Source organism: Salvia splendens, chromosome 5 (genome assembly GCF_004379255.2).
Source record: "Salvia splendens isolate huo1 chromosome 5, SspV2, whole genome shotgun sequence".
Lineage (NCBI taxonomy): Eukaryota > Viridiplantae > Streptophyta > Magnoliopsida > Lamiales > Lamiaceae > Salvia > Salvia splendens.
This window is the reverse complement of record NC_056036.1, coordinates 8,842,210-8,986,388: the sequence shown is the minus strand read 5'-3', so window position 1 is coordinate 8,986,388 and position 144,179 is coordinate 8,842,210. Positions and strand designations below refer to the sequence as shown.

General features: G+C 39.0%; 11 protein-coding genes and 3 pseudogenes across 12 annotated transcripts; 7 read left to right on the top strand and 7 right to left on the bottom strand.

Annotated features, from left to right (window-relative positions):
* Positions 1-44,707: 44,707 nt before the first annotated feature.
* Positions 44,708-46,267, bottom strand: LOC121802733 (protein GRAVITROPIC IN THE LIGHT 1-like). Its single transcript, XM_042202424.1, has one exon. It carries the CDS (start codon positions 46,150-46,152, stop codon positions 44,821-44,823), a length of 1,332 nt encoding a protein of 443 aa, XP_042058358.1. The 5' UTR covers positions 46,153-46,267; the 3' UTR covers positions 44,708-44,820.
* Positions 46,268-49,078: 2,811 nt separating this feature from the next.
* LOC121802597 (ubiquitin domain-containing protein 1-like) lies at positions 49,079-51,164 on the top strand. The gene is made up of 4 exons (XM_042202283.1): positions 49,079-49,313; positions 50,472-50,591; positions 50,765-50,884; positions 50,945-51,164. Exons 1-4 carry the CDS (start codon positions 49,280-49,282, stop codon positions 51,007-51,009), a joined length of 339 nt encoding a protein of 112 aa, XP_042058217.1. The 5' UTR covers positions 49,079-49,279; the 3' UTR covers positions 51,010-51,164.
* Positions 51,165-54,819: 3,655 nt separating this feature from the next.
* Positions 54,820-59,948, top strand: LOC121805471 (protein STICHEL-like 4). 2 transcript variants are annotated; one of them, XM_042205342.1, is made up of 8 exons: positions 54,820-55,123; positions 55,225-57,625; positions 57,749-57,968; positions 58,056-58,484; positions 58,729-59,139; positions 59,209-59,272; positions 59,382-59,445; positions 59,608-59,948. In XM_042205342.1, exons 2-8 carry the CDS (start codon positions 55,694-55,696, stop codon positions 59,704-59,706), a joined length of 3,219 nt encoding a protein of 1,072 aa, XP_042061276.1. In that variant the 5' UTR covers positions 54,820-55,123; positions 55,225-55,693; the 3' UTR covers positions 59,707-59,948. The 2 variants fall into 2 exon arrangements, with proteins under 2 accessions (XP_042061276.1, XP_042061275.1); XM_042205341.1 differs by having other exon boundaries at positions 58,729-59,272.
* Positions 59,949-62,360: 2,412 nt separating this feature from the next.
* On the top strand, positions 62,361-64,912 carry LOC121804600 (U-box domain-containing protein 17-like). The gene has a single exon (XM_042204205.1). The coding sequence runs from the start codon at positions 62,673-62,675 to the stop codon at positions 64,791-64,793; it is 2,121 nt and encodes a 706-aa protein (XP_042060139.1). The 5' UTR covers positions 62,361-62,672; the 3' UTR covers positions 64,794-64,912.
* Positions 64,913-65,134: 222 nt separating this feature from the next.
* Positions 65,135-67,391, bottom strand: LOC121804601 (annotated as a pseudogene).
* A 4,888-nt stretch (positions 67,392-72,279) lies between these two features.
* Positions 72,280-73,107, top strand: LOC121803751 (transcription repressor OFP4-like). Its single transcript, XM_042203365.1, has one exon. The coding sequence runs from the start codon at positions 72,280-72,282 to the stop codon at positions 73,105-73,107; it is 828 nt and encodes a 275-aa protein (XP_042059299.1).
* A 6,010-nt stretch (positions 73,108-79,117) lies between these two features.
* Positions 79,118-79,973, bottom strand: LOC121803749 (annotated as a pseudogene).
* A 139-nt stretch (positions 79,974-80,112) lies between these two features.
* On the bottom strand, positions 80,113-82,902 carry LOC121802147 (seipin-2-like). The gene is made up of 2 exons (XM_042201731.1): positions 81,735-82,902; positions 80,113-80,847 (listed from the first exon to the last, which is right to left on the bottom strand). The coding sequence occupies exons 1-2, from the start codon at positions 82,848-82,850 to the stop codon at positions 80,368-80,370; spliced, it is 1,596 nt and encodes a 531-aa protein (XP_042057665.1). The 5' UTR covers positions 82,851-82,902; the 3' UTR covers positions 80,113-80,367.
* Positions 82,903-87,741: 4,839 nt separating this feature from the next.
* LOC121804653 (probable LRR receptor-like serine/threonine-protein kinase RFK1) lies at positions 87,742-94,296 on the top strand. The gene is made up of 24 exons (XM_042204283.1): positions 87,742-88,070; positions 88,835-89,009; positions 89,257-89,328; positions 89,416-89,484; positions 89,578-89,649; positions 89,811-89,882; positions 89,968-90,039; positions 90,121-90,192; positions 90,291-90,362; positions 90,451-90,522; positions 90,603-90,677; positions 90,827-90,892; positions 90,982-91,047; positions 91,141-91,203; positions 91,284-91,331; positions 91,407-91,450; positions 91,527-91,903; positions 91,971-92,166; positions 92,250-92,396; positions 92,591-92,709; positions 92,790-93,000; positions 93,075-93,312; positions 93,386-93,536; positions 93,614-94,296. Exons 1-24 carry the CDS (start codon positions 87,977-87,979, stop codon positions 93,965-93,967), a joined length of 2,997 nt encoding a protein of 998 aa, XP_042060217.1. The 5' UTR covers positions 87,742-87,976; the 3' UTR covers positions 93,968-94,296.
* A 12,611-nt stretch (positions 94,297-106,907) lies between these two features.
* On the top strand, positions 106,908-110,835 carry LOC121804546 (integrin-linked protein kinase 1-like). The gene is made up of 12 exons (XM_042204134.1): positions 106,908-107,800; positions 108,275-108,349; positions 108,456-108,551; positions 108,634-108,716; positions 108,786-108,906; positions 108,990-109,069; positions 109,208-109,270; positions 109,364-109,482; positions 109,565-109,650; positions 110,105-110,226; positions 110,313-110,424; positions 110,507-110,835. Exons 1-12 carry the CDS (start codon positions 107,471-107,473, stop codon positions 110,582-110,584), a joined length of 1,365 nt encoding a protein of 454 aa, XP_042060068.1. The 5' UTR covers positions 106,908-107,470; the 3' UTR covers positions 110,585-110,835.
* A 92-nt stretch (positions 110,836-110,927) lies between these two features.
* On the bottom strand, positions 110,928-116,912 carry LOC121803748 (GDSL esterase/lipase At1g29660-like). The gene is made up of 10 exons (XM_042203364.1): positions 116,567-116,912; positions 116,277-116,401; positions 115,960-116,205; positions 115,638-115,893; positions 115,345-115,556; positions 112,192-112,441; positions 111,901-112,025; positions 111,596-111,841; positions 111,293-111,524; positions 110,928-111,224 (listed from the first exon to the last, which is right to left on the bottom strand). Exons 1-10 carry the CDS (start codon positions 116,808-116,810, stop codon positions 111,004-111,006), a joined length of 2,157 nt encoding a protein of 718 aa, XP_042059298.1. The 5' UTR covers positions 116,811-116,912; the 3' UTR covers positions 110,928-111,003.
* Positions 116,913-126,893: 9,981 nt separating this feature from the next.
* LOC121803747 lies at positions 126,894-127,244 on the top strand. Its single transcript, XM_042203363.1, has one exon. The coding sequence runs from the start codon at positions 126,894-126,896 to the stop codon at positions 127,242-127,244; it is 351 nt and encodes a 116-aa protein (XP_042059297.1).
* A 1,896-nt stretch (positions 127,245-129,140) lies between these two features.
* On the bottom strand, positions 129,141-131,073 carry LOC121803746 (annotated as a pseudogene).
* Positions 131,074-136,144: 5,071 nt separating this feature from the next.
* LOC121802644 (protein SRG1-like) lies at positions 136,145-138,494 on the bottom strand. Its single transcript, XM_042202321.1, has 4 exons — positions 138,237-138,494; positions 137,909-138,159; positions 137,447-137,771; positions 136,145-136,497 (listed from the first exon to the last, which is right to left on the bottom strand). The coding sequence occupies exons 1-4, from the start codon at positions 138,447-138,449 to the stop codon at positions 136,261-136,263; spliced, it is 1,026 nt and encodes a 341-aa protein (XP_042058255.1). The 5' UTR covers positions 138,450-138,494; the 3' UTR covers positions 136,145-136,260.
* Between the last annotated feature and the right edge of the window lie 5,685 nt (positions 138,495-144,179).

The following is a 144,179-nucleotide window of genomic DNA, read 5'->3' as shown; positions in this document are numbered from 1 at the left end:
AGAAACGAAGATCTCGTCTCTCGTTCAATGTACGTATTTCACTATTTTTCTTTAATTAATTTTGTGTTGGGGAGTAGGAAGGCTTTGAATCTTTATTTTATTTTTGTTTGAAATTGTGCAGGCTTGTTTGTGCTCGCCGAAGAGGTTCTAAGAAGTTGGTGTTTGAAATTTTTATTTTGGAAATGGTAGTTCATTAGTTCTTGTGAATGGAATTGTACAATGCTAGTTCTTTTCGTCATGAGTTATAATTATTGTTTATGATATTTTGTTTTGTTTTGTTTCATTCTTTTGATCGATTGATGAGTGAAGTCAAAATACATAAAAAAAATAAAAAGAAAAGATTGTGCCTATCTATATTGAAAACTCGTTCTGAGATTGTTAAAACACGTCAGCGGCTAAAAATCGAATACAAGTAGGGTAGACTTGTGACTAAAATTGAGTTTTATAGTATATTAAATGAAACCAATATCATCGCATGTGGCTGAGATTTTTTATAATCTATTAAAAATGCAGATATATAAATATAAATTAGATTGGCTTGTAGTTATAGATATTTCAAGCTCTCCTGTATTTTGAAGGATCTTAAATTCATTTTTTTAGCACCACGCATATTAAAATCCTCATCATTGTACAAATAAAATCGTGTAATATATTTTAATAAAATATATACCAAAAAGAAACAAACAGGGTTTAGAGTAGCTCCCTAAATTAACAACGACAAGTCATACACAAATTGTAAATGAATATATATATATATATATATATATATATATATATATATATATATATATATATATATATATAGGCCAATGTACGGCAGTACTGCCACTCAAAGAGAAACCGTAAGACCATCCACAATAGGAATAGCTCGGCAATAGCCCAGCCATAGCCTAGCCACGCCACATCATCAGCACTAAAAATCCTCCTGCCACATCATCAAAACAAGCAAATAGCCCAGCAATAGCCCAGCCATAGCCTAGCCACATAATATCCACATCACTATTAACAAATATATACATAATGAAATAATTAACAATCACACAATATACGAAATTTAATTTACGAGACAAATACGGGAAAAGTTTAATAATAATATTAAAAATTAAAAAAGTACACATTAATTTTAAAAAAATACAATAATAAAAAGGAGTGCCAATTCACTCCTCGTCTCCGTCGTCGCCGCCTCTGTCGCTGTCGCCACCATCGCCGCCGCATGCACCGCCGCCGCCGGTCTCCCTCCGTGCCGCCTCCAACTCGTCCTCCAGGCTCATGAGCAAGGTTTGAAGCACGCTCTTCTCCACGGGATCCGTCGCCACCCGCCATTCGGCCATCGTCTTGATCAACTGAGCGCGCGTTTGGGCGCGAGCGAAGAATTTGAGATCCTCGGTGGATTGGCCAAGGGGGGATGCCGACTGGACCTCCTGGGAAGCCCCGGCGTTCCCCCTCGCCTCCCGCTGAGCGCGCTTGGGGAACTCCTGCGTCGTCTCGGGGAGGTCGTGGGAACCACCGCTGCTGCCGCTGAAATCGCCGGTGTAGTTCAGTCGTTGCTTCTTCGGCCAGCCAGAGTCGACACCTACTCTGAACTTCTCGGACTCGTTCAGCACAAGATAGCAGTTCCAGTAGGTGAAGTCCTTGTATACCCCCTTCAGTGGGAAGGCTTTCTCAGCTATACTCCTGCAGTCCTCCTCCGTTTGGCCACTGCTCATCATGCGGAGTGCGTTGGTGTACAAACCCGAAAATCGGGAGACCGCACTCCTGATTCGGTTCCAGGCCTTCCGGCAATCCTCCCCGTTGCGTGGCCTCCCCTCCGGGCAAAATCTCATGTAGGCTGCTGCTATCTTGCCCCACATGTTGACGATCCTCTGCTCGTTCGAAACGAGAGGATCGTCGCAAACACGCACCCACGCATTGCAGAGCGCGACGTTCTCCTCGTTCGTCCACCTTTTCCGTACCTCCTCCTCACCCGGCTGCGACGACTCGCCGACCTTCTTCTTGCCCTTCTTCGCGGGGGCGCCACGCACCCGCTCTGCCCCTCCCCCTTCAACGAGAGTTTCCGGAGCTCAGGGAGTATCAAACACCAAGTCATCTAAGGAGAAACTATCAAACCCCAAGGGCGTTTGGGTCGATGTGTGTGATGAACCAGTCGAAAAATCTAAACTGGGGCGATAGACATCCCCCGCCGTCGCCGGGGACCCCCCATAAGTCCACTGTGTAGCCGGTACTACCCCCGGAGTCCCATGTGTCGGCGGTACCCCCCGGGCATCATCTGCATCCCGGGTGCCCATCCCGGTGGTGCCCATCCCGGTACCGTCGGAAACCCCCCCGGCGGACTCCCCCCCGTTGGCATCCCGGAATACATCTGCTGCCACGGGTACATGTTGTAGTACCCGGGCATCTGACCCCATCCACTTCCCACGGGGATCGACGGAGTTTGTGACCCGCTACTCCCGGAACTAGGCTCGTTGTTGAGATCCATTTCCCTTGTTGATCTTGTACAGAAATTAAGATAGAGAGAGTACTCGTTAAAACAAGTGGTGCGAATGAAAATGACGAGCAAAACGCGTATATATAGTGTTTCGGAAAAAAAAAAATTTAATTTCACGCTAGGCGGTGCGCTGGGCGATCCGGGCGCTGCAATAGCGCCTAGCGGACTGCCCGCTCGGCTGGGCGGTCGGCTGAGCGGCATTGTGGATGGTCTAAAGGCAATAAATACAAAGATTACTACTCCTATTGTTTTGTGCAATTACTATCAGGAATATTTGTCCTAGTCATAATTTAGAACTCACCAACAATCTTTTGATTTGTTGCAATCACAATTTTTATTCAAATAAATGCTCATTGTTTAAAGTACTATTTGAATTGTGTAAACAAAAAATGAGTTTTTACGGATATAGTATTCACTAGAATTCTAAATTTCTAATGTGATTGCAACCTTTAAATAATATCGACCCTAACTATAAATCGAAAGCATAATCTTTTTCTTCTTTTTTTAATATTTAAAAGTAGCATAATATCTAGGAGTAGAATCTGGGAAGGGCACTGCATATTGCAGAACAGGGGAATATATACAATGCTGACAATGTCGACAGTAACAGTCTGCAATGCTTCAACAAAATATTCACATATACTTTTTCATAAATTTTATAACAAATTCAAAGTTTTGCCAGCCTTTTCATTTCATGAGATACAACTGTCAATTCTTGCTTGCAACTTTACCCATATCTTGTACTCCCTTTGTCGCACGGAGAATGACCTATTTCTTGGGTGGAACGAGATTTTATGCAACTTTAGTTTATGTGCTAAGTGGAGAGAGTAAGTAAGAGATAAGAAATAAAGTAGAGATAAAAGGTGTTTCCATTTTTAATAATGAGTCATCTTAATTGGTACAACCATAAAAAGAAAATGGGTCATCTTTAATGAGACGGAGGGAGTAAGTACTACTACTTACCACTACAACATACATTTTCAGTTAAGTCCATGCATAAAAAACAAATGTTTCTATCTAAGATTCAAATTTCATTGTTCTCCAAGACACTAGTCTAAATTATGAAAATAAATCTTTTGACCAAATTTTGAGAGAGAAGTTTGGGTTGGATTCAAGTCAAAAATTCAGTTGTATCTTTGTCTTTGTGTATGGAGCAGCTTTAAATCCTTGGCCCAGCTGTCCCATCCATTGAGGTTCCTAATAATCAGCGCGGGAAATAGCTTATAAGCCCGCTGGTAGACATCCTTAATAATAATAAAATCAGTTGTATTCTGCTGGTTGTAAAAATAGATATTATTATAAATGATTATAATTATTTCATTATGATAATATACTAGTAGTGAATATATGGGAATAATTACACTCTATATACAAATTTTTTTATTGATGTCCCAAATTAATGGTATAAAAAGTTTTTAGTTTATATAAATCATACATTCTCTCTCAAATTCCTCGCTTCAGTTAACCATTTTTATATTAATTTAAAAAATAATGAAAAATTTTGTATAATTTATATGGATGCAAACCTTTTGTACCCCTTTAAAATATTTATGAAACATATTATATACAACAATTATCCCAAATACTACTAGTATATAGTTTTGTCCTTTATCAAGGCCCGGTAAATTAAACTACGAACAAGGCCCAACCCCAAGTAGAAGACCTTAGAGCATCCACAATGAATGTCCTAGTGGGCGCCCTAGTAGTTGCCACATCAGTATTTCTTAGTCCACCCCTTCTTTCTGCAATGGTTTCACCCTAGTGTCCGCCCTATCAATTATCCATTTATCATTTCAATTTTTATTTTTAACATTATAAATAGCAAAATTAGATATTAAATTAAAGAACTAGCAAAGCATACATTACTTAATTAAAAAAATTACAACGGAAATACTTAAAAAAGGTACAATTTCAACGAACCCTACGTGCCCAAACTTCTTCAACCATGTCGTTCATGAGTTGAAGATGGCTTGTCGGTTGCGCATGTTCTCCTCTGCTTGTAATCTCTCATTGACTCCAAAGGGTAAACCTCGAATGACCAGCGGGGTTGCATGACCTGCGCTCGATTCGACTTCTTCGTCGGACCAATTGTCAGCTCTTGGACCTTTCATGAGGCTCGTTTCATGCATTTGTTCTGTGATAAAACTACACCTATTTCTGTTAACTAACGTACAATTGTGAGCCAGGTGTGTGTAAAGTCTGCCATAATCAAGAGCTGCATGGATCAACTGGGCAGACAGACTGATCAAGAAGAATGGAGTCAAATTTTGCTGCGCTGAATGGATCAAGTGAGATCAAACGGAGGTAGCCGGAGCGCCTATATAGAAGATTGAGCATAACTTAAAGACCCCCAAAAGCTAAGGGCAGAAAAGATTTTTCGAGAGGATGGTTACCCTAGGGATCAGAGCCCTACCCTTCTCTATAAATAGGACGCGAGTAAGGGGAGATACACACTTAGAGATTCAGCTCTCTTCTAGGGTTGAAACGGGAGCTCACTACACTTTACATTATCGTGTCGTGTCGTGTCGTTATCGTGTCGACACGAAAATGACACAACACGCACGATTTTCCCCCCTAGCGTCAACAACGCCCTCACAAAATTAGGCCAGACAGTCTCGGTCAGTTATATCCCTCACGTGAAGATACTCGTCGAACATGTCCGCCGAGGTGCCGTAGGCCAACTGACGAAGCGCAATGTACACTTCGTAAGTGGGGATAGACTGATTCTGTTGGCCGCATCTTGCCGCTGCTGGAAGTACTCGTCGCGCACCTCTATCGCGCGAGCAATGATGAGAAACAGTTCTCGTCGCAACCTAAACCGTCGGTGAAAAACCGTTGGTCCCCACCGTGGTTCATCGGCGAAGTAGTCTTTGAACAGACGTTGATGAGCTAGGCCATGCTCTCGACGGACGGATGTCCGGTGGCGGATGGGCCTCAGGACCTGCTCTTGCTCTTGTATTACACGAATACCTGCGAGAATCTAGTCCCCTAAAGCAAACATTATGCGTTTCATAGCCCGATTTGGATCCTCACCGGGAAACATTTTGGAAGAGTGAGTGAAAGAGAGATGTTTGATTGAGAAATGTTGTGTGAAGTTGAGAGATGTGTGAGAAATGAGTGAAAATAAGGTATATTTATAGATAGAAATTTAAAAATAAATAAATAAATAAATGAAAACGCATCACTCGTCCTCGGGCTCGATCGGGTGACGCGTTGCAATGGGTGCACGATGCATCGGGCGACGCGTTGCAATGGAAGACCGATCTTGCCCGAGGACGAGAACGCCCGATCATCCACCCGATCTCGCAACCATTTTGGATGCTCTTATCACATGGACTCATTTAATAATCTTAGTATAGTTTCAGATATAATGTCGATAAATTTTTCTGCAATTATCAGACAAACATGTACGACAAAGATTAAGAAGAGAAAACCTGAATTTTCAGTGACGCAGGCTTTAAAACTTTCTATTTATTTACCATTTAAAAAAATGATTTGGAACAACGGGATCAACATCGAAAACAATATTGATTTAGACCAAAATTATAATGTATCTATTAATTTGAGATTTAGACAACGATATATAGACGGATTGGACAGAAGTGGCGGTGTCAATTTTTTCTACAGAAGTTAACAATTTCGATATTAGATTAAGAAAAAAATATCAGAAAATATGTGTATTATTGATAGTATAGTTTAAAGTAATTTAGATAATTTACAAATAAGAACACTAATAATTATCATTTATTGGGGAATACCCAATAAAATAAAAATATCTTAATTATTTGATTTGTCTGATGGTGAGTGGAGCCACTTGAGAGCATGCACAGCGGTGGCGTCCGTCGCCACCGCCGTCCGCCCCGCTGGCACGGCGCTGCTCGATGTATCGAGCACGTCCGTGCCAGCGGACGCACACGTGGCGCGCTCCCATTCGTCAACGGCATAGCCGTTGTGTTTAAACATTTTTTAATTTTTTTTAAAAAAATCGGTATTTAATTAAAAATAATGATAAAAAATAAAAAAAATATTTTCCAAATCCCAAAAATATGGCCGTTTTTTCCCGTTTTTTCTGAATTTTTTTGATTTTTTTTAATTTTATTTTTCCAAAATCATCTATAAATACACACATTCATCACTCATTTATCACATCAATTCATCTCTCATTCATAATTCTTATACAAACTATCAACACATTCAACCTTCACTCAAAACATCAAATGGATTTCACTCATCTCATGGCGGAAGCGGAGCGCGAAGAACAAGAATACTACGAACAACATCGTGCCGCTTACGAAGCATATGTAGCGGCGAATACCCCCGCTCATCCTCCTCAACGCACTAGATCAAATCGCCGCTACATCCATCGTGACCGGGAGGGAGCCCACGAAAGGCTCGTTGCCGACTACTTTGCCGACCATCCGCGGTTTCCGGCAGATTACTTCAGGCGCCGTTTTCCCATGTCAAAGCGCTTGTTCATGCGAATTGTCAACACATTGTCCGCACGTGTTGAATACTTTCAAACAGGTGTAGATGCAGCCGGCCGGCAAAGTATCACGGCGTTGCAGAAGTGTACGTGTGCCATCCGACAACTAGCTACTGGGCAAACGGCCGACATCTTCGACGAGTATTTGCATATCGGTGAGTCCACTGGAATCCTTTGTTTAAAGAATTTTTGCGAGGGCGTTCGTTCTGCTTTTGGGGATGAATTCCTTCGAGCACCCACCACCGATGATTGCCAACGGTTGCTTCGTCTTCACGAATCAGTCCATGGCTTTCCCGGAATGCTTGGCAGCATTGACTGCATGCATTGGAGGTGGAAGAATTGCCCGACTGCTTGGAGGGGGCAACACTTAAGCGGTCACAAAGGCGGCGGCCCAACACTTATCCTTGAGGCGGTCGCCGACTATCGCCTATGGATTTGGCATGCATATTTCGGCGTTGCCGGATCCAACAACGACTTGAACGTGCTCTATTCTTCACCACTCTTCAATGATGTGATGAATGGTGTAGCACCGGCGATCGACTTCACCATCAACGGAAATACATACCGCATGGGTTACTATCTCGCCGATGGTATCTACCCAAGGTGGTCGACGTTCGTGAAGACGCTCCACAACCCGCACGACCCGAGACGGGTTCTTTTTGCGCAGTGTCAAGAGTCAGCGCGGAAGGACGTCGAAAGAGCCTTCGGGGTCCTTCAAGCTCGATTCAACATCGTGAATGCCCCGACTCGGCTGTGGTACGTGAATAATATCGCCGACATCATGTTCACGTGTATTATATTACACAACATGATTATAGCCGACGAAGGGCCGAGGGCGGCTAGCTTCTACGACGAGGACGAAGCCGGAAGCTCAACAGCGAGGTCTCCCCCACGCCGAGGCGAGCATACGACGGTTGGCCAGAGGATCGAGACAAGACACACAATGCGCGATACTCGAATCCACAATCAACTACAAGAAGACCTAATCAACCACATATGGGCGAAATTCGGCAACGAGTAGTGGTTTTTTTAATTTTTAGGATTTTAATTATGTAATTTTTCATTTTTAGGATTTTAATTATGTAATGTTTAATTTTATTTGTCATTTGTAATATTTATTGTGGTTTTTAAATGAATTTTAATATCATGGAAATGTTATTGTTTAATTGAATTTTAAATTAATTGTGCTCGTCCTTGCGGAAGAGCACAGTTGTGGGTGTTGTGCTCTTGCCAGAGAGCATGCATGAATAGTACCGTCCGGGCCCACAACCGTGCCGCTGGCAAGAACACGGTTGTGGATGCTCTGACATGCTGTTAAGGACTCGCTCCTCAATGATGATCGGCGGCTCGATGGCTCGGCGATCCAAGATTTTTCCGGCGTCCCGTGGAGAGGGATCGGCGGTGATGCTAGCGGCGGCTGTGCGCGGAGGCTCTCCGTCGGGCAGCGGCAAGCTAGAGTTTATAGGAAGAACTCGTTCCTTGTGGGCAAATAGATGTAATTTTTATTGATGATTGAATTAATGAACATAGCCCTATTTATAGACTAAGGACCCTAGGGTGGTTCGACTCCTAATCCTAACGCATCTCGGGAAAGAACCACAAAGAAAACCCGAAATAAATAATTAACCAAAAATAAACTAATTACCAAAAATAAAAGGATAAGATAAAAAAAGGAAATTAATACTCCTAACTACTTCGGGACGTAATCCCCGAGCAAATCGGGCGGACGCCGGTTCCTCTTCGCCTTGGTCGTCGCGATCGACGTGTGCATGTCTTTCTCTCCCGATGACGCGGCGCTCGGCGTTGGTTCCACCGCTGTCGCCGTCGGTGTTTGCCTTCCCGCGGCCGGCTCTGACGTGGGGTTCGTATCAACTCCCCCCTCCATAGCAACCTCCTTGTCCTCAAGGAGCACATTTGGAAATTTCCGCTGCACCAGTTCAAGAGGCTCCCACGTAGGAGAATCGGTTCCATCGGACCAGCGAACCAACACATGCTCCACGGGTCTATCGTCGTGCCATAAAACCTGTTTATCCAATACCCGAACCGGATAAACCACCGGCATGTCCCCACAGAACTCCGTCGGCAGCGCTAACCCTGCGTTGCCGCGAGCCACGAATTCGCGAAGGAGGCTTACGTGGAAGACGTTGTGAATCCTACTCCCCTCCGGTAGCCGCAAGCGATACGCGACCGGTCCAATCCGTTCCAGCACCTCAAATGGCCCGTAGTAACGTCGCGCTAGTTTGGCGGACTGAGGACGAGCCACCGAATGCTGCCTATAAGGTTGGAGTTTCAAAAGAACCAAGTCACCCACTTCGAACTCCACATGGCGACGGTGTTTGTTGGCTGACTCGCGCATACGCTGCTGGGCGCGCTCTAAATTCCGCCGTAACTCCACCAACAGCTCCCCTCGTTGGCGGATCAAATCCGCCGCTTCTGGAGGCGTTGCCCGTGAAGGGGCGGCATAAATCAAGTTTGGCGGCTCCCGTCCATAGAGCGCTTTATAGGGAGACATTCCCAAGCCTGCATGATGAAAACAATTGAGAGCAAGCTCAGCCCAAGGAAGAAAATTCGCCAATTTGGATGGCCGATCGGCCGTGAACGCGCGCAAGTACTGTTCCAATCCTCTATTTCGCACTTCCGTCTGACCATCCGACTGGGGGTGGTAAGCCGTCGAGAAATTCAACTTCGTGCCACTAAGCCGCATTAATTCCTTCCAACACAGGTTTAAGAATACTGAGTCCCTGTCGGAGACCAAGGTTTTTGGAAAACCGTGGTGGCGCACGACCGTATTGATGAATAATTGAGCCACGCGTAACGCATCAAACCTCGTTGGCAACGGAGCAAAATGTGCGTACTTTGACAAGCGGTCTACAACCACCATTATTACCGTGTAGCCCCGCGAGTGAGGTAAGCCCGTAATAAAGTCCATGGACACGTCTTCCCACACTTGGGATGGAATTGGCAGGGGCTGTAGCAATCCGGCCGGCTTTTGGGTCGAGTATTTCGTCGTCTGGCACACGATGCACGCTTCCACAAACCTCTTAACTTCTTTCTTCATGTTGGGCCAGTAAAAATCGGCAGTCACGCGGCGCAACGTACGCTCGAACCCTGGGTGACCCGCCGATTGCGAGCAATGATATTCCGTCAAAATCGGCGTCCTTGCTGACGACCGTGAGCTCACAAATAAGCGCCGGTTGTAGTACACCAGGCCGTCTACTAAGGTCAAATGAGGTGGGGCCCGACCTTCCTTGATGTCGCCCATGATCTCTCGCATTTCTGGGGACGTCGCGGTTTCCCGCCGAAGTAACTCTAGCAGCTGCGGGATAGGGTGTGCCGCGGCTGCCAGGAGTTCACCGTTGCGCGCTGCCCCTGGCTCGTCGTCGGCGTCCGGGGGCGCTACTGCGTGCGCGCCGTCGGAAGGTTCGTCTGCCTCGCGCCGTGACAGTGCGTCGGTTGCGCGGTTCGTGATTCCCTTTTTATACTCGATAACGAACTTATATCCCATGAGCTTACGCACATATAGCTGTTGCTCCGGCGTCTGCACTATCTGCTGGAGCAGTTCTTTTAAACTCTTTTGATCACTCCTAATAATGAACTCTCTTCCCAGGAGATACTGACGCCATTTTTGTACCGCCTCGACAATCGCGTACAATTCTTTGTGATAAGTAGAAGCGACTCGGCGGCGAGGCCCAAGTTTCTTGCTAAAGAAGGCAATCGGGTGAGTTTCCTGTAGTAATACTGCGCCAATGCCTGTATCCGAGGCGTCCGTCTCGACGCAGAAGGTCTTCTCAAAATCAGGTAGACGAAGTACCGGGGCTGTCGTCATGGCTCCCTTCAGATCCACGAAACTAGAGTCCGCCTCCGGGGTCCATACAAAGGCGTCCTTCTTCAACATATCGGTCAATGGTGATGCAATCAGTGCGTATCCTGCCACGAAACGACGGTAATGCCCGGTGAGCCCCAAGAACCCCCGGAGTTGCTTAACATTCTTCGGCTTCGGCCAAGCTGTCATCGCACTAATTTTATTGGGGTCGGCCATAAGAGAACCGTTACTGATCAAGTGTCCCAAATATTCCACGGTGGAACTGCAGAAAGAGCACTTGGGCAATTTGACGAAGAAACTATTTTGTTGTAAAACTTTCAATACGGCGGACAAATGCTCCCCATGATCTGCCAGTGTCGGGCTATAGACCAGTATGTCATCGAAGAAAACAATGACGAACCTTCTTAACATCGGCTGAAAAATTGCGTTCATTGCTGCCTGAAAGGTCGATGGGGCATTTGTTAACCCAAAAGGCATTACCAAGAACTCAAAATGGCCGTCATGTGTTCGAAAGGCCGTTTTGAATACATCTTCCTCTTGCATCCTGATCTGATGATATCCTGACCGCAAATCTAGTTTCGTAAACACCCTGGCCTTTCCCAATTCATCAAAAAGCTCATCCGCCGTGGGTATTGGAAAATGGTCCGGTACAGTGGTCGTGTTCAGCGCACGATAATCAATGCAGAAGCGAAAAGATCCATCTTTCTTACGAATTAGCAGCACTGGGGAAGAGAATGGACTGTTGCTTCTCTGAATAATCCCTTGATCTAACATATCCTTGACCTGGCGCTCTATCTCGTTCTTTTGAAAATAGGGGTAGCGATACGGCCTGACATTGATCGGTTTCGTGCCCGGCAGCAGATGTATGCGGTGATCATAAGGGCGCGATGGTGGCATCCCGGCCGGCATGCTAAAAACCGGCCTGTAAGATTCTAGAACCGCAGCTATGGGTGGCGCCAGATCCGCCGGGAATTCCTCTCGGTTCTCGGGCAGGGTAGTGGTTGGTTCTGGATCCAAGAGCATGATCTCATATACCTCCAAACCTCCTGAAGGGGACATCAAAGCTGCCAGTGATGCGCCATCTATCTTGCGGGCGGGTGGCGTAACCCCCGTCAACTTAATACGGTTCTCCCCGTGCACGAATTCCAATGTCTTGCCCGCAAAATCTGCGGTCACTTTCCCCAACGATTCCAGCCAGTCCATTCCTAGAATCACATCTGGCCCGTGAATAGGTAGAATATGGAGATCCACCAAAAAAACCGTGCCCTGCACCTCCAATTTAGTCTGTCTGGAGACGTGTGTGCAAAGAAGGGCCGCCCCGTTACCCACAATCACCTTGAATGGTCGAATAGGCGATAGCGGCAAGTGCAATGATTCTGCAATCTTCGGGTGGAGAAAATCCCGATCGCTCCCTGTGTCAATTAAGACACACACCTCACGATCGTGTATAACCCTCACGACTTTAATCGGCCGAGATCGACGACCCCCATCCATTGCGTGAACATGCGACACGTCTGTTGGTACCGTCTCCTCACCCGAAAATCCATCCGCCTCCTCATCCTCCTCTGCTTCGTCCTCGGCGTAGCATAGTAGTCTTTGTTTGCACACATGTCCGACGATCCACTTTTCGGGGCAATAGTAACACAAACCCAAACGGGCGCGCTCCGTCTTTTCGGCTTGGGATACCCGAATGGCGCCGGGTCGCAGCCTTTCCCCACCGCGGCTGACTGGTCCCACTGTCTGGCCCCCCGTGGCTGGGCCCGCTCCTGACGTTGGGCCTGCCGAGGTAATAGGTTGGCCTCGGCCCTCACGGTTCTGCCAAGGCCGACGTTGTGTCTCTGAAAGGGCCGGTTGAGGCCCGCGCTCATACGGAACATCTGTCCACTCCAAAACCAAGGCCATTGCGGCTGATAGGGACCCTGGTCTGTGCAACCTTACGCGTTCCTGGACGTCCGGCTTGAGGCCCGCTACAAACAAAGTGAACAATTCTGATTCCGGGATCCCTTGGACCCGATTCAAGTATTTTTCGAACGTATTGTGATATTCCAACAGTGGTCCTGTTTGCGTGAGTTTTGCCAATAGACCAAAATAATTCTGAGAGCTCCTTCTATCGAAGCGATGGCGAACATCCTCCAAAAAGTCGTCCCACGTGACGAACTCATTGTTTGCACAATAATTAAATACCCATTCTGCCGCTGGCTGGTCAAATAACATCACGGCATAATGTAATCGTTGAGCTTCGGGCATCATAAGGTGATTGAAGTAATATTAGACTCTAGAAATCCAGTTTGTCGCATCCGACCCGTCGAATCGCGGGGGATCCATCCTTACCCCTTGCTGCCTCTCGAAACCCTGGCCACCCCCCTGATATCTCTGTGGAGGGTCCCAACATGTTGGTGGCCGATTAAAAGAATGATCGACCCCCCAGATGATTGCCTCGGAATGCGATTGCCTTGTGTTGTCCATTCGGGCCAATTACGACCGATTGTATCGCGTCGTGCCTTAGCGTCCTGCGGACCCTCGTGAAAACCCCAAGTAGGGTTTCGTCCGCCAGCGGCCCAATCGCCCGATCTCATGCGACGCGTCTCGTCGTATCCCCAGTCACCTCCGACGCCAAAACCCGAAGGTTGGTCCGTCTCCCGTGACCCAGAATGGTCAAGATTGTCGGCATGACGGGCTGTATCATTTCTCTCTGTCTCGAATTTACCCAATCTCTCTAATCTCTCCAATCTTTCCAATACAAGATCTAGGGTCGCGGGGCTGGTTTCCTCCATTCTCGGCTCCTCCGGTTGGCGACTCTCGCCGTCGCCGTCGTCCCCATGTGGACCCCGAAACCCGCCATTCTCGCGGCGGTTTGCTCGCGGCTGTCTCCCCCCGAATCGCGTCGCCGGATAGGCGTCGGGGCGGCCGGAGCTCCAAACGGCTTTGCCGTTGTTGTGATTATAGTTGTTGTTCTCAAAACGTGGCATGAGTACTGGATGAAAGCACCAGATGTTAAGGACTCGCTCCTCAACGATGATCGGCGGCTCGATGGCTCGGCGATCCAAGATTTTTCCGGCGTCCCGTGGAGAGGGATCGGCGGTGATGCTAACGGCGGCTGTGCGCGGAGGCTCTCCGTCGGGCAGCGGCAAGCTAGAGTTTATAGGAAGAACTCGTTCCTTGTGGGCAAATAGATGTAATTTTTATTGATGATTGAATTAATGAACATAGCCCTATTTATAGACTAAGGACCCTAGGGTGGTTCGACTCCTAATCCTAACGCATCTCGGGAAAGAACCACAAAGAAAACCCGAAATAAATAATTAACCAAAAATAAACTAATTACCAAAAATAAAAGGATAAGATAAAAAAAAGGAAATTAATACTCCTAACTACTTCGGGACGTAATCCCCGAACAAATCGGGCGGACGCCGGTTCCTCTTCGCCTTGGTCGTCGCGATCGACGTGTGCATGTCTTTCTCCCCCGACGACGCGGCGCTCGGCGTTGGTTCCACCGCTGTCGCCGTCGGTGTTTGCCTTCCCGCGGCCGGCTCTGACGTGGGGTTCGTATCACATGCTCTCACTTTTGACGCCGACAATCTAGGCATTTTAAGACACATGCATCCCACTATTTTCTAAATTCAAAATCTTATGATCCCAAGTTAGGAAGGATCTCTGATAATTGGGATAATTCATAATTGTGATAGAATACTCAAACATAAGACTTTACGATGGCAATTTTTGTCACACTCTCTCGATAAATTCTTTGCATTGAACAGATGTGATTCGGCGGAGTGGCTTAACACCATTACATGACTGGATGAAGTTATTATAACTAACTAATAAATTTAATTAAATCTTAGTGTAACTTACTAAATATGAGTACTATTTTTTTAAAATTTTTAGTGAGTTAAGTAATACTATACATTGTTTAGAGATTTTTTATTTAATGGGATACATTTGACTAGTGTAGTGAAATTTTATATTCTATTTTATGACAAAATTGCATAATTTTGTTATAAAATTAATTAAATTATGTTATTGTTTGTATCAACGATATGGTAATGCCACATAATTAAGCTGCCATCTGAATAGAGTATCTTTTAAAAAATTTGCGGGAAAAAATACCAATTTTTAATGTTTTAACTGAATATTATTGCTAAACATCATGCATTCATATTGTTTAGTTTTTATTTTTCCATTGATTATTAGAGCATCCACAACCGTGCTCTTGCCAGCGGCACGGTTGTGGGCCCGGGCGGTACTATTCATGCCTGCTCTCTGGCAAGAGCACAACACCCACAACTGTGCTCTTCCGCAAGGACGAGCACAATTAATATAAAATTCAATTACACAAAAACATTTTCATAATACTAAAATTCATTAAAAAAACCACAATAAAAATAACAAATTACAAATAAAATAAAAAGACATAATTAAAATCCTAAAAATTAAAAATTACATAATTAAAATACTAAAAATTAAAAATTACATAATTAAAATACTAAAAATTAAAAATTACATAATTAAACTCCTAAAAATTAAAAATTACATAATTATTGGCTAATATAACCCGAGGAAGACTACGCATCCGGCGGCACCAACCCCAATTGTTTTTGGAGACCCAATATCATGGACTCGTGCGTTTGAAGTTGCGTGGGGGTCATAGTTGACCTATCGGCCATATTGAGTTGGGCCAAATATTCCGTTTCCGGACTATGAAACGGTTGCGAACCGAACCATTCGGGGTTCCAACCGTGAGAGCCGCTTGGGTTGTCGTCGTTACCGGACATAGTGGTGTTGTAGGGTGTGAGAGGAAGATGAAAATGGATATGAGAGATTGATGATGAGAATTGTGTAGTGAAAATGTGAATTTTTTGGAGTGAAATTGGGGGTATTTATAGATGAAAGTGTGTATTTTTGGGGTAAAAAAAATAAAAAAAAATTAAAAAGTGGGGAAAAACGGTTATAAACGGATATAATTTTTTGGGGAAGTGAATTTTTTTTTTATTTTTTATCGATTTTTTTAATAAAAATCCGATTTTTAAAAAAAAAAAATAAAAAAATGTTTGAAACCAACGGCTATGCCGTTGGCGAATGGGAGACCGCCACGTGTGCGTCCGCTGGCACGGACGTGCTCGATACATCGAGCAGCGCCGTGCCAGCGGCGCGGTTGCAGCGGTGGCGGTCCTTCGCCTTGCCGCTGGCACGGACGGCGGTGGCGCCAACCGCCACCGCTGCGGATGCTCTTATGCTTGACCTCGTTGCATGACGTACGACAGGAGTAATAATTTTTTTTAAAAAAATTGATAAGTCAAGAGTTGCACTATTTTGGGGCTAGAGCCCAAAGTCCAGTTAAAATTATGGCAGGCCACACAAGAATTTTTAGTATATAAATTAAATGATAATTCCAATGAATGCTCAAATTCTATTTAATTGTTGTATTTTAATATTTATTAATAATTTAAATTTTAAAGTATATTCTATAAATTTTGAAAAAAAACTTTGACGGAATATTCATAATATACTACATCCACAAATAATAGACTAGTTTTAACATTTTGGGTTATCCACCAAAATTAGACTACTTTTTAAATATGGAAAGTTGTAAGCATTTAAATACTAGTATTAATAATGTGCAGTACTCTGCAATCCACTAACACTATTCATCGCTTATTTTTTTCTTCTTTCTCTTATTTTTTCAATTTTATATTAAAATTCATGGATCTACCATTATGTTTATTTTTAGTTGATTGAGGTAGTGTTAGAATTATATAGTATCACTCATACCTCAATCCACTAATGTGTCTTGATTGCTTATGAAGTCGAGGTTCTTAATGAAGGGCTATAAAGTTTGTGCACAGATGCACAAATTAACTACCACATGTGTGGGTTAATTTGATATGTTTGTGTCTATGTTTGAATTAGAAATTTTTAATTTATGAATTATAAAAATTAAGAAGAATTCATTAATTTGCGAAATAATTCTTACTTCTAAGTTCAAAACCTAGCTAAATTGAAGTTTTTTTTTTGGGAAAATTTATTATTTTAATTATAATTTCATCATTTTTCACAATTCACAGTTTACAGAGAATACGAATATTTAAGTGTAGTTCCTCATAATACTTACCCAAATAAAATAAATAATTGTCAACGAGCATTTCAATCGCCAAACTTGGGGCGCCCATACTTGTTGGATCATGTAGGATAGGATCTACAAATATATTAGTAGTACAAGACTTTCGGAAAATCAGATAAAAAAAAAGTATTTAATACATTTAAACTTGTGTAGTCTAGTAATGAACTATCGTCATAGACAGATTAGATATAATACTCCGTACTTCAATATTTACCAATCACTGCATCTTCTTAATTTAAATAAATAAATCGATACACAAGTGAGTTGTTTTATACGAGTATCTCTCTTATTCTTAATATCTTTAAAACAAATTTAAACAAACAAAGTAATTAGTCCGGAAAATTGTCAAGAAATAAATTTGATTGAATCGAACTGATGGTATTTAACTTATTAAGTACTGTACTGTTTTTCAATTACCTGCACCCGATTAGGAAACAAGCACAAAATAATTTGGTTTAATGTTCTTTAGAATAATTCACCTTACAAAATTACTTTCTCTAAAATTTACTTCTCCAAATAGGTGAAAACATGCCTATTTAATTCTAAATAACCTTACCTCAATTTGTCTTTATACTTTACATTTATCCAAATATAGGAGGACAGTGATGGATGGTGCGTGGAGCAAGACATTAATTTAGGACGTATTTATGACTGGTCGTTTTAGAGGGTACGTAGTCTAGAATTAGATGTCTGTAGATACTTAATTAACAAGAGTAATTGCTACCTAGAGGTAGTTAATCTACGTCAAAAGACGTCAGATCAAGTGTAAAAGCATAATTATTAGGCTGCATAGATGATCACCGGCCCCTACTACAAGTGTAAAAATACAAAATTGATCTTCTAGTGACGTCAATCCTCTCTTTATCAATTTAAAAGGATTGTACAACTTATAGATTTGAGCAAAGTATAATATTATAAACATCATATTCGGGTCAACTCTACTCAAATCGTGGGTTAATTTGATTATAATTTATTAAGTTAGAAATTTTCAATCATAATCCTAAGTTTAGATTTTACGCTAACCTAACGGACTAATCATGATTCTAAAATTAACATATAATCAGTCAAATACATAATAATAAAAATTTATCATAAATGCTTAAACTCAAACCTTATGAAATAGTAAGTGTAAAAAGTATGGCATATGATTAGAAATTTAGAATGACCATGGATAAATTTTGAGTTATTGAATGACTTATGACATCGAAGATCTAATTATTTCCAAAATTAAAATAAAATATATAAAATAGATTTCAAAAAATGTCAAAACATGTTTTTAAATTTAAAATATTTCTTGTAATGAATTTAAAATTTTCAATTTATTTATCTATTAGTATTATATATATATGGAATCAGAAAAACCACGAACTTTTACGAAAATCTAGTATTTTCCACAATCATTGAAAATGATCTTAAAAATCACCAACTTTTTTGAATTGTGTGAATTTCCCACACTAAATTTTTTGACATAAATTTTGCCTGTGTGGAATGCCGAGACTAAATTTAGAGCATGCATATCATCATCAGTTTCATCTTCCCCACAAGATGAAATGTAACCCTGACTATTACACGTAGGTTTTTTGGCATTTCACGCAGGCAAAATTTGAGTTGGAAACTGTAGTATGAGAAATCCGCACAATTCGACAAAGTGATGATTTTTAAGACCACTTTTAAATATTAGGGAAAATGCCATATTCTTATGAAAGTTTGTGGTTTTTTCTGGCCGCTTTTCTATATATATTAATATAAAATTAAAGGTTAATTTTTTATAGTATTAATATTATAAAATTTACCATTAAAGTATCAAATTAATTATCAAATAAACTAAAGAATAGATAATACACTTAGGTTCAACTAAAGATTCTAAGTCAAATCTAGGTGTAATTAAATACTATAGTTGAAATTAGTCAGAAAATTGGCCGGCAACTTATCCCACTCGTTTTCCTAATTTATGCACATGGCTCACAAACTATTTCCAACATGCACACCCTTATCACCAAATCATATTTTTATTTAAGAACCATTAACTTTAATTTTCAACTATGCATGATGTGGACCTGCTACAACTATTTTAATCATTAATTTTAAGCCTCTCAAAACTTCAATAGTATGGATCTACCTTCATAAGGTTCAAGAATGATCAATTTTTGGCTTGAATGTTGCTGTGTTAATATGAACCTATATTAATGGCTTGCCAAAGATTAAAAAAAAAGAGAGATAGACGTGTTATCAAAAAATTTTATATTTATAAAATAATGGTACTAAATTATGATCAAAATCCTACGTTAATGGGAGGTACTATGTTGTAATAAGTGGTTAGCTTAAAATAACAGTGTTACTTACGAGTGTTAAGTTCGTTATCATTGCAAATTTTCCACCTATTAGGTTACCAGATCCCTTCCACTTTCATCGTGTCCTTTATTTATTTATTTATTTATGTTGCTATAAAAGATCTGAAATATACTATGCTCCAATTTTAATGCTGACCATCCACAAATTATACATGTATAAATGAAACTAGAAAATAAAGAAAAAAAATGCTTCCAAGTTTAAAAATTTGATAACTTAATTAGTGAGATATCGTAATTAATTTGAAAGGGAGGGGAGGGGGTTTTGGTAGGGCTGGCAAATCGTGCGGATTGGGTCGTTTTCGGGTCAACCTGATAATGACCCAACCCAATAAGGCCTAACCTGAACCCGACCTGTTAAGGAAACTGTAAATCCGAATACGAACCCGACCTGCTACCTTCAAATCCGAACACGACCCGCACCCGACACGAACCCGTAATATGGGTTGACACGACACGATAACAACCCGAACCTGATATTACACGATTAAACCTTAATTTTTAACCTAATTTACACAATTAAAATTCATTTTATACTATTTAAACCTAATTTATAAGAAATTAAAAAATTAAAGTAATATATATTTTTATAAATAATAATAAAAATAATAATGTTATTTCTTAATGGGTTACCCATATCCGACCCGCACCCGACCCGAACCCAACCCGAAATTATCGAGTTCTTAACGGGTCAACCCGATAAGGACACGGATCCAATAAGACTTGACCCCAACCCAATAATTTCGTGCGGATTCGTGTCAGATTATCGTGTCGTGCCGAAAATTGCCAGCCCTAGGTTTTGGTACTCTATCATAATCGCCTTTTCCCAATACAGCTTAGACAAAAATTAAACTAAACTCTTCCTCACCATGAATTCTAGTAAAGAAGTTGTTATTTTTATACATCCGTCCAAGGTAATTGAGTTGTACTATTCACTTTTTTATTGTATTAAAGTAGTTGACTCATTTCATTTTTTTTAACAAAAACTTTATCCTCTCTTATAGTATTTTATTCTATTTTCATTCATCTTACTTTATTTCCTCTCTTATTTTTACTCTCACTACTATAACTTTTAACAGTATCAATTTTTACATTTTGTGTTCAAAAGAAATGCCTCAACTACTTTGAGGCGAAGGGAGTACAAACTACTGCATTAAAAAGTAAAAATGACTAAAGTTTTCTTTTGAGGTACGTACTACTAAGTTAATAATTGATGTAGAAAAGTTATTTTTATAAATAAAGGTCACAATATATTATTATTATTATTATAAATAAAAAGTGACACTTCTTATGATTAATATTGACGGAAACAGTTATTTTTTAAAATAAATCTGACTCGGATCGGATTATATTTGTGCATATACTAGTAATTTACCTTATTCTATAGCTAGTAATTGAAAATTTCAATTATATTGGGTAAAAATGAAATTGTAGAGGCTTAAACGTCTACTCAAATCTCCACTACGTAAGCATTCGTAAATAAACCTATTCTCCTCCCTTTTTCAAGGCTTAAAAAGAGTGATATAACATCACATCTTATCTTGAAATGGATAAAGTTTCGTATTTGATCAAATCTACCTCCCTCCGAAAAATAGAATGAATTGATGATCATACTATAATGGTAAACGCAAAATAGGGCAGTAATTAAGCTTAACCACTACATTACGGATAAGTAGCACAAATCTCGGTTAAATTAGTTGGATCACTCGCCGCCGCCACTCCAAAAATGAAATTATAAATAAATAAATTAGTGTAAAAAAAGAGGAAGGTGAGTTCAAATTTGACTTTGTCCAACAACCTTGAGTCCCAAGATCTTTTCCCTCTCTCGTTGTGTATATATATATACATATCTCAACACACCCTTCATTGATTTCTCTCCTTCTTAATCCATCTCTCTCTTTTATAAGCTATAAAGATGACTCCAAAATCATTCATTTTCGTCTCTCTTCTTCTCCTATTCTCAACCCTAATTTCCTCAACAAGCGGTAGAAAACTGCTGGCGGCGGCGGTGGAGGGCAGCTTGTACCTGGCGGCGCTGCCGAAGGGGACCGTACCGAATTCCGCCCCGACCAAGAGAGGGCACTCAGACACCATCGACGAGAAGCTCATCGCTCGCCATCTCGCCGCCGTGGATCGGATTCTCCGCTCCGTTCCCAGCCCCGGCATGGGCCACTAGCACTCATCACCGTAGATATATTGATTAATGCCTTTTCTTTTTTTACGAAAGAATATAGTTTTATTTTTTTTATATATTTTCGATTCCATCTTGACCGAAATTTCGGATCGTTTTGTTGATCACGAAAGTTTTTTTTTTTTTTTGAATTAGTAATAGGAATTTTGGTATCATAAAACTGTACAGAATAATCAATTTTTAATTTTTTTCTGTGTCTATGAATTGTAGTGAAAGCTTATTCTTTAAATGGGTGGGACAGAAAGTGGTTAGCTCATGATGACCACTTGAAAATGATGAAATTGTAGTTACTGCTGTGTTGAAATATGCAATAAGTATGTTTTGTGTGATTTCGGAAGTTGAGTCTAAAATTTTGGTATTTATTTATTGATTTGTTTGTGAATATGGAGTATGAGTGTTGAAGAAGAGAATATTAAAATGAACCCATAAATGAGACTTTTTTTCCCATCTCTATATGTTGTCGGTAGCTTTTGTAAAGAATTGCTCAAATTGAACTTTTATCGAAGTATTTAGTGCAATTTCCGGGCCACAAACACATTACAACTTATTAGTAGGTGGAAAGATGCTTTAAAGAATGTTGTTCTCCAATTATATATAGTGGATGCAACTATATTCATTACAATCGTTCTCAAAGTAAAAAAAATACTAATACGTACATAAATTTCGCTTAATTTATAAAATAGTACTTCTGAAAGAAAAGTTCGATATGCATTGATCTACTATAAATTTTTTCGATTCGATATGCACATGGATCTACTATAATTATTTTTTTGATTCGATCCCGTTGGTGTCAATTGAAGTCGTGAAACTCACTTTCCGGCCACCACAAGATGAATTACGCTACAGTTGGTTCTCCTAGGCACCAACGAATTTGATAGAATTCCAGAAATCGAGAAAACAATTCGATCGTCTAATTAAAGATGTGTGTGATGCAAATCTCATGAGCTTTGAGAGAGAGCAAGGGGAAAGAGTTATTGTGTTATAAAAGTACGAATACAATATGTGTCTCTTTCAAAGGTCACATATATTTTTAAGGCTGGCCAATACGCCTCCTCATCAATACATCGACATTTACAACAACTTAAAGATGAAAGGCTTTGTCCATATGAAACACCAATGACTCACCATTTATATATTGGCCCAGATTGGTTAGATCCATACAAAGCTCAAACCAAGTTTCCAACAAAACCCCATGACACATGAGAAATAGGGTACTAAACTTTTTTTAAAAATACATAAATTTTTATTTCCATACAGTAGAATGTTAAATATGTGTATTGACAGACAACCATGCATTTCAATTCTTCCTTGTGGTGAAGCAAACCATATCCCACATCGGAGAATGGACAAGAGTTGTAAGCATATAAATGGGCTACCCCAACTCCATTAGTATGAGGCCTTTTGGAGAGTACCCCAAGAGCAAAACCGTGAGGGCTTTTGCCCAAAGCGGACAATATCATACTAATGTAGAGTTCGGGTGTGCACCATGATGGTTGGGCGGATTTTTGATGGTAGTAAATGCAGGTAATGAATATAGATCACGACACAAGGAATTACGTGGTTCGATTTACTGAGGTAAATCTACGTCCACGGGAAGAAAGGAGGGCAAGATTGTATTGCTTGATCTGGTTTACCAGCTTACAAATACAGACTTGCTATATGTTATTTGATGTCTAGAGAGCCCCTCTCCTATCTGATCTAAGTTCTATTTATGCATTGAACTAAGATCGTGGCTTGCATCACCACTAACTAGGTCGTGGCTTACATCATCACTAATTAGGTCGTGGCTTACATCATCATTAATTAGATCGTGGATGTCGTGGAGGTCATGAGATCTTGCATGGGTCCACCACTAAATAGATCGTGTAGTGGAGGTCGTGGAGGTTCTGCATGAGTCCACTATCTCCCAGTTCGGTCGAATACTGAGACCGAACTGCTGAACTATTGCCGAGCAGATTGGTCGGCTTTTACCGAGCTGTAGGCTGGGGCCGAACTCTTTGGTAATGCCGAACTGATTGGTCGGCTTTTACCGAGCTGTAGGCTAGGGCCGAACTCTTTGGTAATGCCGAACTGATACTCTTCCTTGGTCTTTGGGCTGATGGGCCGTCACTGCTATTGGGCTTGTTTAGTACGTACCCCATCACTACCCCCCCCGAAAAGCGAAGTGAATCACTTCGGCGAAGCGAGTCACTTCGGCATTCTGGATAAAGGTACGGGGGAGGCTGACGTTAGGGGACGTGCCTTGCGCGTGACTGCATTAAATGCGACAGTAAAATCCGGCCGTTGAATCCTGAAAAGGTGGGATTCGAAACGGTGCGATGATTTTGAAATCTTCTCCGAATCTGATAAATACGTCCTTTCTTCATCAGTTGAACACTTTTGCTATTGCTTCTTCTGCATTCTCTCTCTTTTGCGAAAAAATTTCCTTCCGCTTTCAAGAATTTCTTCAGAATTTTTTCAGACTTTCAAAGAGTAAGAACTATGTCTTCTTCTTCTTCTTCTGAGTCAGGTAGCGGTAGGAAAGGGGATAAGGGGTCTTCTAGCCGGAAAGAATCCGGGGAGAAGACCGTAGAGTATTTTCACAGCATCTTGAGTAAGGATACTGTGATATCCTTACACGAAAAATATTTTTTTCCTGGGGGGAAGGTTGCGATTCCCGACGACCTTCATAGGGCTGACTCGCCGCCGGAGGGTTACGCCACCGTTTATGAAGCCGGCTTGGAATGCGGGCTTCGTTTCCCTCTTCCCCCTGCCTTTGTAGAGCTGCTTGATTTTTTCCAACTCCCTTTAGGTCAGGTGACTCCGAATTCTTGGAGGCACTTATCAGCCTTTGCTGCCGAACTGCGTAGGCTAGATAAGGATCTGTCTCTGAGGGCAATCCTTAATTTTTTCCAGTTTAAAAGAAAAGGATCTTGGTTTTACTTGATCTCTTTACAGCCTTTTAGGGCCTTCTGCAAAATCAAGTGGCCAAAGTGGCAGCATCGCTTCTTTTTTTATAATAGGACAGCGGCTCCGGGCTTTCCCTGGAGAGGGCCGAAGTCCGTGATTCCTCATCCTCGGTTAGAACCGTTGGACGAGCTCGAGGGCGAGCTCAATAAGATTCCTATGATTAGGAAGCAGTACCTGGAGTCTGAGCTCGTCAAGGGCGACTTCGTGTTCGACTCCTCGTCTTCGGACGAAGAGACTGAGGGTGAGGAATTCTTTTTTATGCATTACTGCCTTGACGACGAAAACTAACCTTGTTTTCTTGCTTTTTGGCAGTGAACTTGCTGAACAAGATTAGCCGCAAATCCTCCGAATCTAAGGAACCGGAGAGGCCGAAAACCACCAGCTCGGCGTCTGATGCCGAGAAGAATCCGAAGAGGCAAAAGACCTCTTCGGATCCAAAAAAGCCGGAGTCCACTTCGGCAAAGGGGAAGGGGAAGACCCAGAAGCCCCCAAGAGCGCCAGAGAAAGACGTGGTCTTGGCGCCTCCTTCGGAACATATCTGTGAGCCCTTTTTATGGCCCACGGACTTCGCCGAGGTGAATTCTCTTCTTGATTTTCTGGCCTTGCTTTTTTCCTGTATTTTTTGTGGCCCCTCAGTTGACTTTTTCCTTTTTCCATTTTCAGAGGAACGATATGCTCTCCAAGCTCGTCGCCGTTGAACTCTCCAAAGCGTCCAACGATTATGCTGAGATGCAGAGGAAGTTGGCGGCAGCTCGTCACCAGGCCGAACAGGCTAAGGCCGACTTTGAGAAGGCCAGAGCTGCTAGGATCTCGGCCCAGGATGAAGCCCAGTTTGCCAAAAACCAGCTCGTCATCCAGCGAGAGCAGACGAAACGGAGGGATGCTGCCGCCGTGGTTGCCCAAGGGGAGGTTCTCCGTGCTTTCGCGGAGAAACTCTTTCTGAGCAATCAATTTTCGGCCTTTGTCGGTGATCTGCTGAAACTGATGACCGATAATGCCGAGCAGGGGCCCGAAGTCGTTCTGCCGCTGTACGGCCGAGAGATAGCAGCTCGTCTCCAGAGTCTGCCGCTCCTTGAGGAGCTTGCTTCGTCTTCGGTCATGCTTTCTGCTGACCGAGTTCGTAGTTGCCGAGCTGACCGGGACGAGAATATGGAGGCTATCTTTGCCTCCTTAGGGCCAGTTTCACCCGCTCCAATTTTCCACGGAGAGGGTGAGACCGAGCAGCCTGATCAGCAGACCGGAGACAGGCTGGCCGAGCAAGAGGTGCTGCTGATCGGTGATGGGGGCACCGAGCAGGCTGGGAGGAGCAGGGAGGCAGAGGCTGAAGCTGAGGCAGACAAGGAGAAGGAAGCTGAACCTCACCGAGGAGCCGGAGACGAAGCTGGCGGAGTATGATTTCGTCTCCCTTCTCTTAGTTTAGTTTCTTCCTTGTTGTAAAATGGCTTTGAAGCCCTCCTTGTGTAAAAATTTTTTTCTTATGAATGAAAAAATTCTTCTTTCTGCACTTGTGTCTTCGTATAGCTTTTCGTACTCTCTTTTACTCCTGTTGTGGTTTACTACCTGCTCAGTAAACTGAAATGCCGAACTGACATAGCTGCTTTGTATTCTTAACTCTTAAGGAGCTGGAGGTACTTCACTGGAAGCGGCTGTACTCTTCCGCTTTAGACGAAGCTGAGAAAAAAGCCATAGCTGACCAGATGAAGAATGACGAACTCTTGGCTTGTTTAGTGAAGCTGGAGGCCGACAATAAGGACTTAGAGTCCGAAAAGAAAGATCTGGAGGCCGAGCTGAACACTGCCGTCGCTGAGAGGACTGCGTATGAGGATTTCATCTGCAGGCGCGGGGGAATGACCATCTCTGAAGTTCAGGAACGAGTTGACGAACTGTGGGAGGAATATCATGTACTCCGGAGGAACAATGCGCTGGAGAGCTCGGCTTGCCAACAAGTCGTGAAATCATTGCGGCGCTGGGCTTCTCGGTACGACATCATTCTTTCCCGGCGTCCCTCAATCGAGAGATTCCTTAGGCATTTCCCGCCAACAGATGGTCACACTCCAGCTCAAACCCCTGATTCACTTGCTCAAAACCCTACTCCAAGTCAGCAACGAACTCAGGAACAGCCGGAAACGTCAAGACGAGAACGGACTCAGGAGCAACCGGAAACGTCAAGACAAGGACGGACTGAAGTTCGTAGAGGAGCTGTGATTATGAGTGAGCAAGATCAACAAATGCTTCGTGAAGAGACTCTTCGCCGCCGAGGTGCTAGAGCTTCCCGGGCTCAGGGAAGAGGCGGTAGGTCGATTAGAGCATCTCGTCGACCTGCTTATTCTTCAGCTGCCCGGAATGACCGAACTCGGCTTCACGAGGATTTTGTGAATAGATGGCTCAACTTTAGCAACCAGGGACAGTAGAATAGTCCTTTGTAATGGCGTAACGCCTTCTCGTAGGGCAGTGGAGTTGTATGCCGAACAAGTTTTTATAAATGAAATCTTTATTTCGCTTCTATCACTGCGTATTTACAGCTCAGCGAAAAAATTTCATCGTGCTCGTCCTCGGTCTTATGAAGTGGACTCGTCCTCGGTCTTATGAAGTAAGCTTCTTTGACCGGACTCGTCTTTGGTCTTATGAAGTAAACTTCTTTGACCGGACTTGGTCCTCGGTCTTATGAAATAAACTTCTTTGACCGGACTCGTCTTTGGTCTTATGAAGTAAACTTCTTTGACCGGACTCGTCTTTGGTCTTATGAAGTAAATTTCTTTGACCGGACTAAGCTTGTGTCCTAATTCGGCGAGTTTTATCGCGTGGATCGGACTTTCCCTTGTCCTAATTCGGCGAGTTTTATCGCGTGGATCGGACTTTCCCTTGTCCTAATTCGGCGAGTTTTATCGCGTGGATCGGACTTTCCCTTTGTTGCAGTTCGTTTCAGACGGACTGCTTGTTTCTTAAGCTGAATTGTGGTCTTGTATCCTTCTTAGAAGCTTGGACTCACAATCGTTGGCTTATATATGTTCTAAAAAGGGGATCAGCCTTCGAAGAACAAGATACCTCAGTAACATTTGTAAGAGACGACACGCACATAGACAGACAAAACGCACATAGACAAACAAAACGCACATAGACAAGCATGAAAAACAAGTAAAAAACAAAGAAAGCACATACCCCTAGGACCGAACTAGACACAAGACTGACTGACCGGACTGTCTCTTACAAATGGAACTTCTTGAGGTTGGAAATGTACCATGTTCGGGGTACTTGTTCTCCTGACATGTGAGTCAATTTGTAAGACCCTTTGCCGAGGACTTCTGACACCCGATATGGACCTTCCCATGTGGGTTCGAGTTTGCCCAGCTTTTCTGCTCGGCTTACTTCGTTGTTTCTCAAGACGAGATCTCCCACTTGAAATTGCAGCTTTTTCACCCTTTGGTTATAATACCGGGCTACTTGCTCCTTGTACTTGGCTGCTTTTATGCAGGCCAATTCTCTTCTTTCTTCGGCCAGATCTAGTTCGGCTCTCAGTCCGTCCTCATTCAGTTCTGCTGAGAAATTAAGAGTTCGGGGACTGGGTATGCCGTTCTCAACCGGAATCACGGCTTCAGTGCCGTACACCATCGAGTTCGGCTCCGGTGTGACTTCGGTCATTTCGCCTGCCTCTGACTCCGGCTGCTGTGATTGCTATGCTTGATGGTGCCGAGCTGATTGCTCGGCACTTTTAAGCGCAATCTGCAAACACTCGCTCTTTTTTGATCACCTCGGATGACCGCTATCCCTCCTTTAGTGGGGAAGGAGTTCGGCGAGGAAGCCTCTGATCGCTATGATCGGGCTTCTTTTTGTCTTCTCTAGATGAGCTGTCTAAAGACCGTTTTCGACGGTCTGCCTCATCGGCACGAGAAAACTGGTCCGCAATGTCCCACATCTCTTGAGCTGTTTGCGGACTGCATTCCACGAGCTTTCTGTAGAGAGCTCCGGGCAGGATTCCATTTTGGAATGCCGAAATGACAAGTAGATCATTGAGATAATCTACTTGTAGGCATTCCTTGTGGAACCTCGTCATAAAGTCGCTGATCTTTTCGTCGCGACCTTGACGTGTAGAAAGCAGCTGAGCCGAAGTGATTCGGGCTTCCGCTTTCTGAAAGAACCTCCTGTGGAAAGCATCCATTAGATCTCGGTAAGATCTAATGCTGCCTTGGGGGAGGCTATCGAACCACCTTCTTGCGTTCCCGATAAGCAGCTCGGGAAACAGCTTGCACATATGGACCTCATTGAGACCTTGGTTCGCCATGTTATACTGATAGCGTCCCAGGAAGTCATGAGGATCCACTAACCCGTCATAAGTCATCGACGGAGTTCGGTAGTTCTGTGGCAAGGGAGTTCGGGTGATATCGTCCGAGAACGGAGTCTTCAATGCTCCGTACATGGCGAACCCGACATCTCTTCGGTATGGAGGAGATGGAGTTCTCCTGTGATTCCGGTACCGAGGAGGAACAGGAACATGTCGGGGTTGAGGATTTTTCTTCCTGGAAGACACGGCACTACTGCGGTAGTGACTTTCATGTCTGGATGAGGAGGGAGAATCCACCGTTTTCGTCTCCGGCTTTTGGCCCTTTTGCAGGAAAATTAAGAACTCTTCCTGCTTCTCGGCCAAAAACAACTTGACAGCCTCGTTCAAATCAGGCTGCTGGGAAGACTCGGTGCGATGAGTCTTTGAGCGGCTTGTTCCTTCTCCGTGAGAACTGGAAGTAGATTTCTCCCGAGGCTGTTTTCTAGACCTGCGGGCTGGACTAGCTTCCTCATGGTTACCACGGACGGAAGCACGGGTATTATGTGATCTGGTATGCATTTTTTTTTGGTGGAAGAGGATCAAAAACTCGCTTTTATCACAGATTTGGTTCTCTGTTTCCCACAGACGGCGCCAGTGATGGTTGGGCGAATTTTTGATGGTAGTAAATGCAGGTAATGAATATAGATCACGACACAAGGAATTACGTGGTTCGATTTACTGAGGTAAATCTACGTCCACGGGAAGAAAGGAGGGCAAGATTGTATTGCTTGATCTGGTTTACCAGCTTACAAATACAGACTTGCTATATGTTATTTGATGTCTAGAGAGCCCCTCTCCTATCTGATCTAAGTTCTATTTATGCATTGAACTAAGATCGTGGCTTGCATCACCACTAACTAGGTCGTGGCTTACATCATCACTAATTAGGTCGTGGCTTACATCATCACTAATTAGATCGTGGATGTCGTGGAGGTCATGAGATCTTGCATGGGTCCACCACTAAATAGATCGTGTAGTGGAGGTCGTGGAGGTTCTGCATGAGTCCACTATCTCCCAGTTCGGTCGAATACTGAGACCGAACTGCTGAACTATTGCCGAGCAGATTGGTCGGCTTTTACCGAGCTGTAGGCTGGGGCCGAACTCTTTGGTAATGCCGAACTGATTGGTCGGCTTTTACCGAGCTGTAGGCTAGGGCCGAACTCTTTGGTAATGCCGAACTGATACTCTTCCTTGGTCTTTGGGCTGATGGGCCGTCACTGCTATTGGGCTTGTTTAGTACGTACCCCATCACACCACCGATACCCAACATTCCTCATCCAACTCGAACTATTTCATTCCTATCTACTTATCCTTCTTCACTTTTTTTTTCTCTTCTGTTACTTTTCTCTCCACGACCTCCCTTCATATCCTCCACCGCAACCCTATTGACACCAACCGTGCTCTTCCTGGCTCAACCTTCCTGTCACATCCTCGTCTCCTTCCAGCCCTAGTCCATCCTCTTAATCTGCGATATCGACCTCTTCTAGATTTCCTATTTTACCTGCCGTCTATGTAGGCACCGTGGCAGATATTTTTATTGTTTCATCTAAAAGCTTTTAGGCAAACAAAATTTTTCTTATTTTTCTTTTCTGAAATATTTATAGAGGTTTGCGTAGCAGCCTTTCAAATTCGCTGTCTTATGTGATATGTCCATTTCAAATTTTTTTTAAATGAGTATGTAATTGATCTTTAAAAAAATTCATTTTCACTTCTCTAATTACCACAAGAATTAAAAACATTTTCACTTTTATTACTCTAACGCAAGATCGATACACCAAACGCGTCACGACGTCCATATTGTATTACAATTTGAACACAACAACTCACTTTTTAATCATGTGTTTGATGTCCTCTATGCGACGGACCCGACGGAGGAACGCCGTTACCCGCCAACCGACGATTCCGAATATTCTTCGATGGTTCATTGAGCGTTGCAGAGGAGAGATGAATGCTGCCCCACGATATACTTATCATCAACAACATCAATATGATTACCCCAGCAAAATAGTAGTTCAACCTGCACTCATAAACAAATTTGATCACCATCATAAATAAATATAGTAGCAAAACTAAAGGGCACCCTATGATTATTGCACAAGTCACAACCATATCTATTAATATAGTTAAATTTTTATTTAAAAAAATTATTCGTTAATCAAATGATCAATTAAGAGAATGGCCACGTAACTAAATGTCACACGGACCTCATCGTCCACTGGATTTATGTCAGAGTTGGTGTAGTAATTATAGATGTATTAAAACGTGGCATGAACTTAATGGATATTATCCATCTTTAATGAATCTCTCATTTTCTACAGTACTACTTTATTGAAGTTGCGCTTTCTTCTATTTTTGTCTTTTTTATATTGCGGTACATATTATTCAATTAAGATCACATTTATAAAATATAGTCGGAGTACGCATATTCAATATATAGTACAAGAATTTGTTTTTAATTGGCAGTAAGTCCAATCATCCTTTTGCAGTTCACTTAGGATTCCAATATGTCTGTCTTCTTTTAAATTTTCATTTGCAACCTATGTATTATAAATTGTTTCTTCTGTTGATTACTGATGCAATGTCTTTTACCTGCAAATACTACCGCAAGTGAATAGTAGTAGTAGTAGTATAATTATAACATTAAACTAAGGGTGTCATATCTACAGGGATTAGTGAATCTAGACCTAAGTATTATAGACTAAAATCAATCTAGCTATATATATATATATATATATATATATATATGGAGGGTTGTGATCAATTGAGATTTTTTAGCCTAATTGAGAAATGAGGTGCATTATCAGCCACTCATTTTTATTAAATGAGTGGTCCAGAATTTGCCACATGGAAAATATTTTTAGTTTAATTAATTATGAAAGGGCGTAATGGTAATTTTATGTTTAAATTGGGTTTCTTCCGCTTGTGTTCTCCATCTCCTTCCCAAATCCCCGCCGCAGATTTCGATCTCAGCCCCTCCGCTTCTCCGCCGCCCCCCAAAATCTCTGCCACAATCTCCGTCGCCGACAAGCTTCCTGACGCCACCCTATCCTACCTCGACGCCTCCGACGAGCTCCAGACCATCTCAATCGCCGACATCACCACGAATAAGAAGGCAATTTTGGTCGTGTCCTCCATCGCCGCCTCCTTCATCCGCGCCATCAGCGACGCCGCCATAACCTCGCTCTCCTGAGCCAATCTCTGCCACATCAGCTTCCTCCTTCTCCATCCTCCTCACCCATTCCTCCAGGTCCATTTTCCTCCACCCTCTCTCGAGATCTCGTCGTCTCTCTGCTTCGGTAGAGACTGGATCTTTGAATCGTAACTCCTCACCAGGAGCGTCGTCTGCCGCCGCCGCCGCTCATATAGTGCGATTCTCAATATGTCGTTCTGTTTCGGTTGACGAAATTGCAATTATTAATTACTCTGTTTTCTCTTCAATTTGACAGCAACAAATGGTTGTTTTGATTTACCTGTGTATTGAGGTAGTGTTCAATCTCGATTCGTTGTGATTGAGGATTGACTAGTAGCAATTTTCCATTGACACGCTTCAAATCGTTGCTGGAGATCGTCTCCGACGAGATCTGCAACAAGGCGAGCTCGTGCGCGCTGAAGCTGCTGATGCAGATACTGGAGGCGTCGAAGAAGTCGAGGCTGAAGGCGATCAAGGCCGGCGCGATCTGCATGTTGGTGGAGCTGCGGCCAGAATCGAGCAGATCTAAATGCGAGAGGATTATGCAATTGATCAATTTTGCTTTTGTTACGGTGTTTGTCAGTTGTTGACATTTGATATATAAGCTGGTGACACTATGACAACTATGGTGCATATCGTGTCAACGGCACATACATGTCATGTCAACTACGGTACATATCGTGTCAACTACACATACAAGCCATGTCAACTGTGTTACAAGCCATGTCAACTACACGTACAACCATGTCAACTGCACATAGAAACCATGTCAACAACAATTATAAGTCATGTCAACTAGACATAAAAGCCATGTCAACAATCCGACACATTAAAACACGAAATGACACTTATACCCCCGTGTTGACATAATGTGATAGCTGTTGACATTTAGTTAATCTTGTGGATTAGTGGCTGATATTGCATCTCATTTCTCAATTTAGCTAAATAATCTCAACCTAACATGACCCTATATATATATATATTATATATCTAGATTCAAAATTAACAATTACTATAAGATTGTTGACTTAAGACAAAATTGATAAATAAATGTAAACTTGGAGAATTAATATCGTGTAACGAATCTTTAAGGCTTTAATTTGATTGATTACTAAGTTAATCTAATTAGTTACGTCTAATGTGTATTCTAAATCAAATTTCATTAGGATGATCACTAATATATATAGTCTAAACCTTTTTTTTTGAAATTACTAGCATACAACTTCTAATAGTTTTTGCACATATATGATATATCCTCACACTTAATAATTATATTGAGTTAAAATTTAAATTATTTACAATCATGTACCACGAGAAGCATTAAACACGGAATAGTCAAAACAAAAAAACAGCATTAAACATCAGTACTCTCTAGCCCTATGATTCTCGAAAATGAGCTTGCTTTAATTTTCTAGTGCTAATTAATAATCTTGTTTTAATGCGTATATAGATTAGGGTAAAACAGTCTGAAAAATCAAACTAATCAAATACAAAAAAAAACCAATATTATGAGCCAGTGCATGCGTTTCATTTATCGTAGTTGAAGAATGGACTAATATCTTTTGACTCAAAATTTGTGTGCTTCTTATCAATCCATTAGTTTTATAATAATAAAGGTCTCTTTATTGCCATCTTTATAAAAGTGGTTTATACCTTTCAGGTCATGCAATAATCCTATTTAGCCATTAATAGTCTATGGATAATATAGAACGGCCATAATTATTTAATCTCATTTTTGATATTTTAATTTATATTATATATTGTGCAACTCGCCACTATTTTCTCATAAAAATGTAATATAAATGAATACAAATAATTTTTTAAATAAAAATCCAAACATTGGTTGATGACTTTTTGAATAATAATTTTGTTAGAAAATAATTGATGAGACTGGTATAAGTTTAAAATTGGGATATTGATCTCTAAAATTGTCGAACTTTGGTCAAAATTTGGTATTTTCCAAGAACTTTAAAATTGGTCTAAAATATTAGTACAAACTTTATATTTTGTTTATTATTTCCCATGGCAGTTCAATCACCATATCTGACCAACTTCCGTGCATTTTTTTTTATCTTATTTGGCACTACTAAATCAACGTGATTTTCTACCTAACTTTTCATCCTACTTGTCACGAACTTAAAAAATAAATTAAAATATTATAAATATTTCACGGTTGTCCACGTATGATAAGATTTTTGTTGAATATATCGTATTTGGGTTGGGTTGGGAAATAGTAACAAACAAAATGTAAAGTTTATGATATTTTAGACCAATTTTAAAATTTGTGAAAAATATCAAAATTTGACTGAATTTCACCATTTTTGGAACCAATATCCCTTTGAAATTTTATCCAGCAATTATAAAAGTTTAGTCTCATATGTGCATGCACATATATCGTTCTTAGTAGTAGGTGAATCTTTGAAAATAATAGTTATCTTAATTCCAACCTGTCAAACTTAATTGAATATATTATTTGATTTAATTTCTTCCACTTTATGTTCCATCAGTGAAAATTAATATAAAATGCTTGCGTAGAATATTTTTAATTTACTGGGCACTAATTATTAACTTGGACAAATAAACTAAGATTTTATTGTAGAACACCATAAACTAAGATTTTATTGTAGAACACCATCACAACCTGTGAATGGGTGGAACTCATGAATAGACAAAGTTCAGAGGACTCATTTGCAAATATGAGAAGTATTTTGAAAGGTAGTTAAAACGGTTATGAAGCTGATTTCAGAAGTTGAAGAGCTCATCACCGTGGAGTATAAGAAGGGGATTAACTGCTGCATCATTATCAGATTCTCATCCCCCATCAGTTACAACAAGAAAAGAGAGAGCACTTTCATTGTGAGGCATCTTTCAATCTTAGGGTCTTCATCGGTTGTGATTACCATGAACTCTTGTGTATGTGGAAGTGTTTGAGTGCTTGTATTCTCTCGAGTGTTTGTGTTGTAGTTACCGATTTGTTTCTGTGAATAAAGTCTCCGATCACATTTTCTCTGTGGACGTAGGTGGTAACACCGAACCACGTAAATCCTTGCCTTGTTCGTTTCTTTAAGCTCATTTGCAACTCGATTTGTCGATCAATCTTCTAACAAATTGGCGCAGTCTGTAGGAAATGAGGATCTTGGGTGATTGATCGGCGCAATGGCTTCTGCAAAGTTCGAGATTGAAAAATTCACCGGCAAGAATGATTTTGGATTATGGTGTCTCAAGGTGAAGGCCATAATGATGCAGCAAGGTCTGTGGGAGATCTTGAAGGATGGGAAGGAGCTTCCGCTTGATAAAGCGGATGAGAAGGAGGATGCGAAGGTGCAAGATCTCCAGAATAAGGCGTACAGCACGCTGATCCTCAGCCTCAATGATCGAATGTTGAGGGAAATCTCAAAGGAGGAGACTGCAGCTGCGGTGTGGAAGAAGCTTGAGTCACTCTACATGACCAAGTCTCTCGCGAACAGACTTCATCTGAAACAAAGATTGTTCACCTTCAAGATATCGGAAGGAAGGAGCATCTTGGAGCAACTTGAAGAAATAGGTAAATGTGTAGATGATCTTGAAAACATAGATGAGCAGATCAAGGATGAAGATAAGGCGTTTATGCTACTGAATTCTTTGCCGAAGTGCTATGAGCAATTTAAAAATGCTATTCTTCTTGGTAGAGATTCAAAGATCACCTATGAGGAAGTATATTCTGCCCTCAAACTCAAGGAGTTCCAGAAATCAGCATTCAAGCCACTGGATCAGGCTGCAGAAAGCCTGAACATCAAAAGTTCATTCTCCAAGAAGCAGTCCAAGAAGAAAGGAAAATGGAAGCAAGTCCAAGCAAAGTCAGTCTAAAGAGGCTGAAGCAAAGTAAACTCGAAGTTGTCACTGGTGCAAAAAGCCGGGGCACATCAAGAAAGACTGCTATGGCTGGAAGAGAAAGCAAGCTGCTGAGGCTGAGAAGGGTGCCAACACCGCTGATATCACTGAAGAGGTTGAAGAGGCAGAGGCCCTCAACATCACTGAGAAGCACATCATGACTTCTTGGGTGATGGATTCCGGATGTAGCTTTCAGATGACTTCCAAGAAGGCTTGGCTTACTGACATGGAGGAATCCAGTGGATCTGTACTGCTTGGGAACGACCACATCTGCAAGGTGGAGGGGGTGGGAAAGATCAGATTCATCATGCATGATGGATCAGTGAGAACTCTCTCTGAAGTGAGGTACATCCCTTCCATTAAAAGAAATCTAATCTCTCTTGGAATGTTAGAAAGAAAGGGAATGAGTTTCTCTTCCTCCGAAGGTTACATGAGGGTTATCAAGAATGGTAAGGTTGTGATTAGAGCAAAGAGGACTAACAGCTTGTACTATCTTGAAGCCAAGGTTGTGGTCAGTGAGCTTAACATGGCTGAGAAGTTGAGTCTGAAATCTTGACATCTCAGATTAGGCCATCTTGTTGAATCTGGTCTAAAGGAGCTAGGCAAGAAAGGGGTTATCAAGCTTAATGTAGATGAAAGACTGAGCAGCTGTGAGGAATGCATCTTGGGAAAGAGCAAGAAGCAGCCCTTCAAGTCAGCTAAGCACAATTCTGGATCACCAATGGACTATGCTCACAGTGATATCTGGGGGCCTTCTTCAGTCCAGAGTATAGGTGGAGGCATGTACTTTCTTTCTATAATTGATGATTATTCTAGGAAGTTAAGGATTTTCATTATGAGAGAGAAGTCAGAGGCCTTCAAGAAATTCCAAGAATGGTGTGCAGAGGTTGAACTGGAGAAGGGCAGATGCTTGAGGTGTCTCAAAACAGATAACGAGTTAGAGTTCCTGTCATCTGAGTTTGATCCGTTTTGTAAAGAGAAAGGGATCAAGAGGCATAGGACTGTTCCCAACAACCCACAGCAGAATGGAGTTGCTGAAAGGGCCAATAGGACAGTGTTGGAGAGAGTAAGATGTATGCTATTCTCATCTGGGGTGGCCAAGAGTTTCTGGGCAGAGGCTGCATCCACAGCTGCAGTGCTTATCAACAAGTCTCCATCATCAGCTCTTGATTACAGCATACCTAATGAAAAGTGGTATGGATCTGCAGGAGATTACTTAAAGTTGAGGACTTTTGGTTGTAGAGCTTATGCTCATGTCAGACAGAGCAAGCTGGAACCTATAGCTGTCAAATGTGTGATGATAGGTTACCAGAAAGGGGTGAAGGGATACAGGCTGTGGTCCACAGAGCCTCAAGGTTCATAGGTTGTTGTGAGCAGAGATGTAGTGTTCAGAGAAGAGGAGATGCCTTTTCTAAAGAAGAGCAAAGATACTACTCAGTTTGAGGTGGAGCTACCAGAGAATGAAGATGAAGCTGTTGATGCTGGGCATGAGGAAAGATCAGCTGGAGTTGACAATAGCCCACTGGATCAGAATGAAGCCCAGACAACAAGAAATGACCCTCCACTCAAAGCCAAATCAAAAAGGCAGACTAAGCTTCCATCCAGATTTAATGACTATGACATGATGTATTATGCATTGTGTGTAGCAGAAGAAATAGAGTATCATGAGCCCTCAACCTACAAAGAGGCAATGAGAAGTCATGAGAAGGATAAGTGGATAAAAGCAATGCAAGAAGAGATTGATTCACTCTACAAGAACAGAACTTGGGTATTGGTGCTGAGGCCACTGCATCAGAAAGTTGTTGGCTCCAAGTGGATTTTCAAGAAAAAGATAGAAGCCTTCCAGAATAATAAAGTCGGATTTAAAGCAAGATTGGTGGCAAAGGGCTATACACAAAGGGAAGGAATTGATTATAATGAAGTGTTCTCACCGGTGGTAAAGCATAGCTCCATAAGAATCCTCTTGGCCATCATTGTAGAAAGAGATTGAGAGCTTCATCAATTGGATGTGAAGACCGCTTTTCTGCATGGAACTCTGGAAGAAACCATATATATGGAGCAACCCGAGGGCTTTGAGAAGCCTGGGGATGAAGGAAAGGTTTGCATGCTCAAAAGGTCACTGTATGGGTTGAAACAAAGCACTAGACAGTGGTACTTGAGGTTTGGAGAGTATATGCAGAAGATAGGATTTGAAAGGTCTTTATATGATAGCTGCGCTTTTGTTAAGAAGCAAGGTGGAGTTACTGCAGCTTATCTACTCCTATACGTGGATGATATGCTAGTGGCAGCAGCCACAGAAGCTGAAGTGCAGTTAGTGAAGAAGCAGCTGGAAGTTGAGTTTGAAATGAAAGATTTGGGGCAGGCTAAGCGCAGACTTAGCATGGATATAGTGAGAGCAAGGAATAAGAAGAAGCTCTAGCTCACTCAATCAGATTATGTCAAGAAGGTTATAGCCAAATTCCAAATGGACTCTTCAAAGGCAGTGAGTGTTCCACTGGCCCAACAATTTAAACTGAGCAGAGAGCAGTGCCCAAAGATAGAATCAGAGAGGAAAGAGATGGATAAGATACCTTATTCAAGTATGTGGGGAGCATAATGTACATTATGGTGTGTACTCGGCCAGATCTCAACCATGCAGTGAGTGTGTCTAGCAGATTTATGTCAGATCCTGGGATTGAGCATTGGCATGCTTTAAAATGGATTCTGAGGTATTTGAAAGGCACAACTGATTATGGGATTGAGTTTGGGACTGTAAAGACAGATCAAAAGGAGGCATTGATAGGCTTCTACGATTCATATTATGCAGTGAGTATTGACACAAGAAAATCCCAATCCGGTTATGTTTTCTGTCTTTATGGAAGTGTGGTGAGCTGGAAATCAAGTTTGCAATTTGTAGTTGCATTATCTACTACGGAGGCTGAGTATATTGCTATGGCAGAGGCTGTCAAGGAGAGCTTTTGGCTCAAGGGAATTCTGACTGACTTTGGCGTTGAGCAAGAGTCTGTGGAGATAAGGTGTGATAGTAGCAGTGCCATCTGTTTGTCCAAGCACCAAACGTTTCATGAGAGCAGTAAACTTGTGGATGTGAGATTACATTTCATCAGGGATGAAGTGAGTAAAGGGTCAGTCAAGATTGCCAAAGTTTCTACAGAAGAGAACGCGACGGATATGCTCACCAAGACATTGCCAAGCTCTAAGTTGAAGTATTGCTTGGAGCTGATCAACCTGGTTCAATGCTGTTGAGATAAATGAGAGAAGTGGTCAGAGGCTATTCATGGGATCCAAGGTGGAGATTTGTGAATGGGTGGAACTCATGAATAGACAAAGTTCGGAGGACTCATTTGCAAATATGAGAAGTATTTTGAAAGGTAGTTAAAACGGTTATGAAGCTGATTCTTGAAGTTGAAGAGCTCATCACCGTGGAGTATAAGAAGGGGATTAACAGCTGCATCACTATCAGATTCTCATCCCCCATCAGTTACAACAAGAAAAGAGAGAGCACTTTCTTTGTGAGGCATCTTTCAATCTTAGGGTCTTCATCAGTTGTGATTACCATGAACTCTTGTGTGTGTGGAAGTGTTTGAGTGCTTGTATTCTCTCGAGTGTTTGTGTTGTAGCTACCGATTTGTTTATGTGAATAAAGTCTCCGATCACATTTTCTCCGTGGACGTAGGTGGTAACACCGAACCACGTAAATCCTTGCCTTGTTCGTTTCTTTTAGCTCGTTTGCAACTTGATTTGTCGATCAATCTTCTAACACAACCGACCGAAAAACATTTCACATTTATTTACTGGGTGTCTCAAATAGTAGAATTTTTCAACATTATTACAAATTAAATGCATTTTAAAAATCGCACATGGTTTCGATAATATTATTATTGAGCTTTATAGACAGAGATATAATTATTCGATTAGCGAACTACAAAAAGTCACGTTTAATTTGCATGTTACGGGACCTAGTAAAAATGATATCATCAGAAATTTTTAGACAAAAACTTAAGCACATTTAAAATAATTTTCCACTAATTTCGGGGTTTTATCACCTTTTCTGACTTGAGAGCTATTTTAGTCATTAAATTTAGAGATAATTGTACATAATTGTACGTACATAATCGAACTTTTTTCAACATTTTACATTGAAAATTATTTATAAACATTAAGTGATTAAAATAAATTTCATAATAATCATTTTGCAACAGTTTTTAACTATACAGTAAATAATGTACCAATGGTATCAAATAATGTGTACGGATCAGTGAATAATGTACGGATTGAAGAGAATAATGTTGAAAGTAACTTGAGTTCATGCCCTTTGGATTTAACAGTCCATGGGGCTAGGTTGTAGTACCCACTCACAAACGGTAACCATCACAAAGGGCAGAGAGTTTGAATAATTCCCCTTGGGTTTAGCAACCCATGGGGCTAGGTTATAGCACCACCACATGAATTAAATTTTATTTTTTAATGCGTTTAAGATTTGGTACAGTAAATAATGTACCAATAGATCGTCATGTGAAGTAATGTACAAATAGATCGTCATAATGTAGCATTTCTATCAAAATAATGTACAGAAAAACATATCCCATGTCAGCAATATCTAATGTACCGCACCATTACCAACTAATGTACATCTTTGGCTAAATAATGTAATAGAACACGATGTACATATCTAGCTACATGATGTAACAGAACATGATTCATAAAAGGAGAATCAGTTAATGTACTGATCTATCTAAATGATTTAACAGTGAAATAATGTATCGATTTGTGTAAATAATGTATATAGAGTTGTAATGTATGAGCATCAATTAAATAATGTAGCAAACCAAAATCGAAATCCATCACCAAACCAAAAAATGTAAATTGACAGAAGTGTTGATTTACAGAAAAAAACTTAACAACAATGAACACGAAGGGCTGATTTACAGAGAAAACCTAACAGTAATGAACACGAAGTGCTGATTTACTGAAAAACCCACCATAAACACTTTGCTAAAAACTTCGAAGCTTCATCACTTACCCGAAATCGTCGGCTTTGGTTCAGTTTCCACCGGATCTGGACTGCCAAAGCAACCGTACAACGACAAAGAAGGCTGAAACGACTGAGAAACGTAGAGTCGGAGACTTTTCCGGAGAGAAACGTCGGGGAGAACTGTTTTTTTGGTCTCTTTCCGGCGGCTAGGGTTTTGAATGAGAGCGGAATTGGGAGAGACGATTTTGGAATGACAGAGAGATAGTGTGAAATGGAATATCAATCGGTTTCCCCAAAAAATCACGCTTAATTCGGACTTGGAGTTTTGAAACGTGTGATATTAATGATTTGTTTATATTTCTACCCCTATAATGTACCAATTCCAACTAATAATGTAACGCGGACCATGATCTCTCCTCAGCATCTAGTCCGTCCAACATCTTAATCTAATGGTTAATATATATATACAATGTTCTTTTTAATCACAACCCTTGGATCCTTGAATTGGATGGTTGTGATGATCTGCATTATTTGACAAAAAAATTGTATTATTAGTCGGTGTGCATTATTCAACTGAAAATCTGCATTATTAAATTACACGTGGCATCAATATAACCGTCGGATGACAAAACCTTGGGGCTGAGATTAAAAAGAACAATAGAACAAAATATACAAAAAGGAAATGAATACATCTATATATATATAGGGTTATTCTCATATTCATCCCTTAGATCCTTTATTCTTTTTAATATGGGCCGTTAGATCTCTTTCATCAACGGTCCAGATGATCTGCATTATTACACTATAATGGTGCATTATTAGTCGGTGTGCATTATTCAATTAAAAATCTGCATTATTACACTATAATGGTGCATTATTAGTCGGTGTGCATTATTCAACTGAAAATCTGCATTATTAAATGACACGTGGCACCAATCTAACCGTCGGATGACAAAATTGTGGGGCTGAGATTAAAAAGAACAAAGAACAAAAGATACAAAAAGGAAATGAATACATCCCTATATATATATATATATATATATATATATATATATATATATATATATATCGGGTTGCATTAGTGTGCTAACTAATTTACAGTAATAACTAATAACTTTCAATACTATGTATTAAAATTATCAACACAAAGACATAATTATATCAATACAACATGTAAATTTAAATATCAACACAAAGACATAATTTATCAACACAAGAAAAATTGATAAATTTATGTCTTTGTGTTGATATTTTTAATATACAAAATTGATATTTAGTTATTAGTTATTACTATAAAAAGTTAGTATTTGATCACACACCTATATCTATCTATATATCTATATATCTATCTAGGGGTGTGTTAAGGTCCTTCGCAACTTTTCAGTCCAGGCTTCTTTTTAATCACAGCCCTTGGATCCTTAAATTGGATGGTTGTGATTATCTGCATTATTACACTATAATGGTGCATTATTAGTCGGTGTGCATTATTCAACTAAAAATCTGCATTATTACACTATAATGGTGCATTATTAGTCGGTGTGCATTATTCAACTGAAAATCTGCATTATTAAATGACACGTGGCACCAATCTAACCGTCGGATGACAAAATCGTGGGTAGGGATGGGAAATTATACCGAAATACCGTAATACCGGACTTACCGTATCGGAAAAATACCGAAAATATCGATTTTTCGGTATACCGCAGTTTCTGGTACGGTATGATACCGTACCGGAGTGTTTCGGTACGGTAACGGTATCAATTTTTTTATACCGCGGTATACTGAATCCACGGTATACCGAAACTTCAGTATATACCGAATCCACGGTATACCGAATCTTCGGTATATATACACACATATATATATATATTATATTAAAAAAAATTTAATGCATCAATTAATACAATAAAATTAAACATTCAAATGATAATTTATTCAAACAAATTCAAAATTAACCTGAATTATTTTTTTTATCAACTCGTCCTATTAAATATAATAAACACAATAGCACATAACACCGAAAGAAGATTGGAAATACGATATCGGGAATATGTTTCAACAGAGCACATTTGAAAGAATTTGTATTAACTCACACCATTTAGTATATGATTCTTTGTGTAATGTCATGTTCCAAATATACAAAGTAATTAAAATTGTTGTTTTATTCTTCGTCTCACATCATAAAATGTCAATTAAAAATATGTGCAGTTGAAAATGAATCAAATCATTTAATTAGTGTTTAATTCATTGTATGCTATCTTATTTTATATACTACTTAAATTGAAGGATGAATAAATAGGATATTGATCAGTCATTCTTAATTCTTAAAGAGAAATAAATGTCCAATTTAAATTACTAACTAGTGTCACGCCCGTGCGATGCACGGGTCATTTTAATTTCTTCATATTTATTTCATTATGCGAAATAAAAGTTGTGATATGATAAACAAAAGAATATTCGACATCCTCTTACTTTGGATTATACTTTTTCAATCACATTAACCCCACATAGCCACAAGAGTGCGTTTAAATGCTACATTTTCTTAAAAATGTCAATACGATCACATTAAAATTTCAACACATATTTGTGTTGACATTTTAATAAATTGTCTTGACATTTAAATATCTGACTTAAAATTAAAAAGCATTTTAAATCTGTGAAAATATGAAATAAACGTTGAGTTATAACTGCAGGAGCAAGTTTACGTTGCAATAATTAGGTGTTTTGATATATGGATGTTACACTCCATACATTTCTTTTGGTTTGGTTGTTTGTGTATTCTGATTATGCTCGACTATTAATAAAGGTTATCAAATGCAGGGTCATTTTCAATGATTTTTTGTGGAATTTTGAGAAATGAAGACAACGTGGTTGCAAGAAATGAAGATAATGTTGTTGATCATGACTTCATAAATTGTTTTAGATTTGAATGTTGAAGTTTTATTAATTGTTTTTAGATTTGAATGTCAAGACATTTTAATAAATTGTCTTGATATTTAAATATCAGACTTAAAATTAAAAAGCATTTTAAATATGTGAAAATATGAATTAAGCGTTGAGTTATAACTGCAGGAGCAAGTTTACGTTGCAATAATTAGGTGTTTTGATATATGGATGTTACACTCCATACATTTCTTTTGGTTTGGTTGTTTGTGTATTGTGATTATGCTCGACTATTAATAAAGGTTATCAAATGCAAGGTCATCTTCAACGATTTTTTGTGGAATTTTGTGAAATGAAGACAACGTGGTTGCAAGAAATGAGGATAATGTTGTTGATCATGACTTTATAAATTGTTTTAGATTTGAATGATGAAGTTTTATTAATTTGAATGCTATGAACAAGATTTGATTGTGATGAAGTTTTATTATTTTGGGTTTTTTTAAATAGTTGAACACTTGAATTGTTATTTAAATATTTTGGACACAATAGGTTTTTTTTCGGTATACCGTACCGTGTTTCTAATAACGGTATGGTAATGGTATCAAAAAATATCATACCGAATTTCCGGTATACCGGAGGTATCGGTATTGAATTTTGTCATACCGTACTTTCCGGTACGGTATGCGGTATGGCACGGTCGGTACGGTATACCGTACCGATCCACCCCTAATCGTGGGGCTGAGATTAAAAAGAACAAAGAACAAAAGATACAAAAAGGAAATGAATACATCCCTATATATATTAATTTTATAATAAAATGTGATTAGAATAAGTTGATGGAATGTGAGGACTACTTACCATTTATGGTAAAATTGAAATATGACTCTTATTGTGGGACGAACGAAAATGACAAGTAGGACTCTTATCAGGGGACGGATGAAGTATTAATAAATTACAATTCTAAAACATAATTCCCAAAAACTCACTTTTCCTGTTTAGGTGTAAACATTATATGCCGAATAGTCCATTTAGTAATACTGATAATATAAATAGTGCATACTATACTTACAAGAAGACTTTTTAGAAAGAATTGCATAAAATTCCTGAAGGAAATTACACCTAAATATTTTTACCGGCATAGTACTAAACAACAGTAAATTAATGGCCTAGATTTTAGTAGTACAACTTAATTAGCATTTCGGCGGAACTAAATACACCTGGGTTTGCACCACTGTGTGCCCGAACCGAAACCCGGGCACCACCGTAAACGCCACCCTCAAATCACCAACTGCCACCGCGAACACATCGTGGAACACATTTTCCATGTACACCTCCGAAAATCTCGAATTACTCTCCGCTTGAAAAACCCCAACTCCACACCCCAACGAAAATGCCAAACAATGAAGTAGCCAAATTCTTCTCGACATTTCAGCAAACATCTTGAAGAACTCCGTTTCCGGAAAATCCCCGCCGTTCACCATCTTCCTCTGGTTTAAATTGCCGAAAAACGAGAATTCCATCTTCGGATGTACCAAGTTAAGATACTTCGATTTCAAAAAATTTCCGAACAACGAGCTCGGGTTATGTTTGACGAAATGCCTCATAGAGACTGACCTCAATTTCGTGAACTCCTCGAAGAAGAAAATCCGGAGCCGCTGCTTCTCTGAATTATCGATTTTCTCGATTCCGAAGGTAGGATCGTTGAAGCCGCTGAAAATCTCTCTGCAAACAAACGATTCGAACACTAAGCCTCTGTGATCCTTTCTGTTTAATTTAACGCCGCCGTGAATCGCGTTGACAGCGGCGTCGATATTCCAGCTGGCGGATTCCATTTCGCGGATCAACTGTTTGGCAAAATGCCTCACAGATCTCAACGCGTATTTATGCACAACGACGAAATCACTAATGCTTAAACTATGGAACGACACCGTTTCGAGAACTGAGAAACTTCCAGTAGCGCTAATTGTCTTCTCCAATAACCTATTATTCCGGTTTGTCTCCTTCAAACTTTCCCTCAGCGAAGAAATCCGCGACGATTTGAGATCAATTTCCCGCTGCATTTTCCTCATCGTGATTTCATACGTCTTCATCAGCGACTGCTGCTCCTGAATCTCCGCCAGCATCGCCACCACGTGCGGCGGTGACGAATCAATCTGATTCTTCAAAAACTGACGCTTCAGCTCCGACATAGCGCGCAGCTCGTCGACGACGGCTTGATCCGCTGACTGCACTGCCGCGTCGTCGTACGGAAGCTGCGCCATCTGCTGCGCGGCGTAGGCCGCCTTCACGGAGGAAACCGCCGCGAAGAGCTTCGCGATGAAAGCTTCCATGGCAGCTCTGTCTCGCAGCTCCGCCATCGCTTCTTCGCCAAACTTCTTCGACTCGCAGCATTGCAGCTTCTGCGGCGCGATCGGAATGCAAATTCCGGCGCGACTTTTTGTGGATTTTTTTGAATGAGTTAATTTGGAAAATGTTTTCGCGAATTTGCTTCTTGTCGGGGATGATCGGATTGCAGAATCCATGAATTCTTCAAAATTAGGATTTTAACTTGATCAGAGCATGCGAATTTAAATTTTTTTTGAAAGAATTTGAAAAGGAAGGGCAAGTGTTTTGACTCTTTTTGAGACAAGAAGAAGATATGAAAGAAGATTTAAATTAAATAAATGTGGCAATTTGCATGCGCGCAGGTGATATAGCGACGAATTATGAACTTGATGAGCATATTTTTTAAAGGGGTGGGCCCACCATTCAGTAGTCTTTAATTTAAACTTTTAAATGTTTTGGTTACTTTTCAATTTTTGTAACTACAAGTCCCATAATTTCTCACTATAGAGTTTTATTATAACAAGTTGCATACAGTATATATAAGGAACTACAAATATAAAACTGAATGCAGTATGATTTTTTTTGCTTAAAGATTATAGTTGCATAGGTGGTGAACATTTACGTCAAACTACAATAATTACTTATTATAAGGATACGATAAATTCTAATTAATTAAACAAGTGAAATACAGACAACTGGCGACAACCATATACTATGATTTAGTGAAATGAAGAAACATAATAGTACCACCTAAATTATTGAAGGGAAATATTCACAATGTTGTGTGTTCTAACTTCCCCACTTTTCTAAATACCCAAATATTTGGATATAAATACAATAAATCAAAGTTCAAAAAATGATTTGCGTTGTTTTTATATATAATGTAAATCCAAATATAGATATTGATTGTTCAAAATAACATCCGTTTTCTTTGTATTGAGTTTTAGTGTACCACTAGGTATAGTCTAACATAATAAATTTTTGCTCTTTCTTGTATTTTATTTTTTGGAGTCATGATCAGACACTTTATTGAACTTCTAATTTGTTTGAGTTTAACTTGAATGTTAAGCAAACACGCATCACGTGGAACCATAATTAATTTACATAACTAATATGGGTAAAGCTTAAACAAATTGGTATTTTTATTTGATGATGTGTAGTATTTCATTGTTCCATCCATCTAGAACCTCGACCTCTAAATTTTAAGATTTAAGAATAATATAGGTCGTATTGCTAACTTTAACATACTACTCCATAAAACTAGTACGAAAAAACAGGCCAACAGAATATGAGGCGTATTTTGTGGACTTTAAGGTGTGAATTCTGCAGGCATATAATTTTGACTGTGGTGTGTGTTGGTGTCAAGCTTTCAATATTTTTGTCTTTTAATTCTCATCATCTTAAACTTGATTTGGTATAATAGTAGTAACAAATACTATAAAACACAGTTGACATAGCATCGTTCACTAGCCATTCATTCTACAGCTAGGAATCCAAGAAAACAAAAGAATGAGTTTGTGGGATGTCAGAGACAGACAGACAGTTGCCTGAAAAATAGGGTTCAAAAAATGGAATGAGATTAAAACAAGTGAGTGCCACTCTGCAAACATTATTTGTTACTAGTATTGAAATCAAATGTGCAATGATTGATTGATGACCCAAAATATGTTACTTCTAGCTAGTAGTAGTACTGGATATTTTTTGCTACATTAATGGAGTATGTGACATGTGAGTAGGGGCTGAGCAGTGAGATGGGTAAGAGTATTTTCAACAGATTTTGGTGGTGGCCTGAAACAGATGCAACAGCATTTTCACATTCAAATTTAAGAACTACCACAACCATCAATTTTGTGAAAAATGAGAAATGCAGGGGCCCTTCCTTCCCTATTGGATGATCCAAGGAGACGGGTAAAACAAAGTGGATGAAACGGTTTTATTTTATTTTTGTAATCATTTTAGATTGGTCTTACTAAATAGGAAGAGTATTAATCTTCACAGTTATGACGAGACACTATAGTTTTTCTGGAACTGCCAATATATTCATGAGTTTGGCGTTATTTTTAGTGATTGTCACTCTGTATATCTCTAATTTCTATCATTCATCATCTAATTATTTCTCGGTCATTACTCATCTATTGTTCTGCCAATATCGCACACTCACAATAGTACCTCTAGATGAGTAATAATTAACTACTAATATTATCTAAATTTGAAATCGGGCTAATACATGTGGGCCGGCCCAATTCGCTCCATAAAAAACGGGTTAATATACTTCTACTGTAGTAGTAATACTTTTTTGTGTTGCGTTGTTCTACTTTAAAGTGTTAATATACATTTTTTTTGTTTCACATATAAAGAACGCTATTTAAACGTTTCATATCATTGAAATGTGTTGGCGGGAGTAGTGTTTATGATTACTTATTAATAACCATACTTTATAGCTAAATCTAAAACGTATTGATGGATTGTAACTTAATAGAACAATTTACTTGACCTACTAGACTAGACGATATCAAGGGTAGCAAACTAACTACCAATGTGATTAAAGTTGTGTCTTGTGTTTGATATTTAATTAAATTTATAATTACCAATTCTAAGTGACTTAATATTTTAATTCTACCGTGCAAGTTCATTGAAAAAAGTTACTTATTTATCGATATACATTTCAGATGATATTATTATATAAATTATATTATAGACGCGACTTCATTATCACTCTTTTATTGTTTGAACACAACACATGGCAAAGGGGCATTTGTTACGCAATACGCGTTGTTAAGTAATCGATCACACCTCCGTATAATCAGTAGTTAAATGGACACGTATCGTATTAATTTACCGTAATTTTGAAAGGTAACTCGATATTTTGAATCTAGATTCACAAATATTAGTAATTTAACTATTGGATCAAGGAAAATAAGTATTTTCAAAATTTTCTATATTTCATTAACGAAACTAAAATCGAATTAATTGTTTCGAAATTTCTAACCTTTTTTTTTTGCCGCTTTCCCTAACTATTTCTCTCTATTATGATTTTGACCCCAAAATCAGTGAAATATTTTCAATCAAGCCCATTTACCAGAAATTTTTACAGAGTCGTTGAAAAGTGATGGACTCTCAGCTTCTCCGCACAAATACATGTACATCATTCACTCTTTCTCTCTCTCTCATAGTAGCACACAGTTTCGACTCAGAGAGAGGGGAATCTTTCTCGCTCGCTCTACGTATTAGCATCGTTATTGAATTCAATCTTCGAGCTCGAGCTGCTGGCACCTGAATCAATTGAGCTGTGAGGAGATCGCCGATTGCGTGTAATTGCACGCAATGGGTTGCGCTGGATCGCGGGAGAAAGGAACTGGTACTCTTTTTACTCAATTTCGACTTCCAATTGTTTGAATTTCGCTTACCACCAATTGATTGTTTTTACAGAGAAATATTAAATTTTGCGTGATTTGTGTGTTTTATTAGGGATTCATGAATGTCTCTACCTCTCTATCAATATCTAATGTTTATCAATTTAGGTTTTCCGTTTTCATGAATCGATCTGTATTAAACCTAGGTTTATGGTTCAATATATGGAGCTGTTTGAAGATTCTATGATTACTGGTTACGTATTTCTAGCATCTGCGTATAAATAAGGGGAGATTACATGAATAAGGAGTTTGACATTGAGATTTTTTGGATGTTTTTGTTCCATTTAATGTGAAGAAATCTGGCTCTGAAATATTCAAAGTGTGAGGCTTCACTCTGAGGTTTTTATACTAGGAAAAAAGGAATGTATAATTGAGTGAGTTAAGCTTCACTTATTTTCTGGAACAAAGTTGATTCATATAGTATCGAGTTGCCTTGAGTAGGTGCTTGTACGTATCATAACTTTGTTGCAGCCATAGTCGACTTTTACATCCCCTGTCGCTATGCAACAATGTAAGTCGTGCAACTGATGAATGTGGGATCGGCATGCTGTCACCAGTGTGCTGGCTTACACATGATTGTATAAGTAATAGACGAAATGTTAGCTGGAGATTGGAGTTGTGATATTTTCTGTTACATTGTTCTTATTATGAATACTGGGGAACTTTCGAATGAACTCAATTGTGTCAGGATGCAAATGTTTGTCCAATCCAGAAAGTAAGTCTCTTGAGTCTTGATGATATAAGTTTAGCTCCCATTCTATCTCTTCATGGAGAAGATGAGCCCCGAATTTATAGCTCTTCTCTTTCGGTTCCGCCTTCTATTAATTGGATGCTGAATCCTTAATGTTGGGCAAACCAAAAGCCACAGAGAAGTGAAAATAGAAATAATTGTATCTTCCATTTCTTCTCTATGGATATCATCTTCTATGACTCACTTATAGTATAGTTTATGTGTTCACAGATTTATACAGTGTTTGACCTCTCTTGTATACTATCAGTATGTAAACATGCACTGTATCATTAAACTGTCTGAACTTAAGAGGCACTGTTAGATACTTGTCTTGTGATAGTTATCGCTAAAGCTGTAATTGTCTGTCTTCTAGAGTCAAAAAAGATACGAAAACCCAAAGCATGGAAGCACTCAGAGCCAATAACTCGAGAGCAACTGACACAGATGCGTGAGGAGTTCTGGGACACTGCTCCACATTATGGCGGCCGTAAAGGTTTGATATTTGGAAGTACGATTTCTTTTTATATGAAAGCAAAAGGATATGTAAGTAATAACATATGATCAATGTTACCTGGCATTTGAAAGAAAAGAACCTACTGTTCTGAAATCATAAATGAAGATTTGTCTAAGTATCTAAGGATTGCTGTCTTTTCTCATTCTTGACAGAAATCTGGGATGCTCTCCGAGCAGCAGCAGAAGCCGACTCCACCCTTGCACAAGTAATCGTGGACAGTGCGGGTGTCATTATTCAAAACCCCGACTTGACAATCTGCTATGATGAGAGAGGTTTGCTCTTGATTTTGGTTCTCAAATACATCAGAATCTTGATTTTGGATGTTGGTGCAGGTGCTAAGTATGAGCTGCCCAAGTATGTTTTGAGTGAGCCTACAAATATGGTCCATGAGAACTGAAACAGAACCTCTGCTAAGACTGTATATTTTGTAAATTGGTTTCTTTGTCCTTTTATTTCAACTTCTCTTTTTCTTTTTCTTTTTTTTTAATTTTTGTTGAATCATACAGTATGAAGCTGGTTAGAGTTATACTACTACTTTTAGTTTTTGATTAACCAACGACAGCATCTAATACTGTGTAAACATGGATAGATATATGAAACCTGTATCATACTAATCAAAATGATTATATGTGACTATGAAGGTGGTTTCTGACCTTCGATTTTTTTGTCAAAAGAAAAAGGACTCCGCTGGGATTTAGATAATTTAGACAAGATTAAAGGCAAGATAAGATTAGAGGCTTCAGCTCTTAATTAGGTTAACGACTTGAGTTTAATTTTTTAAGTCAATTGAAAAACAAATTTTGACTATCTTTTAAAAGTTTATGGAAGTAAAGAAAATTTAAAAAACAGACTAGACCTTTGAGGCTCAGATTAATTTCAGATCAACTATATTAGGTATGTGCTATTTGGTGGTGTGTAAAGTTAATCAGGTTGTATTTGACTTGTATTTTTTTAGGGCGGTAAATTTCTAGAGTTCAACTCTATCAAATTAATAAGATCTTCTGGTTCAATTGACATCTCCAAATTAAGATAATATGTGATATTGCTTCTCAAGTAAAAATAACTCTTTCCTTTTGTAGATTGCAATAATTTGGTCACAAACTTTCAAGAAAATTAATACTCCTACATGAAAAAGTAACAAAATACTTTTCTTCTTAGGTACATCAATTAGGACAATTTAATCAAAATTAATTGATTTGATTGTACTACATTTTAAGGGAAAAATCATACTACTATGAAATTAGTAGTTTGACACCGTGAATCACTCGGCGTAGCATAATGAAGTTTATGGTAAATCAATTATACTCATATATGAAAGTATATTGTTTTTGCAGCATGGAAAAAGATTAATCAATCATCACAAGTTCGATTGACAACTTTTAAATAGTTTTGGTATATAAAGTTAATTTTTATTCTAAAAAATTATTCATGTTTTTAATAATCTTACTTTAAAAAAATGGTTTTGGGGCTACTGTACTATGAAATGCGGTTGCAAACAGTATAACCTTATTTTCTTCTGCAATAAATACACATTTAAACATAATCATAAACTCATAATTACTACATTAACAAAGATAGATATTTATGATTTAGCAAATTATAATATTTTAGCAAACTTCGATTCACTACCAATACAGTGTCAGTATCATCCAATCTTTACAAAATCCAATCTTTCTATCCTCAGCAAATTATATTGATTGGGAGTAACAAAAGTTTAAATGAATGAAATCATGAACTATTTTTCATTCATATAAATTTTTTTTTTTTGTTATGTGATTAGGAATACATTTTCTTTTATTTGTATATCTTATTCTATTTAGTTCGTGTATATCCTTATTTGTTATTTTTTTATGGTGCTACCCCTGTATTTGATATTGGAAATTGTATATTTTAATACTGTAGTATGCCGAATATGAAATGTTTCATTACATAATGTTAAGAGAATTTCAAATGTATGTTTGTTGTTGTTTATAATATATTTAATTATTTATAATCTTATTAATACTATTTTTAATTAGTTAATATTTGTCTTTGTGATTTGTTTTTCTATTTGATTTACCTGTAAAACAAAAGATTGTTAGAAGTATATTAACGAATTTCTTAAATCCAATTAAAATCAATATAAATATTTAATTTTTAAACCTATCTATTGTAATTGAGATATTCTCATAATTTGTTCATCAATCAATTTCAAATTTTTGGTCCAAACATTTCGAGCAATTTTGCATTTCTGCAAAAAAAATCACAATTGTTAATAATATACTGTACATGCTTATTTTGAGAATTCCTACTGATGTCTATAGACATCACATTTTCTGAATCATAATCGATCTGCTTTTTCGGATAATTAATTTAATTTTGAAACTTTCATTGATTGCTCAACTAAAAGCAGTCAAAATATGAATCTATGTCTTACCTTGGTTTGAAATCCTTCGATTTATTAAAGAAGCCTTTGAATTATCCTTCTTCTTCGTACGTTGTTGGATTTCTGTGAATCCTTCTTCTCCAATTCCTCTCTTTCTTCTTCGCCGTCTCTTTGAACACCGATCTGTCCCATTTTTGCCGATCAATAGAATTTGTGGTGGATCGTTGATGTCGATGGGTTTTGCCGATTTGAATCCTCTATCGGCGATTGTGCTGGGCAATTAGATGTCGGCATCGGCGTTCTTGATTTGATTTTTGCCGGTGAGGAGTAGATTTTGGTGTTCTCTGATTGTTAAGGCATTTTGGATTAGGGCTTTTGGGATTCTGTAAGTGTGTTATTTGACTTTGGTTTAAGGCGACAGAGATGAGTGTGTGATTATGTTTTTGGCCGTGCTATGCACGGGACAGAGACAATTAATCTACTTGATTGTACTCAAAATATGTTTGTACTAATATGATTAATGATCATTAATCTTTTTTTACTTTTATTTAGATACAATTATTAAAGTTTTCTTAATTTAAATTTGATTTTAATGCTAACGTAATCTATTTGGGTGAAAAGGTTTGGGCCGTTTTTCTTTATTTTATTTTCAATTGTTGGGCTTTCCATTTCATTTCATTTCATTTAGCCTACTCTATAATAATGAATTTGATCAGTTCATAATAATTTAGTTGGCCTAACATAATATTTTTGTTAGTATTGAATATGAAGTTTTAGATTTTAGTTTGTAAAGATGAAATTGGTAGCCGTAATGATTTTACTGTTAATATAGTGTATAAAGAAGTGTTTCAAACTTATGATTTTTTTTGTTGTTGTGTTAATTCTAAGTGTTGTTTCTACATATGAAAATGTATGTTTTCGTCCCCCAAACTTATGAACTATTTATTTATTTCAAGTCTTAGATTAATAAGTGTTGTATGATTTTTTTTCACAAATAAAAAATGTACTTCGCATTAAATTGTGTGAGATGTGGAAATCCTTTTTTTAGATTAGTTCGAGAGGATCATGCTTCTTTTTAATTTAGTAGTACATTTTCCTTTATTCATATATCTTATTTTATTTCATCTACACATCTCTTTTTTTTATTTCTTTTATTTAACATTACTACACTCGTATTAGATATTAAGATTGTATAAATCGTATGCTAAGTATGAAATGGTTCATTTATAGTATTTTGAGATAAGTACATATTTTTTTTGTTATTGTTTATAATGATATGAATAATTGTATAAATCGTATGCTAAATATTAGAAATTATAATCATATAAATCATATGCTAAATATGAAATCGTTCATTTGTTTTGTTGATCGAATTTATAATGAACTATTTACTTTTTTCAAATAATTTTATTTATTTACTTTGGTATTTAGTATTTCTCAATCTTTTGTTTGTATATCATATTCTATTTCTATTTTTTTCCACATGTCCTTTCGTTACGGTGGATTGATAAATTGATAGATATAGAAGTAGAAGCACGTTTTTTAAATCTTTATAATCTTATGAATACAAAATTTAAATAGTTTTTATTCTTGATTTGCAATAATTTTTACATTTTTTCTATATATTTTTTAATCGATTTAATTTCATTTAAATATATTTTCTTATTTTTTGAAAATCATTTGGCCTGTGCTATACTATAGTCTTTACAAAATCCAATCTTTCTATCCTCAGCAAATTATATTGATTGGGAGTAGCAAAGTTCGATTCACGACCAAAACAGTAAAAAACGCAGAGTAATCGCGTTTCTAGCTAATAAACTTTCTATCAGCAAACGATTCACTATCAAAGCTCGATTCTATTCCAAGACAGTAAAAAAAACAGAGTAATCGCTTTTCTAGCAAACCCCACTCACTCATCGGACACTCCAATTCTCACCCCACACTGTCACGGTGTCACCCCTCTGAGTCTGTTTTAATGTATCCCAACATTTTGTGATTAAAATAACTACACATATTCGAGCTGTGTTCCGTCGTTTTCTACAGAGCCCTCGTGATGAAAGAGAATTCAGAATAGAGAGGAACAAGTAATGAGGGTAACGGGTCGCTTGCTTAGAAAAAAGCGGTTGTCTCTAACTCCAAGATTCAGGTGAATGTAGTTATCTCAACTCCCCTTTTTTCCTCTCTCATAAACATTTCCATGCCGCCAAACTCTTCTTTAATTTCTTCCTTCAATAATTCATTTTGCAGTTGATAAAAAATGGTGTTTTATTGTTCACATTCCAAACCCTTTTACGTGGCGCCGAATTCTTGAATTCGGAGTGGGGAAGTTTTGGATTTTGAAGTGTATTTGACGTGGGTGTTGGCTGATTGTAGTCCAAGGATTAAAAAATGGAGCTTTCTTGTTCGAATTCCACACGGTGCAGTACCTTTTAGGTGGGTGGTGGTACATTCTTGAATTCTAAGCTGGAAAAGATTGAATTTTGAGGTGTAATTGGTGTGGATTTTTGAGTTTTTGGAATTTTGTGGTCTATTTTTTTAGCTCATGTAGTTGTGAAAATGATAGTGTTTCTTAGATGGTGGTGTTGATAGAGTAGGCAACTGGTGTATTTGAGGGGGGCAGATATTTCTGCCTAAAAATAGATTATGCTATAATCTGTGATGCAATACTCTTTAAAGTTTTTTTTTGTTATAAATTAAGATTTGTGAGGGTGGAATCATGACTATGGCAGTCCGAGATCGGATTCTTAAAGATGTGAATGGTAACATTAGTGATCATGTACGCAACCACATTCATTTGACAAACTGCATTCATTTGAAGAACCACATGCATAAGAACAGCCCCATCTTGGTGGATAGGCTGCTCCTGAGGGACCTCGTCGTCCTTCAGAGGTCAAGGTCGTTGAAGGACCCGTCTGCTAGCCCGCCCTCATCTGCTGTTGATGCTCTCTTGAGGAGAAGGGAAGGGGAGGATGTAGTTGGTGGAAGGCGTAGCGTTGGGATAGAGCATGGTACGGTGTCAGGGAACTCGCCTGCAATGGCTGCTGTGAGCAGCTGTGGTAGTAAGGAAAGGAGGGTCATTGGAAATGATGAATGTGAAGGAGATGGGGAGGATTTGGTTGGTGATCGTGTTTTGGGGGGCTCGTCTCAGTTGAGGGAGAATAGCATGGACATGAGGCGAGGGTATAGACAAGATAGACAGGTTAGGACGCTCTCGGACCAGTTGAGGAACGTCCAGATTGGGAGTGATGATGTGGTCTTGTCTTGTTATCGTGGAGATGTGAGACGCGTCTTCCATTCGGAAAAGTATCCTGAGGAAGCAGGAGTTAGCATTCGGCATAGGAGTAGTCTGAATAGGAGGAGAAGGCGTATGTTTCGTGGTGGGAAGAGAAGTCGGCCTTCTGTAGCTGTTAGAGATGGTGGAGATGCACGAAATGAGAGGTCGGTGGCGTCTCATTCGTTTGGTGAGGGTCAAGCTTCTCAGAAATATCACGGGGAGGAAGAAGTCCAGCAACTCTACATTCAAAATGTCAACGGTGATCAGAGAAACGAATGTGGTATACCGTGGAACTGGTCGAGGATTCATCACCGAGGGAAGTCGTTTCTCGACATGGCTGGCCGGAGCCTCTCTTGTGGTTTGTCTGAATCAAGGTCGAAGAAAGGTGGTTCCAATACTCAAGGGATGGATATCCCTAACATGCCAGTGATGTCATCTAGTTCGTCCACTAGATCGGATGCAGAGGCTTTGCCTCTATTCCTCGATCCTTCTGGTATTCGTGAACACATGGATCGGGCTGGTTGGTTCCAAGATTACTCGGAGGAGTTAGGTACCTACGCCGATAATATGGTTAAGCAAGAAACTTATTGCGACCTTGCATCGGAAGAGAGATCACGTGAGCAGCATAGATCTCGGAATCAAAACAATGAGAGGCATCAAAATCTCACGCAAAAGTACATGCCGAGGACGTTTGGGGATTTGGTCGGACAGAACTTGGTCGTGCAGGCTCTCTCGAATGCTATCTTGAAAAGGAAAGTCGGGTTACTCTATCTGTTCTATGGACCTCACGGAACAGGGAAAACTTCATGTGCTCATATATTCGCTCGAGCATTGAACTGCCAGTCGATGGAACACCCGAAGCCTTGTGGCTTTTGCAACTCCTGCATTGCACAAAGCAATGGGAAGTGTCGGAACGTGTGGGAAGTAGCCCCCTTTAGTAGCATGGACCTCGAGAGTATAGTTGGCCTGCTCAGGAATGTGACGTCTTCGTCATCTTCCCAGCTTCGATCTCAGTACAGAGTCTTCGTATTCGATGAGTGTGATACGGTGTCTTCTGAATGCTGGAGCACGATATTGAAACTCATTGATCGAGCCCCTAGGCGTGTCGTTTTTGTCCTTGTTTGCTCAAGTCTTGATGCCTTACCTCATATAATCATATCCAGGTGCCAGAAATTCTTTTTTCCGACGTTAAAGGACGCAGACATTATACATACGTTGCAGTGGATAGCAACGAAAGAGGACCTGGATATCGATAAGGACGCCCTCAAGCTCATTGCAACAAGGTCGGATGGATCTCTCAGAGATGCTGAGATGACTTTGGAGCAATTGAGTTTAATCGGGAAGAGAATATCCGTCTCCCTCGTTCAGGAACTGGTATGTTCATTTCTTCATTTGTCATTTGACACGGACTTAACTTATCACAAATGGATACTTCTTCGTTGGATGAGAAATTATGTATCCGCATACAATGAATGGACTTTTTCCGTTGTTTTGTAGGTTGGGCTTGTTTCTGATGAGAAACTGGTTGATCTTCTCGATTTAGCATTATCTGCTGACACTGTCAACACAGTCAATAATCTGAGGGATATCATGGAATCGGGAGTTGAGCCATTGGCATTGATGTCACAGCTTGCAACGGCCATAACTGATATTCTTGCTGGAAGCTACGATGTCACCAAAGAAGGGCCTCAAAGGAGGTTTTTTCGGAGGCGTGAATGTAATTTTTCCCAACTTCATGCTTATCGTGATCAGTGATCGTATGTTGCAACTTAGATTTTGCTTTTTTGTGCTTTTCTCTTTACAGTATCGAAAGAAGATATGGAAAAATTGCGTCAAGCGCTAAAGACATTGTCCGAAGCAGAGAAGCAGCTGAGGGTGTCGAACGAGAGGATAACGTGGCTAACTGCTGCACTGCTGCAACTGGCTCCGGATCAACAGTATATTCTGCCAGCCGAAAGGAGCTTGAATCACAGTCCTTTGGTTTCAAATGACGCTTCTCTAAGAAACGGGACTAGGAAAAGCAATGCAGAAATGCTCGATTTTCAAGCTGAAAGTTCTGGTATGGCTGGAAATGAACACAACGAAGGCGAGGTCATCTCTCAACAGGTACAAGCAGTTTATAACGAGAAACTGGAGGCGATTTGGTTGGACGTGCTGCAGAAGATCCCGGTGAATAGCATTCGAGAGTTCATGTATCAGGAAGGGAAGCTCGTCTCTGTCAGTTATGGTGCAGGTACCATTATTTTGCTCTATGTTGCACCAATTTGGCTGCATCTTGTCGTTACTTTTAGTAGTTTCGTGTGTCTTCTTATACTCAACGCTTCTGAAATGCGGAAGAAATGTGCGTTAGGCCTAAAACTCGCGCAACTTGCTTCTCATGCAATTTTAGATGCTCGTGCCTGAGATTTATCGGATACGTTAGGCTTCTTTTTTTTAGGGTTGCCAAAGAGATCTTTACGAATTCGCCTATTCTGCAGCTCCGACCGTGCAATTGCTGTTCAACTCACAGCTGACGAAATCCAAGGCAGAGAAATTCATATTACATGTCTTGCAAGCATTCGAGTCTGTTCTTAGATGCCCGGTGACAATTGAGATCAGATCCGAGTCGAAAAAAGGCACCAACCGGGTACCAGTTCTGCTACCGGCAGCTCAGAATCTGCCTCGTTTGGATGTGAATCCGACCACAAACACAGGTAGTTGGATGCCTAGGGCGAGTCACGATGATATGCCATCTTCTGCAGCCAATAGGAGAGAGATTGTCGAAATTGAACCCTCACCCAGAGAGTATAATGGTAGTGTTAAGCGTAGAGACACCAAAGTAGACTCTGATGGGCGGAATATAGAAAATGCGGGAGTGACATCTTCACATAAGATATCGACCGTGTTAGGTGAGAAAAACCAGTGCCGTACCCTTGTTAAAAGGAAGGTAACCCTTGCTCATGTGATTCAGCATGCAGAACATAGTGGATGGTCGAAGCGCAAAGAGGTTTCAGTTGCAGAAAAACTCGAAAAAGAAAATTTGTAAGTATCGCGTTCGTGTGTTTATCTTTTTTGCATATGGTTTTAACTACAATAGGCATCTTACAAGTGTATTTTTCTCACTTGTTTTGGTGTATTTCTCTTTCTGCAGGAGACTAGAAGCAAGTTCGAGGAGATTGCTATGTTGGAACGCTCCGAAAATGAAACACCACAAGGTAAACTGAAGTATCTATTTTGAAAATGGCTATGTTTATACATATAGGAGAAGTTTAAGCGCCAATACCTTGTAGCTTATACTTCTCGTTATACTCGTCGTAGAGTTCTATTTGCAACTCGTTTTCATTCTATCTAGACGATAAACATTCTGTTGTTTGCAGCTTTCGCGTTTGAGGATTAGATCAAGGAAGCCACGGGCTTTGCTGAAACTCGTCTCTTGCGGAAGGTGCCTCTCCGATAGGTCCCCGAGGCAGTCGTAGCCATTTTCATCGCCATAAAGGACATCAAGGCGTGTTAGGGTTACTCTGTACCTGCTGTTTCATCAGACTAATCCTAATTCTTCAGAATAATTTAGAGTAGAGCGGGTGAAAGGTTAGAGCTTTTGTCATTAATCTTTGTATTGCTATTTTTTTGTAATTTATTTCAATATAAGTCTCATAATGTTAATCCCTCACTATAAATAATTGCTTCCATTTTATTTTAGATGGTAAATATTTGATTTTGTCTAAGTCTTTTGGCGTTTTTACAAAAATGTCTCAACTTGATGGTAATAGAGGTGCGAACTGTCCAGGAACAGGCGGTTACGGTTCGGAACCGCCGGTTCCGATTTTGGAAATTGTTGAACCGGAATCGAACCGCAAGGGTGTTTCACGATTACGGTTTCGGTTCCGAACCGGCGGTTTTCCGTCGGTTTTCAGCGGTTCTGGCTCGGTTTCACGGTTTTCAGGCGGTTTTCCGTGGTTCCGGTTTGGAACTATCCGGAACCGGCGATTTCTGCACGGTTTCGGTTCGAAAATCTTCGAACTTGAACCGAACCACAGTTCAAAAAATGACAGTTTCAGTTCGGATAAATTCTCACGGTTCCGGTTCGGAACCGTAACCGCCGGTTACAGTTTCGCGATTAACCACCGAAACAGTAAACCTTGGGCACCTCAGAAAAATAAATTGACATAAATATTAAATTAGATATATTAAAAATGCGACTAATCTCAGAAAATTTAAAAATAGTGATAGGCTTAGAGCATCCACAACCGTGCTCTTGCCAGCGGCACGGTTGTGGGCCCGGGCGGTACTATTCATGCCTGCTCTCTGGCAAGAGCACAACACCCACAACTGTGCTCTTCCGCAAGGACGAGCACAATTAATATAAAATTCAATTACACAACAACATTTTCATAATACTAAAATTCATTAAAAAAACCACAATAAAAATTACAAATTACAAATAAAATAAAAAGACATAATTAAAATCCTAAAAATTAAAAATTACATAATTAAAATACTAAAAATTAAAAATTACATAATTAAACTCCTAAAAATTAAAAATTACATAATTATTGGCTAATATAACCCGAGGAAGACTACGCATCCGGCGGCACCAACCCCAATTGTTTTTGGAGACCCAATATCATGGACTCGTGCGTTTGAAGTTGCGTGGGGGTCATAGTTGACCTATCGGCCATATTGAGTTGGGCCAAAAGGGCCCACAACGAGTTGTTCGGGGGTGGAGGTGGAACATAGGGTGCGGGTTCGGGAGCAGGGGCAGATGGAGTCGCGGCGCGACGTCGTTCGGCCGCCGCCTTCTTCCTACCTTGCGGTCGGCGTCGGGAACCGCTTGGTCCGGCATCGGGGCTACCCAAGTTAGCTCCGGCGAGTTGGCTAGCCACTTCTTCCGAGCCGGAGTCGGATAGTGCTACCGACCGTGAGCGTTTGGAGGAGCCGCTAGAGGAGGATGTTATGCCTCCCTTATACTTCGGGTGCGTCCGCGTCTCCTGCCAAACGTTAAGATATTTGAACGACTTACCGTTCATGGATTGGTAGGTGCTCAGCGAGGCGGTGATGATGTCGACCTCGCTTTGGCCGCTCCCGGCATTCCGGGACTCCTGGATGAAATAGCCGTTGAACTTGCCAATTTCTTCGTTGGCTCGGCCGATGCAGTTGCGCACCATACTCTCGTTGCGCTCGATCGTTCCCGGCGGCCGGTGTGCATTGTACCGGCTAGAGACGCGCCACCAAAAGTGATCGCCGGATTGGTTCGTTCCAACCACCGCATCTTCGGAGATTTCCAAGTACGCCTTGAACAATCTTTCCATCTCCGCCGGTGAGTACGGTGTGCGGACACCGGCGCGAGATGGAGGATTCGGCATTTGGGAAGGGGCGCGAGGCCTAGGCTCCGGTGTCCACCCGTAGCGCCCATCGGAGGCACCTTGATCGTCGATTGGGTATGGCCGGTAGCCACTCGGAACGCCCGAATCTTGGGTGAGAGGAGGGGCCGAATATTCCGTTTCCGGACTAGGAAACGGTTGCGAACCGAACCATTCGGGGTTCCAACCGTGAGAGCCGCTTGGGTTGTCGTCGTTACCGGACATAGTGGTGTTGTAGGGTGTGAGAGGAAGATGAAAATGGATATGAGAGATTGAAGATGAGAATGGAGATGAGAGAATGATGATGAGAATTGTGTAGTGAAAGTGTGAATTTTTGGGAGTGAAATTGAGGGTATTTATAGATGAAAGTGTGTATTTTTGGGGTAAAAAAAATAAAAAAAAATTAAAAAGTGGGGAAAAACGGTTATAAACGGATATAATTTTTTGGGGAAGTGAAATTTTTTTTTTATTTATTTTTTATCGGTTTTTTTAATAAAAAAACCGATTTTTTTTAAAAAAAATAAAAAATTGTTTGAAACCAACGGCTATGCCGTTGGCGAATGGGAGAGTGACACGTGTGCGTCCGCTGGCACGGACGTGCTCGATACATCGAGCAGCGCCGTGCCAGCGGCGCGGTTGCAGCGGCGGCGGTTCTTCGCCTTGCCGCTGGCACGGACGGCGGTGGCGCCAACCGCCACCGCTGCGGATGCTCTTATGGCCCCGCATTGTCAGACCAAGTTACAACGAAGTCTCCTCATATCAGTCTGCAATGGAAATTCCAAGTCAATATCAAATTTCGAACAAGAAAATCCTATTGCCGTATTGACAATGGAAAGTTCAGTCAATCCATCATTCATAATCAAAGACACACAGCACCAACATCCTTTCTCCTTCATCTTCTCCCCACGCGGATTCCGTATCAACTTGTCTTCTTATTTACCCATAAAAAGCGTAGACGGAAATCAAACAACCATCATTTGTAAAACCCATATTCAATTTGTTCAATTTCGGATCCCCACCAACTATTTGTAGAAATTCCTCAGCTACTCCTTGTTTCCCTTTCTGGCTAAATAATTTGTGACATGGCTTCTGCGGATATATTCTCGTCGTTGAGGAGGCGGCGATCGCCCTCGCTGGACGCGTTACTGGCGCCGGTGGAGGTCAGCAACGGCGCAATTTTCGGGATTTTGCGCGCGATTGCCGCGGAGTTGCTGGTTTCGTTTGATAAAAAGGCGATCTTTTTTCAGGTAAAAAATAGCAGGAATTTAATTCGGAAAATTCAGGTGATTTCAGTGTTGTTGGATGCTTTCCACGAGGTGGGATTCTCAGCACCTGCTTCTACATTGTTTATGTGCTTGAAAGAGTTGTACCTCCTACTTTACAGGTGTAAAATCTTAATTGATTATGTAAAAGAGTCGAGCAAACTGTGGCTGTTGCTTCAAAACCATTTCATTTCTGGCAATTTCCATGATTTGAATCAGGAAATCTCCACCCTTTTGGATGTGTTCCCTTTGTGTGAGATCAATTTATCTGAAGATGTTAAGGAGCATTTTGAATTGCTGTGTAGGCAGTCGAGAAAGTCGAGATTCTTCATCGATAAAAACGATGATTTGTTGAGGTTAAAGCTATTTTATTTCTTGAATGAATTTGAGAATGGAAGGGTTCCTGAGAGAGCTGCACTGCATTCATTCTTTGTAGAGAAATTGAGAATTTGTGATGTGGAAAGTTGTAGAAATGAGATTGAGTTCTTGGAGGAGCAGATAGTGAATCATGATGTTGATATTGAGCCTACAGCCTCTGTTTTGAATGGATTTGTTGCTCTAATTAGGTATTGTAGGTTCTTGCTGTTTAGATTCGAGGAGGAGGGCGAGTTAGGAGATAACAGTAAGAAGATTGCAGATAAGTTTATCGCGATCCCTAAGGATTTCTGCTGCCCGGTGTCCTTGGATTTGATGAGGGATCCGGTGATCGTGTCCACAGGACAAACATATGAGCGTTCCTTCATTGCAAGATGGATGCAGGAAGGGCACTTCACGTGCCCGAAGACGGGACAGATGCTTGTTCACACGAAGCTCGTGGCTAACCTGGCTCTGAGGAACTTGATCATGCAATGGTGTATGGCGAATGACATACCATGTGATTTACCAGAGAACTCAGATTACCCCTCCGAGTGTGCCCTAGCTGCATCCATGAGTAGGGCTGTGGTTGAGGCGACTAAAGTGACTGCTCATCTGCTTGTCGAGGAACTGGCTAATGGGACGCCAAGAGCCAAGGCTATTGCATCTATGGAGATTAGGTTTCTGGCAAAGGCTGGGAAGGCGAATCGGGCTTGCATTGCTGAGCTTGGCGCCATTCCTCTTTTAAAGAGGCTGCTTTCGTCCGAGGACACGTTGGCGCAGGAGAATTCGGTCACGGCTTTGTTGAATTTGTCAATTTTTTATAGAAATAAATGCTTGATCATGGAGGTGGAAGGGTGTTTGGCAGCCATTGTTGAGGTTTTGAGATATGGGCACACAGTGGAGGCGAGGGAGAATGCTGCGGCCACTCTGTTCAGTCTCTCGGCTGTCCACGACTACAAGAAGGCAATAGCTCAGCAAGAATGGGCAATCGAAGCCCTAGCCGGGCTCTTGAGAGAGGGAACAGAAAGAGGGAAAAAGGATGCAGTAACAGCTCTGTTCAATCTATCAACACACAACGAGAACTGCTCGAGGATGATAGATTCTGGTGCAGTGGCAACCCTAGTTGAGGCGCTAGTATCCGAGGTTGTATCTGAGGAAGCAGCGGGTGCACTGGCTCTCATAGTTCGCCAGCCGTTAGGGGCTGCGGCAGTGGCATCCGAGGAAAGAGCAGTGGCGGGGCTGATAGGAATGATGAGATGGGGCACGCCGAGGGGGAAAGAGAATGTCGTGGCTGCGTTGCTCGAGCTGTGTAGGAGTGGTGGAGCGGCTACCATGGAGAGGGTTCTAAAGGCTCCGGCTCTGGCCGGGTTGCTGCAGACGCTGCTGTCTACAGGGACCAAACGCGCTCGGAGAAAAGCTGCGTCGCTAGCTAGGGTGTTCCAGAGGTCGGAAAACGCGCGCCTGCATCTCGAGGGGTTAGGAGTCGGATACGCCCTTGATGGGAACTCGGCTGTGGCAAGAGATGCAACAAGCTTTGCTGGTGATGTTTCGATGCCTATGTCCATTTCTGTTCCCGTGTTATAGCATTCTCATCGCCTGTGAATTTGTAATGCGGTAGTACTTGTTTTCTTACCTATGTAAATTTGTAAAACTCATCATTTTTTTGATTCAGATATGAATTATGAATAAACTGAAGTTGAATAGTTATGTGGTTCCACTGTTTTTTGTCACAAATATTAGGGCTGGTAATTTTAGATCCTGACACGAAATTGTCACTTCGTGTCTGGAAAAATCATGTTGAGTACGTGTTTATACCGAGCAGATTCATAATGGATCGTGTTTGTGCATAATCTTTATAATTTTCTTGTTGACTTGACTACGACCCAACACGCACGAATTGTGTGTCCTACAGTTTGCTCATGCTGTTCAAGAAAACTGAATCTGAAATAATGATCTTAACACAGTTGTGTTGAGCTCTCACTTACTATATTCGGGTACAAGAATGTCAAAATCAGTGACAGTCCATTCTGCTACTTGATTGGGAGCTTTAAAAATCTCAGTTCCCAAATCTATGGACATCCATTGCCTTCTTGCAGCCTGCAGGTGCAGTGCCCGGATCCTGGTAAAAGTAATGGGATCCCGAGAGCCTCCCGGTGTTGAGCTCCCAACTTCTGGAGTCTCCGGTCCACCCCTCCCCTCTCCTCGTCGGATAGCCATAGTCACCCCAAACGGAATGAGGCAGAATCTGAAGAATCTCCTGTGCCTGAGGGTTACTAAAAGGATCACACATAGTGTTGGGTGTTTCTGCATGCTCTGCGTTCCCTGGCGCACAGTACAGGTGATACGCCTCTTAGAGGAAACGAGGAGCATCGGAGCGGTGCACAGTGCTGCCGTTTGGGAAAGTGTGGTATGGTGGGCAGAGCTTGAAGTCATCCGGACGGCACCATGAAGGTGTGTCCGGATTCAAGATCATCTCGTTGTAGCGCGTCGCGTCCGTGGTCGTGTCCCCGTCGCATGGCTGGCCGTTGTTCTTCCAGCAACTGCTGATGTCCAGCAAGTAGAACTGGCTGCTCGGCCCTCCGCCGCTGATCACATTCAGAGTGAACCTCACTACAAAATCAGGTGATTCTGGTATCTGCATTCGAGGTTTTTTAGGTTTGAGAAAGCAGATGAAATCAGATGATGACTATATTATTGAACTTACTATCTTCATCATTCCCCTTGTAGGGTAGTGGTAGCCACCGGAGAATCCAGTGGTTGCGTCGGCTCTCAGATAAAGCATCAGCCAGGGGTACTTGGACGACGTTCGTACAACGTGGTGAAAGATCCAGCCTCCTTCCCCAACCTCCTTCTCCCATGTAACTGAATGATAAGAAAAGTTGCCGCCTTCCATCCCTTTGCTAGGATCAGAATCCAAGTCCCATGAGCCGTAGAAACGGCCTTTCAGTTGAGTCCGGTTAGGCCCTTGCAACGAGGTGTAGTCATGATAGATGGATGGTTGGTTCATGCAGCCTTTTCCGAAGCAAGGAAACTGGCTATCGGGTCCGTAAGGGCCTACTTTTTGCCCGTTTTTGGGGCATTTAACAGCGTACGTATCCATTATCCATGTTGCCGTTTTTCAGCATGATCATCCAAAACTGCCATGGATTAGGTATGTCTTCCACTTGACATTTACTCCCTAAATAGAGCTCTTTCTCAGCTGCATATAGGTCCACATTTGTGAGTGAATCTTGATCGACTCCGAGAAACAGCTGCCCTATTCCCAGCCGGTTTTCCTCCTCCGTTACACGGTGCACGAGCACGTAGGGCACTCTGCTGCAGAGTGAGCACTGATCTTCTCCTGCAGAATGGAAACTTGATTATGTTTGAATCTGTTTAGCTTTTGCTAAATGGGACTTCGTTTACAATTCGAATTTAGGGAAATCGAAATTTTGAAGAAGATGGAGAAGGAAACCGACCTTGTTGGGGAGAAGCTTTGTACATGTCAAAGCAATCAGCTGCTCTTGGGCTTCCCATGTTAGGTGCTTCCTCTCCGACCTCGTTGCATTGATTCCACGACTCTATCGCCACTCTTAGGCCGTCTCTTCTCATGCCCGAATCCCCGACTGCAGATACCTCCCCACCTTGAACACTCAAAGAAACGACCCTTGAAAGAGAGACAAGGATCAAGACTGCAGCAAGAGCCATGTTGCAAAGCGAAGAAAATCGCCTAGTCTCTTCGAGTTTATATGTACGTTTCCATCTTCACAGCCTCTTCTTTATCAAGAAATGCAGTTTGTTGAAGTATTTTGATCAGTCAAAATGGTTAGTGAATTTGATTTTTTGTAGCGTAATAGAGGCTTAGCATTTCCTGCTCCAAAGTAGTTGGTATCTCCAGTTGTTTTCCTAGAATTGATTAGGTTGGAAGTTTGAACAAAAATCATTATCCAAAATCATCCCTTTCCACCAGAAATTATCATCACTGAATATGAAATGGCAGCTGAACTAATGCTGATGTGCTAATTTTCTACATTTTGTAACTCCAAAGAAAGGGATAAAGGCAATTTGTAAGGAGTATTTAAAAGCAGGAATATATAGGCATTCTTGATTTCAAAGTAATGCCAAAATGATGCCGACAACAAATGTCATGACTTGAGCTACAAATATACTTTCTGAACAATACATATCAAGGAGTAGGGAGTAGCTTAGAGGGAGATATAGGGGAAGGGGGGGCCCAGCTTAGTGTACAGATTTGATATGGCAGAAGTTTGTAATATCAAACTTGTAGAATTTTGTATCAATTTTATCACAATATGTAAGGGTCCATTCGGTACATGAAATTGGAATTGGAATTTTACGGAATTGAATTTGATCCAAATCCTTTGTTCAGTAAAAACGATATACTCCCTTCATTCCAACTAAGATGTCACACTTTCCTTTTTAGTTTTGTCCCAATCAAAATGACACATTTCTATTTTTGATAACTTTTTCTCTTCAGTTAATACACTCAGATCACTTTTTCACCTATTCAAATGACTCATTTCTATTCAAGTTCAATTGAAAATATCTACAACAACAATATTAAATATAATTAGTAGGAGTAAATAATACTAATATTTGTCCAAATTCAAATATTTTATCAATATATAGTAATGAACATTTGCTTTTCCTGAATTATTCTCTTGCAAATATATGGTGATAAATGTAATGTTTGAGATTAATTGGATGATAAGATTATGGAAGGAGAAACAGTTGTAGTGACCATTAAAGAGCGAAAACAGAGACGTAAAGAATTACTAACAACTTAATAATCGTTTTGATATAATTGTTGCTTTTTTGTCAAGAACTATCCATATGATCATTTTTAAACATACCCATATATCATAAAGAGTGTGGTTTGATTGTCATTTTTCTCACAAAAGTGTGGTGTTTTCATTATAGGGTATGGTCTTCTATTTTAACATTATTTACACTTAATATTTATAAAAGACTCATCACTTACTTTTACAATAATAGTTATTTAAATTACGAAATTTGTTCATGAAATATCAATTTCGCCAATTATCTTACACGTGCATAAAACAGCGTACTTTAATTAAAATAATAAAAACTTATTTTAATTAAACATTAGTAGTATCATGTTAAGTATCATCAAAAGGCATCGTTTTGTATACATATAACGTATAGGATAACTAAAAAAAATTCAAACTTCGTGATATAATATTTCATTTTCAAATGCCATGAAATTAATTAGAATCTGACCAAATTTTATGATTTAAATGATTAATATCCTTTACGAATAAAAAAAACTTGTAAGCCAATATTTATTTAACTCCCAATATTTTTATGAGACTAATATTTGCTGCTCCTTCGGTCCACCATTTAAAGAACCAGTTTGACTTGGCACGAGTTTTAACAAATTGTTTGACTTTGTGAAGAAAAGTAAAGGGAGAAAGTGTGTGGAATGTGGAATCCATTTAAAATATTAGTTTTATATTGGACTATAAGTCTAAAAAGTTGGTGGGATGTGAGATCCGTATACTAAAAGTAGAATAAAGTAAATGGTTCTATAAATCGTGGACAAACCAAAATGTCAAAAGGGTTCTTTAAATTTTGGACGGAGGGAGTAGTATTTTTGTAATTCGTATTCCCCCCTCCGTTTCACATTCTTGACAGAGGAAGAATTCTCAAACCGGAAGTAAAAATAGGCGCTTGCTTTGTACATAGGATTAGGAAAGATGCCATATTTGTGCATTGTACTTCACTTAATATCATGGAAAGGGGTTGTTTAACTAAAGCGAAAGTGCAACAACGTTTTTAGTATACATTTCTTTCTCTACATTGGCTGATGAATATGAACTAGAAATTTATAGTATTTTTTTCTCATTAAATTTTGGTCACTTCCCATCATAATATAAAAAAACAGTTGCAATATGATTAAATTTTGGTCAATCTGGTAACTTTAAAAATTTGAACAATAAAGTATGAACTTCAAATCCTGTCAATCCTGCCTTCCAAATCTCCAACGAACCCTCTACTTAGAATCCACCTGCCACTAAGGCCATGTTTGTTTGACATGGATTGTGCATCGGGAAAGTAATTTGATTCTAGTATTAAATTTTAGTGTTTGGTGAAAATATAGAAAGTAATATAATTCCCAATTATTAAATTTTCATCTTTGGTGAAATTTTATGAAAATAAGGAAAGGAAACTGATCCCTAAAATTAGGGAGAGTTATGTAGTAATTTCAGGATTCTTTGGTAAACCCAATTATTCTTTTTCCCAAAAACGGTTATCTTCCACTCCTCAAATCTCTCACCCATCTCTCTCTCAAATCGCTCAAAACTCTCTCTCTCTCTCTCTCATGTCTATCGCCTCCCTCTTTCACTCTAAAATCTGTCGCCTCTCTCTTTCTGTGGAACATATTTTATTTCCTCCGATCTCTTTCTCAGTCTTCTCTATAAAGTGGAGAAGATAATCTAAAGGATTAAAATTGATCACAATCTTTAAATTTGTTTTCAATACATAGAATCACAATATAACTGATCGTCTTTGTTTTTTAGTTTCATTATGCGTGTGAATCATTCATTGCTAAATTTCATAAATTTTTATTTCAAAATTTGAAAATTATAGTCTTAAAATCCTACCATGTTTCCAAACACAATAATAATATTTCTCATCAATCATATTCTTTGTAATCATATTCCAAGGAATCATAAATCACAATCCTAGAAATCATAATCCTGGTAATCATTTTCCTTAACAACTTTACTTTCTAACCAAACAAAGGTGCCCTAATAGATAAGAATTTTGATATGGTTAATGGGTTTTTGATGAAGCGCAAAAAACTTAAATATTTGTCAATCAACATCTTCAATTGAGTTTTCAAAGTGAATAAAGAAGCAGAAGTATTTGTTGGAAAATAGAACACTTGAGTTAGATAATGTCTTATGTTCTCATCTTTACCACTATTTGATACTTATTGGATTATGGAGAAGAAGCCCGCGAATTAACCCGGCCCGCAAAGGCCCACGAGTGTATACCAGTGTTTCTGAGGAAACTTATCGATGCTGCGAGGGAGGTTTATTTTCCAGCCTCCATTTGTAAATCAGGAAACGAAAATGCCTTCCAATCAAGAATCAAAAATGCCTTCTAATATCATACTCAATCGTTGTTTCTCTTCCATCTTTCACTTCCCTTCTTCTCTTTGATTTCGTTCAGATCTGCAGCATCACAATCTTCTCTTCCCTTTTGCTCTTTGATTTTCCGTCTGAATTGCAGCACCACTGCACCCTCTCTTCCCTTTTTCTCTCTGATTTTCGGAAATGGAGGCAGCACCACACCACACGAGTTAACGACATCAATTTCAATTACCACGAATTTATCTCACTAAATTGGCTTCCTGTTTTTGTGCAGCACCACTCTAGAAGATTTATTCATGCAATCGATTATGTTTCTGCATCTTTGAGGAACTCTATTTCTGTCAATTGGTGGAATTACAAACATTGCAGGTAAACCCTAATTTCAAGACTCCAATTTGTGTTTTTTGGGCTCGTTTTTTACTGGACTGTCATGGTTGAACCTTGTTTCATGTTTACAAAAAACGATTGAAGGTTTGGTGCAGCCCTATTCTCTGGATGATTTATTGGCACAATTGAAGGTTTTCTGCTTCGTTGAAGAACTCTATTTCTCCATTGGGGGAATTGTAGACACTGCAGAACCTATTTGTGAAAATTTCGTCCGGACTCTTCGAGCTGCTACTGGGGAAGAAGAAATGCAGAGAAATTATATTATCCATCCGTCCAAAAAAATAGGACACATTTGCCATTTTTGGTTGTCCACGAAAAATATGGTACATTTAAGAAATGAAAGTTTTCAACAAATTCTCTTACTTTTTCCCCATTTTCTCTTACTAATAATATGGATATCACATTCCACTAACACTACTTCTCTCTTATTTTTTTCCTTCTCTCTTACATTATCAATTTTAAATTAAAACTTGTGTCATTCACAAAGTGCCCTATTTTTCACGGACAGAGGGAGTATATTTCTTGGACTACGGCGATAAAAAAAAAATTAAGTTCCATAATGTATACACAATGGATATCCCATTCTCTCGCGGTGTATCAAACATGTGGTGAATTTTAAAAACTTAAAAATCAAGAAATACATTCCATAATTTAGTTAATTTTCTGATTTGGTTTCTTCTCTTGGATTTCCAACTTGGGCTATCAAACATACCCAGGATAAAAGTAATATGAACAATTTGACATCATTTTTAATTGATATGAAATGTTCAAGTAAATTTGATTTTCAATTTACATCGAATCAACTAGTACTATCATTTTTTGTTTACCCGAATTGGGCTGTGCCGAAGCTGTAACACAATGTGCTATGATGTTAATTTGTTAGAACAGACTTCCTACCCATGTGGGAAAGTGAATACAACCAACCAACCCACAAATTCCAAACAGAAGTTTGGTAATAATGTTACAATTATAGCATTGTCAGTATCAAACCTTAAAGCATGTCACAAAAACAGGTGGCAAAGATGCATAATTTGGTAATTACAAGCAATTATACAGTCCATGTCTTAATGCATAGAAATGGAAACAACAATGTCTCATAAATACGAGGTACTGTAGTACATAAAAGAGTACTATGAAATAGGTCAAATTATTCTTTTTCCTAAATGTTATTTTACTTTTTTTTTCTTCTTATTTGGCAACATAGTTAGAGAGATGCTTTATGTGCATTATTATTTATTTACTAATTTAAGGGTAGTAATGATCAAATTGATCATGAAAGAATTCAAATTGGCCGGATCACAATTATACGTATACCAAATCTGACTCTTGATCGTAGACTAATTTTTTTATAGAACAGAATCCAAAATACAATACCACATTAATCGACCTAGATCACATTTAATATTGAAATTACTAGAAAAAAAATCGAAAAAATGGAAATTCCATTTGAAAATGTTTCCAAATGAAAATCTCTTTCCCTCTCAAATCAATCCAACCTCTTTAATCAATCTAACTATATTATCCCCCTCACTCATTATTTAATCCATTCCCATCTAACAAAAATGAAGTGGTCGAGAAAGAAATCCCCATCTCTGTTCACTCGCGTCATCTCCAAATTCAAGCGAAATTCATCCAAAAACACCAAGAATCGCGATTTTCCCTCTCCGGGCTCCTCGTCATTCTATACAGAAGGAAGATTCTACAGCATGAACAAAGACGACAGGTACTGGAGAATCTCCTTCAGCTACGACGGAATCCAGCCGCGGCAGAGTATCAACCCCATCTGGCTAGATCCCGACGTGTTTTCCGGCTCCAACAAGCTCGGATCGGCTGAGCCTCCCAGGAAGAATTTCACTGAGATGGTTTCGGATATAAAGCGGATGAGAGACAGAGAAAGGAGAAGGTATAAAATTGGAGGAGAGACAGAGCTTCCTCCAAAGGAATCCGAAGATTCTAGAAACTGTCGGGTGGACACGAGCCGGTTCAGGAACATAAAGGTCAAACCCGAACCTAAAACCGAGGCCCGGGTGAGAAGAACAAGGGAAAAGGTTAGGGCCATCAAGGCGTACTCCCCGAGAACCGAGTGCAAGATCAGGGCCCTCGAGGAGATACGTAAATCGAGGACAAAGGCCAAGAAGAGGGTTCCGAAGGAGCGGGTGGTGGAGGGGAACACAGTTTTTGATGGCTTTGCGGTGGTCGAGATGTCGCTCGATCCGCATCGAGATTTCAAGGATTCCATGATTGACATGATTCGGGAGAAGGGGATAGGGCATCCTGATGATCTCGAGGAATTGTTGGCTTGTTATTTGACGTATAATTCCGACGAATATCATAATTTGATCATTAGCGTATTCAGACAGGTTTGGGTCGAGCTCGGAATTAGGAGTTGATCCCTCAAGAATGAAGAATGTATCGTATTTTTATTGTTAGGTGAATTGTGCTAGGACGTCTTTTGAGACATAAACGGCTGTTGCTAGATTGTCTCTCACATAAAAATAAAAAAGATTGGTTGATTGTAGTGTTAGGATAGTTAGTTTGTTGGTAATTTACTTATATGAATGGAAAATGGACTCTTATTTTATGTAGAGCTATGATTCAAAATTGAGGAAGTGATGGTAAGTAGTATGAGTAACAATTTTGTATTGAATTGGGAAAACATCATTTTGTAAGGATCATATGTTTGGGCATTGTTTTATAAAATCTGAAGCCATAAATACTATTGAAAATTGAAATGGCTGAAATTAGAAGATTTGGTGAGCACTAGTAAAAAAGTTGGAGCTTCAAAGGTGTCATTGAATTAAAGTGGAAGTAGTAGAAAGTTGTAGTCTCAAGATTTCATTAAATGTATGCACATATAAATGGGTGTCAAAGCAAATAAGTCATGAGTCATGTGCACTAGACATCAAATTATCAAGAATTGGTAAAGGTGATGGTGCTTGTGACTTCAAAAAGATAGTAGGTGGCGAGAGGATGTGATGTATACATGGACAAACTGTGTAAGTGTATCTTTGCTTGTAGCGAATTGTCGAATTTAAAAAAACATCACAAGAGAAGCAATATGCTTTTATGTTTCTTCGTAGTATAAAAATAACGAATTAATAACAGTTGGCCTATTAGCTCAATTGGTTAGAGCGTCGTGCTAATAACGCGAAGGTTTAACTTACAATATTGTACACTATTTTCTGTTTTTAAACTGCATATTGGGCTACATAAATATTCTTGTAGGCTTCTCTCTGGGCTTAAATGTAGTATTTCCTATCCTATTTGATCACACCTCTAGATTTTAATTGCTTTTTTTTATCTGAGATACAATTATTGTGATGTATTAGGCTTATAATTTTGTCTTTTTATTATTTCAGATCTTTGTCGACTAATTATTATTTGACATACAATTATTGTGATGTCTATTGGTTCATATTCGGATCAAATCAAGAAATGACATGTTTATAATATAACATAATATTAATGGAAAAGTTAGTTAATAAAACAAATGATAAATTAATAGTATTATGAATGGCAAAATTATCAACATTAACAGAGTATCAATTTTGAATATGTTTGTGATATGCTTTTGTATTTTTTAAAAGATTGGTAGTGGAAAATCCATTTAGGGCATCCGGCATCCGTAATGGGCGGACGATGGCACGCCCAATGGCGCGCATCGTCCGCGCCATCCATCGTCCGCACCCATTGCGCGCCATAGGGCGCTGACGATGGTCATCGTCCGCGCCATCGTCCGAACAATTGCGGCTGTCGCGGACGATGGCTGCGGACGATGGCCATCGTCCGCGCCATTGTGGAGGTCGCGGACGATCAACCGCGGACGATGGCACGCGGTTTCGTTTTTTATAAATACCGTTCATTTGTAATATTTCATTTCACTCGATTTCATTTTCGAAACTTACAATTACATAATTACTACGAAATGGATTCAAGCCCCAATAGTCCTACGTTTAGCGCAGGGGCGCATTGGCCGGGTACAGAACCCGACGATTATCGTTCGTTCGACACCAACGCCCATTACGATCCCGATTTCAGTACGGAATCGTATGGGTTGTCTGACATGGAGCCGTCTCCACACCGCCCAACCGCAGCGGCCGATCCCGACCCCGCCGCGACCGCTTCCGCCCCAGCCAGAAAGAAGCGGAACCGACAGCGGGCGCAGAAGTTGCCGCCTCCCGGTGATTGCGATGAGTACGCCCCCGGTCGTACGAACTACAACGACGACGAAACTCTCACCTTGGCCTGGTGTTGGGTAGATATATCGGAAGATCCGATATTCGCGAACAACCAGCGACAGATCGCGTACTGGGAACACATCACGGACCTCTACAATTCGGTGAAGCCGCTGACCGCGTACAAGCGCAAGCGTGAGCAACTCCGCAAGCACTGGGATCAAGTCAAGAAGCAAGTGAACTTGTACGCGGCGGAGTTCGAGAAGTTCACGCGGTCACAGGGGAGCGGCGAGAGCGCGAGCGCGAGCGACGTGCGCGCTAAAGCGATGTTGTCGTACCGGTCGATGTACGGCGACTTCAAGCACGAGGCCATCTGGGCGCTCTTGAGGGACAAGCAAAAGTTCCAAGGTGGAATTCTGCACACTGGTGCGCCGAAGAGGACGAAGACCACTGAAGCTGGTGATTACACGAGCAGCGGCAGCGGCAACCACCCGGTTGACCTCAACCGGACGTACGTGGATGAAGGGAGTTCCGGCACACCGGTGTCCTTCCGGCGTCCTCCCGGCATCAAGGCTGCGAAGACCAAGGGGAAGGCGACCGCGACCTCATCGTCGACCACTGCAACCCAAGCTCCGGTCCCGGTAGAGCTCCCGACCCAGACGGCCACCGCGTTTGAGTCGTTAGCAACAGCGTCGATGGCAAGGACGATGTTGCAGACGCACAGGGCCCTCAAGAAGTGTACCGACCCCGACGAAGCCGAATATCTCCGGGCGTTACTCGATGAGCTGCGTCGGAAGTTGGGAATTGGTCCGACTTAGTTTTTTTTTTATTAGTTCAATGATGTAACTTTTTTTTATTAAAACATCGCCGTTTGTTATTTAGACCGTTTTTTATTTACTCATTACTTGTTATTTGAAAACAGTAAATTAATTAAACAAAACAATAAAATGATGATGTGGCGCGCCTTAGGGCGCCCCACTGCAGGTGGGGAGGTAGGAGGATAAAACTGCTGACGTGGCGCGCCATAGGGCGCCCCATTGTTAATGCTCTTACAAGTCTGTGTTTGAATTCTCAATCTCTTCTCTTTTTTCTGATCTCGTTTTTCGGCACAATGAACATTCTTTCAATTTTGTACTTCATCTTGGATATATATACTCCTACAACTTAAAAATAAAATATCGTACTCTAATTCGATATAGTATAATACTAAGTGTCAAATTGAAATTAAAACATCAAATAATGTTCATTCTTTCCTCTCTTCTTTCTGTTCTCATTTTTGGGCACAATGAGCTCTATTTCAATTTGGCATTTGATCCTGGTTAAAAAAATAAGTATATAGTTACTCCTACAATTTAAATGAAATATCGTGAAACAATCTTTGATTCGATTTATAATACACGAAAAATTGAAATTAAAACATCAAATCGAACACAATACGTTCAATTAATCAAAACCCCGAAACCAATCAACCCCCAAAAAATCAACAAATTCATCTTAGAGCATCAGCAATGGCGCCTGTCCCGATAGAATTCCGACCGTCGTGCCGGAATTCCGCGGCGGACGTCCGCCATTGTGCATGGTATGCATGGATACGTAATTCCGTCGAGGACACCGCAGTTCCGCGGCGTTTACGCTGAATTCCGTCGCGACGCCGCGCGGACGTCCGCCATTGCGTTGACTCCCACGGACGTCCGTGCGGAATTCCTGTTTATTGCATTAAATATATTTTTTAATTTCTATAAATACGTCCCGTTGAACTTCATTTCATTCGCACCACTTGTATTAGCGAGTATCTCTCTTTCTAAAAATATCTTTCTTTCGAAGAACAATGGAGCACCACGATAGCGATTCCCCTGCCACTAGCGAGTCACCGGCGCCTTATTTTCCCGTCGGCAGGAGTGCCGGAATGCCAGGGATGATGCCCCAATCTCAAATTCCATCGGGAATGATGTCTGGGTACTACAACATGTACCCGCATTGGTATGAGATGATGCCCCAGATGCCCGGGGCGAGTGTCGGAATGCCGGGGATGATGCCCCGAATGTCGGGAATGATGCCCAGAATGATGCCCCAAATGTCGGGGATGATGATGCCCGAGATGATGCAGGGATCACATGTCGCTGTGGGGGGGAGTAGGCAGGTCGCCGGTGGACAACGTCTATCGGCCCTATATGGATTTACTGTCGACGGACAACCCGACGAGTTCTCCTCTCGAGACTCAGTTCACTGGCAATGACACGTTCTCGCTCGAGGAGTTGGGGCTTTCTCCGATCCGGGATTCTCCCCCACCGGCGACAGTGAGGAGGGGAAGGCCAGGGCGAAGGAGGGGCAGGGGACGGGGCGTCCCGATGTACAGTGGTGAGGAGGTGGCCTCTGAGGTGGGGGAGGGATCCAGCGGGAACAGGAGGACCGTCTGGATCATGGACGAGTGCGTTGCGCTGGCGAAGGTGTGGATCAGTGTAGTGGAGGATCCTTACGTCGGGCGAACGAGCACATTGACCGGATATGGTGGCGCATTAACCAAAGCTACCTCCAGTTCAAACCGCCAGGGGGGAAGGCTCACAACGGAGAGCAATGCTGGAAACAGTGGGATCGGCTGAAGAGGCAGCTCAACCGATTTGCCGGCATTTACACAAACAACCTCCGCTGGGCAACCAGTGGCATGTCTGCCGAGGATGTGAGCTCCTGTCTCATCAGCAGTTCCCCGACACTCAGTTGGGCTTCGGGGAATTCAAATATTGGCCGGTGTTTCTTGTGGTGCAGTCTTCGGCCAAGTTCACTGCGGGTATTGAATTTGGCTGGCCGAAGCGGACGAAGATCAGCGACTCCGGAGAGTACAATAGCAGTGCCGGTTCCGCGGAACTCCCCCCTGTCGAGGCAGAGTTCCCGACACCCACATCGTCGGCCTGCCGCCATCGCCTGGTTGGGCAAAACTCCGCGTCGTGGATGGCGAGGGGAAGCACCAGCGGATCCGCCGAAGCCCAATCGGCAGCACCCGCCCAAAACGATCCTGAGAACCCCTCATTCGCCTACATCGCGGCACATAAAACCTTGTTATGTGCAATGGTTGAAGGGCGCCAATCGACCGACCCCCATTACAAGTGGTCACTTAAACCCCTCATCAACAGTATGCGGCGCGATTTACGGTTCAGAGACATGTCGGACGGTGACGGCAAGGGGGGTGACGGCGGTAGGGACGGCGGCGGGGAATCCGGGGAGTGAGAAGCCGGTTTTTATTTTAATAATGCAATTTTTTTAGTAATTATGTATTTTTTTATAATGAAGTATGTTTTTTTTAAATAAAGTGGTTGCATTTTCTCCGTATTCGTGTCGACTATTTAATTCCGTAAATTTCTTACTTCCGCAAATTGTTTAATTTGTGAATTTGTGAATTTTTTAAATTGTGGGAAGTCCTTGGGGATGTCCTTGGGGATGTCCGCCACTGTGCAGTCGGAATTCCTTATGACGTGGCAGTGCAGTAGGAAGTCCGTATGACGTGGCAGGAGGTGTTTTTTAGAATTCCGCGGGGAATTCCGCGCCATTGCTGCTGCTCTTAAAAAATGTAAATTATAAGGGCATCCACAATAGTGGGAAAAGCGTCCGCCCCAGCGTGGACGCTTGGGAGGGGGCGAAAGGGCCATCGCCGAGTATTCACCGAGGACGCGCCGGTGGGGGAGCGGCGCGGCGGTCTACTGCGCGGCCATTCGGTGCGGCGGTCCGCCGGTTTTTATTTATTTATTTATTCTATAAACTATGGAGGTTTAATTTTGTGGAGGTTTAATTTTGTGCAGGTTATGGAAACAAAATTTGGGGAAGATGAAGTGAAGAGATAGACGGAAATTTGGAGAAGATGAAGTGAAGAGAGAGAGAGAGAGTGTGTGTGTATTAATTTATGTGTTTTAAATTATGTGTTTTAATTTTTTAAATTAAATTATGTGTATTTTTCTAATTATTATAGTCCGGTTATTTTTTTTTTGTGGAGAAGAGGCGGAGGATTCCTACTCCACCACGGAGTAGGTGGTGACGGTGTTTTTATTTGTTTTTTTTAAATGTTCGTTGTATAATTTTCCCGTATCCATAATACAACAAATATTTGGTCCCAATACTTTTTTTAAATTTTATTATCTCGTTTTCTAATTATTTACAGTCCGATAATTTTAATTATAATTGAATTAAAATATACAAAAAATAAAATAAAGTGAAATGTGGTAAAAAAAATGTCCACTATTACGGTATAAACTTTTTTTTGTGGCCGCGGACAAATCAAAAGTGGCTGAGGACAAAAAAAAAATAGCTTGTATAGGGGAAGTGTCGTCCCTACCGTGGATACCCTAAACACTAAAGCCTAGTCGGAGACTCGGAATCCTCTTCCTAAGAAAATCCTCTCCCAAATCCTCTCCCAAATCACAGCCTTCAAACAGCTCCATCATCTTCCTCAGCTCCTCATCGCCGAGATCATCCACAAACGGCCTAATCGGAATCGCATTTTCCGGCTGAAATTGATACGAATTGGGATTATCATCGATAATCACCTCCCTGCTCAGCTCCCTCCCTATTTCCCCCAAATCCTTCACGAATTTCCCATCCACAGCTCTACACGAATTACGATACAATCGATGCGAGATCGCCTTCCTCCAATCGAGCTTATCGAGAACCAGAGACGCATACTCCTCAATTCCAGCTGTGAAAATCACAATCTCGAATTTTTCACTCAAATAGCCCAAAAATTCATCAACGAAAGGCCTTTTCAAGACGTAGAATTCGGATTTCGTCGATTACGGGGCGGACGACGAAATCGTACCTCTCCGGAGGCACGGTAGCGGTGGAGTGAACTAGGGTTTCGTCGAGGTCGAGGAAAATGGTATTTTTTCTAGGGTTTAGGGGCGGAGGGAGAGCGTATTTGTCGGAGAAGATTTGAGTTTTTTTTTTGGTGGGGGAAGAAAAACAGAGTAGTCATTTTTTTAAATTTAAGTTCGGTTGCAACGGTCGAATTTGTGTAGGTTCGGAACCGAAGCTAAATGGGAAGAATAAAGGGGAAAGAGTGATGATGTTAAGCTGTTGTAACTTCTCACAATAGCCATAGTTTCAAATTTTTTTGATGGTGATATAAACTTTTGAATGTCTATTGAAGTTTGTTTTTGTATAATGTACACCCCTAGTTCCATATCCCTCAATTCTTTAATCTCGTTTATATGACAAATAATAGACAAAACAAACTGATGAAACGAAACATAGAGAAATTAGAATATGCTCTTACATTAGCGGAGGAGTTTTCAGATCTAATAAAACATGTAAGATAGAAAATATTGGTCGTATGTTCTAACTAGTAGTATTTACAAACTTGGTGTGAAAAATATGCACAAAAATGCAGCGCTGTGTCGAGTACAAACAAGGAAAGAACAACGCACAACACGGCGTTCCCCCACATGCACACGGGCATGTTTTTATTGCTGTTCCCCGTCCTCGTATCAGCTTTCACAGGATAAGATCGTGGTGAGAGGCGGCCTCTCGAGGAGCGGCTTCCCAGAGCCTTATTTTGGGGATGATGACAGGTCTGCAGCAGAGGAGAGCAAAAACCAACTCAATCATAAGCACAGCCATGCTTACCCACACAAACAGTGTTTTCTTCCAGTACCACAAGATCCTTTTTGTGAGAGGGAGATTGGACTCGAGGGTCAAGGATGCGCTGTATATTTCTGGGACTCCAGCACCGGGTGAGTACTCAGCTCGCTGCTCAAGAACAACCCTTATGGAAGCGGTTGGGGTTTGACCTTCGGTGAAATCTTTGAAGTTTACTTTCAGGTTCTGGGTTTCTGTTGTGTAGCCGGTAAGAATGGGGGCGACCTTGAGGAAAGTAAGCAGGAGGCGAATCGACTGGCTCATGTAGTGCAGCATGCAGGGACGTCGTGATGTTGCCAGAATTTGGCCATCAGCAGCAAGGAAATCGACTCTGACCTTCAAGGAGGCACACATAATTATCAGAATGGTTAAACAATGGGCAAGTCCACCAGGGCTTCCGATACATTAAGCTTAATGGGAAGCATGCCTAGAGAGTAGAGACCAAAAGAATGTGACAAACCATCATTTCTTTTCTCTGTTTTGCAATAAACAAATAGAAAGTGAGATCCCTAGCAGTGTTCGCCAAAAGCTGTAGATATCCCATCCATAGATGAAGCATATAAAATTTAGAGCTAAACTCTCAAGAAAGGGATGCAAATGCAAGTCCTAAGCAGCAAGCCAATCTTGAAAGCTATGGATATATTAATCAATTAAAATAGCAATCCAATTCAAACCACATACACACAATTTAGAGCTAAACTCTCAACTTAGATCAATAACTTTCCAAGCATACTACAACACCAAGAGGCTCACTTTACACTATCCCAACCCATAAAAAGCTGAACAAATCTAAAAGCCACAGAAAATTTAAGAACTTATATAACCACTTAAGAGGCAAACAATTTTGTCTTTTAAATCAACAATAGGGATAAATCTACGCAACAGACAACTTCTCGAACATACAACACCAATAGGCTCAACCTCAGTCTACCATAATGTCAATCCATAAAAAGCTCAACATAAACCAAAAGTACTAAACTCTCAGCAAAACTTCTTGAATATACAAAACCAAAAGGCTCACTTAATACGATCTCGACCAGCATACCTGACACGATTATAAATACAAATATTACAAAACCAACAGCCTTGCAGTTCATGTAGGAAGCAGATAAACAACATACGATTAAACTAATCCCACTTCAATCCATGTTTAACAATAAAATGCAGTCACCAATAAACTCGATCACAACAAGAACAATACACTAACATCAAACAAAACATACCTGAAACATCCCAAGATGTTGGTTGTATTCAGACTCGGGCAACGTTAGAGACACAGTAATCTGCACCCCATGATCCCGTGGCACGACCCTTGATCCAGTGGCCTTAAAGATCCCAGGCGTCTCCACGAAATGCCTCATGTCACGATTCATCTTCACGTTTGACATAATCGGCACAAATGCCACCGGGCTCTTCTCTGAATAATCGAAATTCAAGCTCCTAGTCACAGTAATCGGCTCCTCCACCACCATTTTTATCAACACTCCGCCCATCAAAAACGCGGACACCAACAATCCGACCAATACAGAACACACATAAGCTGACCACAACAACCCCCAACCACATTTCAACCCTAATTTCAAAATCGCTCGCTGCTCTTTCAACCATTCATACACATATTCTGAAACAATTCCAAACGTGAGATTCCATATGTTTTTCAATTGCTGAACTATAAACCCTCGGAATCCCAGCAAAAGCCCCAGGGGGTTAAACACAATCATGTACGAGTAATACGCCAATCGAATCGTAAACGTAAAAATTTTGACTAGCAAATCAATTTGGAAGGTGATAGGCTTGATTACTATACCAGCCAGCTTTAACAGAAGGTTCGAATCCGAATCCGAATTCGAATCCAAATCCGAATCCGAATCATCACTTCCTCTGAAGCCCAATTCTTCACCAGGAGCTGCTTCGAGCGCTTCCGTTACCGTTGATTCCTCTTCGTTCATCTCATTCCTCCGCAAAGCAAGCTTCGTATCCTTCAATGCCTTCTCGTATCCCTCGAATTTCCGAGAAAGCGCTACCTTTCTCTCTCTCAAGTATTTGTCCACATTTTCCCGCGTGCCGAGCTTCGCCGATTCCGCCGTGTCATCTCTGAAGGATTTTTTACTCGACCAAGACCTGCGGCGGCGGAGAACCGCTGGCGGCGGGGATTTGTCTTCCAGATTGGATTCAACTGGAACAGGGCTAGGATCCGAGATTGATTCATCACGATTGGATTCGATAGAATCGGAAAAATTCTCGCGGCAATCGTAAAATTCGAATTCGTCTACGGCATCTTGATATTCATCTTCGTCGTCGCCAAATTGCGCGCTCGATTTCGCTTCCTCCATTCCCATGTATATGGCCAGAAATTTGTGTGATCGAAATTTTTTTTGCCTTTTTTTCTTGGGATTATTGTTGTACGTTGTGCTGGAGGAGTTGTACACCGGGAATTCAGGGCTGTGGGAGGAGACCGGTATCCGCTGTCTCTTAAATATTCACGGGCTCCACTGTACTTTTCACTCCATCTCTTAACTAAGAGACCGCACCTATAAGAGCATCAGCAGTGGGGCGCCCTAAGGTGTGCCCTATGGCGCGCCACGTCAGCATTTTTATCCTCCTCCTTCTCCACCTGCAGTGGGGCGCCCTAAGGCGCGCCCTATGACGCGCCACATCATCATTTTGTTGTTTTGTTTAATTAATTTAACTGTTTTCAAATAACACGTAACGAGTAAAAAAAATGACTAAATAACAAGCGGCAAAGTTTTAATAAAAAAAAAATTACACCATTCAACTAAAAAAAGAATAAAACTAAGTCGGGCCAATTCCCAACTTCCTACGCAACTCATCGAGTAATGCACCGAGATACTCGGCTTGTTCGGGGTCGGTGCACTTCTTGAGGGCCTTGTGCGTCTGCAACATCGTCTTTGCCATCGACGCTGTAGCTAACGACGCAAACGCGGTGGCCGTCTGCGTCGGGAGCTCATCCGGGTCCGGAACAGGGGTTGCAGCGGTCGACGATGACGTCGCGGTCGCCTTCCCCTTGGCCTTCGCAGCCTTGATGCCGGGAGGACGCCGGGAGGACACCGGTGTGCCGGAACTCCCTTCATCCACGTACGTCCGGTTGAGGTCAACCGGGTTAGTGCCGCTGCCGCTGCTCGTGTAGTCACCAGCTTCGGTGACCTTCGTCCTCTTTGGCGCACCAGTGTGCATAATTCCACCTTGGAACTTCTGCTTCTCCCTCAAGAGCGCCCAGATGGCCTCATGCTTGAACTCGCCGAACATCGACCGGTACGACAACATCGCTTTAGAGCGCACGTCGTGCACGCTCTCGCCGCTCCCCTGTGACCGATCGCACTTCTCGAACTCCGCCGAGTTCAAGTTCACTTGCTTCTTGATTTGATCCCAGTGCTTGCGGAGTTGCTCACTCTTACGCTTGTACGCGGTCGGCGGCTTGACCGAATTGTAGAGGTCCGCGATGCGCTCCCAGTACGCGGTCTGTCTCTGGTTGTTGGCGAATATCGGATCTTCCAATATATCTACCCAACACCGAGCCAAAGTGAGAGTTTCGTTGTCGGTGTAGTTCGTACGGCCGGGGGCTACTCATCGCAGTCACCGGGAGGCGGCAACTTCTGCGCCCGCTGCCGGTTCCGCTTCGCCTTCCCCTTGGCGGCACCGGTCGCTGCGGGGGCGGGATCGGCCGATGCGGTTGGGCGGTGCGGCGACGGCTCCATATCAGACAACCCATACGATTCCATGCTGAAATCGGGATTGTAATGGGTGTTGTCGCCGAATGAACGATAATCGTCGGGTTCTGTACCCGGCCAATGCGCCTCTCCGCTAAACGTAGGGCTATTGGGGCTTGAATCCATTTCGTAGTAATTATGTAAATGTAAGTTTCGAAGATTAAATCGTGTGAAATGAAATATTACAAATGAACGCTATTTATAAAAAAATGAAACCGCGTGCCGTCGTCCGCATGCCATTGTCCGCGACCTTCACAAAGGGGCGGACGATGTCGCGGACGATGGTCATCGTCCGCGACCATCGTCCGCGACGTCCGCAATGGAGCGGACGATGGCGCGGACGATGGCTATCGTCCGCGGTTTAAGTCGCGCCCGAAGCATAGGCCGCGACTATCGTCCGCGGCCTATGCCACACACCCACAGTGGGGGCGGACGATGAATGGCGCGGACGATGCGCGCCATCGGGCGTGCCATCGTCCGCCCATTGCGGATGGTCTAACCCCCATCTCTTATCCGTCTCTTAACCATTTCATCCCTTAAATATTCATTCAATTTCATTTTTTATTTTTATTTCTAACAAATTCAATTAATAAAAACGCACTTAATTAAATAAAATAAAATTACAACTTAAAATCCTAAAAAAAATACATAATTAAATTCGTGGCAAAATAAATAAAAAAGACATAATTTAAAATACAATTTCATAGAAATTATAAAAACTACTCCGCCGGCGAATCATCCCCCAAAGGCGGTGGCAGTGCACTCAAGCTACCTGGAGGCGGAATACAAATTTGTCTTGTCATATACTCAATTCCGGCAAGATGAGCTTGATATTGTGGAGGCGTCATGCGGGAAGTGTCCGCCATCGTGGCGGTCAAGTACATAGACAATAGGGTGTTCGAGCCCGAACCCGCCTGGCTTGATTCGCCTCGGCCCCTCCTCCCTCTCGCCGCCTTGGTCCCTTGCGGCCAACGGCGCCCACGGAAGGAGCCCCCTGCATCGGTGGTCGTGCCCTCAACCTCTTGTGAGGCGCTGCCTGACCCGCCCTCACTAGACGAGTATTGGCCACCCGCCGTGCGCTTCGAGCTCGAGCCCTGGCTGGACTGGACACCGTCGGCCCACCTTTCAACGTCTTTGACGGCCTCCCAAACATCGACATGTTTGAATTTTTTGCCGTTGTCGTCAAAGAAGACTCGCAAAGCCGCTCTCATAATGTCAGCTCTATTGGCTCCGCTTTGGTATTGAGCTGCTTCATTCTTGTTGATGGCGCAAAATTTTTTGACATCTCTGTCGACGCGGTCAAAATGACTGCGGAGCATCTTCAGGGTGCGGCGGCGGGACCGAACCGGCTTGTTCTCGTTGTAGGCGGCGGTGACCTTTTCCCAAAAACACTTGCGGGTTTGTTGATTTCCGACAATGGGATCGTACGTGACGCTAACCCAAGCGTTGAACAGAGTCATCGTGTCCGCCCGGCTGTATGGATGACGACCTATATCCTCCTCCTCCTCGGCCACCTCCTCCTCTTCCTCCACGGCGTCCAATGCGCGACCCTTAGAGCTTCCACCGCCTCGTCATCCTTCCGGATTGAGTTCATCCGGATAATCCTCCCTAATTTGGGATAATCCCTGTGAATACCTCAGGGTGGAGGGACGAGCGTATGCATCCACATCAAAATGGGGTGGTTGGTACGCCGTCGGCATCGACGAGCCTTGGGTGCCCGGCGACGACGAACCGGAACCGGAACCACCCAAGACATTGTACATGCCCCCCAGTCGCCAAACGCGTTTATGTCAAAGCCGCCAGAGCCGCCAGAGTTTCCGTCGCCGGACATTTTGTGATAAAAATTGGAGAGGTGAGATGAAAATTGGAGAGAAAATGGAGATGATTTGAGAATAATAGATGTGTGTTTGTGTGTATAATGAGGATGAAAGAGGAGTATTTATAGAGTAAAAAAATAAAAAATAAAAAAAATATTTTTTTTACCGTTCAACGGTAATAATACCATTTTTTTAATTTTTATTTTTATTAAAATCGATTTTTTTTAAAAAATGATTTATTGCATCAGCGTGACGACACCCACTCACGGGCCGGCTAGTGGGCGTCACGCCTAGCACCAGCGCGCTCCACGTGGCGAGCTGTCGCGCGAGCCGTCCCTCCGGGACGAGACGCTCGACGAGACGAGACCGAGACGGAAGGCTGCAACGCTATCTCGCGGCCGTCTCGTCTCTCCGAGACGAGACCGAGACGCCCGCGAGACGCGTTGCAGATGCTCTTAGCATCCACAGTGGTACGGATGTCCCGGTGGACATCCCAAAAACACCTCCCGCCACGTCATAAGGACTTCCCGCTGCACAGTGGCGAACATCCCCTTGGACATCACGACGGACTTCCCACAATAATAAAAATTCACAAATTCACCGAATTAAACAATTTACGGAATTAAAATTTCGCCACGATTACGGAATAAAATTTTCATTAAATAAAAATTTACAGAGGTGCGAATGAAATGGAGTTCAACGAGCCGTATTTATAGAATTTTTGAAAAAAAAATATAAAATAATCGGGACGTCCGTGGGTCAACGTAATGGTGGACGTCCTCAAGGACGTCGCGACGGACGTCCCGGGAATGCCGTGGAACTCCGATGTCCGCAGCGGACGTCCGTATCCGCGTCACCGCTGCGCAATGGCGGACGTCCTGTGCGGAACTTCGGCACGCCGGCCGGACGTTCGCCGGGATGGGCGTAATTGTGAATGCTCTAATTGGTGATATAATAGGAGTATTTCTTAATTCCACCACTTTTTAAAAAATATCACATTATTCTGTACGATGGAACAAAAAAGGGTCATCGCCAAATATATCAAGTAAATTGGATTTGAGTCATGCTTATCCAAATTTGAATTTTCATAATGTGAGGATCGTAGCTTGCTGTTACACATAGCAAGCAAGTAGCAACTATTACAAGCTCTTACCAAAGATGTTACTACAACACAAAAGAGCTAATATAGCATATCTAAGCATAGTACTAGACCTACTTGTATTAACAGAAGGATTAATTGAAAATTATATTTCGGTGGATGATATTTCAAACTCAATCAGTCAATCGGTTATGGAGTTGGTGTGATTTTTTTTGTCGTATTCTGGAAGTGGCAGAAAATCAGAATAAACAATTACTAAAGAGATCAAAAGTAAAACAAAAAGATAGTTACTATAATATTAATAACACATCTTTTTGGATTTGGATTCGGATTCGGATTCGGATTCATAATCCATGAAATTTCAAGTGTGATTACTTTTGTGACACTTCAAATATCATGCACATACATGAATTTAAATCGCCGCCGTTTTTGAGTTTTCTCTCTCATTAAAGCTCGCTCTCCGACTTTTCCTTAATAAAGTTAATATACTCAAATGTTTTCGTTTATATAAGCAAATTTTTGTCGTGATTTTAGAATATCTAACTCTTTAAATTCAGAAATAGAAAGAACTAGTCTAGTTACATTATTAGATTCCTGCAATAAAAGTGAAAAGAAAGGAGAGAGAAGAATGAATTGACAACTGCTACTCGGAAATGATAAAATTTCCCCCAATCAGTCTCTATTTGAATCTTACCGCATCTTAGAATGCACACTGTACACTAAATTATTGACCCTAAAGCATAACTCACTTAAATTCCTGATACAGAAAATTCATGTTTAGTCTATGCAAATTCTTCAGTTATTGATGCTCGAAATCGAATATGCGTCTCACAGAAACCGTTGCTTCTTGGTTTATTGCCTTTTGCTTCATGGGGATGCTGAAAGTTTCCCAATCACAAGTGCCACAAGAAGAAGGTAACCAATATTGATCTCTGTTTCTTGAAAAATAGGTGCACTTTCCTTTTGCAGACAGCATTTATGAGAAAAGTGACAACTTTACTAAGATTTCACTTGATTGAAAATGACCCATTAATATGATGAAAGAGGGATGCAATAAAAATTGAATCTTTATCGTAATCCAGTTTGGAATAGTAATCTTCATTTTGTTTTAGTGTACTAAAACAGCAATCTTCATTTTTTTTGTTGTTTAGTATCAATAAAATATGAATCTTTTGGGTGCTTTCTCGAAGTTGAAATCCCTCTTGTTTAATTTAGATTGAATTGTGAGTTGTGGGCTAGTTTGCTATTTGGTTTAGTGGATTGGAATAGTAATTTTCATTTTGTTTAGTCTGGTAATATAGGAACTTTGCTTTTGCTGTTGTTGTTAAGCTTTGTCTGATAAATAAAATACTATGTATTCTTGATAGAAAATGATCCAGTAACAATATTGAAAGAGGGATACAAGAAAAGTTGAATATTTAGGGTGCTATCTGTAAATTCCCTCTTGAGTAATTCAATTTGGTTTAGATAAAGACTAAAGATTAATAGACATTGACTTTTATGGGTTGCGGAGTTGATTTACTTTGTTGATTTATGATATGCTATAATGCATACGGATGAAGGAAGCATTTATTTTGTTTAGTGGATTGGAATCTGATTTTGATTAGTCGATTAACATACTACTACTAATCTTGATTTTGTTGTTTTTGTTTTTGTGTTTGTTTGTACCTGTTGTTTAGTGGTTGCTCTTCAGCAAATTGTGACTGAGATGGGTGCAAGGTATTGGAAATTCAACGGTGACCAATGTGAAATCGAGATGATTGGGATGTCGCCTACTCCCCCGACCGATTCCGAGGGCTATGTTGATTGCAACTGCAATTTCAAGAACAACACTGTCTGTCATATCACCAATATGTATGGTTTCTATCTCTGATTATTTCTATGTTTGCCCACATTCCCCGTTTCTGCAAAAAGAACGATGTTTATTGTGTCTTGTTCATATATTTGTAGACCTTTGGTTGCCAGTTTCCATTGTGTTCAATTCATAAAATTTTGCTCTCTTAATAAGCCATGCCATTTGAACTTGAGGCATATTTCCAATTTATTTTCAATGGAAGCCATAAATTTTGTTCATGGAGAGTTAAAATCCAACTCGTTGCAGCGTGCTCAAGAGTCTCAATCTTCCGGGAGTCCTTCCTATTCACATCACGAAGCTTCCCTACCTTCAAGCTGTGTAAGAACCTTTGTTTACCATTCTGCTCAATGATTTATGTAAGCAAACATCATATTGCCTAACATACTCAGACACTTTCATTGTCAGTGATTTCGCCTACAACCTCCTCAGCGGAACAATCCCAACACAATGGGCTTCGACAAATTTGACTAGCATGTATGATAAATATATCTCAAGTCTAGAATGCAAGAATTCGCTGCAGACTCGTTTCATGAATGTTTAGCGGTAATGCCAGAATTTTTGTTGCAGCTCTCTTGTCGTAAATCGCTTGTCAGGGGAGATACCCAAGGAACTTGGAAACCTTACTACCCTCACGTACCTGTACGTCTTTGTTTGATTTCCATATCCATTTATCGATGCCAAAGTATTCTATTTGGAGGCACTTCACAGTTCTTCATGATTTCTCATTTTCGTTTCAACCAATTGTGTAATGCTTGGCACTTAATCTAATCTCGACTGTATTTATTGATGAGTCTTACCAGGGGCCTCGAAGCAAACAACTTTTCAGGGACTATTTCTTCCGATATTGGGAAATTGATAAACTTGAAAACTTTGTAAGACTCCATATCCCTATATATGCTTGTCCTAAATTAGAAATATTATGCATAAGCCAATGATAGATGATCCATTAAATTGCAGGACATTGTCTTCCAACCGATTGACTGGGCATCTGCCTGTAACTTTTGCAGCACTAACAAATTTGAATGATTTGTAAGTACTCTATACAATCTTGCTCCATTCTTGTCTCCGATTTTTATTTGTATGCTCAGTGTTTCTTCTTTTGAGTTGCAGTAGGATAAGTGATAACCGTCTAAGTGGACGAATACCCAACTTCATTCAGAACTGGAAACAGGTTACGAGATTGTAAGATCTTAATCCCAACCTATGCAAAAACAAACCAGACAGATTTTATTTTTCATTGAGCATACATGTTCTAATTTTTCAACTCTGTCTGAATGAAGAGAGATGCAAGCAAGTGGACTAGTGGGGCCCATTCCGTCGAATATATCCATTCTCACTATGCTTAAGGATTTGTAAGCTCACTTAGTCAACAAGTTTTAGTGGCGTTTATGCATATTTGTTACTGCTTAGAAGTTAGATTCACTTAGTTTATCTATGCAGGAGAATTAGCGATATTAAGAGCCCGGCTTCAAATTTCCCATTGCTGATAAGCGCTGCAAACCTAGAGACATTGTATGCATCACTGTATAAAACTTCGTTTATTTTCTTATCTTGCCTTTTTAATTAGCCAATGACATTTGCTCTGCATACAGGGTGTTGAGGAACTGCAACATTTCTGGAGCAGTGCCTGATTATATTTGGAGACGACTCCGAGTTCTAGACATGTTGTGAGTGACCAAATATGTGACTTGATATGAATATGCATATATTTGATTTACCATGTAAAAGCTACTAGTTTTTCTCTTTTCTCAGAAGTGAACTAGATTGAGAACTGACTAATTTTTTTTCGCCTTGTTCAATTTTGTGTTGTTTTTAGGGATATCAGTTTCAACAAGTTAGTCGGGGAGATTCCACATAACATCGCGAGGGATCTGAAAACTGTGTGGGTGAAAATTACACTTGAATCTTGTAAAATGATCATTCTGCCTTCTTGTGTACTCTGACTCGTCTTTGTATATGATACGATGATAGGTTCGTGACTGGTAATATGCTAAGCGGAGACATACCCGATGCACTCTTGAAGGATGGGAGCATCATGTATGTTTCTATTATAAATATACTTGCTGCATATCGTGTTTATTCTTGCAGGCAACTCGAAGTTTTCTTTTTGTTGATGCTGATTGTGTGCAGTGATCTGTCGTACAACAATTTTACTTTGCAAGGGCCCGATCAACCTGCGTGCCAAACGAACATGTAGAGTACACCTTATGTATCTATTTACTAGACATTACTCGTAGCTTGAGTTTTTAATTTTTATGTTTTGGTGGTATTAGGAACCGAAGGGTGAACTTGTTTAAGGGCTCGTCAACTGGCAACATTCTGTAAGATGAATTTCTGTTTCCTTGTATAAAACTCGACAACTTGTGATTCTTACGGCTTTGCTTAATCTTTGACAGACAACAAATGCTTCCATGTACAAGGAACGTAGCCTGTCCAAGATGTACGATAACTTCTTCTCGTTATGTGGCTATATTTGATAAGAACTTTGAACAAGTTTCCTCACCTCAATTTGGCAGATAAATGTTCGTTACATGTGAATTGCGGTGGCACTGACTTGACTGTCGAAGATCACAAGAGACGAATTTTGTACGAAGGAGACACAGGAAGTGATCCTGTGAGATTTTTGAGCGAGAATCATTGGGGCTTTGTCAGCAGCGGGAAATTCTTGGACGGGCCTTATTCTGACAGCTCACGTGTAGTCCGACCCACATCAAACATAACTATCCCGGAGTTGTACACCACGGCACGCCTCAATCCCATGTCCCTCACATACTTCCATTACTGCCTCGAGAATGGGAGCTACAATGTGAGCCTCCACTTTGCGGAGATAATGTTCATGAACGACAGCACGTATAACAGCCTCGGGAGGCGCTCATTCGATATATATATCCAGGTTTGTCTCTCCACATACAAGAAGCGTGATGATCTGGTGTTTTTTTCTCTGATCCCCTCTGTTTCAGGATGATTTAATGGAGAGAGATTTTGACATCGGAGAAGAAGCTCATGGAAATGGGAGGCCTGTAGTTAGGTCATACAATGCCACGGTGCATGATAGCACGTTGGAGATCAGATTTTACTGGGCTAGTAGAGGGACTAAGCGGATTCCTAGCTTCGGAGTTTTTGGTTCTCTTGTATCGGCTATTTCAGTGGATCCAAGTAAGCACGATCTATCCGTTTTCGTGTAATGTTTGACTTAACCTAGATATGTTCTCTCACATTTTCGTTTGGTGTCACTGAAGATTTCAAGGTTTGCAAAGATGGGGATAAGAAGAAGAATACAACGGGTTATATCGTGGGTCCGGTGGTATCTGCCTTCGTGATTTTTTTGATCGCGGGCATCGTTTGGTGGAAGTGTCTCCGGAGACGCAGAACTCGCCTAGGAAAAGGTGATGTCCGAATCCCTCGTTGTGCAGTAATTTTTAAAGGTCTTGTGTTTTATGACGCCAAAACTTGTTGTACGACTCTTGTTAACGTGTAGAATCAAAGGAGATAGCACGTTGAGGTGCAACGCGTGTTGAATTGTTTGACGCATTCATGATTTCCAAAGGCTTACTCTGTATTTTCTTGCTTTTGTGAACAGGGTTCGATGGCTTAGAGCTACAGACAGTTGCGTTTTCGTTGAACCAAATCAGGGCAGCTACGAACAACTTTGATGAGGCGAACAAGATTGGAGAAGGCGGCTTTGGCCCTGTTTATAAGGTACGTTTAGTATAGCTTAATGCCTGCATTTCGCTGTTTGTCTTCGTGTTTCGTGGCTCCTGACAAAAAATGTAGTGCAGGGTTTGCTGCAGGATGGAACTGTGATTGCTGTGAAGCAGCTCTCGTCGAGATCAAGGCAAGGGAACCGTGAGTTTCTCAACGAGATCGGTATGTTTTCTTGCTTGCTGCACCCGAATCTCGTGAAGCTGCATGGGTGCTGCATCGAAGGCGATCAGCTGCTGCTCGTGTACGAGTACATGGTGAACAACAGCCTTGCTAATGTCTTATTTGGTAATTAAGTCTTTAATCATTTCATTGATTTTGATTCGGCTCGTGAGGTTTACGTTGGGTGGCACCGTTTTCAGATTCGAACAAGAGCCAGATGATCCTCGACTGGCCAACGAGGTTCAAGATCTGCATTGGGATTGCGAGAGGTTTAGCCTTTCTCCATGACGAGTCGAGGCTGAAGATCATTCATCGTGACATCAAAGCTACGAACGTGCTGCTCGATGGAGATATGAACCCAAAGATATCCGATTTCGGATTGGCTAGGCTTAACGAGGACGAGAAGACGCACATTAGCACAAAAGTTGCTGGAACGATGTGAGTTCATCGTCTTATTTTCGAAACCTTTTGCTATATTGCTTGCTCGCTTGTCTGATTTACTTGTTTGCAGAGGGTATATGGCTCCCGAATACGCGCTGTGGGGCTACCTGACAGACAAGGCGGACGTCTACAGCTTCGGAGTCGTGCTCCTAGAAATCGTGAGCGGGAAGAGCAACAGCAACTACATGCCAAGCCATAAGTTCATTTGCCTTCTAGATTGGGTACGAATATTCGCGAGCTCTTCGAATCTCGGATTTTTTTTTTTTTTAATCTTAATAGCCTATGTGTAATGTCTCAGGCTTGTCACTTGCAAGAAAGCAAGAATATAGACGAACTCATCGATGAGAGACTGGGATCTCGATTGGACCGAGAGGAAGTCGAGAGGGTAGTCAAGGTGGCGCTTCTGTGCACGAACGCGACCCCATCCGTGCGGCCTACAATGTCAGAGGCGGTGCGGATGATGGAAGGGAGCCTCGCCATACCGGACACGGTCGCGGAGGGGAGCACGGAGTTGAGGATGAAGGCCATGAACGACTTCCGGAAGGAGAGCTGGATCGACACTAGCTTGTCGGGAGCTGTGGGAATTGATCCGAGCTTCTCCTCGTTTGCCACTGATTTTTCTGAAATCGGTAGAGATGGTGTATCACATTGATCGAGTCGCGATCCAACTCTTTCGGTGTGGCGTAGTTGGTTGGTCAAGTGAACCATCGATAGAGTCGTGACCATTCGATGTTGGTGGAGTGAAGGTCGAGCTCGAGAGGCGAGGCTGAATGAAGGTAGCTTAGAAACGTAATGATACCATTTTTGTTACGGACCTTCATGTAAAACTTGTATGTAGCGCAGCGGCTGAAGGTAGATTAGCAAGGTAATGATATCATTTTTCTCATATTTTGTCAAGTATCATGTATAATTTGTAACCGTCACTGTGTTGTACAGTTTTGTAGAGTTTCTTACATAAATGGTTTCTGATTTTTATATTTATACGTCTATAGTTCTTAAAAAAATACCATGTCAAATCTTTGAACTATGCATGTACATTTACATTTTTTTGGAGAAAACACCAGTTGGTGGTCAACTTCAGACCAAAGCTTTTGATGGGCTTTTTAACGCTAATGATGTTAACTCAATGCGCTGGATTTGGTTATAAAAACGGCCCATGTTTAGGTTAGGGAGAAAATAGCAACATTTCGTTGGAACAAGGAAATTGGGGGACAATTAATATTATAACAAATACTACTCCATTTCCAAAAAATATGGATTATTAATACAAAATTTATAAATAATACTCCCTTCATTTCTTAAAAATAGAAATTCACTAACATTAATTTTACTACTTTTTCTACTCATCCCACTTAATTTACCAAATTTGCATTAAAACTCATGTCATTTCTAAAGTTCTATTTTTAGGAAACGGAGAGAGTATGAAATAGATAAAGAAAAGTAATTGAAGTGGTGTTGTGAATATCCACCTAATTAAAAAAATAGAAAATAAAAAATTTAACTAATTTTGTACTAAGTGTAAATAAGTTTAATGTATGGTGAAAATATTTTGAAGTAAAAAATTAACTAATTTTATATTCGGTATAAACTAAAATGATAAAATGTAGTACTAACTATTTTTCCAACGGAACGATGGAGTACGAATAGCATAGGCAAAGCGACATTTTCTTATATATTTTTGCTTCCCAAAAAATATTAAGGTGAATGACGTGTACATATATATATATATATATATAGGGAGATGATCAAAATAAGTATGTGTTTAAATCCAGAAATGCAGACCAAATCTTGGCCCTAGGATTAGATGATCTAATGGTCAATAATTAACCAAAAACACGGAAGGTCATAATTAAGCAATTTTAGGTCATATTATAATATTTGGGTTTAATGTCATGCTAAGATCGTTTTAGGTCATGCTTTGTTAGCATGACCTAAAAATTACCTAATTATGACCTAAAAGTGACCTAATTATGATATTGTTCTGCGTTTCTGTATTTAAATCTAGTTTTGCATAGATCAAAACCCGTATATATATATATATATATATATATATATATATATATATATATATATATATATATATATATATATATATATATGAGGAGATGAGTGGTTTTATTTGAAGTGGATAATTTTTGAGGTACTTCGTTAAAGTGGATATATAAGATTTATAAATACTGGACTTTGTTGTAATTATTGATCAATTGAACATGATTAATTGTCGTAAAATGGTAGTAAAATATGCGGTTCTACTTGGAATCATATATAGACCATTTGCAAGATATTAGTATTCAATTGTTGGAATGGGTATATATAGAATTAATTAGATTCACATCATCGCATCTAGACTAAGTATTGTCTTGCTTTTAATGATTAGACTAAGCCCTCGATCTAATCCTAATTGTTAGTATTATTTTACAACAGAATCACAATTGGAAAAATGTATATTTATTCTGCCACTAAAGTCGACGCTTTTATTTTAATAAATTCGTCAAATCACTTTGTTAGTAAAACTCACAATATTATTTTCTCATTTAACCCCATCGTTACTAGTTGGTACTATTAAATTAATAAATTATACCAAGATGCTGGCAAATTTAAGTCAGTAACCGACGAAATAAACTACTACGAAATTTCAAAAATTTAATTATTGGAATTTCGTAATGACTATAATATTTTGTAGATTGGATCAAGGATCAAGGGTAGTATCAAAATCAATTAAGTGACCGATTAAATCGAAACTAACTTATAAGAATAGAAAGTAGTTTTTATTATATTTAACACTAATAAAGATGTAGTATTAGTTGTTAACAATACGGATTGTATATTTTGCTAGTAATTGGAATACGTCTTTAATATGTTCAGCGATTACGTCTTTAATATCTCTTCTATGTTTGCAGTCTCTCTTCCACCTTTTTCAACTAACGTTTTTTATATATTTTTTTAAAATGCGTGCAAAAATTAGACTTCTAATCATATATAGAGGGAGTGAAATTTTATAAGTCATTTTGAAACACTTTTTTGAAATTAAACCGTAGATCCGAATTTGAATCTAACTAATTAATTAATGGAATATTTCAATCCACGCTAGGCAATCAGCAACGCTGTCTCTTATTTGTCTCTTAACCGTCTCATCTCTTAACTATTCATGGGTCTCACTGTACTTTTCACTCCATCCCTTAACTAAGAGACAGCACATGCAACCCTCCATCTCTTATCCGTCTCTTAACCATCTCATCTCTTAACTATTCATTCAATTTCATTTTTGTAAGTTTTGTATGCTAAATGCTGATCAAAACGTTGAAGCAGAATGAAGAAATCAAGTCAGCCGCTCCAAAGCTTCAGGAACGTTGGATGACGCGCCTAAACTGAGATTAAATCTCAGCCGATAGATCCAACTAGCCGTTGGGTGTAAATCTTGTATAAAGCGTTTGTTAGCTGAATTAGTTAGTTCAGTTTTTAGCTTCTGATTTCGGTTTTCATCTTCAAATAGAGAGTGTGTAATCTGATTCCAAGATTCAAGAGTGCAATACACTATTTCCACTTCTCAATTCAAGCTTTTGTTATTCGTTTGTGTTTCTTGAGTTTAACCAACAAGTGGCGCCGTCTGTGGAAATTACGGCTAGAGTATCAAACGAAGAAAGATCTAGACGAAGGAGGGAATGGCTTCAAGATTCGAAGCTGAGAAATTCACTGGAAAAAATGACTTCAGCCTGTGGAGGATGAAGATGAAAGCTATGTTAATCCAGAAAGGTCTGTCGGAGGCTCTGACGCCGGCGAGCAAGGAAGGCGAAGGCCAGGTGCTCGATGAAAAAGCCAAGATAAAGCGTGCAGAGATCTTTGCAAAGGTACACAGCACGGTGGTGTTGTGTTTGGGCGACAAGGTGTTGCGAGAGGTTGCGAAGGAGACGACCGCGGCTGGGATTCTTGAGAAGTTGGGGGATTTGTACATGACGAAATCACTTGCGAATAGACTCTTTATGAAGCAGAGGCTATACTCGTACCGTTTCTCGTAGGAGAGGAACATAATTGAGCAGTTGGAGGATTTTGATAAAGCAGTCGACGATTTGGAGAACGTTGATGTTTCAATCGGTGACGAAGATAAAGCGATCTTGTTACTCAACGCCTTGCCAAAGTCCTATGATCAATTGCGTGATGCCATACTCTATGAAATGGAGGGCACGGTGACGTTACTTGAAGTTCAAAATGCCCTTAGAGCCAAAGAATTGCAGCGGAAAGGGAACAAAGTGACCGAAACTGTCCCTGAGAGTTTGAACATTAAAAAGTTCAAGACTAAGAAGAATTTCAAGAAGTTTGAAGGCTCGAAGCCTTCCACAAGCGATCAAAAGGAGTCACGATCTTGTTTTTGGTGTAAAAAGCCGGGTCACTTAAAAAAGGATTGTTTTGTGTGGAAGAAAAGGCAAGCTAATGAGGCTGCACAAGGCAAGAACACTACAGATTTTGTGGAAGAAAATCTAGATTCCCCTGAAATCTTGAATGTGATGGCGTATGAGGATGGTGGTTCTTGGATCCTTGATTCGGGTTGAAGTTTTCATATATGCCCATGTGAGGAATTCTTTACTGATATCAGAGAATCGACTGGAACAGTTGTGCTTGGCAATAATCAGGTTTGCCATGTGGTAGGAACGGGGAATGTGAAGCTCAAAATGGATGATGGATCTGAGAAGATACTAAGTGATGTCAGGCTGATCCCAACTGTTAAAAGAAACCTGATATGATTAGGAATGTTAGAGAAGAAGGGATGCACCTTTGAATCCTTAGATGGAGTCATGAAGATCAAGAAGAACTCTGTGGTGATTATGGTTGGGGAAAGGAAATGGAGCCTATACTATCTTTGTGGCAGTGCTGTGAAAGCTGAGAAGGATCAAGTAAATCATGCTGCACCAGAATCTTTGAGGGTTTGGCACATGAGGCTGGGACACCCTGCAGATGGCAGTGTAAAGGAGCTAATCAAGAAATGAGTAATCCCAGATGTTGATGCAAAAGCCAGTAAGCCTTGTGAGGAGTGCATTTTTGGCAAATCCAAGAAATTACCATATCCAAAAGGTAAACACTCTTCACAATCCCCTTTAGATTATGCTCATAGTGATCTATGGGGGCCTGCCCCTGTGAACTCTGTTGGGGGTGGGAGATATTATATGTCTATCATAGATGATCATTCTAGGAAGATATGGTTATACATTCTGAAAGAGAAATCTGAGGCTTTTGCACGGTTTAGAGATTGGTGTATCTTGGTGGAGAAAGAGAAGGACAGGTCTTTGGGTTGTTTGAGGACAGATAATGGATTGGAATTCTTGTCCAAGGAATTTGATAGCTTCTGCCTTGAGAGAGGAATAAAGAGGCATAGGACAGCCCTTCTGAACCCTCAACAAAATGGGGTTGCAGAGAGGGACCGGACCATCTTGGAGAGAGTCAGATGTATACTCCTTAGCTCAGGAATGGAGAAAAAATTCTGGGCTGAGGCTGCTGCCACTGCTGTCAAACTTATCAACAAGTGTCCTTCTTCTGCTATAGATGGTGATACTCCAGACTTCAGATGGTATGGAACGCATAGTGATTATGCCAATCTCAAGATTTTTGGCTGCCAAGCTTATGCTCATGTGAAGCAAGGCAAGCTAGATCCTAGAGCATTGAGGTGTGTATTTCTGGGATATCAAGTTGGAGTAAAAGGGTACAGGCTCTTGTGTATTGAGCCAAGTAATCACAAGATTGTTGTGAGCAGGGATGTCATATTCTCAGAATCCATCATGCCACTTAGCAAGAATCAGAATGGAGGAAAGCCTGCTGTTCATGATGATCAGACTCCAACTCCAGAAGTGGAGCCTGTGGTGTTGGATCTAGGTGGAGTTGGTGGAGGAGATGATGGGATCATACAGGAGAACTCAGATGAAGAAGTTGAGGATCTCACTCAGTACCAGTTGGCTCGAGATAGAACCAGAAAAAAAGGAATTAAACCACCTGCAAGATATGCAGATTCGCAGATGCTCTATTTTGCCTTATGTGTGGCCGAGGAACTGGAGTTTGGGGAACCAGCAAATTACAAAGCAGCCATGGAAAGCAAAGAAATAAGTGAGTGGATGAAAGCCATGATTGAAGAAATTGACTCTTTGCTGAAAAATGGAACATGGGTACTAGTTGACAGAGTTGAGGGGAGGAGAGTTATGAGCTGCAAGTGGATTTTTAAAAAGAAGCTAGAGTCTGCAGACAACAAGAAGATCAGATTCAAGGCTAGGCTTGTGGCTAGAGGCTTCACACAAGAACAAGGGGTTGATTACAGTGAGGTTTTCTCACCTGTTGTGAAGCATACCTCCATCAGAACCTTGCTGGCTGTGGTTGCTAAGCTAGATTGGGAGCTGGAGCAACTTGATGTAAAGACAACTTTCCTACATGGAGATTTGGTGGAGACTATATACATGCAGCAGCCAGAGGGATTTGAGAAAGTTGGAGAAGAAAACAAAGTCTGCCTCCTGAAAAAGAGTATCTATGGACTGAAACAGGCTAGTAGGCAATGGCACATTAAAATCGATGATCATGTGTTAAAGAATGGATTCATCAGATCTAAATATGATGAGTGTGTGTACATCAAGAGGAAAAGGGGCAAGGTGGTGGCTTACTTGCTCTTATATGTTGATGACATATTAGTGGCTGGATCTTGTAAAAGAACTATTCAGGAAATCAAGGATGATTTGAGGAGTGCTTTTGACATGAAGGATCTGGGAAGTGCAAAGAGAATCTTGGGTATGAACATAGTCAGAAACAGAGCCAAGAAAGAAATATGGTTGAATCAGTCTGATTACATATCAAGGCTGGTGAGAAAGTTCAAGATGGAGGAGTCAAGGGCAGCCTCAACACCATTGGCTCAGCATTTCAGGTTGTCTGTGGAGCAAAGGCCTAAAACTGACCAAGAGAGACTTGAAATGCAGAGAATCCCCTATGCTAATGTGGTTGGCAGCATCATGTATGCAATGATAGGTTCAAGGCCAGATGTGGCCCAAGCAATCAGTGTTACTAGCAGATTTATGAGTGATCATGGGAAGGATCACTGGTTGGCTCTGAAGTGGATTCTCAAGTATCTGAACGGAGCTGGGGATGTTGGGATTATTTTCACATGAGAAAATGAAGTAAAGGGGGATGCATTGGTGGGGTACTGTGATAGTGATTATGCTGGGAGTATTGACACCAGAAAATCACAATTAGGCTATATTTTCACTTTGTATGGAGGAGCAATAAGCTGGAAGTCGATCCTGCAAAGTGTGGTGGCTTTGTCTACCACTGAGGCAGAGTATATAGCCTTAATATCTGCAGTGAAGGAATCGTTTTGGTTGAAAGGAATAGCAGCAGATTTTGGAGTGATTCAGTCGGCAGTGGCCATAGGTTGTGACAGTAGCAGTGCTTTAGCATTGTCTAAGAACAATGTGTTTCATGAAAGGAGCAAGCACATAGATGTGCGTCTGCATTTCATAAGAGAAGAGATAGAGAAAGGAAGAGTGAAAGTGTTCAAGGTAAACACATTGGATAATCCAGCCGACATATTAACCAAGGTCTTGCCAAAGGAGAAGTTTGAGCATTGCTTGAGGTTGGTTGGAATGTGTAAAGAATATGATTGCTCAGCAAATAGCATTCAAGGTGGATAATTGTAAGTTTTTTATGCTAAATGCTGAGCAAAACGTTAAAGCAGAATGAAGAAATCAAGTCAACCGCTCCAAAGCTTCAGGAGCCGTTGGATGACGCGCCTAAACAGAGATTAAATCTCAGCCGATAGATCCAACTAGCCGTTGGTTGTAAATCTTGTATAAAGCGTTTGTTAGCTGAATTAGTTAGTTCAGTTTTTAGCTTCTGATTTCGGTTTTCATCTTCAAATAGAGAGTGTGTAATCCGATTCCAAGATTCAAGAGTGCAATACAATATTTCCACTTCTCAATTCAAGCTTTTGTTATTCGTTTGTGTTTCTTGAGTTTAACCAACAATTTTTTATTTTTATTTCCAAAAAATTCAATTAATAAAAACACACTTCATTAAATAAAATAAAATTACAACTTAAAATCCTAAAAAAATACATAATTAAATTCGTGGACAAATAAATAAAAAAAGACATAATTTAAAATACAATTTTATAGAAATTATAAAAACTACTCCGTCGGCGATCATCCCCCGAAGGCGGTGGCGGTGCACTCTAGCTACCTAGAGGCGGAATACCAATTTGTCTTACCATATACTTAATTCCGACAAGATGGGCTTGATATTGTGGAGGCGTCTGCGGAAAGTGTCCGCCATCGTGGCGGTCAAGTACATGGACAATAGGGTGTTCGAGCCCAAGACCGAGCCCGAGCCCGCCTGGCTAGATTCGCTTCGGCCCCTCCTCACTCTAGCCGTCTTCGCTGCCTTGGTCCCTTGCGGCCGACGGCGCCCACGGGAGGAGTCCCCTGCATCGGTGGTCGTTCTCTCAACCTCTTGTGAGGCGTTGCTTGACCCGCCCTCACTAGACGAGTATTGGCCACCCGTCGTGTGCTTCGTGCGCTTCAAGCTCGAGCCCTGGCTGGACTGGACACCGCCGACCCTCCTTTCAACGTCTTTGACGGCCTCCCAAACATCGACATGTTTGAATTCTTTGTCGTTGTCGTCAAAGAAGACTTGCAAAGCCGCTCTCATAATGTCGGCTCCACTGACTCCGCTTTGGTATTGAGCTGCTTCATTCTTGTAGATGCTGCAAATTTTTTTGACATCTCTGTCGACGCAGTTAAAATGACTGCGGAGCATCTTTAGGGTGCGGCAGCGGGACCGAGCTGGCTTGTTCTCGTTGTAGGCGGCGGTGACCTTTTTCCCAAAAACACTTGCGGGTTTGTTGATTCCCGATAATGGGATCGTACGAGATGCTGACCCAAGCGTTGAATAGAGTCATCATGTCTGCCCGGCTATATCGATGACAGCCTATATCCTCATCCTCCTCGGCCGCCTCCTCCTCTTCCTCCACGGCGTCGAATGCGCGACCCCTGGAGCTTCCACCGCTGCGTCCTCCTTCCGGATTGGGTTCATCCAGAAAATCCTCCCTAATTTGGGATAATCCCTGCAATAACCCATACCTCAGGGCGGATGGACGAGTGTATGCATCCACATCAAAATGAGGTGGTTGGTATGCCGCCGGCATCGACGAGCCTTGGGTACCCGGCGTCGACGAACCAGAACCGGAACTACCCAAGACATTGTACATGCCCCCCAATCGCCAAACGTGTTCAAGTCATATCCGCCGGAGCCGCCCTCATTTCCGTCGCCAGACATTTTTGAGATGAAAATTGGAGAGGTGAGAGGAAAATTGGAAATGAACTGGAGATGATTTGAGAATAATAGATGTGTGTTTGTGTGTATAATGAGGATGAAAGAGAAGTATTTATAGAGTAAAAAAAAGAGAAAAAAAGAATTTTTTTTAAATGACCGTTGAACGGTCATATGACCGTTTTTTATTTTTATTTATTAAAATTGAATTTTTTTTTTAAAAACGAGTGGGCGTCACGCCTAGAGCCACGTGGCGCTGGCGCGTGGCGAGCTGGCGCGCCATCCGTCTCGCTGGGACGAGACGCTCCCCGAGACCGGAATGAGACGCGGGGCTGCAACGCCTTCTTGATGCCGTCTTGTCTCACCGAGACGAGAAAGAGATGACAACAAGACGCGTTGCGGATGCTCTAAGCATGCTCCAACAAAAAGAAATTGGCTAGAAGTAGGATAGATCGTGCACATCGCCTTCAAGAAAAATAAAGAAGACGTGAAATTTGGGTACTCCTATCCAGATCCGGAGTACACACACTGCCCCTTCAAATCGCCCAGCCACACCCGCCAACGTGATGGGGCAATCCATGGCAGCCGCCTCAGCAATACCAGTAGCTGCCGCAGACCTACCAGCATCCACTCCAACCCTCTTCGGTGTCCTATTCGTGTCTCGAACCTTCACCAAGGATGCCACTCACATCGAGCACCCTCCTTGCTTCAATCGCCAAATTGGAGTCTTTCTTGGATGACACCGACCGCCACGTGGGGGAACTGCACACCCAGCCTCGACCTCCACCAGCCCCGCCCAACGGACAACTGTCGGGCTCACATATGGGTCCCTTTTTGGAGTTGCAGATTGAATAGGTGGTTAAAGCCAAAGAGAAATTGTTAGATGATGAAGGGGATGGTGGATTCAACCCCCTATCCGTCATTGACTCTGTTAAGTCACCACTTGGGTGTATATCGACTCCACTTGAGTATATATCAACTGTATTGAAGAGTAGTGAATGGAAGAGATGCATCAATGGGTCATTAGAGGATTTGCCAGGGTCAAATGATCTCTATTTGCATAGTATTTGGAGAAGTTCAAGCAAATTCAGTGATATATATTATGAAGTCCATTTTGTGAAGACGGTGGAGCTTGATGTTGTTGTTAAGCTGCTTGATGAAAGGATCAAGAGATTGTCACCCATTGCAACTCGGCTATCGACTGATGCTCCTCCACTGAGAATGGTAACTGAGATTGCCGATCTCGTGAAGATTATTGCCCGTGTACATGTGGTTTGGCATGTTGGTGATGTTACAATTATTAATCATCGATCAACTTTCTGCGGCACCGATGCACGGTTGGTCCCTCCGTGCAACCCATTGCAATTGATGGATCGCACGTCCTTGCCACAATTTGCTGGTCCAGAGACACTTGGGCAACCACAGACCTTCCACGCCGGATATCAGCACGGACATCAGCTATATTCCCACCAGATTTTGGCGACCTCAGTCGTTGATCAGCCATTCTACACGGCCTCTGATGCAGCTGCGCCTCCGCTGCAAGAGCCTGACCAAAAGATGGGGGTGTTTGCCGAGATGGAGTCTCATCTTGCCATCACCGATCGTCGCGTGGACAGCCTCCATCCGCCTGATTTTCCTGAGCCGGAACCACCGAACGCTCCCCCGGTTTGGCAGCAGCCGACCTCAGGACCGTTGTCGGGGTTCAACCTACCACCGCAGGCCCAACCGCATCCGGTTGTTCAGCCATTGCTGCTCCCTCCCACGAGTACCTGCTGCTCAGCAGTCATGCCGCCGGCGGCTGCCACTGCTGTCCCGATATTACTTAAAGAAGCTCAATATTTGAGTGGTAAGAAAGTTGTTGGAGTGATTGTTGCTTCGCCACATAAGGAAGTTAGGGAGGCAAAATCAATGGTTAATTTGAGTGAGTTGTTTGCTACTTTTGCTAATGATGTGATTTGCATAGTGGCTTTGGGGAGGAAGTATGGTGATAGTGAGGAGTTCACGAAGGTTACAGAAGAATTAGGTAAAAAATTAGATGTTTCGTTGGGTAGTTTTGATGAGGGGAAGTTTGTGCCTTTGGCTTTGCTGGATCAAGTTTGTGAATGGGATAAGTGGGAGAGTTAGGAGAGTTGCTAGAAATATTAATGAGTTTTTGGAGTTTGTGGTAGTAGAGCATGTTGGTGAGAGAAAGGAAGGAGAGAAGGATTATGTGGATGTTTGGCTTCAGGTGCCGAGGAATGAGAGGTGTGGCTTTGTGTTTGATGATATCTCTATTAAAGCTCTCATTATGGACATGTTTGCGACTGGAAGTGATACAACGTTCACACTAATTGAGCGGATGTTGTCCGAGCTCATGCGACACAAGAAAGCTAAGAATGAGTTATTTTTCGTGGTGGATGTCTTTACACTTCATCAGCTTTGTGCAAGTCGTGAACATTTGCATACGTTCAATCTAGGTGGGGATACCTCGCCAAAGCTTTTGTTCGCCACACTCTTCGTTTTGCCGTGGTTTCCACCTTGAGGATAAGGTGGATTTCAACCGTAGGGGAGTTGATACGAGCATATCTTCAGGAATATCCTTCATATCTTATTATTTAGTATTTAGTATTGATTTACCTTATCTTATCTTTTGGTTAGGATATTATTACTCCTTCCGTCCCAGATAATTCGTCTCACTTTGATCAAGCACAAGTTTTAAGAAATGTAATAAAAATAGAGTTGAAAAATATAGTAGAATGTGAGTCCTACTTTTATATATTAGTTTTATAATAAAATGAGAGTAGGAATGAGTTAGTGGAATATGAGGTCCACTACAAAAAATGGTAAAAAGTGAAATGAGACAAATTATGTGGGACGGGCCGAAATGGAAAAATGAGACAAATCATCTGGGACGGAGGGAGTATATTTGATTTACTATATTTTGGTAGGATAATATTGTATCCCTGCATATTATAAATATGTGTGGAGTCTGTCATACTATTCATTCAAGAAATATCAAATCAATTTATCTTTTATCATTCTTTTATCTTTTCTTCTTTATTTTTCCGCAAAGTTTCTTCCACCGCCAAACCATTGGTGTGTGAATTTGGTTGCTCGACGGAGATTCCTCCGCTAACGAACCTTCAATATCCGGCAAATTCTCGCCAATTATCAGTGATACGGGTTTCTCCGTATCAATAATCCAGATGATTTAGAAATAAAAGAATATTTATCATCAAAAGGGGACAAGATCTGATTTCCAAACCTAATACTCCTAGTTTATTCCTGATTAAAGTACATTAAGATAAGTAGTTTAAAGCTCAATGAAGGCTATAGGTATATCCTATATCATCATTATAAAATTCGTTGGTAAAATAACGACTGAAACTCAGCCTGAGCCCGCCGTCCTTTTTTGGAGGTTTTCAATCGAATTTTTTTGGAGTCTAATTTTAGAAGTGGAATTTTATTTACAAAATTAATAGTACTACTACAATTGTGTAATTAGAATTTAGAACTCCACTGTTGAATATTCTTTGAGAAAGATAATGTTGTGCTGAATGACTCAGTTCTTTGGTTTAGGTGACTATAAAATATACGCTTCTAATCCAATGAAATAAAAGAATATTTAACATCAAACATGACAAAATCGTAAATTCCACAACTGAATTTTAAACTATTCAGGAGATTGTTTAGTTTGAAAAATGACATAGCACATGTAAAATGTCTTGTTTAATAAAATACTACTCCCTCCATTCCATAGTAGTGGGGGCATTTCTTTTCGGCACGGAGATTAAGAAAGTAGAGAGATGAAGAGAGAATAAAGTAAGAGAGAGTAAAGTAAGTGAGAAGAAATGTGTTAACTTTTACTAAAAAGGAAAATGACTCCACTACTTTGGAATGTACCAAAATGACAAAATGACTCCACTACTATGGAACGGAGGGAGTATCATATAAGTAAATAATACTAGTACTAGAATTCGACCTGAATATCACTCAAGCCTATCCGTGATTTTAATAAAATCCTCAAAGAACGTGTTAGTACTATTGGATTCAACATGTAACAATATTTCGTCTATTGTTGAATAAGTGTTTTAATTAATATTTACAAATGTTAGTCTTATCTAAATTACTCGTGATAAAACCAATGAAGAGAATTGTTTGAAATTGTCCATTTGCTTATTCGATTTTTCTTTTCTTTTTCTAAAAATGAGCAGTAATATTTGTTAAATTTTCAATTCCAAATATTCATTATGCAAGTTGCATCAAATTTCGTTTTCTCTGTGGTTTTAAAAATAGTTGTATCCGTTTCACACGTTTTGTCAGCGCGTGAAGTCACCTCTCTCCCTCTTCAAATTCGTCAACTTTATTACCTGTTCATCCAACTATCTTCCCACTGTCAATTGCACACATAATACACATTACTGGGTGTTTGTGTGCATCTATACATATATATACATACATAAATGCACATTTCTTAAGAGTGTTGAATTCTTGCTAGAAGGTTTTCCCCTTTTTTCCTGCCCAAGTTTAGTTTGCTGAGAGCTCTTAGGTTTCTCGTGATTTTTCACCTTTTGAGCTTTTCTGGAAAGTGTTTAAAGGGTTTAAATTACCTGTGATTAGTTTCTCCTATTTGATTTTAGGTTTAAAGTCTTAATTTTTGGCGAAATTTGGGGTTTGAAATTTTTATTTCATTTTTGTTCTTGTTAGGTGTAGAATTCGTTCCTTATTCAAAAACTCATCAGCTATTTTACTGGAAAACTCGAAAAAAGTGATCTTTTGCAGCCATTAGTTCTTGATCTGCAGGGGTTAATTAAAGAATTCTTGCACAAGATCTTCAATTTTAGAAAATTTTTCAAATCTTGATAGAGTTGGGATAAATTTTTCAATGGAGTCCGATGCCCCAGCTAAGTTTACTCTATGGAAGCAATCATCAATGGCGCCGGAGAGGGACTACGAGGAACTTGATGAGCTGGAGGAGCAGGAAGAGAATGATGTGATTGACATTGATCCAGGGTTGAAACTGATGTATGTGGTGAATGGGGGTGATTTGGATGGGATCCGGGAGCTGGTGAAGTCCGGCGTGGATGTTAATTTCCGCGATATTGATCACCGGACTGCACTCCATATCGCTGCTTGCCAGGGTTATGATGATGTTGCCAAGCTGCTGCTTGAGAATGGGGCGAAGGTGGATTCTTGTGATCGGTGGGGGAGCACGGTATAGCCTTGATCTTGAGACTCAAAGCATTTTTTTAAAGTTTGTGTGGTAGTTCTTGATTTATGCACATTGTGTGAAGTTTAGCTGTGTTGTGATGTGTTTTTGTTTGGTAAATCTTTGTGGGCTTGGGAGGCTAAATTGATGAAAATTGGAAGAATAATTGCCTAAGTAGTTGAATACATTCTGTGTAGTCAGTTTCTATGCAGTTCATGCCTCGATTTACTTGTTATTGATTGTGTCAAATTTGCAACCTTTTTTAGCATGAGACCTATCTTCAACAGTGCAATCATAGTGATTCTTATATAGTTCGAGATTATCACTATGGATGAAATGACTTATGTAGCATAGAACTTCTAATTGGTGTGTCTTTTCTAGTTGTTCGATTATAGTGTAGTAGGATCTTGGTGCCGATTTAAAGCCACACGACAAAAGCAAATTGCTAACCCTGCTTTCTGACATGCTTTTCTTACTTAGCCGCTTGCAGACGCCATACATTATAAAAACCATGGTGTAATCAAACTATTGGAGAAGTACAGTGCGAAGGATCTTGTAAGTCGTTTTTGCACACCACATAGTTTTCCTACTCGCCCAAAAATCTTAGGTCACATTTCTCTCACTCTGTTTGGGCTTAACATGTTGTGGTTTTCCTGCTTAGATGGCTCCAATGCACGTTGAAAATGCTCGTGAGGTCCCTGAATACGAGATCCATCCCAATGAACTTGATTTCACCGATAGCATTGAGATAACAAAGGTATTTACATATCTAACATTTTCATATAATTTGATTGTATACTAAATTATTCAATTGGTGATGATTGAGAACTTCGTTGCAGGGAACATATAGGGTAGCTTTGTGGCGTGGAACTAAGGTTGCTGTGAAAACTTTCGGGGAAGGAATTGCTATTGAGGACAAAGTGTGAGTTCCTCAAATACACGGTAATTCTTTTGACACTTACCATAGTCTGATTCCTGTGCTTTTTTGCAGCAAGGCTTTTCGGGACGAGCTTGCATTGCTTCAGAAAATCAGACATCCAAATGTCGTACAGTTTCTTGGCGCTGTCACACAGAGCAGTCCGATGATGATTGTGACTGAATACTTACCAAAGGTATTCATCAAAGTAGCTGACTCTTTTTGTTATAGCTTTAAAATCAATTCTTGTGTTAATCTAATATACGCATGATCTTGCAGGGTGACCTCCACGAGTATTTGAAGAAAAAAGGTCCGCTTAAGCCTGCAACAGCTCTCAGATTCGCTATGGATATTGCCAGGTTTGCCCTATTCATACGAACATAACTTCTTCTCTTGTTCAAACGGATTTTTTAGGTCGGACTAATCCAAGATATGTTTATTACGCCTTTTCAATATAAAGAGGGAAATTCATCTCTTCGATTTTACTTGGTGTGCAGGGGAATGAACTACCTACATGATAATAAATCTGAAGCAATTGTTCATCGTGATCTTGAGCCTTCGTAAGTTTGTAGTTCCCATCTTCTTTATGTATTTGTGGCGTATCTCTGAGAGTTTCTCGTAATGTTTGCTCATATGATCGAGTATGATAACAGGAACATCTTGCTGGATGACTCTGGGCACCTAAAGGTTGCTGATTTTGGAGTTAGCAAGCTTCTTAAAGTCGCCAAAAGAATCAAAGAAGACGCACCTCTTGCTTGCCACGATACTTCTTGTGAGTTTGTCTCAAATTACTCTTATCGTTTCCCAAACAATTGATTTGCTGCTTAGAATAATCGTCTGTTGATCACTGTCAGGTCGTTATGTAGCTCCGGAGGTCTTCAGAAACGAAGAGTATGACACAAAAGTAGACGTATTCTCATTTGCGTTAATCCTACAAGAGGTAAGGGCCATAACTTCTAATGCTTCAGCTATATATTGTAGTACTGCTATTTATTCGCTTGCTAACAATATTAAGAGAGCCTCACCCTAAAGAAGCTAATGGTATGAAATATTGTAGCCTTGTAAATAAAAAAATATGGAAATAGTAGCCATTTTTCACTTAAATACACCTGCAAAAAAAATCACTGCTATCTGCACTTTACAATTTCGTGTAAATCGTGTAAGCGAGTGAGGGCAAAATAGTAACAAATGGCTACTGGTATTTCCATACTTTTATCTACATGGATAAAATTTCTTTTGCTACTTGAAAAAAGGATGAGTGGCTTTAATTTTGTAACTAGTAAAAAAATTCACTGTTATTTACACTTTTACACAATTCAAGGTTTGCTTTTCTTTCGACCTGCTTTGTTTTTTCACTAGTAGACTTTGAAATATCGAACTTTTTTGGCGTTTAGATGATTGAAGGATACCCACCATTCTATTTAAAGCAAGACCACGAAGTTCCCAAACATTATTGCGAAAAGGAGCGCCCTCCCTTTAGAGCCTCGTCAAAGTTCTATGGCCACGGATTGAAACAGTAAGTTCTTTATGAAAACCGAAATTTGAAGGATACAACATGACAAGATGGTGTTGTTTGGAGTTATTGATGAGGACTTTTTGCAGTTTGATCGAGGAATGTTGGAGCGACGATCCTGCTAATAGGCCGACGTTCAAGCAGATCATTCCCCGACTGGAAGCAATCTATAACCGATTTGGCCACAGAAGGCGTTGGAAGGTACTTCCCGCCTGGTTCCTTTCCTATGTTTTTTTTTGTTTTTCTTGAGCGTGTAGAGTGAATTGAGTGCATGTTTATGCAGGTGATGAGGCCATTGAAGTGCTTTCAGAGCTCAGATTGGATGAGAGATGGGTCGAGTAGAACAAATTCGACTCGCTAGTCGTGAAATTGCAGGTGATGAGGCTATTGCCATGCTGTTTAATTTGTTGTTGAAGATGAAACTCATCTTGTTGTTGCTTAGTGATTAGTGAGAAGGCTGTTTAATGTAAGTTCCCACATTGTGCAAATTTACCTCCTCTCTCTGTCTTGTAACATGCATGTATTAAAGAAAGAAGATATGTGGATTTGATCTTGACATTTTATGTGATTCTTTTGAAATTAGAGGTAAATGTGATGTTACTGTTATTATTATTGGAGACGTTCCTATATAGATCAGGCATTGTGATTGTTATTATTATGGGTGACTAAATTTGCTAAACAAAACAATAAATAGCAATAATTTGCATACATATTATTCCACACTTTGCAGAAAACAGACACGAAACCATGACAATTAGTCTGAAAAGGAAAAAAAAACTGTTAATTTCTTCGGACGAGATTACGAATGTCGGTCGGGTAAGCATCAGCAGGCGAGGCCGCAGCGTACGATCGTGCAGCCATGGCTTGATTTGCAGCTTCAGTGGGATGAAAATTATCCCAGAAATAATACTCATTTCTGTTGTTGCATGGTTTTTTTCCAGCATCACATAGTCCTATTTGTTTTGAAACCACACAACATGGGACATCTACAACTTTTATACCTGCAATAATACAAAATATTGATAATTAGAAATTTGAAGAATAATATTAGTAGTAATTTATAGCATACCTATGGTTGAAGGATCCCCTTGACCAATGTTTGTGGTATTTATAAAGATAAATTGCGCCCCACGGAGACGGGCGTTGAGGGCGTCGACGAGCGGCGGCAGCCTATGGTTGAAATGTTGGATGATTCGATTGGTGGAGTCGATGAACTCTTTGGTAGACCGGAATTGAGGCAAGGATCCAATTGAACCCACCCCATGAATCGCTACTTTCCTTGCTCCATACTTGTACAGCCTCTGCCATACACAATCAAATTAATTTTTATTTTTAATACAATAATCAATTTCTATAATATGCACTAACCCACCCTAATTTGTCGACGGTAGTGGTTGGTCAAAATTGTTGCAAACTTTTGTGGAGTGTACAAAGTGCTAGAAAGGTGATATTTGGGGGAAAGATAATTGTTGATATAATCGTTACTTCCTATATTGGAGACATATAAGCATTTATTGAGGTGATCTCTTGCACGAGCTGAGTTTCCAAGTAAAAGCGTGATATCGGCCACCGTTTTTCCATGATTAATCACCTGCTTCTTCATGCTCATAACATCACCCTATAAACATCACACATTATTTTTATTCTACTAAATAAAATTTACAATTAATTTATTACCAATTGACTTCCCGATTCATCCAGGATTCCACCTCCTCCCGATCCATAATTCACACCTTTCAGAATCTTGGTACCTTTTGCAATTGCAAATGGAGGAATAGCTTTCTCAAATCCTAAACTCTTGGCTGCATAAATCAACCATCATATCAAATTTCATTACTAATGCTTTCACACTCATCATCAATATCTATTCAAAATAGCTTTAAATTATTATTACAAAGAGAAATACTCCTATAGTGTACTACTAGTACTTCTTAAATAATGGGACTTTTTAAAAAAATAAAATCGAACCGAGAAAATCGGGTATATTTTTGCCATTGGAGAATCGGCCGGTGGGACCGGCTGGAAAATCGATCCCGTAAGGGGTGTGATTTACTTTGGCCACTGTTGCTAGAAAATTGTTATTTCCATTATCAGTAAGAGAATCCCCAAAAAAGAAAACACAAGGAACTTGTTGTATCTTCCCATCACATTTTGTAATCAAATATACTAGTAACATATAATAGTAAAAAATAGATAATTTCGTTATTTTTGCTTCCATTTTTTGTCAAACAAGAAAATTCAAAAAAGAAAGATTCCTTTTTTCAAATAATGTGTTGTTCTACCCACACCAAGACATATATACATCGAATATGAGAGAGAGCTATGAATATATTTTTCAACCTTCTTACAGCTTTGTATAGATTGTGCTAGAGGGCGAGGGAGCTAGTTAAGATATCATTAATACTTAAATTTTTAGTAATTTAGTTGCACTTTATAGTTAGGTAAGTAATTAAGCAAAATTTCATTTTCGTTTATTTATCTATAACTTTTGAAGCTTACATGTCTCCATATGGCGGCATGGAAATAATGAGATCTTTATTCTTTTGTGGTTCAATATATTTTGCATACCAACTAATTAAAAGTGACAATTATCTTAAAAAATATAATTATCTTTTCTTTAAGGAATTAACATATACTTACATAGTATGAAATTGGCAAAAAGTAACATAATTGTTTTATAGAAAGGTGGAATATTTTTTAAGAATGAAGATAAATGTACATTAATGTATCTAAAATTTTTATTAAATTGAATTAAATTGCAAATTAATTTTATTATTAGTTACTATATTATTCTATACTGATAAAAAAGAAATGATATGAAAAATTTATGACAAATTTTCATATGATTGTGAGTTTAATTATAAATACAGTTTTTTTAATTATTAAATTTGTATACAATTAGTTTAAATTTTGTCGAAATTATTGAAGAATGATTATATATAATTATTTTAAATCACATAATATTTTTTTAAAAGTTCAATTGTGTATGTATATCAGTATATGTACAATAGTTTTTTTAATTAGTTGGGTTGAGTACTCATTATATAGACTAGTAGATAGTTTTAACTTTTAATGCAGAAATTTAGTTGGAAAACCAAACTCTATGCGTAAAAAACCCTGCAGCCCTATATTGTGCCCTTGAATTCAAATTAATTACTAGTTGTACAGGTTTGAACTCTTCCTATCTAGCTGGACGCCTATGATACGAATTTACTTTATTCAGATAAAAATAAATTTAAGCTAATTAATATTTAGTCAAGCCGTATTAAATTTGAGGTCTCATTTATTTTAGGGTTTGGCATATTTCCAAACTGATGTCTTCATACATAGTTTTCAGTTTTCTGAGTCTCTATAATTAATTATCCTCTATTAATTAGTTGTCATAAATAAGAGAATAAATACTCATTTTATGAAAATGTTGTGAATTATTGATCATTTTATAAATTAAGCTATCAAGATGTCCGGGATTTGGATTTTAAGTGTTGGAGTATATCAAAATCATATATATATGCATCCAAGAAAACATAAAAATAATTTCCCATAAATGCAAAACTAATTTAATATTGTGAATCGGTAGGATCTTGCAGTACCTCCATTTTCAATTTCGGAGAGACGAAATTAATCACCCCAAACGTGAGAGTCTAATTCTATTGATGCATATTTTTTTCCAATTCACATAAATTTTCTTGATATCTCCGACATGAAAGATAAAAATTAGGTATTCAGGTTATCTTCAATGATCAATAAATTCGCTAGTCGGTGGATCCTTTATTTCAGGATTGTGTAATCTCATGCATCTGAGAGACATGTGCCAATGCATTTCATTAAGATGGCAAGAATTATTTGAATGTAAGGATATAAATAAATAAATAAGTTTCCATAATTAGAATTTGGTAGGTTTGTGCATTTCATTGAAACCGTCGCCCCAAAATTTCATCCATAGCTTGGCATTTCAATTATTACGTAAGTATTTTAAATTTATCACTTACACCAACTACTGAAAATTTCAGCTACGACTCCACTCTTTTTAATCCATCATTTTATCTATGATTCTCTACTTCTGTTCCAAAAAAATAGTCTTCCTTAGGGACGGCTCAAGTTCTAAAATGAAATAGGTTAAGTAAGAGATCAAAATAGAGAGAAAAATGATTAAAATATTTTTAGTAAAATACAAAATATATATTATAAGAGAAAAGAACTTACCATAAACAAAAAGAAACTAATTTTGGTAGACGGACTAAAATAACAAAACAAGCATATCAGATGCGCGGCGTACACTCTGACATGCACTATAGTAAATGTTTTAGTGTTGACTTGATTTTTGAAAACTTGGGGGCCAAATATTACTGGATATATAAAAGGAGTTGTGAATATTCATTTAATTATATATTAACACTACATTTTATTTATTAGCCTTGAGTCCCAAAAAATCGAACGTCCAGCCGGGACTATTTGAAGGCTGTATAAAGCAGTTAGCCTGTTAATATAATTAATACACATTTTTTATTTAGAAATGAATTAAGTTTTATTTGTTCAAATCTAAAATGGAACCGTCTCGATCGCGTTGGCAACCTCTTTTTGCTATTCCCGTATATGTGCCATAAATCATATACTATATGATTGATGATACAAGTTTATTGGGCCTTGAAAAATGTATTAACGATCCTATAATCATTTTGACATTTTTTATTCTATAATCTGATTCATTATTAGGATTTTCTATTCCAGAATTAAAAAATACTACAGTATAATTTTTTAAATGCCAATTTTTAGTAATATTGACAATTAGAGTTGATTATATTAGTAATAATTTATTTGTGTAAGAAAATAAAAGCAATATACAAGAAAGAAATGGGACTTTAGTACCATACCGGCCCATCCGACCAGATAAGGCCCAAACCAAATAAAAATTCAAAACACAAGTAGAATTAGAAATATATTTGGATGGTTAATTTTTTCCATCCACATATAACACGAAAACAGTTACATTACCATAGTCATTTCAAGAAAATAAAAAACACGAAAACAGTCGATCTCTAATGCAAAGGAAATAGCAACACACGTATTAATTATAAAAATTACTCCGTATTGTTTAAATACGGAGTAATTTCAAAGCTGCGCCAAGCGGCTAATATCGTAAGGATAGGCGTCGGAAGCCTTTTGGGCGCGATACGATCGTCTCCCAACGAAGGTGTTGGCCGCCTCCGTGGGATGGAATGCATCCCAAAACAGATACTGATTTCTGTTCCTGCACGGCCTCTGCCCTGGCAGGCACGTGATCTGCCCGTTGTTCCTCCCCACTCCACAGCACCCTACATTTGTCACGCTGAAGCCTGCACCCAATATTTTAAATTGATATCAGAGCTAGGTGTGTTATATAATTAAAACAGAGAAAGGGGCTGCATGGCAGTTACCGAAGGACGACGGGCTCTGGATAAGATCCTGGAAGATTCCGTAGGCGTCGATGTAGATCAACTTGGCGTTGGGCGTGTTTCGGTTGAGTGAGTCCACCAATCCCCTGAGCTTGGTGTTGAATATCTGGTTGGCGTCGTTGATTCTCTTCACGCACGTCCTTCCATCGGGGCTGTTCTGGGCCAGGGCGTTTGGGCTGCACCCGATCTGCCCGATCCCGATCAACGCAAACTTACGAGCCCCATAGTTGTACAAATTCTACATCAACAAACATACTCATTAGTCTGATTTTCCAATTAAGTTTAGTTTAAGAAAATGACATACCTTTAATTGTTGGGAATACTGTTGGATCAAGAGGTTGGCGTACTGCTCCGGTGTGTATTGTCGGCTGCTGGAATAGTAGAGCGGCATGAAGTAGTTGTTGAGGTAGTCGTTGCTGCCGATTCCGACCGAATATATGCATTTGCTTAGGTAATTTGCGGTAGAGGATTCGTTTCCCAGAATGTTCACTACTTGTTGGACTGTATTCCTGTAGTTGTTTACTTGTCCGGTGAAATCAATCCTTCCACCCTAATTTATTCACAAAATTATTTCATCGTTGGTTAAGTAAAGAAACAACCAATTGAAGAGCAGAGAACTACCAGTTGCCGCCCGGTTTCGGATCTAATTCCAGCGGCAGCCGATGCGTAGTTCACTCCCCGGAGTATTTGCTGGCCACGGGCGGCCGAGTAAGGCGGAATGTAGTCATCAAAGCCTAGTAATTCAGCTGGAGTAACAAAAACAAGTCAATTTTCACTCCATGATTATGTAAAAGTTAAAAGTACGAGAGAAAAAAAAGAATAAAATAGAATTAAAAATAATGATTTTTGTGAAAACAGAAAATGAGTGGGATATTATAAATAGTACTCCATGATTATATAAATGTGCTTACCCACAACATCGACTGTGGTTTTTCCATTGGAAAACCGGCCGGTCGGGCCATTGGGAAAATCGATTCCGTAGGGCAAGTAATTAGCCTTAGCCAAAGATTGGATGTTGTTGTTGTTGCCGTTGTCAACCAGAGAATCACCAAATATGAAGAGGCACGGAACTTGGGGCTCGGCCAACACGCTGCCGTGGAGGAGGCTCAGCACCACCGCCGCCACTATCCATCTCTTAACTCCACTAGACTCCATTTACGCGCCAAAATATAGTGAGAAAGAAGCAACTGCAATGCAAAAATTGGATGTTGTGATAAATAGAAGTTGTGAGTTTTTAAGGCATGAAAAAAGTAGTTATATATAGCGAATTTGAGCAAGCAAGGTTGGCAAGTGGGGAGTGGACGGCATAACGCTGTTGTACATTTGGATATGCAGTTAGTGTAACACGGTGCATTGATTGCAACCGCATTCGATTTTCTTCGAATTATTGGATCCAAGTTTTAAATCAAATATTTATTAGAAAACATATTAATTGACTACTATCAATAGTCTTAGTCTTAGTGTGAATGTTACAAATTTTAATGCAAAATTGATAAATTAAAGATGCTAAATGACATGACCATTTAAGAAACATTGTTTAATGTTTTAAATATAAAGAGAATTTAAAAATAAAATGTGACCTTTGTGGAACAAATGAAAAAAAGAAAGATGAAATCTTTGTTGAGAGAGAGGTGTCAGTTTGTTTTTCCTGATATTGTTATAAACTACTCCATCCATTCCATGTTAATTGAATCATTTTACTATTTTGGTAGGTTCCAATTTAATTGAGTTATTTCTATTTTTGGCAAAAAGTAATTATGTCTCTTACTTTATTATCTCTTCATGTCTCTTACTTTATTTATTCACCACCATTTAACACAATTTTCTTGATCTTCGTGGCAAAAAGAAACGTCTTAATTAACAAGGAAATACTACTACTATTTAGATAGAGAGCATTATGGTTTTAACTTTAATTCCCTAACAAAGATTACTATATATGGCTGGGCTTGTTCGATTATAATTTCCCAAAGAAGAATTAATAAGCTCGATTATGATTATCACAACATGTTGTACCTTGTCGTAATAATATGCCGACATCTTAATTATTCATATAATCTATACAAAATGGGCATGTATTTGAAGAAATTTAATAAATAAGTACATTAATTCACTCATTTGAATGATATTTGATGACTGGCGATAATTAAAACTTCTCATTTTATCCTTTTCTTCAATGTAAATTCTTTAGTTGTTCGACGTGTAAAGACACTTATATTCGAGAATAAGAGCAGAAGAGACTACTAATGAACACCAATTAAAACTCTTGATCTAAAAAGAGTATGACTTATTTCTCTGCATTCTAACTAAAGTCGGCAATCAAAGCACATTAGTCAACTAGCTAGGGTTGATCAAGACGACGGTGCAGAATCCTACCTTCAAATTGAAAGATAGGAGTAGTGTAATTTCAATGGATTTATGGTTGTGCAGCTTTCTTGCATTTAATCTGGTTGTTAGCAAACAGTTGAAATTAATGTTTGGAGAAAGTCACATAGATTTGTTTAAAGAAAGTCATGAACAATTAATGTGCTAAAAAGTGTAGCTATTTGGCAACTGGCGTAATCCAATCGCAAGTAAAATGACTCAAATCTAGTAGTCTTGAATAAGATATTTTTAGCTGAATTATCTTTTAGATTAAAGTTAAGAAATACTCCTACAGTTTAATTCTGAATGTAAGTTTGAGTCTATAGCAGCTGTGGAAAAATACATTAATATACAGCTAAAGGAAATTAATTGGTGGCATACATAGAGATAGAAGAAGAAGAAGAATAATTGCAGTTGACTAAGATATATATTGATTGCACATGAAAAAATATAAATAGTCTTATGCGGCTGCAACAATTAAATCAGGCAGTTGAATGAACAACCCACTTTACGACCAAGTCTATTTCAATTAATAAATAAAAGTCATGCATGATGTGTGTATGCAATGTGGATCATTCAAATTATCAAATTTACGTTTAGATTAAAGTTTTGTCAATGCCTTTTTTCTCCTTTCACCTCAAAGGTAAGAGCAGTACTGACAATTTTTGTCATAACATGCACAAAGATATTAGATTTAGATAAAATTTTATTGGGTTTGCGTCTTTATTGGATTGGCTTAATAGGAACCCAATAATTAAAAATATGTTTTTGTAAATTCATGAGCTTTCAGTAATTTCACGTTTTTCTCATACTACACATTAGTATTTTTTTTAATATAAACACACGATCGAATTTTAAAATTTTCTGATTTTCCATTAAATAGTCAAAATATACGTGGCAATCAAATTAACTTTATCTTGATTGATTAAATAAAAAGTTGAAATTTAAAATTCACATCAACATGACTCTTCTATCTTACCTATTTTTATTCACTTTTCTTTTGTCTCTTCTTCTTTCTTTCTAAACTCGATCTACTTATCTTTAACTATAGGTCTATAGAATAGTTGATTTGTCGTTAAATTCATATGCATGGATGCCACATCACCCATTTGCGAGTCAACAATTTATTTTTGTCTCACTAGCAAAAAACTAGGCAACATGGACAAAATAATACAATGGCAAATTCAGATAAACTATAAATATTGGTTAAATTCTAGTTCGTGCTGCAAAATTTAAAAATCAATCATAAAATTTATGAGTATTAACATTTTTCTCAATTTCCCACAGGATCTAATTATTTGGTAAAATTCTAATGTTGTGTTTAAAAATAAAAAATGGTCACGGATGAGACCGTCTGTAAATTTTTCATTTTTCTTTACAAACTCGACAAGTAACTCAACCACATCATCATAAATTCATAATTGAGAAAACTCGGAGTGAAATACAAAAGAAATTTGATTGCAGAAATACGAGAATAGTATTTTTTAAATATATTTTACAAATAATTAGTATTTATTTTTCTTTGTTTTTAGGTTGTAGACGAAAAATTAGGAGTGAAAATTTTATAATAGTTTCAATAATAAAAAAAATACTCCAATACATAGAGAGTAGCGCATCGCTCTGAGGAGCATATTTTGTCTCGCAAAATTGACAGTCGCGTATTTTACTAATTACTACTCCCTCCGTTCCATAGTAGTGGAGACATTTCTTTTTTTCGACACGTGATTTAAGAAAAAATGTGTTAAGTGTGTTAAGAAAAAGAAGAATAAAGTAGGAAATAAAAAGGTAAAAAGATGAAGAGAGAATAAAGAGTAAAGTAAGTGAAATGAAAAGAGTTGACTTTTGCTAAAAAGAGAAATGACTCAACTACTATGGAACGTACCAAAATGACAAAATTACTCCACTATTATGGAACGGAGGGAGTATTTGGTTGTTTTGGTATTTTTATTGTATGGCAGAGACAGACAAAACAAGAAAGGCAGACAAATGAAGAAGCCGAGGATATATTCTTGCGAATTTTCAATAGATCAAAAGTTGCATGTTCACGTAAATTCATGCGTTAATGTTTTATGCTTTATTTACTATAGGGATTCGAACCTTAATTAATACTCCCTACTACTACTATACAATGATACAGAGATTTAGTTATACTTATAAAAAAGAAAACTTGATGAATAAGCAATTACTACTATATATTAATATGAAACCAATTAATGCAATTTAAAATAAAAAAAATACTTCAGCTGCTAAGATTTGACATGACATGTACATAAATAATTAAGAATCATAATTAAACTACATGATCATGAGGATGATAAATTTAAAAAAAAAAGAAAAAAATTGATCGATTTTTAGAATGATGATTTAATTTGTTTAAAATCTCGTTGGCTTCATTAATGCGTCGACACTCTTACCTTTTTCAAGGTTGTGTGTGTGTGTGTGCTTATGAATAAAATTGGCCTAATTAAGTGTCATTATCCCAAACTGGATTATTTGATTTAGTAGTCTCGTAATCATGTTAAAAGCAAACATACTTTACAAGAAAATGACACTTTGAAGCCATCTATTGAGTAATAATTCAAATTTTCTTCTAAAAGCCAACTCCCTTTGATTTTGTGTGTGCTCTCTCTCATTTTGATTAGTTTTACAACTAGTAGGGGCATAAATTTTTTATCCGATAAACTATTGCTTAAGTTTTGGATACGTCAAAAACAAGAAAAAATTATCAAAATATTTAAAACTGGAGTACTTTTTTAATAGACAAATTGCTAGAAAAACTATTAATTCAATTAAACTATGGTATGTTCTGCAACTTTAAAAGCAGCATTTAAAACTATGGTTTTAATATTTTTATTTTATTTTTCTATGAAAAATTTATTTTGGTTATCTATTTGTAATATGTTGTTGATTTAATGCACATATAATTCATATTGATGACATGGTTGAGTTATTTGCAAAATATGTTGAAAAAATGAAAAAATTTACAATAGGTATTGTCCTCGTAGAATTTTTTGGATGTCACATTAGATATAATTTCATCCAAATTATAGTCCTTGGGAAATTTAAGAAAATGTTAAAATTCCTGATCGAGTGATGAACCAGAATTTGACCAAAATTTATGATTTTTCTACAATTTGCTTATATTAATAGTACTACATTAGTCTACAAAAATTAGTCTTGGTAGTGGATGACACGAATTTTAATACAAAATTAATAAAATATATAAAAATAGAAAGAAAAAAGTGGTTAATAGAAAAATGAGACTCAACCGGTTAGAGAGGAAAAATTGCTAGTTGTATAATTTTGATAATGGGCCAAAAAAATATGACTATTTTATGTGGAATGATCTATGATTTGATTTTGGAACATGTCATTCGCGTAGAAGCATCTATTTTATTAGTAACCCTTAACGCATTGTATTATTCAATTAGAGGTACCATTAATGATGCAAACTTGTGAATTGTTAAATTAAATCCTAACATTATTACTGTATGCAATGCTCAATCTATGGATATGGGTGACATAATCAACTAAATGTGTGACTCTATATGACTGTAAACTCAGTTTAAATCCCGCCTAATTTCCCAAATATTGATGATGAAAGACATTGTCAAAACCTTTTTACAAGTGAATTTTTTACAATTAAGAAATTTTATTGTTTTATATACGTAACAGTCATCTCGAAAGAATAAAAATAATCCAGAAAACAGGGATTTTAACAACCTAATACTGCGTTATGCTATAATAAACACATATAGGTCAAACATTAATTGAATAATGAAACAGGGTAATTAAAAAGGGTTTTGTAGCGTGTGACTGCATGAAGACGCGATCTTGCTTCCTTGTAGGGAGAAACGCTATTATACTACACGCAAGCCGCGGCGGGGGCGACGTGGCAGCAAAGCACGGGATGAGGTGAGATTCCTCAGGATTACTTGGTTGGACGCGAGCGCAGAGAATCCGGCCGACAACGGTGCTGACTTCTTTAAGGTGAAGGCACATCCGCAGCCGCCCGATTCTTTGATCGCTTCAAATCTACGCCTCTCATCTAATCATTAATCAGATTACGATTTAAACCTTGTTATTTACTCCAAACAAACGTTGGAATCTTTCATGTCTTAATATTATAGCGTTACTATTGTACCTATGTTTAGTAAATAAATTAGTATAATGTCAGAGAGATTATTTTTTTGTGTGATCAATAATGTACATTTTGGAAAATAATTTGTTAATCCATTGATAGATAGGTGTGGATTGGATCACAAATTTGTCATAGGTGGGCTATGTATATAATGGTATTTTGATTATATTTGTGGTTTAGATAGTGGTGGTTATGATATTTACTCTTCTAATTACGCGGAAGCTAGATTTGGATTTGATTATAGTCTGTAAGAATAATAATCTTGAAGCTCATAAATCATAGTCATGCTAAATTATCTATAAAAAATTGGCTTATGAATTGGATGGATCTACTGCTTTTGCGGAGGCTCTTCTGCATTTGTCAGACGTTGTGGTATTTAAAATGTGTAAATTTATCTTTTAAAAACATGCAATTTGTTATATTCGAAATCACAATAACTGATATGACCATGGTGTGGAACGGAAAAAAAAAAAGAAATGACTATGATTTAATTAATAACAGTAAAATTTGGAAAATAAAAAGAGTTTAAAAGCTTTGAGCAAGTAGCAAGTACCTATTCTCGCGATCGAAATTTCCCTCGATATTTGGAAAATAAAAGATAGGACTATAGGGTTTATTTAAATAAAATAAAAAATAGATGGAAGTACTATTTTTAACACTATAAATTTTTGTTTAAATTCTCAGAACAAATTAAAGCCTCAATGTTGATAAAAACTTTATTAAGCAAGCTTTGTGCAACGGGTTTAATTTAGTTTGGAATTTTTGTTGTATTTAGCGATAATGGGCTTTATCTTTACTGGTTTGAATAAAATAATTTTTCTAAACCCATCAAACAGACATTACAAAAAACTTATATATTTTTTAAGGACACATAAATTGAGACGCAATTATTAGTGTTGAAATTTTTTAAAATAACAATAATCAAGGATGCAAAAGAAAATGCTTTTGAATAAATAGTACTAAATTTACTTGATCTTTTACTTTTTAGGACGCTTTTGTTTGCGTTCTCTAATTTTAGTCGGAACACCAACAATAAGGACGCATTTTGTAGCATTGGTGGTATATTAAGAAACACAAATTAAAGTCCTTAGAAGCATTAAAAAACGTTCTTAACATTTTTTTTGTAGTGAGAGCTAGGATCTAAGAATACTCCTAAATAAACCACATTAAAATGCAAGAATTAATTTTTTTTTCCACGGTACTCCATAGATTAAAAATAGGAGTATATGATAACTATTTTACTCCTTTAGTCCTCCATTAAGCAATACTAGTATTACACCCGTGCTATGCACGGACTAAGATATTTCCAAAACATTGATTGTTAGTTTCTATATGATTGAAACAAAATTATAAACAATATTATTATTCGAAAACTATAAACAAAAGATCATAGCATATAACAACAATGAACAAAATGAGTAATAAAATTTTAAGTTATATGAAGGTAAAAATATTTACAAATCAATATTGGAACATAATATTCAAACCTTAAATTATAGATAGAACTTTCAACCTCATCCTTGAAAACTAAAATCCTTATCAATTCTAAAACCTTTTTTATGACTACCAAGAATGCTGCAAAACCACCACAGGCAGCATATGTTGTTTTTCGGCCCACCTAATCGTTGCATATAATAACCGTGAGACTAAAAATAAAGTAAATTTACATCACACAAAAAAAACCTAAAGAATGTATAATTACCACTTCTCCAAATGAGATTTAAGATATTGTTTACCAAAAGCTATAATTTAAGATTGCACTGGTGAGACACTTCCTAGTCGAGCTTCATTTCATTGCAATATAGTGACCCTGTACACTAAAAACTCAAACCTTGAAACCTAAATCCTAAACCCTTAACTTTAAAATATACTCATCATGACCAACAAATGAGCCAAATATCAATAAAATTCTCACTCCGCCCCAGTTCAATTTTACTTTGTTGATCATTTATTCAATTTTGAGGGTTTTAGATCTGTATTCGATATCTTACACTGGGTTGGCCTACGTGATAAATAATCCTTCTTGATAGTAGATGCTTTTTTACCTGATTCATGGCTGTAAATCTGTTTATGTGCTCATATCAAGAAAGTGCTTTACAATAGGGCTATGTGAACTTTAAATAAAAAAAATCTTGCTTGCATTCATCCAAGCATCTATTCACCAATGATATTATTTATTGACCAATAAAAACTCATATAATCAATTAAGTTTATAAACTAAAAATTGCACACAAATCACATATCATTTAAATCACTTTTCGATCTATACTACAAAAGATCAGTCACAAACACATGTCAATAAAAATAATGTATAAATATATATTAGAAAATAGCCAAATCGTTCAAAATCATCAACAAACATACAATAACATAATAAATAAATAAATAAAAATAAAGAATGCATATAGTGGTGGACAGTTATATAGGTATTGGGCGGGGCAACAAAATATATTAGGTATATTAAAAAGAAAAGAAATTCATAAAACTTTTCACTATCTCGATTTAGGACGAATATTAAAAAACATTTACATTTCCGAAATATCAAAATCTATACAAAGATAATTAATGTTGGACACAAGAGATAATTGTGGAAATGCAAAAACAAACAGTTGTATCCTCTCAATCCTAGTCACTGCCATACAAGTAATATATTTTAACATAAAAGAAGGTTAAATAAAAGTGACTCTCATGAGATACAAATATCCGTGCCATCTAACGTTAAATATTTGATTTGATAAATCTCTGAAGGGTCTCGGTTCTCATCTTATGTACATGTAAAATTAATAATTCAAAGTAAGGGTATAGGATATATATCTCACAGGAAAACCATATCCTGCACTGTTGGATCTTCCATCATTTTCTCCAATGCATCCACTGACAAGAGGGGGTTACCTGTTCATTCACAAATAAATAATTTCGTTAATCTCTATTATCAGAATTTGTGAAAGAAATCTTTTATACAAGAAAATGAAATGAGAAACAACATGGAACTGCAAACATGATTAGCTGCTCAAACCTCATGGTTTATGGATAGAAGCAACGAATTTTCATTATAGATGTTACATACTTGCATGTAAATAACAACAATATTTTTTTCAAACAATATGCAGAAGGCATGAATGTACCACAATAAGAATATTACCACAAGATAGTCCTAAATTAGTAAAAACCAGCAGGTATAAAATAAAAAAGTAACAACAATTTCAGAGATGAATAATACTACTTGATATCTGAAACCATTTTAAGAGGAGAAGACCAAACCACCTTGCTGCAAAAAATGGAAAAGATTGTATAAGTATAAGACTTTCACGTAATAATAAGTTAGTGGGCAAGTGGCAATGAATGCTAGTTAATATGAAAAAAAATGAAGAGTCATAGTATTAATATTTCATTTAATAATATAGTAAGTATATTAGAAAATTCTTTTTATATTATCAATGGCATTCATGTAATTATTCCCAAAACTCCCCTTTTATATATTTATAGATAAGGTGACATTACATCCATAACTATTACTCACGTGAACACCTAATTATTGTATAACCATTCCTAATGTGTCTATGTTTGTGACTTTCACTTTTTGTGGAAGGCACTTCGAAGTTAATGTTGGAGAAGGTTATGAAAAAAATATATTATTATGGAGTACTACTATTTTAAAATATGACGGTTTTTGTCTTTTGTGAAGAAACTCAATGAAGGTCATCAGCTCATTGCTCCAGAGTAGGTCTGAGTATATGGTTCCTCGGTTATAGGTTAAATAACTGACATTAACAGTGTTCGGGTCGGTACCAATTTTGTATTTTGTGTAAAGTCGGCTATCGGTAGAATTAGATTTAATTTTAATTTCAATTTTGATTTTCATGCACTTGATTTTTTAAAAAAATCTTTTGTTGGATGCATTATGAACATTTTGCACATTCTATTTGAATTTCGATTATTTGGTGAAAACTTGGTCAATTATTTTGGTCTTAATCTGTGACTAATTCTGTTTTGATTGTTGGACGTTGGCGAATTTTGTTTTAGTGTTTAATTTGATGTTTCCGCTAGACCTAGGATCGAATCAAGAACGCCCTTTTTTTGAATCGATATCAATTTGGATCGGTACCAGTTAATATAGCAACTGATCGGTTCTAACCGAATTGGTTAGTGCAGTAACCGAATAAGAGTTCAGGTTGGTACTGATTAAATGAAACTTTGTGTGAGGAGCTTAAAGCGACAAATGTAAAAAATATTATTTTCTTCTTTTCATTTAAGATATTTTTATTTTAAATTTAGCTTAATCAAGATGTGACTTTTTATATGAATAAAAGTTTGTATTTTTATCTTTCCTCATTGATACACAAACTATTTTTCAAAAAATATAGTTTAATTATGTGTTATTTGAAAAAAATGATTATTTTGAATGAGAATGAGTGAATGGTAACCAATTACAAAGTGTGAAGAAGATAAAAAAGAAGGCGTGAAGGCCAAGCAACACTATTCATATTCATAACTCAAGCATTAAATTGCTTGAGACAAGAAATCCGTTTAACTGATCAAATAAAGTATTTCAGCCCCCAAAAATCAACTTTTGGAAAGCTGAAACCGCACTCAACGCTAATATGTGCTCACTACGAGTCTCATTCCCAATCAATCACTCATTCGATTCCTCTATAAATTCCCCAATCCCTCACCTCTTCACCACCGCCGCAACTCCCCAATTCCCCCACCAAAAACCTCCTAATATGTCAATTGCAATGGCGGAGGAGGAATTCCAGGAATCCGACGTCGTTTTCCGAGACTGCGACGAGGTTTCCGCCGCTTACGATCCGCCGCCGAGGCGGAGGAAGATATCGAGATCGCGATCGAGATCGCGATCGAGATCTGCGCCGGTGAACATTCCAACGAACGCGTGGCGGCGATGCGCGGATGACGGCGGCGGCGGCGGGGAGGAGGGGGAGATGGTGCCGCCGCACGTGATTGTAGGGAGGCGCGTGGCGGGGAAGATGATGGCGCTGTCGATCTGCGGGATGATTCTGAGGAAGGGAAGGGATTTGAGTGAGTTCCGGAATTTGATTTTGCGGATGACTGGCTTGCTCGAAACGTGAACTGAAGCTTGGAGACGAAGAAATGTCAAATGAAAAATTACTAATTTATTTTTATTTTTTTCTGAATTGATTTGCTTCTTATATATATATATAAGTTTTTTTTCGGGGAAATGAATTTGAAAAACGCAGCGAGAAAACTAAATATTGGTACTATTATTATTTAGTTCTTATTAATGTATATATTCATTGTTAATTATGGACTAAAAAGTAAGTACATTGTTAATTCTTTTTTTTCACTAATTTATAACCTAAAGTATCTGGAGTTGTGATTAAATTTGAGCCCATATTAGTAATTCATAACTAATATTATATCACCTCCTACTAAATAATCTCACAACTAAAGTATTTGGAGTCATGTGATAATAGTGATAGTCAATCTCCTCCGATTAAATAATTTCGCAACTTAATCCTAGATTATATCTTGCTAGTACTTTTTTATCGAGTAAACCAAACACCACCTTATAGTATTATTAGTTGTAAATCGAGTTATAATCGGATAATATTTCAAAATCTAGTTCTAAATCAAAGCAAAAAAATACCATTATTAATTCACTATTTGAGGAGTAGTATATTTGTAGTTGTAAATTTTAAAAAAATTCTAATTTACATTCGAAAATATTTACATATTTACAAGAAAAATCACCTTTTGCCTCGATGGCTTAAAATAAAAATTTCAGCAATCGATATCGGGCCAAGACAGTCGATGGCCCGGTCATGACTATCCCATGATTGACCCATGCACTCGTGGGCCGTATTACTGAATTGAAAAAAAATGAAGTTGAGTTTATACACGCGTCAAGCATTTCCTAATAAGTATAGTATCTGATTTAAGGAGATGGACTGTTTATTAATTTTCCACAAGGAATTCAACGTCAATATAAAAATAAACAAACTAAATATAACAATGAACTGCGACATTTATAAAAATGAAATACTGAACTTATTATGAAAATACGTGGATAGAATTGTCTCTGATAATTGGTAAGTTTGTAGGCTCATGGATATCTCTATTACATGCCAAAACTGCAAGTTCAGAAGAAGTCTTTTTTCTAATAGGGAAAATGTTTTTTGGTCCACGAACTTTACCAAAGTATCATTTTAGCTCCGTGAACTTTGAAAATATTATTTAAGGTCCACCAACTATGAGTTAATATCATTTGAAGTACTTTTTACTATTTTCAAGTTTTTTTGGACGAAAATACCCTCAATACCTTAAAGGGTGTATATTTTTAATAAATTTATAATATACTCATATTTTTTTATAAATGTCTTTACAATATATTTTTGACAAATTTTCTAAATATAATTTGACCTTCTATATTATCATTTAATTTTGTGACATGCAAGAAAAGATCTTTACTCAATTTTTTATTATTAAAGAAAAGTTCTTTATTCAATTTTAAAAAATTAATATAAAAAATTGAAGAAGCAATTTTACTTGCATGTCACAAAATTAAGTGATAATATTTAAGGTCAAATTATATTTAGAAAATTTGTCAAAAATATATTGTAAAGATATTTATAAAAAAATATGAGTATATGATAAATTTATTAAAAATATATACACTTTAAGGTATTGAGGGTATTTTCGTCCAAAAAAACTTGGAAATAGAAAAAAGTACTTCAAATGATATTAATATATAGTTGGTGGACCTCAAATGATATTTTCAAAGTTCACGGACCTAAAATGATACTTTAGCAAAGTTCGTGAACCAAAAAAGATGTTTCCTCTTTTTCTTATTAATCTACCATTTGGCTGGTTTTCATCTACTATTCTTTTATTCCTGAAAGAGTCGATCCGATACCTTCACAAATGCCTTAGATCGTATATCGATTTTTGGCACCTCTGTGGAGCCTCTTAGCATCAGCCTGCATGGGAAAATTGTATCACTTGCTCTACCAAGTAGAAGATGCAAAAATAATATGGGAAGATGAGTTGAAACCGATTTGTTCATTGTAGTCCAAGAACTCCTTCCATTGTCTTCCTATACACAACTGCAAGAGTAGTAGTCTCATACACTAACATGAATTATCTGTCAAAGTTTCCAATGACTATTATTATGAACATCATATATGCTTGAAATTCATTCAGAATTAAACAAACCTGAGCAGCTTCGTTGGTAGCATTCTTGGTCCATAAAGCTATCTTATCCTGCCTAGCTCTCACATTTACAACAGCTCCACATATCTCATCACCATTATCAAATTGTTCTCCAATCAATGCCAACAACTACATCATTTAACAACAACACGTATCATCAATCGCGCGCTGGGACACACAAGGAAAACACATAAATATATATTACCGTGTAGAGCCAACAAGTATCAGATTTTCCCCTAGAGAAACTAACAGTCCAGTTGCCACCATTGGCACAGATAGGGTCTTCCCATTTTGGCTCTATTTCTCTTTGAAACAATGAAAGTCTGCTCCAACTGCTAGCTTGCTTGGATGATGTATGTTGTTGTAAAGTCTGCAATCAATATACCAATACAATTTCATTCCACAAATACTTGTTTAAGTTGTGAAAACACACTTTCAACATTCTAAGATGGATATATCTAAACAGGTAGTAAGACAAATACTAAAATAGGTAGATTTTTTTTAAAATAATTAAGAGAGAATGTAGCCGCCCTAGCACCTCGTAAATATTAATATTGTGAAACTAGAATAAAAATACTTCTATCACTCTACACTTTGAAATGAAATAGATATAAGGTAATATGTATAGTCAATTACTCTCTCCATCACTTATTGCATACAGTACTTTGACCCGAGACAAATTTTAAAATATGTAAAAGGAAGTGAAAATAAGAAAATAATTTGTGGAATGTGTATTCTACTTTATATTTATCGTATGGAGTAATAAAATATAAGTGAAGTGGGATAGTGGAATATGAGGTTCATTAATAAAAAATATACTATTAGTAAACATAATGTTGGACAATTAACGAAGGACATCCCAAAATAGAAAAGTAAGACTCATAATCATGAACTGATGAAGTATTATTTTGTACTTAGTGGGGATGTTCGGTTTGTAATATTATATCTCGGGATTAAATATATATTGTGTTTGATACATGAGATTAAATCTCACAACTCAATCATACTCCATCCTAGATGGATAATTAGTCATAATCACTCATTTTAACTAAAATAATCTCACAATTCAATCATTGACTATGTCTCGTTATTACATTTTGGGATGTGCTCATCTTCGTGGATTCAAAGGGAATACCCCTAACTCCTAAATTGACTTTAACTTATTCAGTTTCGTTAGGCTTCAAAACCACTAGTTATAATTAGGTAAAGTTCCACTCTGATTAATGCACAAACTTTCATTTAAAGTAAAAAAATTGCAACGACTCTTACAAATTATCAGTAACTAGTATTAGTATGTTTTATTTTGTTGCAAAACATAAAATTTATCCAGTTGCCAAAGTGCATTGTACGATCTCAACAATTTTAATTTGACGATATTATTAAAATGGCAATTGAAATCACATAACATAAAATCTACAAATCTCAAAGTTCAACCTAGGGTTATGAGTCACGATAAACACGAAACGAAATTTGTAAGAAAACACAAATTGATGCAAATTAAAATGAAAAATACCGCCAGAAATCCTCGACGGAGGAGAAGGTGTAAACCGGACGAATGGAGCTTCCCCACGCAGCTTGTCTCGATTTGGCGGAGGGATTATCGAACCAAAACGTCCGCGAATTCTCCAGCGGATGCCGCATCGGCGCCGGCAGCGGCGCCACCACGCCGGCAGAATCGCCGGCTACGATCTCTGCCTCCTTCACCTCGGATTCGTCTTCCTTCTTCATCGACGAGGAGCTGTGCTGTTTCTCTCTGATTCTCAATTTCTTCAATCAATTTTCGCAGTTTTGTTATGTTGGTTACTATTTTATTGCTGCACTAAAAGCATCCGCAGCAGTGAGCAGGACGTTGTCCGTCCGTCTATGCCAGCGGCACGGCACCGCTGTCCGCCGCTGCGCTCTTGCCGCTGGCGCGGCGCTGCTCGATGCATCGAGCACGTCCTTGCTAGCAAGCAGCTGACGTGGCACGTTCAGATTGGCCAACGACATTTTCCGTTGGAAATTCAATTTTTTTTTAAATCGAAAATAATACCAAAAATTTAAAAAATATATTTTCAGAATCCCAAAAATCTGACCGTTTTTTACCGTTTTTCTGGAATTTTTTTATTTTTTATTTTTATTATCCCCAAAATCATCTATAAATACACACATTCATCATCCATTTTTCACATCAAATTATCTCTCATTCATATTTTTTTATACAACTTATATCTACATCTTCCTCTTTCACTCAAACCCTTAAATGGATTTTACCCATCTCATTGCGAAAGCAGAGCGCGAAGAACAAGAATACTATGAACAACATCGTGCCGCCTATGAAGACTATATCGCAGCGAATACCCCCACCCCTCCTCCTCAACCAACTAGATTAACTCGCCGATACAACCATCGTGACCGGGAGGGAGCTAACGAAAGGCTCGCTGCCGACTATTTTTCCAACCAGCCGCAGTTTCCGAAAGATTACTTTCGCATGTCAAAACACTTGTTTATGCGTATTGTCAACACATTGTCTGCCCGTGTTGAATACTTTCAAACAAGTACAGACGCAACCGGTCGGCAAAGTCTCTCGGCGTTGCAGAAGTGTACGTGTGCCATCCGATAACTTGCTAATGGATAAACGGCTGACCTCTTCGATGAGTATTTGTATGTCGGTGAGTCCACTGGAATCATTTCCCTTAAAAATTTTTGAGAGGGCGTTCGTTCAGCTTTCGAGGATGAATTCCTTCGGGCACCCACCACCGATGATTGCCAACGGTTGCTTCGTCTTCGCGAAACAATCCATGGTTTTCCCGGTATGCTTGGCAGCATTGACTGCATGCATTGGAGGTTGAAGAATTGTCCGACTGCTTGGAGGGGGCAACACTAAAGCGGCCACAAAGGCGGTGGCCCAACACTTATCCTTGAAGCGGTTGCCGACTACCACCTATGGATTTGGAATGCATATTTCGGTGTTGCCGGATCCAACAACGACTTGAACATGCTCTATTCTTCACCACTCTTCAATGATGTATTGAATGGTGTAGCACCGGCGATCGACTACAACGTCAATGGAAATACATACCACATGGGTTACTATCTCGCCGATGGTATCTACCCAAGGTGGTCGACTTTCGTGAAGACGCTCAGTAACCCGCAAGACCCGAGATGGGTTCTTTTTGCGCAGCGTCAAGAGTCCGCTCGTAAAGACGTCAAAAGAGCTTTTGGGGTCCTTCAAGCCCGATTCAACATTGTGAAGGCCTCGTCTCGGCTGTCGTACGTGAAAAATATCACCGACATCATGTACACGTGTATTATCTTGCACAACATGATTATAGACGACGAAGGACCGAGGGCGGCTAGCTTTTACGACGAGAATGAAGCCAGAAGCACAACCACGAGGTCTCCCCCACGCCGAGGTGTGCATGTGACGGTGGGTGAGAGGATCGAAACAAGACACACAATGCGCGATACCCGAACCCACGTTGAGCTACAAGAAGACCTAATCAAACACATTTGGGTGAAATTCGGCCACGAGTAGTGGGTTTTTTTTATTTTATAATTTAATTATGTAATTTTTAATTTTTAGGATTTAAATTATGTAATTTTTAATTTTTAAGACTTTAATTATGAAAATTTTAATTTTTAGGATTTTAATTATGTAATTTTTAATTTTTTTGTAATTTGTAATATTATTCCGGTTATTTTTAATGTATTTTAATATTGTGAAAATGTTTTTATTTAAATTGAGTAATAGAATGGTGGGACCATTGTGCTTGTCCTTGCGGAAGAGCACGGATGTGGGTGTTTTGCTCTTACCTAAGAGTAGGGAGTAAAAGTGGGTCCGGGCCCACATCCGAGCTCGTTGGCAAGAGCACGGATGTGGATGCTCTAAGCCCACGTTAGAGCATCCCCATCCGTGCCCACATCCGAGCTCGTTGGCAAGAGCACGGATGTGGATGCTCTAAACCCACGTTAGAGCATCGCCATCCGTGCTCTTGCCAACGAGCATGGATGTGGGCCCGGACCCACTTTTACTCCATGTTCTTAGGCAAGAGCACAATACCCACATCCGTGCTTTTTCGCAAGGATAAGCTCAAGGGTCCCACCATTCTATTATTTAATTTAAATAAAAACATTTCCACAATATTAAAATGTATTAAAATTACCTGGAATACTATTACAAATTATAAAAACAAATAAAAATTACATAATTAAAATTCTAAAAATTTAAAATTACATAATTAAAATCCAAAAAATTAAAAATTACATTATTAAACTCCTAAAAAATAAAAAAACATAATTAAACTCCTAAAAAATAAAAATTACATAATTAAAGGCTAAAAATACCTCCGTGGAAGACTATTCATCCGGCTCTACCCCCAATGTTCTTTGGAGACCCCGTATCATTGTCACATGCGATCGAAGTTGTTCGGGGGTCATAGTTGACCTATCGGCCAAATTGAGTTGGTCCAAAACCCCCCACAACGAGTTGGTGGGGGTTGAGGTGGCACAAAGGGAGCGGGGTCGGGGGCGGATGGAGTCGCGCCGGGACGACGGTTGGCCGTCGACTTCTTCGGAGCCGGCATTGGGAACTACTCGGGCCGGCGTTAGGGCTACCCAAGTTAGCTCCGGTGAGCTGGGTAGACACCTCATCGGAGCCGGCGTCGGATAGAGATACCGACCTCGACCTTTTGCTGGAGGAGCTAGAGGAGGATGATACGCCTCCCCTATACTTCGGATGCACACGCACCTCCTGCCAAACATTGAGGTACTTGAACGGTTTGTAGTGTTGGGATTAGTAGGTCGCCAACGCGGCACTGATGATGTCGACCTCGCTTCTGCCGCTCCCTGCCGACCGCTCTTCCTGGAGGTAATATCCCTGAAACTTTTGGATTTCTTCGCTGGCTCTTTATATGGCATTGCGCACCATACTCTTGTTGCGCTCGATTGTTCCAGTCGGTCGGTTTTGATTGTGCCGGCGACAGACGCGCCACCAAAAATAGTCCCCGGATTGGTTCGTGCCAATCTCCGGATCTTCGGAGATAGACAAAAATGCTTTGAATAATTGATCCATCTCACCCGGAGTGTACGGGGTGTAGACACCACGAGTAGGAAGATGAGGAGTTTGAGAGCTGCCGCTCCCTCCCGCTGTAGGTACGGGTGGTTCGGGTGCCTACCCGTATTGCCCATCGGGGGCATCTTGGTCGTCCACCGGGTAAGGCCGATAGCTACCCGGAGCTTGCGAACTTTGGGTTTGAGGAGGGGCCGAAAATTCCGTTTCCGGACTAGGAAACTGTTGCGAGCCGAACCATTCGTGGTTCCAACCGCGGGAGTCGGAGGGGTGATCGCCGGAGCCAGACATTTTTTGTTGTAAGAGTGAAAGAAAGATTGAGAATTGTAAGAATGGAAATGAGAGAATTTAGATGAGAATTGTGTAGTGTGGTGTGAAATTTTTTGTGTGGAAGTGGGGGGTATTTATAGATGAAAATGTGAATTTTTGGGGAAAAAATTAAAAATAAATTAAAAGTTGGGAGAAAACGGATATAATTTTTTGGGAAGTGGGAAAATATTTTTTTTATTTTTAATCGAATTTTTTAATTAAATCCGATTTTTTTTAAAAAAAAAAGGAAGTTCCAACGGCATTGCCGTTGGCCAATTAGGCGTCGACACGTGTGTTGCTCGCTGGCACGGACATGCTCGATGCATCGAGCAGCACCGCGCCAGCGGCAAGAGCATAGCAGTGCGCCGCACCGCTGGCACGGACGGACGGACGGCGTGGTGTCACCGCTGCGGATGCTCTTATAATACTCCACATTAGATTCAAAATTAAATCACTAATTTTGTCAAAATACATTTAACCGTTAAATTTAATAAAAATGTTAATTCTTGTTTGGAATAAAAAGATAATATATTTAATGTATAAAATCAAAATATTTTTTAAAAAAAATGTAGGGGATCAAATTTGGACTTTAATTAAAAAATTCACTAAATACTAGTAGTGTACTAATTTACCAAAGTTCGTCGAAAGTGATTTTCCTTCACAATCATCTAAATTTCTATTCCTTCACAATCATCTAAATTTCTATATCAACTGACATTTTTTCTTATCCATGAACTTGGATGAAAAGGACTAGTCATAATAATTGTATTTTCACCGGATGATACCATCAATAAATAGTAGTAGTACACATTTTATACACAGTAATAATTTGCCAGCACGTGATAGGCATATTAGTAATGCTAAAAAATATTTAATGCGTTAATTATGAAAATTTGTCAAACCAAACTTTCGTATAGGGTACTTTTATTTTCTCAATGAAAAAGTAACAAATTATTAACAAAAGTGGTTGAGACTAATATAATTTAAATTAGGAGTACCATCAGTTTAATTCTATCAAATCATAATCAATTAGAGAAACAATAAACTATTATACAGTATTTCATCTTTTTATGTTGGAAGTTGTTGCATTGCTTATATTAGTATTGATTTTGTTTTTTACTTTTTTTTCCCACTTTGGCATTGAGTTTTTACCTTTCTTTGTTTTAATATTATTTTAGAATTCAGTGGACTAGTTTGTTATAGAATTTTTTGCTTTATTGTGGATCAGTCTGCTTACCACTTTTTTAATTATTTGTTGCATACTTGGCTACTTGCTAAAAAAACTGTAAAATATATGGGGTAATCGATAGTTTTTATGTAATTTGCACGTGAATTTTAAATCGTGATACTAAAGGCATAAACTTTACAAATATTTTTACTTCTAATCATATAATGCTTGACGTGGTCGTATTTACATCACGAGACGGAGAATCAAGAATGTGTAAAATATGGTAATTAATCTCTTATAATGAAATTTGCATATAAATAGATGCAAATCAGGCATTTATTACATAGAGATATAATTATACTAACAGTAATATAATAAATAATAATAATCATATTCTCATGGAGTCTAGAAATTTGCCCTGAAGCCTCCTAGAGAAGAAGCCATTAACATACTCCTCCATTGACAAAGTTTTAAATATTGGCTTCTGATTAGCCAAGAGAGCTGGGGATGGGCCCACGTTTGCTTCAAAATTAGGGTTGAAAAACATTGCTATTGAAATTCTCTCTTTCTCTGAATTCACTGTTGCCCTATGCTCAATGCTCTTGTACAATCCATTGCTCAACACCTGCAAAACATGAAATGGGTTTATTAATGAACCAAGTAAATAAGATTGAAATAAAACAAATAAAATATGTTCCAATGCTTAAGTAATGTATCTTAGCGAATCTAGTCAATAAATAAAAAATAAATTGGACTGGAATTATTTTAATTCCTAAATAATGTGTATGAATGAGTCAAGTCAATAATTTAAGAATGACGCCAAATAGTATTGTTCTACTTCTCAACTACAATGGAGTAATAATTTTATTCTTGGCTATCATATTAATTAGTTAGTTCAATTTCCATATTTTATGGAAATGAACAAACCCTACTATTTTTTCGGGACTAGACCATACCCTCTTTGAGCTGGTTTGAAACATATACATGCCACACATTTATATCCTTCTTGACCACATAAAATTATTTAAAAATAGTAGTAGTATTTATTTATTTTATTTCGAACTACCAAATTGAATCGCATTACTGATTAGAAATCAAATGAAGATAGTGTTACAATTTTGGTGTGGTCAATCTCAATTATTAAGTGGTCCATATACCATTAATTATCAATAATAATCACATATTGGGATCACCTATATTTGCATGAGAATGGGCAACTTCCAAATAATAATGGCAAATTAAATTATGATGATCTTCTATATCATTCTTCTATGTATATAGACAATACTACTTTATAAAAATCAGGCACGTTTTTAAAAATGTAGACATATATATATGTATGTATCTATGACACGTAATTGCAATTTTCATAATATTACTATAATATTCTCATGGATTAGTCAAGCCATCTTTGATTGAGTAATCAACTTTAATGTTGGTCGTTGATAATTTATAGTAATTTAAGGCCGGGGTGATGAATATATACTTAGATGAAATAATCAAACCTTATATTTTATGTTATTGCCTAGAGTAAATGATAATGAAAGGAGATGAAAAAGCAAGAAAGCATTGACCTCAACAATGTCACCCAAATTGACCGCCAAAGCCTCCGGCAAGAACTTGACAGGCATCCAAACTCCATCTTTCTTGATTTGCAAACCTTCTACGCCGTTGACTTGGAGGAGGATGGTCACGCCGCTCCCGTCCGAGTGCGGCATCAGCCCGATAACCTTGTCCGGCTCCGGGCAGGGCGGGTAGTAGTTCATCCTCACCGATTGCATCCCATCCTCGAACATCTCTTCAATCTCTTTCAAGTCGATCTCCAAAGCTCCCGCGATCAATCCCAGAATCCATTTCGCCACCTTTTGCAGCTCCGTTATGAACCCCTCCAGGCTCTCCCTGCGCCACCACACCGCCTTATTAAATAAAAATATTCAGTGGTCCAGACATATATATACTGACCTAGTATTCAATAAAAAATATATATATATACTGACCTTATTTCCTATTCAGTAAAAATTCAGACATATACTGACCTGAGAGGCTTGGGGAGCTCGGGGAAGAGATGAGGCTTCCTCCGACGGATGGGGTTGGTGATCATGTAAAAGCGATCGGTCCAATCCACCTTCTGATCGCCGCTATTCTGAAGCAAATTCTGGCCATAGCCCTCGAATTCTCCTGCCCTAATTTTATACTTTAATCTCTCCTCCAATGGCATCGCGTAGAATTCATGAATTTCTCGCCTCAACTTCTCCAGCAGCGAAGCGTCCAAGCCGTGATTCACTAGCTGCATTCAATTTCATGGATTTGGATTTAAAATTAATTAGTTTGTTTATTTAAGGAGGTTCGAGAATGTTCTAGAACCTGGAAAATGCCCCATTCTTTGCATGCGGAGTGGAATTTTAGGAGCTCGGAAGCCTTGGCGTCGGCGGAGGAGAAGAAGCTCTTCATGTCGATGATCGGGACGGAGAATTCCGATGGGATGGCGGGTTCTTGGTCGATTACGTATTTTTTAGGGATTTCTTGGATTTTAGTTTTGATGAGTTCTTGGACGCTGATTTGCTGAGAAATTGCCATGTTTTATGAATGACTATTGATGCAATAGAAATGTGTTTGATTATGGTTTTTCTATGTTTTTATTTATAGATGAGGGTGGGAGATGTGAATGCATTTACTCAATTTGATGCCTATATAACTCTATAATCTTTGGTGAAAATGAAATTTACAGCATAAGATTATTGAGAATATATCATATACGTGTCGAGCTTGTATGTGAATTGGGATTTCAAAAATGGTAGTACAATTAATTTGTGTTTATCTCGAGCAACCAGCACGAATTAGTTAGTGGCATTTTTGTTATTACAAATAGTCAAGTATTGTGTTTAGTGGTAAAATTGCAAATATGTCATTGGAATATCGTATCGCTTTGGATGTGAAGCTTTACCTTCATGATTAAATTGTTTTTATCGTCTCAATTTTTGGTTGGACCTTATAAATTTGGGCTTTTCTCATCGACTTCTTTACGAAAATGTGCAAAAATATTTGTGGGTAATAAAAGTGGTAATAAATCTATTTTTTGAGAAACGTGTAATTTAATTTTTAAGTTTTCTTTTATAGTTAATTAAATTAACCATAAAATGTCCAACGGTCTGTGACTGTTATTTGTAAGGAAAAGCAAGATGATAAAAAACGATTCAAATATATCTTCTATGGCTGATAATTTTTGACACGACACGATAACACGATACGAACCGGCACGACCAAATTTTTTTCATTTTTTAAATTCAAAAGATTTTATCAGTTGATGAAAAGCAACATTCATTCTCCCAAATATACATACTATCCCATCAAATCTCTCTTGATTGAGTTTGGTGGTTTTATATCATTGGGAAATTATTAAGAAGAAAAAGCAGACGAAAAAATCAACATTCATTCTCCCAAATATACATACTATCCCATCAAATCTCTCTTGATTGAGTTTGGTGGTTTTATATCATTGGGAAATTATTAATGGGATTGGGTCAGAGCTTATTGGGTTCATATCCTTATCGGGTCGACCCGTTAAGGATACGAAAATTTCGTGTCGGGTTCGTGTTATTTGTTAACAATACGTGTTCGTGTCGTGTCGTGTCGTGTTCGTGTTCGTGTCGTGTCGTGTTCGTGTCGTGTTCATGTCGGGTTTATGTTATCCGTTAACAAATAATATTTCAATATTATTAATTCTTATTATTTTCATTTTTCAATACTTATTAAATTGACTCTCATAGTCTCATATGGTCATATCTCATTTAAATCATTTAAATATTTAATCACTTTCCAATACGTGTTGTTATCGTGTCGTGTTGACCCGAAGTGGTTCATGTCGTTAATGGGTTCGTGTCATGTTCGTGTCTGAGGGTAGCGGGTCGTGTTCGTGTTTGTGTTTGGAATTTTCTTAACAGGTCGTGTTCGTATTTGTTGTTATCGTGTTCGTGTCGTTGTCGTGTCGACACGATAACGACCTGACACGCACGATTTGACACCCCTATCTCTTCTCTAATTTTGTTAACTTTTTATTCTAGTTAAGTTCTAACACTAGTTAAGTAGAGAGGGACACAAATACGACTGAGTTGCACGACCAAATTTTTTCATTTTTTAAATTCAAAAGATTTTATTAGTTGATGAAAAGCAACATTCATTCTCCCAAATATACATACTATACCATCAAATCTCTCTTGATTGAGTTAGGTGGTTTTATATCATTGGGAAATTATTAAGAAGAAAAAGCAGACGAAAAAAGTCAACCAAAATACTAGTAATATACTATTAATAGTATATTATTACTCTCTTTGTTCCATAGTAATAGAATCGTTTTGCCATTTTGATACGTTCTATAGTAATTGAGTCGTTTTCCTTTTTAGTAAAAGTCAACACATTTTTCCACACATACTTTACTCTCTCTTACTTTATTCTCTCTTCTTCTCTCTACATTTTTCATTTTCTACTTTACTCTCCCTTTACTTAACCCACCTAACACAATTTTTCTTAATCTTCATGCCAAAAAGAAACGTCTCCATTACTATGGAACGGAGGGAATATTATTTAAGGGATTAGATTTTTTCCATCAATTTTTAATTTGGAAAATAATATCATAAACTTTATTAGAATTTATTATTTTCCACCGTCGAAAATAATATCTTGAACTTTATCAGAGTTTATTATTTCCCACCGGCGAAAAAATTCCAGCAAATAATATCATGATACAAGATTTTTTTCGTAATTTCTCGACAACTTTGAGAGATTCAAGTTCGTCAATCTTTGAGGATAGTTTTTCGTGAAATATACTCTCCAAAATTGTTCTTCAATCCATTATAGCCGGAATTTTATCGCTGGTGGGAAATTACAAACTCGGATAAAGTTCGCGATATTACTTGTCAAGTTAAAAATTTGTGTGCAAAAATCTAACTTTTCAAAAGTTTCATGATATTAGATGTCAATATCACATTATTTTTAAGGTAATATCAAAACATATAACTGGCATAAAAAGTAAATTAGAAAACAATGGCAATCAATAAGATTGTAGATTTATAATCACTTTATTTCAAGTTAATCGTTTTATGTATTTTATAAGAGATTCCAAATTAAATGAGTTAAATTCTTTGATGACAAAAAAATTACTTTTAATCCTTATTTTTTTTATTTCATATTTTAACTATTCTCTTTTTATGTTCTTTCTGTAAGTATGTATATTACTATTATCTATTAAACTTAGATCGTTTGTTATGGCAAAAGGCATAATATGGAATGTTGTAGATAAAATGCAGCATTTTAAGCATTGAACACATGCAATTTTCTTTTTCAACATTTCCATTCTTTCTCTATTTTCTTTATGTTTTATTTAATATTCAAAAAGTAAAAGTGTCCAAAAAGAAAAAGATTAAAGAAAAAAAAGTTGTTAAAGAAACGGTCTGCTTAAAATGCTGTGTCTTGTCTACGATGGATCCAATTTCATTCCCTCTGATTTATTACTAAATTTTTTCTCCACTTAAATTATTAAACACTAAATTTGAAATCGCGCGTCGAAAAGAATCGCATTAATTAACTGAGTATTTCATTGAATGAGTTCTTCAAATAATATTATAAAGAGTGTTTTCATAGATATTCTCGCTTTCTCTTCGTGTTTGAACAGTGTGTATGAAGCTTACCATTGAAATATTTCAACTTGAATAGAAAAAAATTGTACTAGCTCGCTTTGCAATCTTGGTTGTTTTTTCATCTTTTTCTTTTTATGTTTTTACTTTTTCCTTTCTTTCCTCCGATGGGCGGAGGGATGGTCATAAAGGGAAATTGGTAATCGTTAATTAAGAATGTGTCTCACTAATTAATCATTCAACGACTAATAACACTTACATTTTCTGCTTTGATTGTAATTTCAACTTAATTGTTTTGTTCTAAATTTAGCAAAATATATGTAGATTAAATTTGTAAATTAGGTTCTTTTTTTGTATAACTAAGAAAATATGAGTATTCGGCAAATGATAATTAGTCGTCTAAATATTGAATTCTAGGTTGATATTAATTGGCTTTAATTATGAAAATGAAAATATAGATATAGCTGGCCTAGGCATCTCGCATTCAATTTCCTAATCAACATGTTTTCCAGTAACTTGCCGTCCATGACCAGATAAAAAATAAATTCGGTTATAGATTCATTAATTTTATGTTAATTAGCTCATTAGAAAGAAAATCAAATGTGATGAACGAATTTATGTCCTTGTATTTTTAAATTTCTTGGGCTTGTGTCCCTTTAATAATTAAAGTTAGTAAATATGGGAGTTACTCCTTATTTTGTAAAAATAAGTTGATGTACCTTCGTTTTTCATTAAAGAAAATGGAGAGTTGCTTCTAAAATCCCAATATTTGATTTAAAAAAACGGTGTAGTTATGTGTCAAGCTTTAGTTTTATAGCAAAGTCGGCAACCTACCGATTTAATTTGGTGTATCATTTGCGGCTCATGTGTTGTCCACATAACTAGGTCGTAGGGTTCCCAAAATTACAAATTTGAATAATTTAAGGAAATTGTAATTTACATGGTGGACAAGAAAACATCTAAATTGCTCATCTACAATGCGAATCAGACAATGTATAAATCTAGAGCGAATCAGACAATGTATAAATTCGTATTTTGATTGATTTTCTATTGCGAATTTCGATATCTGATCTACTCTTTGGTCGGATAAATTTTTCTAGAAAGTAATGTTGTTGGAGACACGGGCGGAGCCAATTAAGGACAAGGGGGGCGGTGGTACCCAAAATTCTGTAATTATTATTACTTGAGAGTAACCAATGTCCAATGGTGTTGCACTCCTTTCGCATTGCTTAGATCACGTGTTCAATTCTATTTGGACACCAATTTAGTTTTCTTATTTTGTTCATTTAAAATTTATCGCACCCCAAATCAAAAGTTCTGGATATAAGTCTAGGTAATATGATTCTTGGGATATAAGTCTAGGTAATATGATCCGTCACTGGTTGGAGATTATGATTCTTGGGATATAAGTCTAGGTAATATGATTCCTAGATCACTTGTTGATTCAAATTATTAAGGAAAGTCGATAAAATTTTAAAGTTATATTAATAAATTAGACTCAGTTAATTAATTGGCATAAATAACTAACATAATTAATTAATATAATAATTAGAGTATGATTTGTAATTAAATTTAAATTGACAAATATTAAGATAATTTATAATTTTAGTTTGTTTACTGAGTTACTAATCAAGTACATAATAATATTCATTAATTTAGTAATAATAATATATAGTTTTGATACCATATTAGTAATAATAATATAACAATAAATCTGATTAATATTATAATTATATTTATTTATTACTGTTATTATTCAATATAGTTCATAGTTTTAGAATTAGATTAAGATTTCCATAGTTAATAACAAAAAATATTATTATTATTATTATTTAGAATTAAATAATTACGTTATAATTATCTTATTAAGGAGTACTGATTAATTATATAATAATAACACTAATAAATGATATAATAATAAAATTATTCCTAATATAATTGGGTAAAATAAAAAAATGTGTATATTAAGAATCCTAAATGATAATGGATTCTGACTATTTTTCCTATCTGATTAAAATTCAAATAAACAATAAATTATAGTAAAATTTTAGACTACTTTTTAACATACAATCCTGGCAATAACGTCAAAAATCTTATTGGTGGCAAACCATTCACATGCTAGAAAGCTAAGTTTGTTTTCCTTTGAGTTCACAGCTAAGCGCTAAGCAGAAAACAGCTACAAAAGACTTCAACTTGGCTTCGTAGTATGTCAATTTTTCAAGGGAATTCTCTACCCACTAGGCCACTACTATTTTTTTCCCTTCATAACTAAAACATTTCTTTTTAGCATGAAATTTAAGAATGAATGTTTAGTACTTCTTCTGTTCCTCGCTATTTGACACACTTCTTTTTCGCAATCATTTTGAAATAATAAAACAAATAGAGAAAATAAAATAAAAAATAAATAATGTAGAGAGAATAAAGTAAGAGAGAGAATGAAGTATGAATGAATAAAGTAAGTTAATCATTACCATATACTCTCTATGTCCTGAAATAGGAGCCCTATTTAGTTATGACACGAGTTTTAAAAAATATAAAGAAAAGTGAGTTGAATAAGTTAGTAGAATATGAGCCTAACGTATACTATATATTAGTTTTATAACAAAATGTGACTGAAATAAATTGGTGGAATGTGGAGTCTATTTTGGTAAAAGTGGAATATGACTCGTATTGTGGA

Coding starts and splice junctions, on each gene's coding strand:
- LOC121802147 (XM_042201731.1), bottom strand. CDS start 82,850: ATGGGAATGGAGGAAGCGAAATCGAGCGCGCAATTTGGCGACGACGAA. Junction 80,848..81,734: donor AACATCTTGGGATGTTTCAG/GTATGTTTTGTT, acceptor GCCTCCTTGAAG/GTCAGAGTCGATTTCCTTGC.
- LOC121802644 (XM_042202321.1), bottom strand. CDS start 138,449: ATGGCAATTTCTCAGCAAATCAGCGTCCAAGAACTCATCAAAACTAAA. Junction 138,160..138,236: donor AAGAATGGGGCATTTTCCAG/GTTCTAGAACAT, acceptor AATTGAATGCAG/CTAGTGAATCACGGCTTGGA. Junction 137,772..137,908: donor GAGCTCCCCAAGCCTCTCAG/GTCAGTATATGT, acceptor GTGGTGGCGCAG/GGAGAGCCTGGAGGGGTTCA.
- LOC121803747 (XM_042203363.1), top strand. CDS start 126,894: ATGGCGGAGGAGGAATTCCAGGAATCCGACGTCGTTTTCCGAGACTGC.
- LOC121804546 (XM_042204134.1), top strand. CDS start 107,471: ATGGAGTCCGATGCCCCAGCTAAGTTTACTCTATGGAAGCAATCATCA. Junction 107,801..108,274: donor GTGATCGGTGGGGGAGCACG/GTATAGCCTTGA, acceptor TTTCTTACTTAG/CCGCTTGCAGACGCCATACA. Junction 108,717..108,785: donor ATTGCTATTGAGGACAAAGT/GTGAGTTCCTCA, acceptor GCTTTTTTGCAG/CAAGGCTTTTCGGGACGAGC.
- LOC121802733 (XM_042202424.1), bottom strand. CDS start 46,152: ATGGATTCTGCAATCCGATCATCCCCGACAAGAAGCAAATTCGCGAAA.
- LOC121802597 (XM_042202283.1), top strand. CDS start 49,280: ATGGGTTGCGCTGGATCGCGGGAGAAAGGAACTG. Junction 49,314..50,471: donor ATCGCGGGAGAAAGGAACTG/GTACTCTTTTTA, acceptor TCTGTCTTCTAG/AGTCAAAAAAGATACGAAAA. Junction 50,885..50,944: donor AATCTGCTATGATGAGAGAG/GTTTGCTCTTGA, acceptor ATGTTGGTGCAG/GTGCTAAGTATGAGCTGCCC.
- LOC121804653 (XM_042204283.1), top strand. CDS start 87,977: ATGCGTCTCACAGAAACCGTTGCTTCTTGGTTTATTGCCTTTTGCTTC. Junction 90,363..90,450: donor CTCACTATGCTTAAGGATTT/GTAAGCTCACTT, acceptor TTATCTATGCAG/GAGAATTAGCGATATTAAGA. Junction 93,537..93,613: donor TCATTTGCCTTCTAGATTGG/GTACGAATATTC, acceptor GTAATGTCTCAG/GCTTGTCACTTGCAAGAAAG.
- LOC121805471 (XM_042205341.1), top strand. CDS start 55,694: ATGACTATGGCAGTCCGAGATCGGATTCTTAAAGATGTGAATGGTAAC. Junction 57,969..58,055: donor GTTTTTTCGGAGGCGTGAAT/GTAATTTTTCCC, acceptor TTCTCTTTACAG/TATCGAAAGAAGATATGGAA. Junction 59,273..59,381: donor AAACTCGAAAAAGAAAATTT/GTAAGTATCGCG, acceptor CTCTTTCTGCAG/GAGACTAGAAGCAAGTTCGA.
- LOC121803748 (XM_042203364.1), bottom strand. CDS start 116,810: ATGGAGTCTAGTGGAGTTAAGAGATGGATAGTGGCGGCGGTGGTGCTG. Junction 111,525..111,595: donor ACTACCGTCGACAAATTAGG/GTGGGTTAGTGC, acceptor TGTGTATGGCAG/AGGCTGTACAAGTATGGAGC. Junction 111,225..111,292: donor AGGGGATCCTTCAACCATAG/GTATGCTATAAA, acceptor GTATTATTGCAG/GTATAAAAGTTGTAGATGTC.
- LOC121804600 (XM_042204205.1), top strand. CDS start 62,673: ATGGCTTCTGCGGATATATTCTCGTCGTTGAGGAGGCGGCGATCGCCC.
- LOC121803751 (XM_042203365.1), top strand. CDS start 72,280: ATGAAGTGGTCGAGAAAGAAATCCCCATCTCTGTTCACTCGCGTCATC.